Consider the following 144,179-nt stretch of genomic DNA (forward strand, 5'->3'; position numbering starts at 1 on the left):
CTACCAAAATTTATTAGCATTTTCATATTGGCATGGCTTTAATTTGTAAAGGGGATAATGAATACCCTAGTTACAATCATAGAAAATTTCTGGGTATAGTTTAAGTATGTATGAATTACTTCTTCTACACAAAATTAACTGGAGAATAGCTTGTCCATGAGTATTACATCCCAGAATGCACAAATTAAGAATTCCAGTTAATCTTATAAAATAATTATTTTCATAACATATTAATGTATTTATCCATGGACATGCTCTCATCTGCCTCAATTTTTAATTAATCATAGATTTCAGAAGTTTCAACACTGCTACTTCAATTAATTTGGTTAAATTAAAATATGTAACTTGGTCTCAACAATAAAGTTTTTCAAAGTTATTAAAAACCTATGGCTCATTAACAGCCTTGAAATTATTAAAGATGAAGTTCTTACTTTTTTCTATGAACTTGACTTGTGATTGGACAAAATGAAAATATAAGCTTCATATAGAAAGACAAGGTTGAGATGATAGTATGGTTAGATCACACATTCTTTCATTTTCCAAGCATGGCAGATAATGCTATCTAGAAGGCAGGAATCCCTCGATCTGGAGTAAGATTAAATATTGACTCTCCCATCTTCTGATTACTAATTTACACAATCTCTCTAGGTCTCTTTATTGCTGAATAGTAAATAATAATGCATAACTCTAATTAAGTATATCTTAAGTGATTACATGTATAACACTCCCTTTCATCAATTCTTACTCAATACCATTAGGTAAAAGTCTTAGGTCTCTATGTCCTATTCAGGTTGTAACTTGCCCGTGGTTAAAAGAAATGAGATACATTGCAATTTAAGGAGATAATGAACTGAGAAGTTGCTGGAGTTTTGTTTTGTCTTTGCCTCCCATAAATGCAAAGACATCAAATGTCTAAGAGTCTTCAATTTTCTATGACAGAAGAATTACAGCAAGGAAGTGACTAAAACTGTGGAAACAGCAACTATGGAAGGAATCCCCAGTTCCTCTAAAGAGCCCATTTTGACAACACCAGTTTCACAGGGACCTAACATTGCTGACAAAAGTAGTTACAATATCAGAGATGAATGTGAATAGGAGCAAGTACTGAAGTAGTCCCATTAAATTTAATTGCTTATCCTAATAACTCATCTTATAAAACTGTCTCTAGTAAAATAAGATTTATAGCTTTACAAGTCTACCTCTGTCTAAATATTGTTCACTTACAGGGAATTAATAACTTTGAATAATTAACCTCAAAATGACTGTTATATTTAGCAAGGTACCTTTCATTGATTAGAAAGAAATTAAACTGAATTAATGGTAGAAAGCTTTTCCTTTAATGCTCTTCTGTTAGGGGTTCTCGGGTTTACTCAAATCATGTGTTAAATCAGAATATATGATCAAGATCATTCATTCTCCTCTAAACACTGCTAAGGTTTTGTTTTTAAGACTAAAATATATGTAAAATTTTATTTCCAATCATGTTTCTACAGACAAAACTGAATTCACAGAAGATAAATTCATTCTACTATTCCAGATACCTACTGCAGAAACTCTACCTCCATATTTCATTTCTGATTCTTAGATGAAGTCTAATTTGGCACACCATTGGGTAAATCACTAAATGACCTGGAAAGACAGTTTTCCTTCCAAAAGGCATCATTCATGCATACATTTATTCATCCACTCAATAGAAACTTATGAATAGTTATTCTATACTACAGGCCTTTTTATGTGCTTGGGATTCAGAAAAATACCAAATAAATTTCCTCTTTTCATGGTACTTAATCCCTAGTGGAAGAAACAGACGTTAAACAGTGAATATATCTGTAAAATAAATTATATTTTTAATCACAAATAATTGAAATGTTTGAGATTATTAAGTATGTCTCAGTAAGAAGGTGACATTTAAAAAAGATTTGAAAAAGATGAGATTGTAAGCTAAGTGGATATCTAGGAAAAGAATATACTAGGCAAAGAGAAATAAGCAAAATCTCTAATGTTATTATTTGTATTTTCAGGAAATGTCAATAAAACAGAGAAGCTGAAACACTGTGGGGGCGCCTGGGTGGCTCAGTCAGTTAACCATCCAATTCTTTATTTCGGCTATGTTCTGATCTCATGGGTTCATGAGTTAAAGGTCCATGTTGGGCTCTGCACTGACAGCACAAAGCCTGCTTGGCTCCCTCCCTCCCTCTCTGCCCCTCACCCCACTTTCAAAATAAATAAACTTTATTTTTTTGAAATAAAAAAATTTGAACACAGTTCAACTGAACTGTTGAAATTGAACTGTTCAATTAAACAGTTGAAACACTGTGAACAAAATCACACGTTAATTAAGATGTTACAGAGTTAATGGGGGAATTGTGATGGTTGATATGTCAACTTGATTGGATCACAAGGTTCCCAGATTTTTGGCTAAACATTAGTTCTGGGTGTATCTGTGAGTATATTTCCAGATGAAGTTAGCTTTTGGATTAGTGGACTACTACGTAAACAGATTTATTTGCCCTCCTCAATTACATGGGCATCATCCATGTAGGTTGAGAACCTAAATAGACCAAAAGACAAAGGAGGAAGAATTCTGCCCCTCCTGCTTGATTGCTTGAGTTGGGACATCAGTCTCCTCCTGCCGTCAGTGCTCTTGGTTCTGAGGCCTTCACCATGGACTGGAATCTATACCATCAGCTAGCCTCGTTCTCAGGCTTCCAGACTCTGACCAAATTATACCACCCTCTTTCTTGGGTCTCCAGGAGACAGCACATCATAGGACCTCCCAGACTTCAGAACTGCATGAGCCAATTCCTTATAATAAATATCTTTCTAATATATCCTATCCATTCTATTTTTCTGGAGAACCCTAATTAAGAGACATATCATTCCTGGTTCTTGAAGATGATTATTAGGACTTTGCTATTCTTTTAAGTAAATGAAGACACTGGGATTTTGAGCAAGGAATGATATATGACTTAAATTTATGGATAAACACCTTAGTCTTTTTGTTTTGTTTTGTTGTTTGTTTTTAAAGAATGGACTGTAGGGAAAACAAGGAAAATAACTAGGAAGACCTAGTAGGAAATTATTTCAGTAAATCCAGTAATCCAAGAGAAAGATAATAATGTACAAGAGCTGGATGCTAGCAGTGGAGTAGACAAGTATGATTTTGGATATATCCCAAAGGAGGAGACATTGGCATTTTCTGATAAGTTGCATAGTAAGTGTAAGAGAAAGAGATGAATCATTATGATACCAAGTATCTTGGTTTGAGTAACTGGAGGGATGGAATTAACCCCTTACAGAGATGGGGAAGGAAAATGGAACTAAAAGATGAATATAGCAGCTCATCCAGATATATGTAAATATGCTCCCTTTTTTATATGCATGTGTACTTTTAAGGAGCAAAAAAATATTAATACCTGAAAATTCCTTCTTTATTGCTGTTTTAGAAATCTATCTTCATATCTGGTTATAATACGTGTCCAAGGCTAAAGGGAAAAAAGCTAGAAATTAATTTGATTGAACTTCCCACAATTTCAGAGTGGAGGAAAATAACTCAAAATTTCATATCACCTCCCTACTTTTCTAGATAGATCATCTTATAATTCTTATAAGGTACTAGCAATGGACACAGATTTTCAATCAGGGGTCCTAATTTTTTAAGTGAGTAATACCTGCTAAGGAGAACATTCAGAAGATAATCATCTTTACACAGGGGGCTGGAAGCAATGGGTAATCACTAGATATCATTTGCTATTACATTTGCTTGGATAGTACTCTCCAAATTTCACAATATTGCATTTCTATGAAATGATGTTACAGGTATTGCACACTCTAATAAATTACAGAGACTGTGGGGGAATCTATATGAACTTGGCAAGTAAAATAATTAAATTCTATCCATACTATGTAACTACAATAAATGTAAGGTGTTAGTATAGCTAGTAATATGCAATTTGTATAAATGTCCAAATAAAACTTTCTCAAATTTATAATGAACATATTTGCTGCCATTAACATAATTTTATATCACGTATTAAGGTTGAATTAGATTCACACAATTGTTTTTTTCTAGAATTTTTGTTAATAGTCTCTTGAATACCTTGAAAATCACCACTGATGAGAATTTTTTTGTTTTATAATAGGTTATAAAAGGTTTAAAACCCTCTTTACAGCCATTCTAATGCATGTGATACAATTTATATTCAAAGACTCCTATAGTTCATTCTTTTCTTTCACTGGAATATGTAATATTGGTATTTCTTATAATATTTATAAGGTCCATAATATGAAACATTTGAAAACAATGGTAAAGCTCTAATTTTTAGAATACATATATATTGGCTAGGATCTCATGCTGCAGTTTGGATGCCACTAAAAGTACATCAATTACAAATGAAGAGAAACAGCCCATATAAGTTAGACAGTATCTAAACTGATGCTTGCAATTCACCTGCCAGGTGTCTAACCTCGCTCCACTGCTTCCAAATTCTGTATCTTGGGTAGTGTATTAGTTTCTTGGGCACTTGGAATAAAAGTCCCATTGTCTACTATGGGCAGTGCCACATTCTCCAGCTGGTTGCTAAGATAGATGTTCAAGTGGCTACACTTTGTATTTAAAAGCCAAGTAGGACGCATTAGTTGCTATTCATCAGTTTTGTTGTCTGGCTGCCTGTGGGGATTGCAGGATATGCTGTTTGTCATTCAGGCAACCTACTGAATAGCAACACAAAATGCAAGTAGAGGCAGGAAGCAAACTATCTAGGAGCTTTGGCAACCCCTAGGCTCTGTTCAGATGCCACAAAGCCAAAAAAAAAAAAAAAAAGATAAAGAAAAATCTCACCATACCTATAAATGATTTGTAATCAGAAGGTTGGCACAGCACAGAAGGAGATCTGAGTTAGAGATTAAAGGCTTGTGTCATTCTGAAATACTCTCTTTTGTCCCAATTATATATGAAATGTTATTATAGTAAAAAAAAAATCAAATACAGTACAGGCCAGATAAGGTCAACACTTTAAAATCTAGTGTAAGCTAAAACAAATATTGAAAATAGAGGCTGAGAAAAAAACCATATACACATTGAAGAAATTTAATAAATGCACATTTATATTTGAAAAAAATGAAAGAACTGCTAATAGAAAAAAAGAGTAGTCATCACATTTTATTGATTATAATATTAAAATCACTTTTAATATGTACATTTTGATAAAATTTGATGTATATACGGCTATGAAACAATCACCACCAATTAACCAAGATAAATACAAGGAATATTGGGAAGGATATGGAGCAACTGGTACTCTTATCCACTGCACTGAGGATTTCAAGATGGCATAATCACTTTGAAAAAGAATTTGGTGATTATTACCATATTAAACATACCACATGACCCAGACATTTCACTCCTAAGTATTTACCCAAGATAAATTAAAGCATATGTTCATTAAACAAAAGAAACCCCACAACTACTTGTGTGAAATGCTCATAGAAGATTTATTTGTTAACCCAACACAAAAGTGGAAACAAACCATATCACACAACAGGTAAATGGATAAATAATGGTATATTCATAAAACGTAGAGCCAATCTGCAATGAAAAGTAGACTAGTGATATATATAGCCATATGGGCATACCACAAAATAAATATGATGAGTGAAAGAAGCCAGGTAAGAGTACATATTGAATGATTAGATTTTAATAAAATTCCAGAAAATACAAACTTATCTCTAGTGACCGGAATCAGAACAGTGGTTGTCTGGGATAGGAGAACAAGGCAGGAGGTAAGGAGTGAGGATATTTAAAAGGATCACAAAGAAACTTTGAGGTGATATTTATGTTAATTAGTTTGATTATGGCGATACTCTTTCTGGGTATACACATATGACACAACTCATTAAGAAGTAAACTTTAAATATGTGAGTTTATGTCCATATGTCTTAACAAAGATATAAAAACATGGTTTGGAAATTTAAAAAAAATTGATAATGCCAAAGGAGATAAACAATAATGTGATCCCACAAAAACAAATATAAAAAAATGGGTAGAGGGAAGTTAGAGATTAGACAGTGCCTAGAGTACAGAGAACCTGGGTGATAGTGTAATTGGTAAAAACAATTGCAACTACATGTAGTATTTATTGAGAATTTGTGGCTTACTAGCTTGGGAGCACCATTTAATCTCCAAAGAAAACAAAAATAGTTGTAGGAAAAGCCACAGCTTACCTACTAAAGATATTACAGGTCAAAAGGAGGGTTTGGAAAGCTGTATGAAAGGCTGTGCAGAAATCCTGTCTGTGAGAGAATCCCAGAAACAGCGAAAACCAAATCAGAGTACAATCTTCCCAAAATATCTGATTGAAAGCTAAATTATGCATGCCTGAGGGGCATCCCTGTCTCCTTGGTTAAAGAGAGAGAGAGAGAGAGAGAGAGAGAGAGAGAGAGAGAGAGAGAGAAGAGAGACAGGGACCAAAGAGAGTTCTATTCTTGAAAGTTAGAGCCAGTCTGTCAGATTGGTACATCCCTTAACCGACTGTATCATCAAAGGTTCACAGCTCAGGTGGCAGAAATGTGACACTTAATGGCTTTGGAGTATGGAGTGCAGATTCCGAAGGAAAGCGAGCATCTGAAAATAAGGGGCAATCTCAGAAGCAAAGAAATCACAGATAGGGTAAGTCTAATCTCTCTCTAGATCTTCAGCTGAGTAGCAATTATTTCAATCATAAGGGAAATATCCAAGGGCCAGACCAAAAAATATAAATAAATGCAAATAAATATAAATAATACAGGAAGGTATAATATTAAAGAAGAGATAGAAATTGCATACCTATGGGGGAGGTAAAGTTTGCAACTTATTCACGTTACCAGAAATAAAAGATAATAATTCACAGAACATGACAGGATATAGACTTGCTACAAATCACTGTTTATAAGATCCTGTTTTCCACCAAATATTGCTAGACCTGCAATGACACAGAAAAGTGTGACCCAAACTCCAGAAAAGATCTGTCCGTAGAAATGGACTCACAGTGGGTTAAGGAAATGGATTAAGCAGATGATGACTTTAAAGCAGCTAAATTTACATAGTAAAGGAAAGTATTTTCAAAGACTTAAGGGATAATACACTATCAGTGAAAGAAAAAGTAGATACCTAACAGAAATTTAAAAACTACCTTTTAAAAGTAAATCCTAGAGCTGAAACATTTACTGAAATAAAAATGCTGTTGAATTTTCAGCAGCAGATTAGAAATAGCAAAATAATAATCAGTGAACTCGAAGATATATCATTAGAAATTACAAAATCTGAAGATTAGAAAGGAAAAGGGTAATAGTACATATGATAAATTGGGTAATGTTTCTTTCCCTTCTATTTTCTAGAAAGTTTGGGTAGAATTTGTATAACTTCTGTTCTAAGTGTTTGGGAGATTTCATCAGTGAAGGCATCTGGGTCTAACAGTTTGCGTGTATGCACGTTTGTGGCTGGGCATCTATGTGCACATGTATGTACGTGAAGACTTTTCAATTAAATTTTTTAATATATTAATATGTATAAAGTTGTTCAGTTACTTAATTTTTTCTCAAGTAACCTTCAGTAGTTTGTGTCTTTCAAGGAATTTATTTATTTCATTTAAGATAGGAAATTTATTGGCATGAAGTCATAGAATATTCTTTTACATTCCTCTTGATATCTACAGAATCCATATTTATATTCTGTCTTTCATTCCTAATAATGGTAATTTCTCCTTCTGTCTTCTCTCACCATTGCGGCTAAAAAATTTATCAATTTTTCTATATCTTATAAGTGTAGCTAAAGTTTTATCAATTTTATTCTTATGATCAAAGCACTAATATTTGGGTTAATTGGTCTTCATTATTTTGTTTTGAGTTTCATTGATTGTTATTCTTTATTATTTTCTTCTTCTGGTTGCTCTGGGTTTAATTTGCTTTTTGTTTTTTTGTATGAGGGATATTACAGTTTTGATTTGAGACCATTCTTCTTTTCTGTTATAAGTATTTAAAGCTAAAAAATATCTATCTAAACAGATTTAGCCAATTCCACAAATGTTGATATCTTTTGTGTTTATTTTTATTCAGTTGAAGTATTTAAAACCAAATTCAATATTTCAATATATAATACATTTAAAGGTATCACAGGTAACTCTCTAGGATAAAGTATTTTATATTTTGTTTAGGTTACAGTGTCACATCTCATTGAACAATATATATTAAATCTATGCATTTTATTGTACATAAATGTTATGTTGATTATAAAAATACAAATATATGGAATTGGTAGGGAAAACTCAAGGAAATGAATTTCGTCCTGCAGGATAGAGTGAAGAAAAGTAGTGTTTGTGCCAGAACCCTAAGAAAGACCAACATTTAAGTGATGTAAAAGGCAGTAACAGCCAATAAATGAGACATTATAGAATTATTATGCACAAAGGCATAAGAACCAGGGATACGTGATGAAATTCAGAGAGTGGAGGTGCAGGAATAAGGTGTGTCACATTTTGCAATTTGGTGGTGATGCACAATAAGAAAAGCTGATACTTGCTGATTACAAATAGCTATGTGGAAGTCGCAGCAGCTATTAATGGGAATTACTCCAGAGAAAGACCAGAGATGAATACAAGAATTGGAAATGAGCCAGTGGAGAGTGCAATACACAAAACAATCTTTAGAAACAAGGCTAGAAGCAGGAGATAAAAGACTTGACAGTTGAAAGGTGATGGAGGATTAAGGAAAGTTCACAGGGGGTAGTTGAGAATGATGATACTTAAATATGTGCATGGGTGGAAGATAGAAGGGGAATGAGCAAAACAGTATAAGAACATAGAAAATAGACAAGACAAATGACTGAGGAGCACAGACCAGGAAATAGTTTGTGGAAATGTCATTCAGGTTGTAGGTGACCTTTTCAACAATAAGATATCCCATTCCCTAAAACTGAACAAAATTTAGATAAAGAGAGACTAGTATTTTTTTTTAAGTTTATTCCTTTATTTTGGGAAAGCAAGAGAGAGCAAGAGAGAGAGCACAAGTGGGGGAGGGACAGAAAGAGAAGGAGACACAGAATCCTAAGCAAGCTCCAGGCTCTGAGCTGTCAGCAGAGTCCAATGTGGGGCTTGAACCCATGAACTGTGAGATCATGACCTGAACCAAAATTAAGAGTCAGACACTTAACCAACTGAGCCACCCAGGAGCCCTGAGACTGGTATTCTCAATGAAGCAGGAAGAAGGATTAGAAAAGTGGTAAGGGCTTAATTAGTAGTATAGAGACTAACAGAAGAAAGAACTATCTGTGGCAAAAAATATGACTTATGTGTAGTTCTGAGCACCAGAAATGAAGTATCTTTCCATGATACAATGGTAGGTATCCTTCCCAAGATGTAATCTTGTTTTCTCAAAAAAGATGCTAATTAAATTAATAGTAATCACTTATAACCCTACCTACTGTTTGCTATATGCTGTTTGAAGCTCATATGGACTAGGAAAGTGAACTCTCACAAAAATCCCATAAGGTAGGTACTACTATTTCTACTAATGCTATACATGAGAAAACTAAACTGTGGCACAAAAAAGCAAAGTTATTTGCGTCAAGTCTCATTTCTGGTAAGTGACAAGGTTGGGCTTTGAACCCAGGCATTTTGACCAGAGTCCCTACACAACCAAAACAAATTCTTTCCTTAAACAATTTGTTTATTAAACTCAAATGTGGTATACTTTTAAAGATTCAACACAAGATATTGAAGTTCAGACTGTTTATAATATATGATGAAAACTTTTATTGGTTATTTGACTTCATATCTATTCTGTTATATATGCATTCATATATTCCATTTATCCATAAAGTTGATTCGTTCAATAATGCCTATGAGGAAATTGAGGTTTATTTAGAATTCTTTTTTAAAAGGAGTGTGGTTTGGGAATGACCTTAGTATACTAACATTGTATTCTCCTATGGACTTGGTATGATGATTCTTATTAAAAATAACTTAAAGAAATACAAATACTTTTGAAAGAAATACTGCCATTTAATTCTTTAATGGAGAGAGGTTATCTAAAATGCAAAAACATTATATGCCTTTTAAATATTAATTTTGATCAAGGTAAGTCTAAATTTTGGTAATTAATGGGTGAGTTTTCTTTGGGGCTGACCTCTATTTTTATAAATATATAAAATCAAGACATATATTGTTTTTTTTCATGTGTATGTTTTATATCTATTTCTTACTTTTATTTAAAGATTTTCTTTATGTTTTCTATCACCAAAAATAACAACCCTGGAGGGAAGGAATTTGTGAAACTCTGCAGGACCTGTTGAACAAATCTGCCTTATAATAGATTGCTTCCCACAGAGATTGAACTTGAGAAACACAAAATGATAAAAATGTATTTTAAAGTTGTCACAAAAGTGAACATCTCAATAAGAAAAGCTCGTCTCTATCCATCAAGCCAATTCTCTTACAAAAAATAAAGTACTTTAACAGATAGTATAATACATTGCCAAAGTAACAACTTGCTATTTTAGTTAAAGAACAATAACAGACCACCAGAGTCAGCTTCCTTGCTCAACATGAAAGAGGTGCAGAGGATGTGTTGGTTGTAACTATTTTTACCTTCTCCATGTCCAAATGTGCATCACTGTATCTTGTACTGCATAATGTACTGATCATCACAACCAAGTCTGCTACCTACCACTTCACTGTAGCCCTCCCTTTCATAATTAAACCTCTTGAGCAGTCAGTCTCTACCTTTTTTCATTCTGGTGTGTATTTTCTACTCCCCCTCCCCAAATGGAGATATGAGTTGATAGAACATGCACAATCTCAGAATCACTTTCTTCCTCTGTATATCTTGGAGGGTAGGGATTCCAAGTTACCCAGAAGAAACAGAACTAAGAAAACTGCCAGCACTTACTGATACACATCCAACCTCAGCAAGATCTGCCTTTGCCGTGAAGCAGAGTGAATCCTTTTCAGCTCCATTTTGTCTTTAAGGGAGCCCACATAGAGGGGTAGAAGAAAATATTTGGTCCTCACTCTAAGCAAATGAGTGAAGGGTTCTCAAAAGATTTACTTAAACTGCCTGTTCTGAACCTCATGAGTGTGAGTGTCACAGGAATTGGAACAGATGTTTTGGTTACTTTCCAAAACTAATCTAGAAATAAGATGGCTTTAGCTGGTGGGAAAGCAAACAAACTGATAGGAGCTGCACTTATAACTATGGTAGGCAGGCTTAAAAGTTTCCAGAGAACCATATACAGGCCCTGCTGAATAGAGCTAGCCTGGAATTCTGTTAAAAAAGTCTCTCCTCAAGTGAGTTATTAAGAGGTAGATATGGAATCCAACAAACAGATGAAGAAGTAGAAGACCAGAGCTAAGTGGAAGTGAAATCAAGCAGTTTGAGACGGCATCAGCTGTTGTAGGAAAATACAGATGTAGGAGTCAGGTATGAAATTTTTAAATGACATACAAAATTACCCCATAAAGAGAAAAAGCCAGAACTGAATATCCTCCATATCAAAGGTAATCAAGTTCAGATTTTAATTGAGTTAAACTAAATAAGATCTTTCTTATCTTTTATCCTTCCTCCATTTTCCTTGGGTCTGGTAAAACTCAAAATGATATATGAAAAAAAAAGGACTATACAGTACAGAATAGAAAATAAGATAAGCAGGTTCCCCTTAACTCCTCTGTTACTGAAGATTTTCAAACATGAAGTTCCCCTTAACTACTAGAATGGAGAATCTTTAATGGAAAACACTGAGATTTTTCTATTGATACTTTATTGGGATAAAATTATTTTTCTATTACCTGAAAAGCAGTAAGAGTACCTACTCAAGATTTCATACAAGAAGCAGGAAAGAATTCATTAACAGAACAAATCTAAGGGAGAAGTGAAAGAATACTGGTTTTCTGCTTACACACCTTACATCAAAACCAGCTGGTTACAATTACATTAAAAATAATCAGAGTTAGATAATTTCAAATGTCCAATTAAAAACAAAAAAATCATGCTTGCTCCAAACTTTGGTTTATAAGATAATTCACTCTTGGTCTATTTTCCTGGGCATGACCTGGTCACAGATTCTATTCTTCATGAAGTGACTTTTATTCCTTTTAATCTCTGAGGTTATAGGTAGTACTACTGTCCAAGTATAGCTTTTACTTATTACTTTGGCATGTATTTTGTATAATATTCTGATGAGTGGGTCCCCTTCAATTCTAGTAAACATTATTACAAAGTAGCAAGCTTGCAAAGCCTGCCATATCATAAAACACAATATAAAGCAGAAAATGTCTTCCTTTTATTCCTTTCTCTTGTTTAAATTTATAAAATTGATCTCTAAGGAATAAACCAACTTTAGTCTTATGGTGTCCTGCGTTCTCCGGCAAATTTTCCTGGCCTCCTTTTTTAAGATAAAGATTGTATAATAGTACAGAGGCATATTAGATCTCAGAGAAGCTAAATATATTTAGGATGTCTCAATGAAAACAGAATAAAGAACAATTTTTAATTCCATCTTCTCAGCCTAAAGTGAATGGATAAAAATCATTGTATAGATATGATTCAGAAAGGAAAGGAGACCTTAGTGTTATAGAACATAATAAGTTATTGTAAATATCAAATATAGGAAATTCCCAATATGTTTGTGAAATATGTATGATTTCTCAAGACTTTACCCTTCTAAAATTATGAATTAAGTCATAATATCAGTAATACTATATCACTGAAATTGTTTTCTTTGCCTGCTGTCTAAAGCTTTTTATTCGAAGTATGGTCTGTAACACAATGAGTAATGCATAGAACTGCTGAATCACTGTATTGTACAACAGAAACTGATATAACATTGTATGTTAACTATACTGGAATTAGTTTTTTAAAAAAGCGTGGTCTGTAATCCAGCATCATTATCTGTGTCACCTGGGAACTTCTTAGAAATGCAAAATCTCGGGCCCTACCCAGACTTATAATTTAACCAAACTTTGGTTAGTTTGTATGCAGTTGTATTTAAGAAGCCCTAGCCTAATATGTTTCTAGTATCTTTGGATAATATCTGTTATGCGCTGATGAATGAGTCTGTTCTGTTGGCACCACAGTTGTTTGCTAAGTAGTCATATCACCAAATAAATACCTGCTTTTTTGTGGAACGAGTATAAAGAAATGAACAATCTAGTTGGAAACTAACACCTATAATCACAGTAAACTTGCTCTGTCTCCAAACCCAATGAACTCATAACCCCAAGATCAGGAGCCATAGTCTCTACAGACTGAGCCAGCCAGGCATTCCACACACACACTGCATCTTTTATGAGTTGTCAAACTAGTGCTGAGTAGTGGCAAGAGTGAGAATGCAGCATGCACTTCTGAAACCAGTAATAAGACTAATAAATACAACTGCAACTTTTTACTCAAATCTGCTTGTTCTCAGAATGTGCCTTGCCACCACGTTTTTATAGATAACATTCTTGCGTGGCACCATGACAACAAACTGCTGATTTTGTTGTTTTACACATGCTCAAGGCTTTACCAAGAAGCTGGCCAGAACCTGTCAGGACAACTGACCTTCTCTTTGAGCACAACATAATGACTTCAAACCTCCCCTACTTACTAACTTCTTTTATCTGATTTTGAGTGACAGTAGCTTGTCTCCTCTTTACCCAGACCCTTTGTAGTTTACCTTTAAATAGCCCTGACTCTCACCCTTTGGGGAGGATTTGAGGCTTGTCCTCCCATCTCTTTGTCTGGCTTCCTCTCAAATAAACCCTTTCCTTGCTGCATACTAAATGTGTCAGTGACTGGCTTTACTTTACTGCAAATCCAGCAAACAAACTTGGATTCAGTCAGACTCCAGAATAAGGTGCTTATTCCTTATTGTATTGTATCTAAGCCTCGTTTTCTGCTTCCCAGAAATTTTGTCCACTAATACTCCTTGGTAAATTTCTCTTTCAATTATCTCCTTACATCTTCTTATGCTACTGTTTGTTCTCCAAGCAACTCTGCATTTATACTATCTACTTACAACTAACAAAAATGAGCTGTAAGAAAAAAATAAGCCTTGTTTTGGTTATCATGTGTGACTTAGTCTCAAGATAATGGAATGCAGCTAATATTAAAGGACGCGACTTTGGAAGATGATGACAGGCATTATTAAGACCATCAGTTCTGTGGATCAACTGTATATCAGGGCCTGTATCTGCATGATTCTCTTTTCCTTTTCTCAGTTTTATTATTTGTGACCTTAACATGGATTCTATATCTCTACTACAATATCTGCATTCCAACAGGAAGAAAGGAGAAGAGAAAAGGATATGGCTATATCAGGAAAATTAAAATACATCCCAGAAAATGTATAACAGGATTCCTATCAGCCCAAATCCGGTCACTCTCTTGCTGGAAGGCAGGAAAAAAAAGAAAAAAAAAAAAAAAAAAAAGAGCAAACAGTGGTGTTGGATATATTCTCTTTCTACAAATTTCATCTTCCAGAAATTAGTTTTTAGCTAGCTGAACAACAAAGCACAGATTCATGCAAGACTCATTCTGATATATCATATAGTTTTATATCCATTGATCTCCATCAGCTTGTTCCTCGTTAGTAACATGTTTTTCTGCAGCCAAATTTTAGAATAGATTTTAATAGCTTTCTGTCCTCTATGCAAATATCTTTACTATGCAACTATTATAAAGACATAATGTGTCCTAAAGTCCAACATTCTAGTATTTGTTAATAATAAAATCTTTATTCTCTCAGTTATCGCTCATTTTCACATTACTCACATACATGTATGTTCAATGTGAATGATATTACATATAGAAGAATTTTCATATGAAATGTAAATGGCACTTTTTCTTTTTAAATTATCTTACTAAGTCACGAGTATCTACACTTAAATGAAATACTTTGTGTAGACTGAAATATGTAAAAACCTCAGCTAACAGAGGTTGCTGTTTACCTTCTGCCTTCTAAAATGCAGCAGCATCCACTGCACGGAAGTCAGATTTTTCCCCTGTTGTAATTCACTGTCAAACAGAAATGAACAATTGATGAACCATAGTACTCCTTTATTTTTTTTCCAGGTCAAATAGCAGTGATTTACTATTCATAACCCTGATGTCTCCCTCTTTCAAAGATTATTTGTTTAATTTTGTTTTTACTATACCAGCAATATATTTTCTGAAAATAAATTGACTTTCATATTTAGAATGTATTTCCTGTTACTGGTGGTTGAAAGAAAGCATCTGTCATATTATGTCAGCTTTTCCTCTCTGATCCCTTAGGGGGATGTTCTGAATCATTAGTTTATAATCAGTTTTTGTTTTTAATTAAATATCAGCCATATGACTGAGTCAAAGAAAAATAGGATTTTGCTCTTGGTCTCCCAAATAAATAGATTTATGGAAATAATGTTAAGCAGAAAATATGATAGGCTAATGGAACAAATTTTATAAGAAAAGCATCATTTGGAGATTTTCATACATAAATTACTTTAGGAAATCAGAAAAAAAGTTTGAATTGTGCAATATCAAAATCAAAATATTATTGATCAAGTGAGTGCTATATATTCAGACATAAGTAAATTAATACATAAATTGTAGTTCCTAATCACCAAATATTTTATTATTTTATTCAATCAATTATTCAGTAATTCCATTAACATATCTGCAAGCCTGTGAGAATATGCTAGGGTGTGAGTGTGTCTGTGTGTGGCGGGGTACATGGGGGTGTGTGGGTGTGCTCATGAGTAGTAACTATAAGACATTTTTATACACTGGAAAACTGCAAAGGGCATCGAAACTGCACAAGAGAAGGCAGTACCATCTACCGCTAACGCCGCCCCCCCAAGATAAACTTTTATATGGATCAATTTAAAAATGAACACAAAACCTAACGACTTTTGTGCTTAATGAAAAGTAAAACAAAAACTTCTGGGAAATATTTATTTCCAAGTAACCAAAAGCATGTTTAAAGGCATTTATTTTAACAAATACCTTTCAATGAAGCTTCCAACATACTGACTGATCTTGCATGGAATAATATTATTGATATATATATACACATATATATATATGTATATATATATATGAAAACTATTAGGTAAGTATGAAATTATAAAACTCAATTATTCAGATTCAATAACTAAAATTACATTAAGCATATATATGAATGTATTAAGCATAGTGTATATATGTATTAAGCATCTATATAATATGAATTACATTAAACTTTATTTATATAAAGAGAAAGAGAAATAAAACTAAGAGAAATTGATCTTCAAGTGAAGACAGCAAGAAAACCCATAAAACAAATTTAAAAACTATCTGAAGAAAAAATAAAAATCATAAAAATATCTAAATTAGAAAACAATGGAATTTTTCAAACATCTTATTCTTTATAAAGATCGAATAGAAAAACATCTGATTTGTTTTTAAAGCTAAATAGAAAATACAAGTATTCAAGTATACACTGTTAGGAATGAAATATGTTCTATAATTACCAATATAGTTGAAATGGAGTATTTTCTCAAATCTATGATAATTATATTCAAAAACTCAAAGGACTCTATTTTTTTCAGAAAAGAAAATAAAGACAGTCAACTCAATATGAAGCATAAAATGAAAAGACCAAGACCCTTCAATCTTTTTATGGACTTTGGACATTTATGTTTATGTTAAAATGCTTCCAAAACATGTTTGCTTACAAAGTATAGTTTAATATAATGAGACCAAGGTTATTCTACACAATATGGCAGCATGAGTGCTGAAACTTCTTCTTCTCTATTTCTCTTTAACATAAGAAAATGCTACATAAAGTATTTACATTTTTACACTTTAAGTAAACCTTTCCCAATCTTTATATATTTGTGCTATATTTTGGGAGGACTCCTATGCTCCACCTTCAGGTTCAATAGCTAACTTTTCATTTGTATCCATTATCTAGGATCTATCATAATAAGTGTCGTTTCCATTTCTATATCAGATAAGATACTTTCAGCTTAGACAAATAGAAATTGGCTCAATTATGCCTCCAAGTTCCCATTTCTTTGTCACATCGTTTTGCTTTTTTGTCTTTTTGTTTGTTTGACTCTTCTCTTTGGTGTCTGTATTATTTTAAGCCGCTTTTCCTAATAGTTTTAAAATGGCATCCAATTGAGTTCAAGTTCAGAAGAATGAGAGGGGCAAAGCAAAAAATGTTGCCCAAATAATGCTGGAGCATGAATTATAAAGCCCCCCACTAAATCAGACTGCAAAGAATGAAGTCACCTTGATAAAACAGCAAATGAAATAAGCGTAGAAGAACAAAATGCTCATCTTAGAAAAAAGAATGGGGTCGTCTTCCCTGGAGTCACATGGAGGAATAGCTGACCAAATATGTTTCTCTGTAAGCAGATAAAACAGCAAGAATGGGTGAGGATTAGGCAACCAACACTCAAATTCCTAGTCAGCTCTTTTTTAAAAAAATGATTCATTTCTAGAATAAGATATATCATTATTCCTCTGCTTTTATTAATTATATGCATTTTATTATCTTAGCATCCTATTTATTGAGATTTGTCTTATTATTATTCATGCTGCTTTTTTGTTCCTTATTTTTGTTTTTTTCTTGGAAGTCTATTGATTTGCTTCATATTGACCTCTGATTGTATAATCAACTGGCAACTACCCACTGCTGTGTTTTTAAGAGAGAAAAGCCAAAGACCTATGCACAAAGGGTTGTCAGATTGCAGAAATTCTATGTAACATCAGAACAGCAAAGAATTTATGAAATTGCTTTTACAATAGTTCCTCTCAAGAACCACGAATTCTACTTCTCAGAGCAAAAGTAACAACAAAAATATTTGTAACTAAAGAAGAGATATGGCTAAATATGAGGTGACACTGATTCAAAGGAATAGTAATAGAAAGCGTAATTTAAAAAGAAAAGAAAGAAGGAGGTAGAATAGTAGGGATAGAGCCAAAACAGTTTACAGTTATGGGAGGAAGAAAGAGATTTCAAAGTAGAAGGAAGAATCAATACTGCCAAACGTTGTGCAGACTGACTCTGGAAATCACAGTGTTCATTTAAAGCAATATTTCATTCAATGATGGCTACAGATTTTGTTTGCAAAGTTAAAAGACAAAGTAATTACAAAGAAGTAAGAAGTAGTGCTTACTACCTACATATATGAAAAATCTGGCAATAAAACAAGGAAAGTCTGGATGGTAGCCTGATGGGGGTAAAAAAAAAAAATCCTAGATTTAGAACAAAACAGAAAGACTACTGAAATGTGGTAGTCAAGGACAGAATGGAGGAGACACATGTCTAAAATACATGGGTTAAAATAGAGTAGGGTTGAGTATTTAAAGCTTCAGGAAAGGCTCTGGACAGACATTCCCCATAAAGCATGTATGTAATACATAAAAATCACTATAGTGTTTATTATATAACCAGGAGACTTTTCAGAGTGAAAATGGGGCTTTTTATTATTACAATATGACAGACATGGCTCCAGATTATCCAGCCAACCCAGGCCATACTGTCCTCTATTAACACATTGCAGTAGTTTCCAGCACAGCTCAGATTCAATCCATCAGTGACAGCTAATTTGTTACCAAACTTCTTTTCTATTTTTCCTTAGTACTACTTTTTCAGGTGTCCTTTGGAATTCTCTTGGCTTCAGGTCTAGCAATAATGTACTAAGAGAAGAAATGATATGACCACTTCCAGAATTGACCCATAAAAATCTCCTACATGCTATCCTCCATGTTCTTTCTCATTTGGTGGCTTGAGTTTCTTTGAAAGTCTACTGTAAATATGGTGGATCCATTGGAATTAATTAGAATGGATTATGAATAAATGATAACAGGTAAAACTGTTTAGAGTTGTAGGTTAATTAGAAAGAATCTTCTACTTCTTTTAGAGACATTATTATATTTTATTATATTTGGAAGTTTGTTAAGCAGCTACTGTTATCATGCCAAAACAGAGTTCCTCTCAATACTTCAGGCAGTTACTACTAGTGTATTGAAGCACATATACAGCAAAATATAACTATTTAGGTGATAGTGAATGACATGGAAAACACAGATTAATCTCGAAAAAGGAAATGAATACCTTGCTTCGAATATAGGAGAAGCGAAGGGCAAAAGGGTAGAGAGAAGAGTAGGGAATATAATTTAAACCATATGATTTTAATTTATTCATCCTGCTGAAGTAGATCGAGGTTAAAGTTATTACTCAAATAGTCACAATTTAAAAAAAATTATTCTACAGGGATAAATAGGTATTTATATTTGTTTGCATCTTAAGGGTTTCTGAAATTACTAACACCTGAAAACTCACGGAATGAACAACACTAAGAGTGAACTATAATACAAACTATGGACTTTGTGTGATAATGATGTGTCCATAAAGGTTCATCACTTGTAGCAAATGTATCTCTCTGGTGGGGGTTGGTTGTAGATAGTGGAAAAAAAAGCTCTGGGAGACAAGTGCAGGGGATACATGGGGATTAGGAACTTTCTGCTCAATATTGTTGTGAACCTAAAATTCCTCTAAAAATACTCTATTAAAAATATTTTTTAAATGCATAGCAAATGAAAACATGAAGCATTTCAAAAAGTTGCCAACTAGACAGAATTTTAATAGCTGCTTAAAATATTCAATAGTTTACAAAACCAGTAGGTGTCTCTCATGCTCTATATATTTTTAAAATATATAATATTCTCAAAAACAAATGCATATGTAAAGGGGAAAACAGTATAATAATCAGCAAAATAAAAATAATATTTTTCTTCAGTTTATTTTTGGTTAAGAGGGAATATTTGCTTTTTATATTTTAACATGCACAAACAACATACTATATTTTCAATAGAGTGGCAGCTTAGACAATCCTTGACTTGTGTTAACATATTTGGAGATCTCCCATTTCACATTTGTAACCACATCACTTCTGTTAAAATTAATGGAGCTCCATACAAATTTGCAGCAGTTTAGAAAACATTAGACATGACCTATGATCCATGCAAATATTCCTTAAGATGCCTGTCACATTTAATCAAGGTCATCATATTTCACTGATGCATGACATTGTTAATTTCTTTTTTTCTACATGTCTCATTTGAATAAAGCATCTGTCAAACTAAACAGACACAACTATATCCATAAAATTCACAAGCATTCATTAGGCTATGAAAAAGGGTCTGTTTTCAAGTAAAGAGGCACTTTTGCTTACCTAGTAGGTACCTAAATGCATGGACTTAATTCAAAATTCTATCATCAGCACTAATGACCACATGTACTTGGAAATGCAATGCAAAGAGGTCATAACAGATGCCAAATATTTGGACAAAAAGTAAAAAGGAATTAATTAAACATGTCATTAATGAAGTAAACAGTAAAACATAAGTGTAATTTACAAGTTAAGGACATGAAATTAGAAAGTAAATCATTCTTTTTCCTTACCAGAGCAACATTCTTCCAACTTTTATAGGTGCCAATAAGAATGAATAAAGTTAAATAAGAATGTTAAGTAAGAATGATTTTTTATATTGTAGTTACTGCTCAAAGAATAAAAAGATCTTACTAAACCTTGGTTATGAGTGTATCTCTGAAGAATGACAGAAAGCTTCTTAGTTAATAGGACTTGGCCTTGTCCCCCAAAACCAAAACTTAAAAACTACTATTTATTAGAACATGAAGATAATTACAAATTGTGGGCTCAAATTCCATCTGGGTCAATTAAATTTGTTATTATCACATGGCTAAAGAATAAACTATTAACATTGATATTTCATTTTAGAGCTTCATATAAAGTAGGCAAAAAAATAAATGTTTCTGCCCAACTTAACATCACAAGAGACTCCACAGAAAACAGGGAGAAACCTCGTGTTTCATTAAGTCTTGGACATTTTGTAGCTGTGTGGTGCTGGTAAAGTATACTGGTTGTCCATAAGCTTACTTTCCTTACCAATAAAATGTAAGTGGCTTTGACATCAGCAAGATGGCAGAATAAGAAGCCCCGAATCTTCTTCCCCTCATGGACACACCCATTCATCAATACATGGACCAATTCCATTTGTGAGAAATCCAGAAATTAATAGGTTCCTGCATCCTGGGTGAGAGCAAAACCAGCCATACAGAATCCAAAAGGAAAATTTTGATACAAATTTTGATCCAAATCCCAAAGTATTACTAGTCCTAAAGTAACTACAAAATGAAAATAAAGTAAGCACAAAATTAACAGAATGAAGAAAAGATAAAGATTACTGTAAAGACAAAGGAAATAAAGAATTTAAAAAATAGAAAAAAATCAACAAAACTACAATATGTTTTTATAAGATTAATAAATTAGCTAGACTAGGGGGGAAAAGACAATGCAAATAAAATCAGAAATGAAGAGGAGACAGTAAAACTGATACCTCATAAAAAGGATCATACATGACTGCTATGAACAATTATATGCCAACAGATTGGGTAACCTCAAGAAATGGATACATTTTCAGAAACACACAACCTACCAATACTGACTCGTGAAAAAAAAAATGTAACATATCTGTAACTGGTAAGGACATCCTTATTTGAAAGCTACAATAAAGTATAAAATGGACACTTCCTTATAATTGTGGAAGGTCAACTCCCTTCCAAGTTGTGCCCTGTTCAATATGAAGCATTTTGCATTTATATGTATTTCCATTTGCTCATCTACCTCAGGATAAGCATCTTTCCTTCTAACACTGATACCACCTAATTTACTTCCTAACATGATTGGGACAATCATAATTTATTTTTCTGCCATTTCTCTATCAAAAGTGTAGGAGTGATGACAATACAGACTCTCTTTGGCTCTCCATCTTGTTTGTGCCTGCACACTGACCTCTCTCATGACCTGTATTCCAGACCCTGTGGAAGTTAATGTATGCCCTGACCGGGATGCAGAAATGCTCGTTCTGATCCTCCCTAAAGTGCCACACAGAAGGCGTCAGTTTAGGTAACTTCTCTCTGACCTTATCAAAATGATCCCCTTGTTCTAAAAACGCTGTGGGTTCTGGTCTAGACTGGGCAGAGAATAGTTGTGTACCACGTGAATAGTCCATTCACCAGATCTCCTTGTCAGTAAACCACTCTGAATTAAACTCTGTGTAAATGGTGTGGGGTGGTTTATTCAGTTTTTGGTCTCAAAGTGCCTTTTCAGACTGGAGGATACTATACTGTCCTCCTCCACCTTCTAACAGGAAGTATCACAAATAAAAATGTTTATTAAGGTGTCTCTTGTTATCAAATAATTTATATGAGCTGTGGGTCATTTTATGTAATCTTAATTATCTCTCACATAATTACTTCAGTACTATAATGCAATACATATTACTGTTCATTGTTAACCTTCACATGTCATTTGAAGCTATAAGTATGATGTTTTAGGAAAATTATACTAAGAGTACATTTCCATTATTAATGATATCAGTGTGTTTGAAAAGATAAGAATACAGCAGTCTTATTCTAGAAACAGCATTTCAGAATGTATTAAGCATGGGTTTCTTTCTTAGGAGTTGGCATGAGTAGCCTCAATTTTAAATATTTAAGGTTAGATGATAGTCAGTGGCAGCTCTATTTCTTTTCTAGAGTCCAAAAATAGAGGTATTCTCTTGAAAACTTCCTTTTAGATTAAATTATTTGTGGTTATAAAGATAATTGCAGAATGTATAAATATATATTGCTTTTAATTTTAAAGGATTATTTATCCTTTTACCACCACTATTTTATGGATTCCAACTATATATTACTTTCAGTTTTATGTATAAAAAATAAATATATCCAAGTTGCCATTTTTCAAATTCATTTAGACACTTCTACTCATTTCAATGTTCCAACTTAAATATTTTCTATTACATTATTTTCCAAATATATCATTTCAAACAGCTATATCTAGGTGAAATTACACACTAAAGTTGTAATGTTATGATAATAATTTTGGATTTGACTGCTTATTTTTGACATCATAATTCAGTGCCTTCAATCAAATTTCTATCATTATTTCTTTGTAGGTAAAATTAATTTTATATTTTTTCTCGATAGTAATTTGAAATTCAAATATTATAACACAAGAGTTTAAATTATAAAATGCATATTAGAAATTCTATGTAGCATAAATCTTTTAATCATTGCAATAACTTACTTTAAATTATATGTATGTATAAAACTATCCTTAATGCACTGTGAATCAGATACTTCTGTAATACATCATAATAATTATGGAAGTGATAATGGTGTTGGAGATACGTCTATTATTATTCTACACTATTTCTGTGATTCACGGTGTTAATCATGTTTCAGTATCTGCATAATACTTATAGTAACTGAGTCAAATGACACGTTTTGTAGTAAACAACAATAACAACAAACATGAGCTCAACCCTTTTAACAAATTTTTGTATTGTTAAATATAACCACAATGTGGTAGAGTGGATCTCTAGAACTTCTTTATCTTACATAACTGAATTTTATACCCATTGAACAGCAACTCCCCATTTTCCTCCCCTGCAGACCCTGGCAACACCACTCTACCTTCTGCTTTTATAACATTGACTACTTGAGGTACCTCGTATGAGTGGAATCATGCAGTTTGTCCTTCTATGACTGGCTTATTTCATGTAGCATAATGACCTTCAGTTTCACCCATGTTGTTGCAAATGACAGGACCTCCTTCTTTTTTCAAAACTGAATAATATCCTATTGTAAGTATATAACATGCTATCTTTATCCATTCAGTGCTTAGTGAACATTAGGTTGGCTCCACAAGTTGGCTATTGTGAATAATGCTGCAAGGAACATGGGAGAGCAAATATCTCTTCAAGATCCTGATTTCAGTTCTTCTAGATAAATATCCATAAGTGGGAATGCTGGGTCACATGGCAGTTCTGTTTTTAATTTTTTGAGAAATTTCTATACTTAACAGGCTGTACCATTTTATAATCCCACCAACAATATACAAGAGTTCCAATTTCAATTTCTCCATATCCTTGGCAAGATTTTGTTTTGCCTTTTTTTTTTTCTTTTTTTGCTATCGAGCTGTAGGAGTACCTTATGTATTTTGGAAATCACACTTTATCAGACATGTGGTTTGCAATTATTTTGTCTCAGTCTTTCGGTGCCCTTTTACTTTGGAAAATAATTAAAGGTTTTTTTTTTTTTTAATATTAACCTTGAAAGCAGAAAAGGAGAAAATATAATTAAAACAACAAACCATAGAAGCACCTGGGTGGCTCAGTCAGTTAAGCATCCAACTTTGGCTCAGGTCATGATCCTGTAGTCTGTGAGTTTGAGCCTCGCATGGGGCTCTGTTTTGACACTCATAGCCTGGAGCCTGTTTCAGATTCTGTGTCTCCCTCTCTCTGCCCCTCCCCTGCTCATGCTCTGTCTCTCTCTTTCTCAAAAATAAACATTAAATTTTTTTTATATAACAAATAAAATTTAAATTATTTTAATTTTTTTTCAAAATTGTGGTAGGCTGAATAACTGGCCTCCCAAAAATATCCATGCTCTAAACCCTAGAACCTGTGAATATCTTACCTTCATGGCAAAAGGAAGTTTGGAGACGTGATTAAGTTAAGTAACTTGAGATGGGGCTATTATCTTGAATTATCTAGGTAGACTCACATAATTAAAAGGGTCCTTATAAGAGATAGTCAAGAAGGTCACAGATAGAGAAGGCAATTGATAACAAAAGCAGAGGGGAAGAGGACATGATGATGTGAACAGAGGTCAATGTGAGCCTAGAAATGTTGACAGCTTGTAAAAGCTGGAAAAGGCAAGGGAACAGATTGGATTCTCCCTTAAAGCCTCCAGAAGAAAGGCTGCTGCTGATTCACTTTAGACTTATGACTTCTAGAACTATAAAATAAATTTGTGTTGATTTAATCCAAAATGTGTGGTAATATGTTACAGAAGCAACATATAACTAACACAAAAACATATATGAATATTTATAAACAAAGTATAAATATGAACACACCAGAAGTAAACTGTCTGCATACATATTCACAAGTACATATGCACAAAAACAACAATTAGTTGACCTGAATAACCATACAGGTTCACTTCATTTTGTTTGAGTATGTGTATGCATATGTACTTTTTTATTTTTTTAAATTTATTTAAATTCAAGTTAGCTAACATACTGTGTATTATTGGTCTCAGAGTAGAACACCTAGTGCTCATCCCAACAGGTGCCCTCCTTAATGTCCATCATCCATTTAGCCCATCCCCTCCACTTCCCTTCTAGCAACGCTGTTTGTTCTCTTATGGTTTGTCTCACTCTCTGTTTTATCTTATTTTTCCTTCCCTTCACCTACTTTAAAATTAAGAAGATAATCTACAACTTCAGGGTTTCCTATCTACTATACTAACATCTTATCTCCTAGTAGTATTATACCTCCAAGAAAGAAGAGGAAGGGAAAGAGGAGGAGGGGGGAAGTAGGAGTGTGAGGAGGAGGGGGAAGAAGAGGAGGAGGAGGAGGAGGAGGAATAATAAGCAAAGCAAAAGCCTTTAATCTATTATTTAACATTTAAAGACCTGTTTAATTGAAGATGTTTAAATAAGTGTATAACAGTCATAATCTACAAATAACTACTTATCAGTGTCTTCCCCAATTTCATGGATAAGTATAAAATGAGGAAAGCAAAGGATACTCTATTTGAAATTGAAGTTAGCAATCTCATAGCAGGAAAGAAAGAGGAGATTGTACATGGACAATAAACTTGATAGACTTCATAAATTTCCCTTGGGTTGGCTATGTTTGTTTCAATTGGCCCATAACAAATAGATGCTCCTGATTAAAATATTTTTTCATGCAGCTGCAAAGCAGTCTGCTTCATCAGAATTATAAAGATTTTTTAATTCAGCTGACTTACTATGAAAGGACATTTTCTACAGAGAACACACTAATTGAAGCATCGCTACATAGTTCCTATTTAAAACCTTTTAATGTCTCACAATATTGGATACGTCCATATATATTTGGCAGTTTCTCAATAAGTCTCTTTTAATTTTTAAGTAAAAGACCAACCATATAACATTTAAATGTTTGAGGAGTTCACTCTTCTTATTTTCCCTTAACTTGTGTATTTGTTATATTCACTACTATTCTCAATAGCTCATCAAAAGATAATATTTGTTTCCCGTGACTTTAACTGAAACACTTCATAAGAACACTAATATGAGTGTTTTTGAATTAGGAAATAAATAATCATGAAGTCTAGTTTATAAAGAAAGAGTTAAGTCCATCCAATATCTGCCAGATCAAGGGAGACTTATGGGATTTCAATAATTTACACAAGCTTGGGCAAATTTAGAGGAACAAACAGGATACTTAAGAAACTTGAAACTAAATCATACATGGGTAATTAGAAGTTCCAGTCACATTTGCAATGTACAAGAGAAAATTCTGAAATAAGAGACAGAATAAACAAAAATATATTTGATAATGGAAGAAAATTAAGTCTCTATAGTTACAATTAATAGAAAATATGAATCAGCTGGAGGTAGAGTTTCAAACTTGGGGATCATGACTTGCAGAGATGTAGTATATTTCAATCATATATGGATGTCCCTTCCCAAAAATGTCATGGAAAGATGGGATTAGAAAGTTTCCTGTGACGTTGTGCCAACTGTTAACTGTAAGAATAAACAAAAATTAAAAGTAAGAAGCTTAATTATCTTCTGAAAATACGATCCCATTCCCCTTCCTCTCCTTTTTCTGAGAATATTTACATAAGAAAACTTAAAATTCTAAATAATTTCTCCTCTCTGTGAAACGCATACAAATTATTTGAAAATAAAATGGGATTTTTGTGGGCTTTCTGAACCATGGATGTCCTTCTTAAAAACCCAGGAGCCATCACTTTGAAATGTAAACATCAAGGGAAGATAGCACTCCTGTTTCTCAGTTTGGGAGTCAGTTAGGAGGCTAATTTCAATAGGCACCTTGCTCCAGGTTGCGAAACTCATATAAAGACATGAGAAGTTTGTTTTGTCCTCTGGATAGACTCAATAAGCTAACACAGATGGTCCCCCTAATTACCACGTGAAGTTTGTGTAAACTGTGTGTGATAGTGAGTGCTATCAGGTCTTCTTACCTACGAAGTAGCTATTCTTTAATCATGAAAAACATGCATGTAATGGGTTGTATATGTTTACCTACATAAGGCAGTGAGATTCCTGTCTTTGCAATCTCTTTGTGGATTGCCTATGATGTGCATCACATTCTGATTTAATGCTTATTCAATACTAAAAGTATTTTCTTTCTCTACTAACTTTATGGAAAGGATTTCTGGGTTGGGAGAAGATTTTCTTTTACTTATAATTCTCCCAAAACCAAATCAAAGCTTTAAACCTCATGCTTTATTTGCCCACCTTCTTCACAGCTGAAGGTCAGCATCTCAAAGAAACCATGAATTTAGGTCAGGATTACTAATTTATTTGAGCAACAGAATGGGGCAGAAGTGACATTCTGGGACGTAAGTGGCAAAACCATGAATCAACAAATAGCTAGAATATTGACAAAATTACAATATATAACATTTCACCGAACATCTAAGGAACACATTATGCCAATTCTTTTCAAATTTTTCTGGAAGACAAAAGCAGGGGAAATACTTCCTAACTTGTTCTATGGGGTCAGGACTGTTCTAATACAAAAACAGACAAAGACACTACAATAAAATAAAACTACAGACCAATCTCTCTGATAAACACAGATGCAAAACAAAACCAAAAGCCCAATCCATGGAAGAAATAATTGATAAGCTAGACCTCATTAAACTTAAAAATTTCCTCTATGTGAAAGACACTATCAAGATAATGAGAAGATAAACCATAGGCTGAGACAAACTGTTTACAAAAGATGTATCTGGTAAGGGAATGTTATCTAGAATACAGAAAGAGCACTTAAAACTCAACAATAAGAAAACTAATAAATGAGCCAAAGACACTGACCCCTCACCAAAGAAGATATACATATGACAAGCATATGAAAAGATTTTGAATTTGTCATCAAGGAAATGCAAATTAAAACAACAAGGAGATACCACAACACCTATTAGAAGGTCTAACATCTGAAACACCGACAACACCAAATGCTTGCAAGGATGTGGAATAATAGGAACTCCTATTCATTGCTGGTGGGAATGCAAAATGATATAGCCACTTTGGAAGAAAGTTTCACAGTTACTTGGAAAATGAAATATGCTTTTACTAACATATGATGCAGCAATTACTTTCACTAGTATTTACCCAAAGGAGCTGAAAACCTTGGTCCACACAAAAATATACAGACTGATGTTTATAGCAGCTTTATTCAGCATTAGAAAGAAATGAGCTATCAAGCATGAAAAAATAAAATGCATATTGCTAAGTGAAAGAAGCCTATCTGAAAAAAAAAACAAAAACTACATATTGTATGATTCCAACTGTATGACATTCTGGAAAAGGCAAGACTATGGAGACAATAAAAGATCTATGATTTCCAGGGGTTGGGAGAAGGATAAATGCACACAGAGCATTTTAGAATAGTAAATATACACCGTATACTATAATAGTAGGTACATGTCATTGCACCTTTGTCAAAACCCAAAGAATGTACAACAGCAAGAGTGGACTGTAATGCAAACTATGGAATTTTGTTGATTATGATGTTTCAAGATAACAAGGTTCCTCAGTTATAACAAGTGTATCACTCTGACAGGAGTGTTTATTAATGAGGGAGGAGGGTATATGAGATATCTCTGAACCTTCCTCTCTATTTTGCTGTGCCAAGAAACTGAAACTGCTTTAAGAAAAAAATAAAAAAATATATATATAGCATAACGATAAAAATCAGGAAATAATATCGATAATTATATTACCACCTAATCTATAAACTCTATTCAAACTTTACCTCATAGCCAATAAAGAATTTTATAGCAAAAGGATCCATCCAGGATCTCACCTAGTATTTAATTGTCATGTGTCCTTAGTCACCTTCAATGTGGAACAACTCCTTAGTCTTTTCATAATCTTAATATTTCGAAGACTGTAAGGTTGCCACTTTGTTGAGTATGTCAGTTTAGGTTTTTCTGATGTCTCTCCTTACCCTCCCTCTCTTAGATTGTAGTTATGAATTTTTGACAGGAATATCACAGAACTATGTTCTTTTCATTATATCTTATCAGAACTGTATTTTTCATTTATATTTTATTAGGTGATACATGATTTTGATTACTTCCACTACTGGTGATGTTCATTTTGGTAACATGGTTAAGGTGGCATCTGTCAGGTTTCTCCAGAAAGTTACTAATTATATGTCTGTAATTAATGAGTGTGTGGTGAGGAGATGCTCCGAAACTAGACAAAGTCCTATGTCTCATTTTAGCAACATTTTTAGCAACCACTGATGATTTTTCCCTGGTAAACTGTAACTATTTTGGTTGCCACTGGGTGGTTCTCTAATTCTACTAGTTTTTATACATTTTACTAGCTGGTTTTCTAAAATAAAAGAGAACTTTTTCTTTTCCCTTGTTGATTCATTCATTAATTATAGGAGTATAGACTTAATCTTACTTCATTCAGATTATAATCTGATACTATTATTACATATATTGATATTCAAAGTCTGTATTTGGTAAGTATATTCCATGCAAGCTTGCTTCCATATCGTTTTAAAATGGTTATGCCATTCCTCAAGCACTTCTTAATTTCTGGACACATACACAAACTATATATTACTGTGTATTTATACCTTAGTTGTTTCCTTTCTTTAAAGGTTTTATAGCCAAAACATAAGTTCTTCCAAATAAAAGGTGCTGTCTCTTAATACTTTTTGTTTATCTCAGATAACTTCACCTAGTGGTTTGCTTGCAATAGACACTTAATGCATGCTATCTGATTTACTGGCTTTGCTGAAGTGTTTTTCCTGAGGCAGAGGAGAGCAAAGCTCTAGTTCTACATTCAGCCTATTTTTGGCTTCATTTTTGATGCTGAACCCACTGCTAGTAGTGCAGAGAGGCCAGAGACAGAGAAAGGTGTAAATAGTGGCATCAAAAATATATATACCACTGTTCACTTGACTGCTTTCTCTTCTCTTCTTAGCTATCTGGGGAAAATGTAAATTAAAAGCAGAAACTGGTGGTTAACACATCCTAATTTTTTAAACTTTATTTGACTTTGGAATAATTTAGCCACTTAAAAATCCTGAAATTCTTACTTCCCTTCTGTAGATTTATTTATAAATAAGAATGTTCCACTGATCCTCTCCAGCTCCAAATTCAGCGAGCCAAAAGTTATACAAAATATTTGCACAAATATGTTTCATCTTTGAAAGAGATTGAGATATCAGGAACCAGAAAGAATATAGATTCATCAGGGATTTTGAGATTCAGAAACGAAAGCTGACATGTCAGTCACAAGGAACAGACAAAGCCAGCGACAGTATCTGAGGATTTAAGGGCCAAGTGCCCTCCGTGAGGTTCACATGAAGCTGTTCAAGCTGAATCTTTAATAAAGGTCTTTTTCACAGATAATACCAATTTCCTGTTGGACAATTTTTAGACGAATTTCTTATAATGCCTATGTGAGAAAATTTCATGATTTGTGCTAATTTTCCAAAAAGGCTTGGTATCATGACTATCAAATAAATAAATACTTCCTTTTTCAAACGTTATTCTATAAATTCAACACTGGCAGAGCTGTTTTTTTTTTTTCTGCAAACTAAAACCAGCAATTTCACAAGCTGTGAATAAACTGGGTGATTTTAAACACTCATAATGTGTAACTATTTTAAAAATCTGCTATTCTCAAATTCAGATACATTTCTTTAACATGAACTGGGTGTTGAAAATTATATTCAAAATTTACTATGAATGCATGTTTGTCTAACATTTTGTTTACAGTTAGAGTATGTTAATATTAGTGTGAATTTAAAAAAATAAAAACACATTAAAAAGTAAAAATATGTTGTTTATGACAATTGTTTCATTAAAAATGCTGATACACAAGAGACAACTAAATATTTCACAAAACATCATATTACCCTAGGAAGAAAATATTAGAAAATTATTGATTTTCTCTTTAAATAAAAAATAACACAATTATATTCTGCTCTGTCATAATTTCTTGATTTCACTCCTAGAAAGATAGTTCCCTTTAGTGCACAGATCTCTCAAGTTATACCCTGATGCGGAGGTGGATTTCTAAACTACCACCAGTTGAACTGGGATTTGGAGTTGATCTTTAATTCAACAATAGTATATGCTCCAACAAGTTTTCCTCCATTAGCACGTGACAACTTGTAATGCTTTTTTTTACACAAAGTATTTCTTTAAAAGTTTCATTTCAAGGGTTCCTGGGTGGCTCAGCCGGTTAAAGCATCTGACCCTTGATTGTGGCTCAGGTCACCATCTCACAGTCATGGGATCGAGTCCCATGTTGGGCTCTTGGCTGAGCATGGAGCCTGCTTGGGATTCTCCTCTCTCTCTCTCTCTCTCTCTCTCTCTCTCTCTCTCTCTCTGCCCTCCCCCCCACACACTCATACTCTCTCTCGCAAAATAAATATTTTTTAAATGTTCACTTTAAATATTAAAAAAACAGTATAGATTAATAAACTAGTTAATATAATAACATTAAGCAAAGCAAATGAATAAGCTTGGCATATTATATCTGTATACGTGTAGAGCTTATTTATTTGATACATTTCGGCTGTTTCATATCTAGCTTATTTTTTAACTGAACTTTGTAGTCCATTACCCTAAACTTTGATATTTTGTACACTTTATTTTAGTTTCCAAGATGATTCTTCTTTTCCTATCATCAAAACACAGTTTTTACTACAACATACCTTCTAGTATCTTAAGAGTATTCTTTAATGTCAGCATCTGTATGCTTTCCAAGAACATAGCATTGTGTTTTTAATCACACAATGGAAGTAGAATCTTCTCAGAATGAAAGTCTTCATTAGAATATAAATTCCTCAATTATTGGGATATCCTTTATTCTGAAGAATACTTAAAAATCCAGTATGTGTTTAGTCTGACCATTGTTGGAAGGCAATCTGTAAAAGTGGAAACTTCCATTGTATAATTTTTAATTTTATCAAGTACCTCTAAACCCAACAGATACCCCCATCCAATTTGTATTAGAATTTCTTAGCTAAGAAAATTATTTTGCCTAAACAATATTTTGGAAGAATTCTAATAAAGTAATTTATGTTAAATGGAAATATTAAAAGCACACAACATCATCCTATCAAGTTTTGCCCATCAGAAATCAGATAAAAATGAACTTTATTCACATTAATATATAGCTTGTAATGCCTAAAATAAATTAAGAAGGTAAAGAATATATTGACAGTGAGCTGAAATAATAAGAATCCAGAATCAATGTAAATATGGATGGAAAAGCTAAAGGAAAAAAAGATTTTTCCCTTTGCTTGACATTTTGCCTTGGAATAATCCTTAATTTTATTATTACATTTTATTTATGTTTTGGAAGGTCTCCTTATACTAATTGTTTTTATGTTTCAAGTTTTTATTTAAATTCTAGTTAGTTAACATATAGTATAATAATGATTTCAGGGATAGAATTTAGTGATTAATCACTTACATAAAATACCCAGTGCTCATCACAACATGTGCCCTCCTTAAGACCCATAACCCATTTAACCTATCCTTCAGCCTACCTCCCTCCAGCAACTCTCAGTTTGTCTATAGTTAAAAGTCTCTTTTATGGTTTGCCTCCCTCTCTCTTCTTTTCTCTTTCCCCTATTCCTTTGTTTTGTTTCCTAAATTCCATGAGTGAAATCATATTGTATTTGTCTTTCTCTGACTTATTTCACTTAGCATAATACACTCTAGCTCCATCCACATCATTGCAAATGGCAAGATTTAATTCCTTTTTATGGCTGAATAATACTCCATTGTGTGTATTCTTTATCCATTCTTCAGTTGACGGACATTTGGGCTCTTTCCATAATTTGGCTATTGCTGATAATGCTGCTATAAATATCACAGTTCATGTATCCCTTCAAATCAGTATTTTTGTATCCTTTGGGTAAATACCTAGTAGTACGATTGCTGGGTCCTAGGGTAGTTATATATATTTTTAAGCTTATTTATTTTGAGAGAGGGAGAGAGAGAGAAAGAGCATGAGTAGGGGAGAGGTAGAGAGAGAGAGAGACAGAATACCAACCAGGTTCTGTGCTATCAGCATGGAGCCTAACACAGGGCTTGATCTCATGAACCCTGAGATTATGACCTAAGCTGAAATCAAGAGTTAACGCTCAACCAACTGAGCGACCCAGGCACCACAAGGTAGTTCTATGTTTAAATTTTTGAGAAACCTCCATATTGTTTTTCAGAGCGGCTACACCAATATGCCTTTCCGCCAACAGTGTAAGAGCATTCCCTTTTCTCTGCATCCTCCCAACATCATTTGTTTTCTGTGTTGTTAATTTTAGCCATTCTGACAGGTGAGGTGCTAGCTCATTGTGTTTTTCATTTATATTTCCATGATGAGGACTGATGTGGAGCATCTTTTCATATGTCTGTTAGCCATCTGTATGTCTTCTTTGGAAAAGTGTCTATTCATGTCTTCTGCTCATTTCTTCACTGGATTATTGTTTTTTGGGTGTTGAGTTTGAGACCTTTTTTTAATAGATTTTGAATGCTAATCCGTTATTAGATGTAATTTGGAAATATCTTCTCCCATTCCGAAGGTTGGCTTATAGTTTTGTTGATTGTTTCCTTTGCTGTGCAAAAACTTTTTATTTGATCAAGTCTCAATAGTTAATTTCTGCTTTTGTTTCCCTTGCCTCAGGAGACTTATCTAGAAAGAAGTTCCTCCAGGCGATGTCAAAGAGTTTCCTACTTGTGTTCTCTTCTAGGATTTTGATAGTTTACTGTCTCACATTTAGATCTTTCATCCATTTTGAATTTATTTCATTTTTTAAAAATTTTTAGTGTTGATTTTTGAGAGGCAGAAAGAGACAGAGCATGAGTGGGGGTGGGGCAGAGAGGGACAGAGACACAGAATCCGAAGCAGGCTCCAGGTTCAAGTGGGGCTTGAACTCATGAGCTGTGAGATCATGACTTGAGCCAAAGTCGGACACTTAACTGACTGAGCCACCCAGGTGCCCCTTGAATTTATTTTTTTGAGTATGGTGTAAGAAAGTGGTCCAGGTTCATTCTTCTGTATGTTGCTGTCCAGTTTTCCCAACTCCCATTTGTTGAAAAGACTGTCTTTTTTCCATTGGGTAGTCTTTCCCGATTTGTCAAAGATTAGTTGACCATGTAACTGTAGGTCCATTTCTGGGTTTTCTATTCTGTTCCACTGATCTCTGTGCCCATTTCTGTGTCAATACCATACTGTCCTTCCTGATGCTTAAATCTTTGTTATACTGCTTGAAGTCCAGGATTTTGATGACTAAAGCTTTGCTTTTCAAGTTTGCTTTGGCTATTGAGGGTCTTTTGTGGTTCTATGCAATTTTAGGATGTTTGTTCTAGCTCTGTGAAAATGCTGGTGGTATTTATAGAAATTGCATTAAATGTGTAGATTGCTTCGGGTAGTATAGATATTTTAACAATATTTGTTCTTCCAATCCACGAGCATGGAATGCTTTTCCATTTCTTTGTGTTCTCTTCAATTTCTTTCGTAAGTGTTCTCCAATTTTCATAGTACAAATCTTTTACCTCTTTGGTTAGGTTTATTCTTAGGTATCTAATGGTTTTGGTGCAGTTGTAAATGGGACCAATTCCTTGATTTCTCTGTGCTACTTCATTATTGATGTATAAAAATACGTCATATTTCTGTACATCGATTTTGTATCCTGTGACTTTACTGAACTCGTTTTTATCATTACATTTTAAATGTTACATTTTCAGACTAACGCAAGGGATATTGGATATCCTATTTGGTTTATACCTGCACTTTTGCATTTTATTACTGCAATGGGGTTTCCCTGGCTCTTCTCAAGATGGCAGTATTAACTCTGGGTGAATCCCCTAATCTTCTGGATGGTGTGATACATAACGCGTCAGTGGATCTCATGGTCACGGCCACCAACATGGTGTTTCTTCATTCTTGTATTCCTTCTACTTTAGCCTTAATTTATGACATTATAATTAATTTTTCACAAAAAGTTTTATCTAACTTTTGTCAACTTTCTTTTTAGATCCTTTGTTATATCTCATATCCGAAACTTTCCTAATTATTATTTATGATTTTTAATAGCTTTTTTTTTACACTTCTTTCTGCTTCTTTTGAGTATGTGTTTTACGGATTTATCTTTCTGATGTGCCTTCATTGTGGATAAGGACATTCTCTCATTCTCTTTTTCCCTTTTTCTCTTTGCAATAACTTGCAACAATCAACCACGATTATTTTCTATTGCTCATGCTTAGGTGAGATGATCTCTCCACTAGGGATAATTTTATTACCCAGGAATTTCTGGAAATGTCTGCAAACTTTTCTGGTTCTCTTAATTGGTGGATTGCCACTGGCAGCAAGTGGGTAAGACCAAGGATATGACTACAAACCTTACAATGCAGAAGACAGCTTTCCACAATAAAGAATTATCTGGTCCAATCTATCAACAGTGTGTAGGTTGAGAGACCTTGGACCCATACTCTTAGAAGGGAATCAGTACTGGGGAGAAGACAGTTTTCCTTAGTTTCCTGGCTCTAATGTTCCTTCTTCTGTTGTAATTACAAATAATTAAAAGATGTATCTTCACAATTTCTAAAATGGCCTTGTTTACTTCCCTTACATGTTTTTATCTGTACTTTCTTTTTTGATCACCCTTAATGTTCTTCTTCTTTTCTCATTGAATTTTACTCTTAGAAGTTTCTTCTTAGTATATTTGTGTTAGGAATTGTGGCCTGCAAAGACCCTCACAGTTTGGGCTGCTCTTATCAGACTGGCCTGCTGAGATTGCCTTAAGCATTTATAATCCTTCACTTTGGAGGTGAGTACCTATTAGAAATCTCTGTGTTTTCTAGTTATTAAGCCCCTCAAAAATCTGTTTTCCTGGTGCTTCCTCCTCACAGCTATTGACACATCATGCATCACCTTGCTGTTCAGTGTTTAACCTCCACTTATTCCTACTTTAATATTCTCATGTACACACTGTCATTTAGTTTTGCTTGGATGCTATCCAGGACAACTTTCAACTAGTGATTTAACTTCTATATGAGCATAAATTTTTCAAATTTATAAAATTCTACATTCTAAAAATATTTTTCAGTTTCTTCTTGATATGTTTGATAATAAACATTAGAATGCTACAATATAAGGTTTTCATTTTACAGGCAGAACTGTGTTTCTATGTTTCTTTCAAAGACATTTAATCTGTCCTTCATTTGTATCTATGTCTCCCTAGTGCTTTCTAATTTCTTTTATTTTTCTATACATCAAATTCATCATAATAATTAACATTGAAAGAAGTAATATTTAGCTATACAATTCTGATACTGTGTTTATCTTTTTCTTTCTTCTATTTTCTTTCATTTGCTGTGCTGGCCTTTCTAAATTATTAAGTTGGATCTTTTGGTCATTAACTTTTAGCCTTTTGATTCTCATATACATGAACTGTGTTTAAATTTTGCTTTAAATAGTGCTTTAGCTGAATCCCACTATTACGTAGTTTTCATTAAATTTTAAATTAATTTTCAAACTAATTTTATTGTAGGATAAAATTTTGGTTTTGTATCCTTTCAATTTGTGGTCAGTTTTTAATTGTTTAATATGTGCTTGAAATAAGTTTTCAAAATATATTGTGTAAGTATAGATGCATATGTCTTTCAATTAAGCTAATTGTATATTTTAAGATCCTCTGATCCTTACTAAACTGCATGTTTAATCTATCAGTTGCTCCAGAAAAACTTTTAAATCTCCACACATGAAAGTGGATTTGTCATTTTTCCGCCCTTGTGAAAAATTTTGTCTCACATAATTTGAGATTATTTTTATGCTTTATAAAAGTTTTAAATCGAAGCAGTTTTAATAAGTGTTTAAATGTAGTTTGTTACTGCATTAAACCCTTTACCATTAAGCAAATACTCTCTGTATCCTTTTTATGCCTTTAGCCACAATATTTTATCTCACACTAATATAACTGCTTTCTAATATATTAGAAATATATTTTTATAATTAGCTTTCTTATGATTAGTGTTTGTTTTATGTTTTTTTTCATTATTTTTCTTGTATTCTAACAGTAGTATGTGAAAATTCTAAACTGAAATACTTTCAGACTCTATTCTTTGTTCCTGTTTATATCAACTTGCTTCCCTGTGTTTTAAAAAGTTTTATTGTGAACTCACATTCAATGTCATTGTCAGGGATCATGAGGGTTTGAATAGACCTGTTTTTCCAGAGAGGATTTGCTCTTGAATTATTTAGGCATCTGTTTTTATTACCAACCTGAGACCACTTTAATTTAGTTTCTAAGCCAGACCATTCAGGTAGTATAATAATAAACTTTACACCAGTGTGAATGCAGCATTAAAATTACAGATTTGTAGAGGAATCTCATTTTACTACCTTTTTTCCTATATACACCTGAGTTTAAGAAGACTCTTCTTTTCCCAGGGTGCCAAGATTTTCCTGCCCACTCTTTCACTAATGCTCTGTTCATTCAAGTTCATACTAATAAAGGAATCTCTACCAATAGTGCATCTAAGACCTTGTCTTTTGATTTTTTTTAATTTTTATTTAAATTCCAGTTAACATACAGTGTAAGATTAGTTTCAAGTGTACAATTTCGTGATTCAACACTTACATACAACACCTGGTGCTCATCACAACAACTATACTCCTTAATCCCCATCATCCATTTCACTCACCCTCTCAACCACTTCCCCTCTGGAAACCATTAGTTTGTTCTTTAAAGTTAAGAGTCTGTCTTTTCTGTATGAATATTAAAACATAATGCTGAGGTACTAGGTTTTGGCAAAGGACCTTATATCCACTAGGATCTCAAAATTATGTTTCCACTTTGGAATCCTGACTCCACTTTGGTTTTGGTCTGTGATATTTCTCTTATTTGATTACAAGTTTGGATAAAAGGGAGGTGTATTTTACTTTGCCCAGAATTTTTGATGTTCTATAGTTGGATGCTTTTTCAGTTAATTCATCCAAATTACTGTAAGTGGAATTTCTTACAGTAGAAGTCTCTTTCAGTACTACTTTGATAAGTAGTACTTATCAGTACTTAAAGTACTTAAGTACTTTAAAGTACTTAAAGAGACTTAACAGTGGAAGTCTCTTTCAGTACTACTTTGATAACTTTTGGAAATATCTGAACTACAGTTTATCTTCCTCTGGGTAATACTGTACTCTATCTTGAACAGTACTTCATCTACTAAAATTTTTTTGATCAGGCTTGGTTGAGATACCTCAAAGCGTATTAGGTCATTAAGCCCCTAATAGGATTCCAAGAGATCCAGACAGAGCCAAGTCTTTGCTATTTCCAAACTGTGCATAGTGCGATCCTATAGAATATATTTCTATAGGTTTTTAGTTATTCTTTAGGTGCATACAATCCACTTGTTTACCTTCTGTTTTTTTTTTAAACCCTCATTCTTTTACAACTCACCTCAGAACTCATTTTTCTATATTTTTCTTTGTACTGTTATAGAATTAATACATAATCATTTTAATAACACTCTTGACCAAAGGCTTTTTTTTTTTTTTTTTTTACCTGTCTGGATGAAACTCCATCTCACAAAAACCTAAACCTAAACATCCTCATATCATCATAAATAGTGGAGCAGCAAGCACTTATGGATAAGTTATACCATACACTGAAACCTACTTACACTAATGCCCCCTTGAAATCATATATTAACTTCTGCTACTTAAAAATTATTACTTCATGCATTTTCTATTTTCATGCTTACCACTTATTTTCTTAACCTTTTCCCACCACTTCTGTATTCTTTCAGTAGATAAAAATAACAAACAAAAGGGGCGCCTGGGTGGCTCAGTCGGTTGGGCGGCCGACTTCAGCTCAGGTCACGATCTCGCCGTCTGTGAGCTCGAGCCCCGCGTCGGGCTCTGGGCTGATGGCTCAGAGCCTGGAGCCTGTTTCGGATTCTGTGTCTCCCTCTCTCTCTGCCCCTCCCCCGTTCATGCTCTGTCTCTCTCTGTCTCAAAATAAATAAACGTTAAAAAAAAAAAAATAACAAACAAAAGAGAATGTCAGTAACAACTCCTTGCATTCTCAGTGCCAAAGTGCAAACATACATGAATCCACCTATATATTATTATATTACTATCTAGTTTTAATAGAGGGACTGTCATCCTCTTTAAATTTTTTTTTTTAACGTTTATTTATTTTTGAGACAGAGAGAGACAGAGCATGAATGGGGGAGGAGCAGAGAGAGAGGGAGACACAGAATCTGAAGCAGGCTCCAGGCTCTGGACCATCAGCCCGGAGCCCGACGCGGGGCTCGAACTCACGGACCGTGAGATCGTGACCTGAGCTGAAGTCCGACGCTTAACCGACTGAGCCACCCAGGCGCCCCATGTCATCCTCTTTAAAGATAAAATAATACCTTGTCCTGAGACTGCCAATCTTCTTTCACAGGAACTATCCTTTTCCCTTTCCTGTTTATATATACCAAACCACTGTCTCTCATTTTGATTCCTCAGGTTAACTTTCTTTTTTTTTTTTTTTTCACATTAGTCCTTGTTATTAAAAATAGGAAACAATATAATACACAAAAAATTCGTATACTGCTTCAATTACAGCCTTTCTGGCCTTCTCATATTTTAAAGTTTGTATTTCCAATCCTTCTTTCTTTTTTTTTTTTTTAATTTTTTTAATGTTTATTTTTTTCTGAGAGATACAGAGAGAGACAGAGAGAGAGAGGGAGACACTGAATACGAGGCAGGCTCCAGGCTCTGAGCTGTGAGCACAGAGCCTGACTCAGGGATCAAATCCACGAACCATGAGATCATCACCTGGGCTGCAACTGGACGCTTAACCAACTGAGCCACTCAGTTGCCTCTCCTATCTTTACTTCTTAATCTCCCATTCAGTATTTTGGTTTGATTTTTCCACTTACCTCCCATAGGTATTGTTTGTAATCACAGCAATACCATACATATTTCTAAATCCACTGGCCAGGCTAACTACTAATCTCATTTGACCTCTCAGCATCATTAGACAATTCTTGTCACTTCCTCCTTTAAACCATATATCCCATTGTCTCCTCTAATATTCAACTTCCCTTATTTCTTTCTTAATTCTCTTTACCATCCTTCTCTCTATTCTTTGTAAACTTGTGTTCTGTTAACTATTAACTGATCCTCAAGGCTGGCCTTAGGGTCACTTTACTTTCACAGTTACATCTTAATATAGAATACCAAAATGCTTATGATTTAAATTAACACCTGCACTCAGACAACCCACACATTTATACCTCTATCTCCAGGCTAAAATATCTAATGACACACTTAAAATCCCTTCCTAGATGTCATAAATAAATCTTAATTCGACAGAAGCAAATGGAACTTGATCTTCTCTAAAAATACTCCACTTCTAGTATTCCCTATATTAGAAAATACAACTATTATTCCAAGTGTTCCTCATCTTTCCATATATTGTTATTTCAACACAGAAACCAAGATTCAGAGGAATGTGAAGATGGAGGCAGAAATTAGGATTGAAGCAGCTATAAAATAAGAATTGCTGGCATTAGAAGAAGCAAGAAACAGATTATCTCCTACAGTCTCCAGAGGGAATGTGGCCTTGGTGACACCTTAATTTCAAACATGTGGCCTCCCAATTTGTGAGAAAATAAATTTCTGTTGTTTTAAGCCACCAAGTTTGTAGCAATTTATTATAACAGCCATACAGAACTAATACATCTGCATACCCACTAATGTTTGCATTATGTTTTAGAGTAAACAATTATATTCTATTCAATTTTTAATGTCATCCTAACTTAAAACAGAGTCCACATTTTATGTTTGCTAAATAAATTTTGAATAACATGATTAAAGAATGCATGAACATGGGCTTCGAAAATTACTTAATGTAATATGGCTCAAATCCAATTTGAAAATAATTATCTCTAAACCAGTGTTTTAATTCATACATTCTATAAATCATTATTAAATAGCTTGGTGTGCTAGCTGTTAGTACTACAGTGGACTATGCTAAAAAAATTAGTGTAAATTCATCATTTTCATAACACTATTAGTCAATACTTCAGAGAACTCTGTTTGGTTTTTACTTTTTCATATTAAACTTCTGTGTACTTTTTTTTTGGATATTTAATATTTAAGATTCTACTATGCTAGATATGCACTGTTCATTTAAGATCTCAAAATTATAGTAACTATAGCTATTAATATTATAATAACTATAACAACTATAAGGATAACCTTAGGTGTAATTTCACACTATGTTTTAGAATTGTTTTATCAAATTAGCTTTAAAATAATTTAATATTATATAATTTCAGGTACATATTATACACTCAAAATGCAAGTTTTATTATTATGATTTTTCATACTATCAAAAGATGACACTGAGATCTTATTTTTATTAAATCTTATACTTTTCTAGATCTGCTTTCCTGTGTATCAAATTATGGCAGAGGGTATCTTCTGCTGTATCCTAATTTGCTCTTGTTAGTGCTACCATGTATTCCCACCTGTATAAAATAAAACTATTTTATGAACTTTGTAGCTAAAAAAATATTCCTGAACAGGTTTTCTAGCTTTTAGAGTTAAATATTCATAGCAGCCATGGATCTTTCATTTGATGTGTATCATTACTCTGCCACTTTCAATCCCTCAAAATGATGAGTAATGCAGATGAAGAAAGACTACTTTTACAATCTTCAGTCATTTTTTTCAGTTTACAAAGTAAAATTATATTCATTATAAAAGTGATACTATAATAATTTCTAAGAAGAGTAGCAAAATAATACTTTATGAAGAAAAAATAGGACTGAGCAAAGATTACCATTACTGGGTAATTTGATACATTTACAGAAAATTCATCTAAGTAAGAGTAAATATTTGTTCATAGGTATTATATTTGTTTTGAGACATTTTAAATTTTTTGATAAAGCCCTTTAGATGTATCCATTTCAATGAAATAGATAAAAATTCCAAATAAAATGGTAACTGACTGACCATCTTTCTATGTTCCTCTCCCAGTTTTACTAGGCAAACTATTTCCAGATCATTCAATTATTAACTTCAGAATTCTTGATCAGCTAGTGGTCCAATGAATCACCATGATTGGCACTATAATCTTTTGGAAGTAAGCCAAATTTAGGAATGTTTTGAATTATTTAATAACTTCCCAAATAACGTGGAGTCGGTTACATAAATTGTCTAAATCAGGCAGGACTTTTTGACACCTCAGCTGCCTCAATAATATTTAATAGTTCTCTGAGAAGAGAAGTGCCATCTAAGGAGAAAGCAAAAAAAGAAAAAGTTGAGAGGATTATGATTTGAGAGGATTAAAAACTGAGATTGGTGAAAATGAATTGATATTATTTAATATTGTGGTTCGTGTAGTGTTCTGTGAATTGTATTCTCTTTGATTAGCTTTTTAACAGTATTCCATTAGATTATATATTCATAAAATATTTTTATTTTAATATAATAAATTTAATTGTTATCTACAAATTAAGTTTTGAGAAACTACATGGAGGTCACGTCTTTAAATTTCAAAAGTCTAAGTAAAGTTCACTGATTAAAAAAAAAAAGTCAGTAAATACTTACACAAGTATTTATTTGTGGAAAAATTAAATTCTTCTGGCTAAGTTGTAACTTATGCTAGATAACTTGTGCTATAATAACTCTCTTTTTATATGTGTTTTATGCATATCTTATTTATTTAATTAAGCTAAAAAGACTTGCTGGATCAATGGAATACATTTTAAAAATCTCTGTAATAGACTCTCAATGCAATGCATGAGACTGATATACACATGCCAACACTCTATATCAGCTGGTAATTTTTTGACTTGTCCAGTTCCCTTCTTTATACTGAATTTATAATTTATAATTAAATGTATATTTAAATTTATAATTAAATTTCCAAAATAGCTGTAATAATTTTTAAAATTTATATCACACTTTATTTTCTATCTTTTACATATCACACATACTTATTGAAGGAAAAAGACCAAAACCACAGATTTATACCAAAAGAGGTGATATATGATTGCTCTTACTCCAAAAGAATCATATTAGTTTAAACAATGATAAATTTCAGATAAACAGGTCATGTTCTGTAAATACTAATTTATTATATACTGTTTCTTATAAATATTAGTTTTATATTACTTCTTTTCAAAATATTTAGCCATTTTTCCTTAAGGTTCAGTTTTCTCATTTATAATTTAGGGACTCACCTCTTTTAATAGATTTACCAGAAATTAAAATATTTTGCTGATAAGAATTGTCTGTGAAATCTTACCAACAAAGTAAAATCGTATCAAACACATTGAGATTTATTTTTTTGAAAAACACAGTGATTCTGAATCTGACTCAGAGGTAAAGTTCAAATCATTCTTTGTGAGGAGCCACCAGGGTAGGGGGACAGATAGAGAAACTGTCAATGATCAATTGCTACTCAGTACTTTTCCTCCAGCATTCTTAGTAGGATCATTCTCTGCAAGCCACCTCTCTAGCTCTGCAGTTTTCTGGAATATAAATACAGCATATGGGGAAAAGTAGTATGAGAGGTTCGAGGGTTTTTTCTTTACAATATTAGTGTTAAATTAATTCCACATAAAAAATTTTTCTAAACATAAAAATGACTGAGATATGACCTTTATCTTTATCTTTATCTAAAGATTCATTTGCTTTATTGTTATTAATTAGTTACACTCTTAGCAAAAAGTGGGAAAAGAGAGAGACAAGTAATTTAAACAGAGTGGATTTCACTCTATGTATGCCCTAGACTGAATTCAAGGGGAAGTGCAGCACTTTGAGTGGATTTTAGGTATATAGGCATCCAGTGCTGCATGTAAGCTACTGTTCAATGATAGATATTTATTACATAATATGGACTCTAAATCCAACCAACTACAAATTTTATCTGGTGTTCAAACCAAATTAGTTATAATCATTCTTAATTTTGCTACTTCCAAATCTATTGTATCAATTAAAACTTTAACAGCAAAGTCAAATTTAAATAAGGATAGCATTTAGCCTTATCTTATTCTTGATCCAAAAGTCAAAGGATCCATTACTTTACAAATAAATTTGACATATGCATGGTAACTTTCTTTTAATAATAAATATTTTAATAATTTTAAATTTAAAACTAAAATTTAAATTTTTAAAAAATTAAGAATTTAAAAATGTTAATAAAAATAAAAAGTTTAAGATTCTATGAATTATATATATGTATACACACATATATATGTATATATATACACATATATATACATATATATGTGTGTATACATATATATATATATGTATGTATATATACATTTACAATAGGAGATAGTCGTTTTGCATATATGTCAATTTAGCTAGGCTACAGTTTCCATTTATTCAACCAAACACTACTCTAGGTATTTTGTGGATGTGATTAAAGTCCATAATCAGTTGACTTTAAGTAAGGGGAATAATCCTAATAATCTTGCACAAGGGGAATATGCAACAATCCTAATAATCTTGCATAAGGGGAATCTTGCATAAGGGGAATAATCCTAATAATCTGGCCTGCTTCAATCAGTTGAAAGAGCAGAGCTGAGCCTTCTCTGAAGAAAATATGTATGTGCCTGTGGACAGCAGCTTTAGCTTGTGTCCAAGGGTCCCTGATGTTCTGCACTAGGAATTTCACACTTGCCTAGCCAAATCCACAATCATATAAGTCAATCTATTGCAATAACTATCTCAATATATTCCCTATTTGTTCTGATTCTCTGGCTGAGTCCTGACTGATAAATATTTTGGTAACTGAAGTAGTCCTAGAGAAATAAAATCTTAAAGGTAAGTTTCCTGAATTGGTTCTGGGATAGAATTGGTTCTCCAATTTGATTAGATTTAAAAGTACTAATGACTGTATTTCTAGTAATCAAGAGGGCACTGATAGTCTATGACAGAGTGTGATAACAGCAATATGAAAATACTGTCACTGAATACTCCTAATCAAATACGTACAGAAAGCAAGATTCTGCACGATCACATATTTACTGCCTTAGAATATTTTATTCAAACTAAGGAATATAATGGAATTGGCTGGTTGCTCCTATGAAGAGAAAGTAGGTCACAAAAAGCTCAGGGCTCCAAATTCCCAGCTCTAACTGTGCGTGAACGACCTAAAAGCTCTATATGCCTTGAAAGAAATCCTTATCTGCTGTAACTGAAAATTTCTGGAATTTCTGATAATCAAACCCAGAAATCCCGCAAGTGGTTGTATGACAGCACAAATTGAATTATCAACCACATAGTATAGCTCTTGCTAAAGTCAAGCTATGGATTAGGAAGAAATGGGATCCTGAAAATTGGAATAGGAAGTATGGGCAGATTTTGATGAAGTTGGAGATACTGAACCCACCAATTCTGCCCAGTCTTCTTTGCCAGTAGAAGCAGCTATTCTTCCCTTGCCTGTGTGGGCTAACCCTCTTCTGCCTAAAGAATCTGTAATTGAATCTCCTGAGATAGTTACCTACCAAGCCACTGCTGATTCTTCTCAGGACCTAGCCCTATCATCAATCTTTGCTTTTAAACTACAACTAGACTTAAATCCTAGCAGGCTCCACAAGGTGAGATGCAAAGTCTGATTCATGAGAAAGAGCACCACACTCCCAAGTAACTGGATTATTGAACAATTTATGCAGAATAAAATCTGGGGAACATGTGTGGAACTGGATCATAAGGATGTTCAATCATGACAGAAAGAATGAAAGTTGAGTCAGGCTGAATGTATTGAAATTGGCCACTAAGGGAAAATTCTGGATTTGATGTTTAAGTTTGAGGGTCTGTCTGAAAGGGCAAACACAGCCTAGGTTAAATGAAGTTAAAATGCTAAAATTGCCTTGGCACAATGTAGAGGCAGGTATCCAGACACTAGGGATATTGTAATGTTAGACTGTACCTATGTAGATCCGCTCAACTTCCCCTGGAAGGTTCAAAGGATACATCTTCCACCTTGACTATGTAAAACCTATCTGTGAGGGAAGCCCTGGCATCCTTGAAAACCTCTGTGGTGGCTCTTGTTTGTAGGCTAGAGATTAGTTTAGAAATTACTACCATCAAACTGTAATCCCTAAAACTTAATGGGAATAACTGGAGCCTGGATAACAGTGCCCTAGTGACTGCACTTAATTGCCAAAGTTAAGGTGGGCATGGTTATGCTAATGAACTATAGAACCAAGGCACTAATCAGAACACTGTCTTGCAAAGTCTTATAATGTTGGCTAGTTTAACATTGTATACATAGAAAATATATAAATGCACAGTTTATTAAATCCTTACTTGACGTGTGTAAGCAGAAGAGTTCTAGGGCTAGTAAACAGAAGTCTAACCTGAATTACCAAAAAAAGACAGTCACAGCCCCCTCAATCAATTCCAAGACTTGCGCCAATTTTCAGACTCAGAATCCCACAAATTAAGGGATGAGTTAAGGTCACCTTAAGGAAGGACCCTGATACACAAAAATTTGCAATGTTTATGGTTCTACCAGCCTTCTTCAAAGGGGGTAAAAAAGTGGTCATTTATCAAGGTGTTTGTACAATGGCGAAAGGGATTACTGGACCCTGTAACACAATCCCCACATTGGCTGCAGGACCCGCAGTGAGGGCTGCTATGGTAGGAAAGATCAAATGCAAGCCACTAGAATTCCCTCCATCTCAAAGTATAATATACTGAAAGGAACAATGCATTCCCCGAGGGACTGCAGAGATTGATGCCACCATCATCAATGCACTTGAACGATGCAGGGGTGATGATTTCCACATACTCTGATTCGAGTAACTTATCTGGTGTGTTCAGAAAACAAATTCATCTTGGAGAATGCCGGTGGATTACTGTAACCTTAATCAAGTGGTGTCTCAAAGTGCAGTTGCTGTTGTAGACGTGGTTTCATTACTTGATCCCCTAGTACCCTGTATGCAGCTACTGATCTGAAAAATGCTTTTTGCTCTACCACCAGAGCAGTTTGCTTTCAGCTGGCAAGGAGAGTAGAATACCTCAGATTTACCAGCTCTCCAGACTTATAATTTAGTCAACAGACATCTTGATCCCCTTTCCCTTCCACAAGACATCACAAGGGTCCTTTACATTGATGATTATTATGCTAATCAGACCTAGTAATCAGGAAGTACAACTAGTTTAGACATATTGATAAGACACTTGTGTGTCAGAAGATGGGAAAGAAATCCAACAATTCAGGGGCCTCTCACCTCCGTGAAGTTTCTAGAGGTCCAGTTGTGTGGGCATGTTAAATAAACTCTACCTTCTAAGGTGATGGAGAAGTTGCTGTATCTGGCCCCTCCTACCACAGGCACGCACGTGCAATGGCTCTTAGAAATTTTACAGGCAACATACTTCTCAGAGCGGTGTGCTACTCTGGCCCATTTACTGACTGACCGGAAAAGCAGTAGTTTTGAACGGAGCCTGCAACAAAAGAAAGCTCTGCAACAAGTACAAGTTGCCTGTTGACTGAGGTTTCGTTAAATGCCTGGAGCTAAAGGGGAAAAAAAATGGAGTAGGAGGGGGGAAGGTGAGGAAGAGAAGAAGAAAAAGAAAGAAAAAGTAAGAAAACACCTACCCTTCTCGTCTTTGCAGACCAGCTCAGTTAGGGTATTCTTCTGACATTCGGGTTCGCTGTTTACTTCTCCACAGTTAGCGCTCTTGACCCCGCTGGTTCCGCACAAAGATCCGCCACAGGAAAAACCTTAGCTCTTCGCACGTTTTTTCTGAGCATGCGCCCAGTGGCGTGCATGCGCACAGCTTTCAAATCAAGCGGCCCGCGTTTTTCAGGGAGTGCCGGAGCGTTTCAGTGCCTTACTTCCTCCAAAGACTATCTGCTCAGCTTTTTCCTCCAGTACTGTTTGTCTTAACTGGAATCCTTTGTCCTAGAGAGGTTATATTCATCTTTCAACGTTTTCGAGGAATACCCTCAGCATAGCTCCTTTTCCTCCCTGAGAGAATTCCAATTTAGATGTAACAAAGCGAAGTACCCTGCATCAATTCTTCAGGCAGCCTCTAGACAGATTAAAACGGACAAATGCAATTTTTTGAGATCTGCTCTGCTTGGTCAGGAGCCAGGTCACGTGCTGGGAACTGGGATGCTGTCTTCAAGACCGCTGGTGAGTCGGGGTGTGCAGTGGTGTTGGATAAGCAGAAATGCTGCGAACTCTTACCATTTTAAACGTGGCTTTTCCTTGATTTAGCGTTTCCTTGGTTCCTCTAAACCTCTCCGTTTTCCAGAGTACCAACAAGTTGATTCTGACACTTTATGCTTTTTTTTTTTCACTGTTTTTGTGGCGACATGAGCCATCGAAGCTACCTGCCATTGTTGCTAATGTCATTCCTTTTTATAACTTTTGGTTAGTCTAAGTTTTCCTTTTTTTTTTTTTAGAGTGTTTTGATTGTCTAAGTCTTTTGCTTTTCCATACGTATTTTACAAATAGCTTGTAACTTTTGAAAAATGCTGCTTAGATTTTGATAGAGATTGCTCAATCTATACAGATCAGGAATTCCTATCTTTAATAATAATGAATTTTTAAATTCATGGACACCATACTCTTCATTAATTAGATCTTTTAAAAACTTCCCTCAGGCAAGTTTTTTGAGTTAGTGTGTACTTCTTTTACACTTCTTTTGTTCAATATGTTTCTAAGTATTTTATTCTTTTTGATGCTATGGATTTATGATATATAGTTGCTTTCTTATTTATTTTGGATTATTTATTGCTAGAAATACATCTGATGTTTGTATATTTATCTGAGTCTTTGCCGAGCTCATTAGTTTTCATAGATTGTGTGTGTGTGTGTGTATAATTCTTAAAATTTCCTTTATATATATTCATATTTCCTATGAATAGTATAGTTTTAAAACCAGGTATTTTTTTGTCTCTTTATTTTGCCCAGTTGGCTGACTGCACTGGCTAGACCTCAAGTACCATCCTGGATAAGGAGAGAGGAAATTTTACTAGGTTCCAGATTTTAGGGAAAAAACAGTCCTCCTTTCGCTATTGAATATGACACTAGTTGTAGTTTTTTATAGATGCCGTTTTTAATTGAAGAAAAGTTCACTTCTTAATTTGATTAGTTTTTTGAGATGTTTTCTCAGTAAAATGTTTTCTTGAGCCATTTCTTTATTGATACAATAAATATGACATATTTTCATGTGTCTCATGATTGTTTAACAAATATTATTCTATCAACAGCCAAAATAATTAACATATTTATATTTAAGGAATGCAAATTTAAAGTTTTACTTTTTACTTCATGTTTTATTTATTTTTTGAGAGAGAGAGAGAGAGAGAGAGAGAGAGCAAGCAGAGGGAAGGGCAGAGAGAGGAGAGAGAGAGAGGAAACAGAGATTCTAAGCAGGCCCTACACTGTAAACACAGAACCTGACTCAGGGCTCAATCTCACGGAACCGTGAGATGATGACCTGAACTGAAATCTGGAGTCAGATGCTTAACTGACTGAGCCACGCAGGCCCCACAAAAGTTTTACTTATCTACAAAATGTGCAACAGAAATGTCATTTTAATTGCCAAGAAATATCAGTAATTATTCCCTAATCCCAAATCTCATAATGAACTATTAGATTTTATTTTAATAATAATAATTTAAATAATAAATAATTTAATAATAAACCTTCTACTGTGAATCTTTTACCAAGTTTCTTTTAGATCCACTAAATATTATTATTTTTACAGATTAATATATTGGTCTTGGCCTCCATAGTGTCAAATATGCAAATTAAAATCATAAAGAAATAAGATGTAAAGTTAGGTGAGGTTACCTCTGGATGGGTAGACTTTTGGTATGTATCAAAAGAGTAGTAGAGGATATACTACAAAGTTAACAGTAGTTATACATCAAATGTTGGATTATGGTTAATTTTTAATATTTTACATACATATTTTCAATTCTATTACTTATTTTAATATTTTAAATAGATTAAAGAATTTATTTTTATTTCCGTGAAGACCACCACAACTCTTGCCCCAAGCTATTAACTCCCTATGAATGATATTTCACAGGTTTTACTCATTTTTTAAAGCTGTCCCTTTCCTTTATACATCTACATTGCTTGGGAATACTGAGCATGAGGAGCAGATGAAAAAGGTATAAATATTAAGTGTATCATAAGAGAGATACAAGGCATTTCACAAATGGCATCTAGGACAATTTTTGGAGGTGTGTAAACAAGGGAATCTTAAGAAAAGCCAAATGTTTAGCTTTACCTTATCTGCCATTTTTATTGCAATTATAACAACTTTCCCTACATCTTGAGTATCTTTTACTATTTAAATACAGATTTTTTTTTTTTAATTTTCTTATAAGACAAAGAAAAAAAATGTTCCATATTTGAGTTAGTGTCACGTGATCAGGGAAACAAGACAAATAAACAATGAATAGATAAACAATGAATAAGAGAAAGAATTTAGCAGCAATAGGGTTAGAACCAGAGGAAAACGTGAAATCATAAGCCACGGGTATTTGTCAGAACATTGGAAAATATACTGACCTTCCACAAGATTGAGGAGGTATTTAAATCGCCTGTGATTTCACTGATGTAGGCAGCCATCTGGATTAAAGTTGGTTTCTTCATGTAGAAAGCTGTTTGGACTCTGGTGTAAGAGTCCATACTAGCCACCCACCTCTTCATATTGTGCTTGTGATTTATTCATACTATTTTCAAAGTTTGGAATATTTTGAGTCTCTCTCTGAATTATTCACCATCTGCTCATCTCTTTTGAGTGCAAAAGTCACCATTTGCTCTATTGTTGCTCAGAAGCCAATTTGCTGGTATGATATTCCAAGGTTTACTATGTGGCTGCACTATTGCACATTGGAGCAGAAAAATATGTCTCTGAAGTTCAATTTATATATTCAACCGAATGCAGTTATTTTGAAAAGTACAGAATTATTACTGTTCTAAAATGGATCCACCCCAATCTGAAGAGATTTAATATAGTCAGTGATCAATTCCATGCAGGGAGTATAAATTTCACATAGACTAACACTAACAGATTGCAGTGATTCTAATGAGTGAGTTTCTCTGTCTTTTAGGACCTATACAAATATGCAGCCATGATAAAGGAGAAGAACTGAAGAAAAAATACGCACACTGTTCACAAGGTAATTACCCAAGAAGAGATTATATTAAAATAGATATGTTGCTCAATTTCTAAAGTAAATTCACATATCTTTACCTTAAAAATTACAACATATGTGGAATATTATCTAAGTATGAGATCATTATACTGGTGTTTTCACTACAGTGAGGGGATGTTGAAAGAGAATATCCGCCTCAATTCAGCAAGTTTCAAAAGGTGTTATAGTAACCTGGAGTTGGCAGTTATCATGCATAATTTTCATACACTTTTGCATAAAACTTGCTAATTCTGGGCATCAACTCACATTCTGAGGACTTATAATTTACCTTCCATTGAAGCCATCAACTCAGTTATAATATGTAATATGACAATATTATTTGAGTAACATTTGTATGTGATATATCAACATGTCTAAAACATATTAAAAGGAAAACTGAACTTCTTTCCCTGAAAAGGCATAGAAAAAATGTATTCTTTTAAAGTTTGTCCACTATTATTCCAAACTTTCAAAAAAGAATGCAAATGCAAACCTCCAAAGAGAAACAAGTGGTTGTTTTCAGTATCAGTTAGAGATATGAAGTGTCTGAACACTGAATTTTGCTAGAATTTTCCTCTAAGTTGAATGGTTAATTAAATTATGATTTGTTAAAAAGGATAGCTGTAATTTTGTCTGTATGAGCCATATTGCCCCCATTATACAGTGTTAGAAGCTTAGTAGTACTGGACATATTTGTGTAACGGTCAGGATGAGAGGCCAGAATCTCAGGCTACACATATTAAGACATTGCTAATTCTGGGACACTAAATTCTCCAAAAACGTAAGCTCTACTGTTTATATTATTTGTTATATTAAGTACCCTTCCTTGTTTCCAGCATTTTGAGTTTCATCTTTTCCAGGCAGATGTGTTACATCATTTATCCAGCTTACACTTCTTCCTTAGAACAGAGATAAATACGGGCGCCTGGGTGGCTCAGTCGGTTGAGTGACCGACTTCGGCTCAGGTCATGATCTTGCAGTCTGTGAGTTCGAGCCCCGCGTCGGGCTCTGTGCTGACAGCTCAGAGCCCGGAACCTGCTTCTTCTGATTCTGTGTCTCCCTCTCTCTCTGCCCCTCCCCCGCTCATGCTGTGTCTCTCTCTGTCTCAGAAATAAATAAACATGAGAAAATTAACATGAGGGTTGGGTGCTTCTGAGCTCAGGCATTAAGATGACCTACCAGCCTATGGTCTCCATCAGAGAGCCCTAAGCTGCCATGTAAGAAGTCCCAACTATCCTGCTGGAGAGACAGTCATGTGAAGAGATCTTGGAAGTTTAGACACAACATGGAGAGGCCACATAGAGAATTACAGAGACACCATATATGCAGACCCAGGAGACAGGCCCAGCCGCTGACTCTACCCACACAAGAGACCTCAAGCTAGATCTGTGAAGCAACCTACCAGCTCTGTTCTGGTCAACCAGAATCATGAGATACAATGGTTGTGTTAACTGCCATGTTTTGGATTATTTGTTTTGGACAATGTTGAGTTGAAATAAACTTTGTCATGTAGAAGTGGTGTGTTGCTTTACAAACAAAACAAAACAAAACTTTAAACTTATGTTATTCATTTTGGGACAGCATGGTGGGTAGAAGCTGGAAGTGCCTTGAGAAGACTGTTAGGCTTAAAAGAAAGGGAGGGAATTATTATTTGAGCTATAATGAAAGGACCTAAATTATATAAAGCAAAATAAATAACAAAATAGCCAGCTAAGCCATCACGAAAGATTGAAAGGGTGCACGAAGAACGTGTTGACCTGGCTGATGAGGTGGCTAGGCAGAATGGTGAGTGTCAACTGTTTTTTGTTTCTGTTTAATAATAATCATAAAGATTGGTAGGTGATAAAAGTATAGGAAAAGCCAGATGAGCATTCAGTTTGGCAAGATTGTTTAGAGGAAACATAAAGAAGAAAGAATATCTGCCTTCAAAAATAAAACTTTGTCTTACTTTTAGTTTTTTCTAAAAGGCTAAAAAGAAAATACAGTAGGAGATAGCCTCAGAGTAAAAGCCAAATGTAGGCCCCTGCCAGTAAACATGACTGCAGGATAAATTTTAGATCAAGGCTTAGTGTAAACCCCTTTGTTAAACTTTGTTATCTTTTGATAACTTTGTTATCTCTAGACACTTTAACCTACATAAAAAGGGCTCTGCGTTCAAAACAGAATTTCTAAGACTCTAAGGACGCTTAACCTCCGCAGCCTCATAGAAGGTCCAAGATAGCATAGATTCTACCTTTGAAAGAAATATGAATGATATTTATTTTTTGTCTAATGGATTTTATTATAATCTGATATATAAGAATCATAAATTTTATTAAAGTCCAATATTATATTGGAATGAAAGGAACAGATACAATTTATAATGAAAAGAGTCCCCCCCTGGACCCTCAAATCTGTAAGCCAGATGCCGGCTGAAAAGTCTACTGAGCTACAAACATGAGTCATTGTTTTATACAAAAATGAAGTTAAAGAGCAAATTAAAATGTGGGAGAATGGAACCAACATCTATAGGAAAACACTTCAGTGGCACTGGAACCTCTAATCAAAGAACTGTATATATTATACTCAGTTGGATATTAAAATTTCTGTGAGCTACTTATTTCTTTCTACCATTTTCCCCTTGTTTGAATGAGATCCAACTTTAGATACTCTGACCCTGCTCACTACTGTATGTTGGGTGAATGTAGTACAGAAAACTTGTCTCTTTCAGAGTTCTGCAACTCAAAAAGGATAGCATACAGAGTGGAGAAATCATACCAGAGGAGCCTCATCCACACTGGAACTGATTTAAATTAGAGAATTCTAGATTTCAAGCTGATACTATAGAGGGATGACACTTTCTGGGGTCTAGTAAGGGAAAGAGTATATTTGGCACATGGAAGAAAATAAATAGTTCTGGCCAGAGGGTGGATTGTCTCAAAAATTGCCTTTCACAGTATGCAAATGATACTCCATCAGGAGGTGGAACTTATGTCTTTCCACTTGAATCCAGGCTAGAATTGTGACTAATTTGACAAACAGAATGCAAAAGAAGTGGCATTCTGGAAGATCTGAGTTCTGAGTTAAGAAAAACATTAAGGGAGATTCCTCTTCTTTACCTTTGGAGCTGCAAGACTTCATACGAGAAATACAGGCTGTCATGCAAAGAGAGGTCCATGAAGAGAGGTTCTTGGATAATGAGGTACCAACTAGAGAGAATAACCACATGGAGATGCATCAGATTACAAACAACCAGCTTCAACTGTATGCCCAGCTATCATATGATTGCAAACACATGAGAGACCTGAAGCAAGACTAGTAAAGAAACCAACCAGCTGAGACCCATCCAAATTGCAATTATATAATGAAATGGTGGTTGTTTTAAGCCAAATGTTGACAACTATTTTTGACAAAATACCATATATTTTAGGATTCATGATCTACATATGAGGGTTCCTGTTCTTACAACCCTCTAAAAGTGTGAAAGGGGCACCTGGGTGGCTCAGTTGGTTAAGTGTACAACTCTTGATTTTGGCTCAGGTCATGATCTCATGGTTCATGAGATCTAGCCCCCTATCAGTCTCCATGCTGAGATTCTCTCTCTCCCCCCTCTCTCTGCCTCTCCCCTGCTCGTCCCCCCCCCAAATAAATAAAATAAACATTTAATTATAAGTGAAGTTCAGAGTTACAATTATTCTGCTTTGTCTTTATACTAATGTGTGTCAACTCAGTGGACAACTAAACAAAACTCAATTTACGGGTCTTCATTTGGAATTTTTGTTTAGATATCTGTTTTTTTAAGTTTATTTATTTATTTTGAAAGAGAAGGGATAGAGGGGCATAGAGAGAGGAAGAGAGAGAGAGAGAGAGAGAGAGAGAGTGTCCCAAGCAGCTCTGTGCCATGGAGCCTAACACGGGGCTCAAACTCACAAACCGCGAGATCATGAGCCAAAATCAAGAGGCAGACACTTATCCAACTGAGCCACAAAACACCCCAAAATGTTTCTTAAGTATTTAGTGGAAAAATCATTTAATTCGCTTCTTATAAATAAATAGGCATCTAAAATATACTATTTTTGTTCAACACTGTAGCTTATTAATTTTATCCCTAATAAGCATTATTATATCCCTACAACATCAATTTTACATTGGCCCTCTCCTGATAAATATGCCAAATTATACATGATCCTTTTCCTACATTCTCTTGCACATATAAAAGTGCAACCATTCCAAATTCCTATATAGATTTTAAAAGTCCTTCTAAGGAGAATAACCATACAGACCTTGAGGTTTTCATGAAAATGCACAAAACATCTCAAATCACCTACTCTAGCCATTGTAAAATTTGTGCTCAAAGTTACGTCTTTGAAAAGACAGTTTGAGGGAAGTACCCTTTCATATTCCTCATAAAAAAAGAGAAGGACAGGGGCACCTGGGTGGCTCAATCAGTTGAGCGTCCATCTTGAGCTCAGGTCATGATCTCATGGTTTGTGGGTTTGAACCCTGTGTTGGGCTCTGTGCAGACATCTTGGAGCCTGGAGTCTGCTTCAAATTCTGTGTCTCCTTCTCTTCCTCTGTCCCTCCTCCCATTAGTGCTCTGTCTCTTTCTTTTTCTCAAAAATAAATGAGCGTTAAAAAATTTTTAAAAAAGGACAAAGAATTGGGCATTCATTGTTTTAACTTACAAAAAGAAGCACACACATTCATACTATCATTTGGTCTGCATTTAAAATGCTTACCAACCACAAAGTTCTTCCTTAGTTTAAATTTCAGCTAATTTTGTAGTTTATACATTCTTTATTAGTGAAATTTGAGGGTTATAGCTAACATAGCAAATGAGTTTGTCTCAGTTCTGAGGAAGAAAGTACAGGTCATTGATTCCATTAACTAGTCGTTAACTCCAAGGTTTCCCACATCACCTTTGACAGATTCAGTGTGATATTCATCAGATATCCATCCATCTGATGCTGATAAACATTTTCCTAAGGGAAGACCCAAAATCACATACCTGTCTTCTTTAAGGGGTTCATTGTATACTAATGCCTACCCACAGGAACCAGACTGTGCTGTGACAGTTAAGAGTTTTTATTGTTGTTATTGAAGTATAATTGACACACAACATCCTATTAGTATCAGGTGTATATGTACTAACTCGATGTTTTTATGCATTACAAAATAATCTACACAATAAGTCTAGTTTCCATATATTACCATACAAAGTAATTACAATATTATTGAACATTTTTATAATTTAGAATTCAATGCTTCCTCCGAGCACTTCTTTTTTTCCTTCTGTGTAGGATGCCGCATTGTTTTTTCATAGTTCTTTTTTTTTTCTCCTTGTATTTCCTTTCAGGAACTCTCTATTATATTCCATGTAGAATTGCTCAGTTAATATATTTGTTGTGTAGAAAAAAGTGTAGCAACATTTCTGGAAAAAGAAAAAAAATGCAATAAAAAAACTAACAGTGTTTTCCCTAATTATATATATTATGGTGATAAAATATACAGGCATTTAAAAATAATGTTTTTAAAACTATTGTTTAAATGACTTTAAACAATTAGTAATTATCGAAGCACAAATGGCTCAAGAAATATTTCAGTCTGATTCATTTTATCTTTTATGTTGTTTAGCAAAAATCTTTGAACATAAATAGCACTTAATACATTGTTGTAGAAGAATTGATCAGCGAAGTCATGTTTTTATGCTTTAACATATATACTTTATTCACACATACATACATATAAGAATCAGCTTGCAATACCTAAATTATTTCCTTTGCATATTCTAGCATTGTTTTAGCTCTTTGAATTCTAAAGCCATTGTTATTATTTGAATAATCACTTCTTAAAAATAAAACATGAATAACCAAATCTTTTTCTCCACTTGTCAGGAAATGTATATGAAAAGTAGAACAATAATCAAAATTATAATAATTACTGTTATTATCAATAACACCTGTACTTGTAGTTTCTTTTTTCTAAAACCAAATAAAAACACAACTATTTTTTAACCAATGTGAAACAAAAGCTAATATATTTAATATATTTCTAGCTTGTAAAATAAAAAGGGAAAAATTGAAAATGCAAACAAAATGCTTAGAGGACATTAATAGAAAACAAAACATAAAATATCCATGAATAATAAAATGTGAACACACAGAAAATAAAATATGAATAAAGAATAAAAAGCATTAAATATATGATAGCATTTTCACCCACCAAATTGGCATTTTAATGATAAATATTCAGTGCTTTTGAAGGTAAGGCAATGTTCAAGACAGATTCAAAGCTGATCAGACTTACAAAGTTAGTGAAGCATTTATGAAAATATTCAAATAGCCTGTGTACATTAGTATGCCCATAGTAAGTACTTACTAAGAATTTAATTTATGAGAGAAAAATTTAAAAATATTAACCACAATTGTATTCACAAGCCAAAACATTTATACAAATGCCAAACATTTAGAAACAAATTTCAAACTATAGTAAATTGGTTAATTATACACCTGTACTACCATCAAAGATGGTTGTACTTCTCCCAAACACTTGCTAGAATATACAGATACAACTTCATATTGCCCACTTTTGAATTAAAGCCTCATGGGGTTGCTTCTGAACTGGCAGCTGTTAGGAAGCATGCATGTATACCATAAGCACAAGAGTCTGAATGTATTTATTGCCTAGTTTTCACTGTAGAAAACCCAGGCTTAGAGTGTAGAAAACTATATTAGGAGACAATACCCTACCACGTTGGACACAAATAATACATGTTGACTCTAAAGTGTTTATTTTCTGTGCTATATAAGCATATGTATTTTTTAATAAGAATGAAAAGGACATTTGTTTCCTTTACCTGATGGTCAGGATTCTTCTCCCTCTTACAATGAACTCAAACGAACAGGTTTTTATTGGCTTGTCATAGAAGTTAAACACTACAGAACATTTGCCTTTCTGTCTAACTTGATTATAACAGCATAATTTTAAGCGTGGTCACTTATATACATATACAAGCAGTATATGTATTTATCCTGACTCCACCATTTATCAGCTATATGATATAATGGTATTTATTTCAGTTTCTTCATCTGTAAAATTGTGGTTATAATTATAGTTAAGTAATAATGTTTTTGTGAAGACTGATTAAAGAATTTAGAACAGTGCCTAGCAGAGAGTAGGTACTCCATAAATGTTTGCTAAGTGACCTTTACAAAAACACATGATTGTTTGCAACTTTTTTCAGGTGTAGAATTTTCATTCAAACAGGCATACACAGAACTATAATTTTAATAGCTTTATTGTCCACTCTGTATCTTATTTAATTGCCTACTCATATACAGTTTCTTCAACAATATTTTGTAGATGTTGAAATTACTTCCTTCTATTTATCAACTATTTATTTCCATTCCTTTGTTTGGTCTTCAGAAATTGAGTAAGTATACTCTTTGAAGGAAAGTCATAGTATTCCTAGTTTTAGGAAGTTACAAAGACCAATAGGCATGAAACTATTTCAATCGTGTATGTTTAAACAAGAATATAAATTGGTTTTAGGGGCACCTGGATGGCTCAGTCGGTTAAGTGTCTGACTTCAGCTCAAGTCGTGATCTCCTGGTTTGAGGGTTCAAGCCCCACGTCGGGCTCTTTGCTGACATCTCAGAGCCTGAAGCCTGCTTTGGATTCTGTGTCTCTCTCTCTCTGCCCCTCCTCTGCTTGAGCTGTCTGTGTCTCAAAAATAAAAAACATTTAATAAATTTTTTAAAAAGAATATAAATTGGTTTTCTATAAGATATTAGGTTAAGAACATAACAGAGAGAACTTATTTGATCTATTTTACCTGAAGATGTTAGAGAAACCCACTGAAAGCAAAAAGAAAGAAATCAATAGAGCTATATACCATTGTTCTTATTGGGATTTTGTATCCTTCCCCTTCCCCTGATTGAGAATTAATTATTATTAAAGACTCATGGGTGTAAAATTTGGGAGTTCATCCCTTCCATGTTTTTGCATACTCAAATGCACCTATCCTTTTAGATTTGATGGTCTGCTGCCAATCCTAATGTTCTAAAATCCTGCCTTGATAGAATGCCCTGATATTATATAAATTGATATTATGTGCTTCCTGGGAAGATCTTTTTTTATGTATTGATAGTTTTAGAAGTACCTAATCCCAGGAAAATTATGCTAAATCCTTCTCAGTTCTGTCTGTGGAAGATAATCTCCTTTAATATCATAAGCACCTCTATTGAAATGTTTTGAAATGTAAAATGTTCCAGTCAAATGGCCTTCTACAATTACAGATTTTCCAATATCATCTCTGGTTTATCCCTTTGTATAAGCTAAATTTCAAACTCAATACTTAAAATTCATTATAGTTACAGTTTATTCATTAACTCATACCTATTACATTTATTACCATAATTACTATCCATTCATAGCCCCTCACGTTGACATAGTTAATATTTTACCTTTAACTACAAATGCTGTTAGTAATATAGCCATTACTTTCATCAGTAACATAATATTAACTTCATTGTGTTCATATGAAAACAGTATATAAATTATCCAAATCTGATTCTATTTAATATTATTATCAGTGACCTATATAATAGTTAAGAGGAGAGCTAGTAGTTGTATGGTTATATACTACGCATTCCCTTTAATAAAATTAGCTGCTTCTTCAAAAGTAGCTATTAGATTCATTTCATTATCTTGCTTAATGAATTTTTTAAAGTTATTTGATAATAAGATTCTTATTATAGTTATTTTCTTGATGGCTCAAAATTGAGGTTATTTTAAAAACATGTTAATCAGTTTACTATGTGGAAAACACTGGAAACACATATAGTCTTATTTTGAACAACTTATTTTATTGGTTTTAGTATTTATGTTTGTATTTGTCAAAGTCCAGTCAGAAGACAGAAATCACACAATGGTTATTTTAATAGAGAACACTTGATATGAAGTTTGACTAGCTCTTTAAGAACTCAAAAAGCTTTAGCAGTTATATACTACTATGTAACCAACTATTCCTTTTACTTAGTGGCTTAAGACAATCATGATTTTTTTTTTCTTCATGATTCTGTGAGTTGACTCAGACCATCTGAAAAGTCCTTCTAATCCAAGTGGTCCAACTGGGATAACTTATGCAGCTCCATACAACTAGGAGCCCAGCTGGGGCTGGAAAATCTTAACGGCTCATCTGCATGTCTGACATCTCAGATAGGGCAGCTGAAATATCTAAGTATAGCTATACTTTTCTCAAAGCAGCATAGCCGGACTTCTTATGTGGTGGCACAAAACTAGAGTGCAGTACAGAGTTTCCAGGCCTAATTTCTATTCCATCAGTCAGTCAAAGCACGTTGCCATGCCAACTCAAATTCAAGAGGGAGGGAAGTAAATTCCATGTAATGGGAGGAGTTGCAAAAATGTACAAAGATGGGAGAATAGTTGACAATTGTTACTGAGGACAAGGCACAAAAAAGAATACTAGGTACATGGAGGTAGCAACTGCAAGAGGCAGCTACCCACTTAGGGGTGTTGGAATAAGAAGAGATTGTGATAACCAAAACTTAAAAGGTTGGAGGAGAAACCACATGAGGCTGGAACTGAGACTCCTGATAAACAGGTAATACTCAGGTGGTCTGTTTTCTCAAAGCTCAGCAGAGGGACACCATGGGATGGCACCAGATATTTTAAATATGAGCAGAGTAACCCTTTATTTAATCTCATTCAGTTTTTCATGAATGCTGACATCTCTGAATGTAGGCCATGATAGTTTTAAATGTATTGAAAAAAAATAACGGAATCATGCTCTTAGTGGAACAAAATGTTCACTGTGTGTCACTGTGGTGAATCTTCCACTACTGTGTCACTATAGTGAATCCAATATGAAGCAAATAGGAAGAAAAGAAAAATCAACAGGAAGAAAGTGCAAAGGAGGTCTAGCTTCCCTCCACCCTTTTCTTCTCTCTAGCACCCCTTAGTGTTGAGCCTAACAAAGAGCCAGGTGGCTGGGCAGAGCTGGTTTGTAGATAACCCTGCCCCTGCATTACAAAGCCCTTTGGCCTTGGGTTTAAATCTGAGCATAGTATCTACTTACGGATGTAAAAAATAAAGAATAAAAATGAGCATCCCTGTACCTTAGTGGATAATTAAAGGGGAAACATGTCATGAGTTAATTTTCACTATGAAATTCTAAAAGTAATTAAAGGCAGCTCCCTGGTATGGCCTTTAGAATATCTCCAATGTTTAGTGACCCTTAACTAAACATCATATTATTAAAAAATCATATTTCCTCTGTATTCAAAAGTCATTGGATTCTGTAAGCCTTACATATAGTTTCTCAAGAAATTTCAAAATTAAGTTCAGTGATCACATTATTTTAATAAATAGTCTATATTATATTTAATAGTCTGGAGTCTATGGACTCCAGGGATGGCTATTTATAAGGAAGGTTTTCAGGTCTAATATGAGTTTTTGCTTATCAGTATCATTACTTTCATTTACAACACATATATAGAGTGTGCCAATGTAAAGAGTTTAATACTGCTATTGAATTATAAGAAATATTTTACTTATATATATATATATATATACTGTATTTAAAAGCATAATTAGATATGTTCAAATACTTAAAACATAAGCATACATTTATGGAATTTTTGCAATCAGTAACTTTTGGTTATGAATAGAAGTCCCAACTTCCCATTTGTCTTTAGAAGCCAAATGAAGCCTCACATTCATTTCAAGACAGCTATCGTGGTCAGTCTTCTATTCTCCTTTTTACTCTTCAACTTCCTCTAAATAGTAACAAAAGGAGAGCTTCACAAACATGAATAGCTTATAGAGTATGGCTTTTGTATAGAAGTCTGTAGGTGGATAATTAAGATTTCAATGTTTTTAAGAAATGAAACTTTTATACCTAGTTTGAAATTAAGATAAGAAAGAATTTGGGATGTGAATGACTTTTAAAGATAATTCTTTTAGCTGAAAATGGGAATAGGAAAATAAAAGTGCAGACTGCAAACCTAAGCCTCCCATTATACAGTATTCTTTATGCAGGCTGAATTACTTGTAGAACCGGTATGTTTTTTGGTGGCATTCTGACTAAACGAACTGCTGGCCGGCATGGCTGTAATTACATGATGTCAGTATTCTATGCACTAGGCAAAGATTTTCATTTCATACATCATTCACAAAGGGCAGCAGGAATGCCACAGTCATGAGTTCACATTTCAGTTGTTTTAAACTCTTAGCAGTTGTTTTGAAGTTTAAAAGAACCAAAGATCATATACTCAGTCCTTCTGATCTGCATCCATATAATTTTAAACCAGAAGATGTGCCACCCACTTGGGGCAAGGCACAGTAAGTTTTCTAGTAAGAGCCATGGATAGAGGAAAGTGCCTCAGTCTTTCATGAGGAGACATTTCTTGTTTTATTGTTCTTTGTGAAAGACTGTGCAGTAAATAATGCTTTTACAAATGTAATCTCTGATCTGCTGAATACATAATAGGGAAAGAGGTAAAACTTAACTTTCCATCAAAAGGCTCTCACATTGACACATTTACAAAGGAAATCACAGTATAGGCTCAGAAAAGGATTGTTCTGATACTTTAGAGCAAGCATTTAGAATGCTATACTCATTTATTTAGAAAAACCTTCTCTCTATTAGCTTTCTTTGATTTTGTGTAGCACATGGGGAAATTGTAAAGTAGGCTAAGTCCATATTTTCTATTGAAAAATTCCCATTGCTCTTAATGCTGCTTCCTCTCTACATGTGACATGTAATTTACAAGATTATTTTCTGGTTCTGGTTATTTTTATTCTCACATTTGAAAATCCTAAAAACTGAGGTATGGGAATATTCCCTAGAAGTTTTCTCTTTTTTTTTTATCACTTATAAAATTCAGTGTGCTTTTGTACATTAATAATGCATGGCCATCCACTTATGTTTGAATTATCCAAGAGACAGAGAAATAATTTTTATATTTGACAGGATAGTGAACTAATTAATGCTAAGTGTTTCAAATAATCTAAATCTTAGTATGTGAACCCCGTAATATTTAAAAAAAATTCTCAGTGTTACCTGTGATCATCTTTATTTGTGATATGAGGAAAGGATAGCAAGTATAAGACACAAAATGATGGAATGGAATAAGATTAAAGAGAACATACTCTGAGCCAGAATGCTTGAATGGTTGAATCCTGGCTCTGTCACTTGTAAGGACTTTGCCCTAAGGGATTTAACCTCTTTGTCTTTCAATTTCTCATATGAATGGGAGAGACAATAATAATATTTACCCCATAGAGTTTTTGTAAGGTTTTTTGGATTAATTTGTTTGAAATATATTGGTATATTTACAGTAATTTTGAGTAACTGGTACATATTGAGTACGACGTATTAACCTCCCAAGGGCAGGAAATTGATCAGTTTTATTATTGATGAACTGCCATTACCTAAGAGTGCCTGGTGCCTTTTGTCAGTTTTTATTAGTTGTTATATTTATTATTATATTTATTATTTGGATTTCAATTAATTCCTTGCTATTCTGAAAACTATTATTATCTACTTTCTTTTGCTCGATGGCTAGTAGGTAGCTTCAACCACAGGGAGGCACTGTTGGAAAATAAGTGAAGAAGGGGGAAAGTCAGCCATTCCTTCTTCTCCATCTCTCTCTCAAGTTGAGTTTTCTGCAGAGTGCCTCTCCCCTATGCTAATTCCTTGCCTGGCTCCTTCCTGAGAGTCCCCATGTACTTATAGGCAGCGCTGCTTTCTGAGTTCTCCTTTATCCTTGTTTCTGTTCTGTCCTAGATGATACCTGTTCTCCCAATTGCTGTTCTTTTTTGTCCCTTCACTATTTCCTATTTGTCTTCTCAGCTCTTGTATTATTATATAATTTCCTATGTAAAATTATCTTTGAATTAAATACTTAGAATGTTTATTGTTTCCTTGTAAGACACTTATTGATGTTTTTCTCAATAAATAAATGTTTTCCAGAATTAGTAAGGAAATCAGCAGTTACATGTCATCACATGATACATTCTGATTCCTGAGGTTCTGGTATGTTCACTCAGTGAGGAGGAAGTCATACTTCAATGTTTAATCTTTAAAAGAAATATGTCTTAGAAATGAGGCTTTCTTCATAATATAATTTGAGGAGTAAAGAGGCAGAGAGAAATAAGCCTCTAGTTCTAGAGACCAGAAACACACATAGTCTCACACACACACACACACACACACACACACACACACAAGATTGATCCTTCATTTCAGACCAGCGTTGTTATGGTACAAATCCCACATGTTAGTATGATCATTCCAGGCTTATCCAGATCCATCATGAGTCTTACAAAAAAAAAAGAGTGTTTTAAGAAGAGTGACCACCATCAAACCCATTGCTAGCACATAGATCCAAGTAGAAGAGGAATGTATGATGTTAACACACAACATTAGGGGTATATTTGGGTTTCTTTATGCTTTAATTTTGTCCACTGTCCCAGTGCTAATAGATTCTCTACTAACTAGAGTGGGCCTGAGGAGGCCTTTTGTGTGAGTTAGAGTTTGGTAATAAGCTATTGTATATTATCCTGGCACTCCTAAAGTGACATAAAGTAAAACACTTTCTACACATTTTACAAAGAAGGTCTAATTTTTGTTGTTACAGTTGCTGACTTTGAACCTCCTTTTATATCTTAAATGCATGAACATTATTCTTACTTTCATAGTAGCATCTTTTTAAAAAATTTTTTAAGTTTATTTATTTTTGACAGAGACAGAGTGCGAGCATGAGCTGGGGAGGGGCAGAGAGAGAGAGGGAGACATAGAATCAGAAGCAGGCTCCAGGCTCCGAGCTGTCAGCACAGAGCCTGATGCGGGGCTTGAACTCACAAACTGCGAGATCATGACCTGGGCTGAAGTTGGACGCTTAACCGACTGAGCCACCCAGGCGCCCCAATAGCATCTTATTTCATAAAATAAACTGTGTAGTATTGAGTTAATGCTCAATATTTGATTGACTCAGACTATCACCTTTTCTTGAGCTGCATGACTTAGAGATAACAAGGTTCATTGCACTTCTTGTAACTGAAAAGTAGGATAGAATTTTCTGTAGGCCAAACTCCTAATACTACTAAGAACCCAAAGAGTGTTGCTAGGCTGATTCTATTTCAGGATATTGGTATGCACAAACAATTTAATGTGGGTTTTTTCCCAGAGATCACTGAAATTATCTTAAATGTGACAGTAGTAGTACAAAAGTGGAAGACAATTTGGTACAGATAAAGGTTAGTGAAACTGAAAGCAGAAGAACTGAGTCTTATCTCATTATTGCCACATACTTCACTGTGGGACTTAATGCATATGCCAATTGAGAGGATTGGGTTGGATGAATCCTGAAGTTCCTTTCAATCCCAATGACCAACCATCTAATTGAGCTTTTCTACCAATTTAGGCAGACCTAACATGTCTTTTGGTTATAAGTTAGACCTTGGTAACAGGATAATCTATCCTACTTACAGACGTAAAAAGGAAAATGGATTCTGTTGATTTTTGAACTTTTATAAATATTAATAGAAAAATCTTTGGGTTTTGAAAGACTAATAAGCAACTGAATATTTCTGCTCAAATGGTATTAACCATTCATCATAAAATTATGCTTAATTTTTATTTAGAATTTAAATTATGAATAGCAGTCACTATTCATATTTTCCAAAAGATCCCTTCATGTCCTAGAAACTAATCAGTATAGCTATTTTGGTATCTACATGTAGAAATAAAGATACAAGCTTGAATTTTATCAAATACTTGCATTGATTTACAAACATAATTGTTGCAGAATAAATTAGCCCATGACTTGTTTTAATAAATTTTATTTAAAATTACAGTATATACTGTATTATTATTATATATCTCATAATTTCATATATTATTATATATTTAGTAATAGGTTTTCACATTAAATTATATCTGAAGCCTGAACTTCTAGCACATTCTAAATTTGCTAGTCTATGATCTTTAGGAGGAGATACTCTTTAGCTCTCTACTCAAATATAAGTAACATACTTGTCCTGTGCTGCTCCTTCCCCCTTTATCCTCTACCTCACTTACCCTACTCACGAGAAGGTAGGATCACTTGCCTTTTATACAAAATCAGAATATGCTGGATATCTTTATATCAGCTATTCCCATGTGTCTATTGGAAGATGGCTTCTCCCTGTTCTCTAGAGAACAAACTACACTATATGTAGATTTCTGCCACCCCAGGATTGCTTCTGTGTGTCTAGGTAGGTAAACCCTTCCTAATATGGAGTTCAGTTGGCTGTCCTATTTTGATCTTATGCAAAGCAACATTGAAAATAAAACCATTATTAGCAGTAAGAGTAATATCTGAATCACCATCTCTTATCCCTTTATTTTTAAACTCTGTTAGAGAATACATGGAGTGTTTCAGAGGTTGCTCTTGTTGGGGAGGAAAAATTCTCTCTATCTTTTAAAATCCTTCTACCTGGATAAGAATCAAATTGACATGAGATAGATTAACAAGAGAAAATCAAATATAATAGCATATGTAAGGGGAATCCATAAAGACATGGGAATTTCAAAGACATTCCGGCAACATGATGCTTATATGAGCTAAGAAGAGGGGTAGGAATCTGAGCATACAAAGGGGAGAAAAACCATTAGCAGGAAGGTAAAAGATGTTTAGAAAACAGAGGTTGCCCTATTATGTAGATAAACCTCTTAGGTAGAAAGAAGTCTCTGTTAAAAGCTTCTTCCTGGTAGAAGGAGGCAGTTAAGGGGAAGGTAAAGAGATTTTTCTGAATCTGCTGGGTTTGGATAGCTTTTAACTCAAAATAATGTTCATGCCAAAGTGGCCCATCTTCGGGTGTTTTGCCCAGAGCCCCTATACTACAAAGTCCCCAATAATTGGACACTGGTCAGAAATGTAGACAAATAAAAAGCAGGGGATAGAATTTCAAACCAATACATGTCAAAGTCTTGTGATGAGGCAGAGTACAGAGACCTTGGTTAATATGTTGATACGATATTTTGAACTTGGTAGTTTGTAGAGGTTTTTAAGTTTCTGTTAGTTAACTTTAAACTGGTCTGACCTAATGAAGAAGCCACATGTTAATTTTGACTATAGTTTATAATGGGACTATCCACTGATGAGTCACCTAAAATACAGGTGGTAAAGTTTAGGCCTCTACAGAAGAGAGGGCTGCATGGCCAGTCTTGGAAAATTTGTAGGTAATTTCAGTAGACTGCTGTGGTGTCCAGCAAACATATACTAGCCACACAAACTTCAATAAGTAACTGGCCTGTAGAACCTATAGCAGAAGCACATAGCTTCAGAATGCAAGCCTGCTATTTCTGTCTACACAGGCACACATTTTTTTTACTAAGCATGATTTTGTTTTTAGAATATGATTTTTCTAGACATACTGAACTGATGAGTTTTGCTTGCCATAGAAAGCATTACTGAGAACTTACTAGTGTGAGGTTAGGTAGGTAGCTTTAGATCTATTCCTTTAAATTTGGATAGGCGTAAGTATACAAGGAAATCTTTAGAAGCACTAACCTCAGCTATATGTAGCTTGTCCATGTGATCAAGAGTAATTTCAAGCTGCTAACATTTATGTACATGGACATGTAAGTTTGCCTACAAAAACATACAGATCTGAAGAGAAGAAAGGCAGTTACCTGAAGGAGAACAAGACAGAAGTACTGGTTCTCTGTAGGTCTAATGGATTTAAGATTAAGATTTAAAATATTAGCTTTAGTTATGATTCTCCTGAATGCTGTTTATTAGGTAAGGGTAGATGAACACTAGCTGAAAGCCTTCCATAGGATTGGCAGGTTTCTCAGACCTGAGAGATTCAAGCATATTTTTAGCCTAGATATCAAAAACACATAAGACTAAATAAAAACTTACCTAGAATATTGTTCAAATTCTCACATTGTTAATTCTGAGCAAAAAAGTATTAACTGATTGATTTGCAGGTTCAGATGAAAACAAAAATCTTCATAGGTTCTTCCTTCCTCAACTATCACTGAATCTTTGCTATGGTCTTGGTCATCACTAAGAAATTGATTCTAAAAACAGTTTTGCCTAAACTTTATTCCTCTAGGATTGGGATGAGCTTGTTTTTAACTTTGATGTTTGTGAGTTCAATAGTATTATTTGCACTATTAATAACAATATGAGCTACCTCAAGACGTGGCCTTAAGTTAATTCAACTTTTGGATCTCTAAAGGAACCTCAATAGTTCCGATGAAAGTAATCTCATATTCCAGCAGCTGACAGAACTCTAATAGCACCTGAGATTGAAGAACCACTTTGGTTAAGACAAAGCACAATAAGATATTGGGATAGATTGTAATTCTTTTGGATTTTTAACATACTAAGGCAGGATATTTTTATTTCAGACTTGAATTCCTTTGAAATTTAACCAGTAAGAGGACTTAATCTTTGAACTTTAATATCTCCTTGGAAAGTTCAGACTGCTAAGGGGCTTATATTCAAATTTATGGGATGTCTATGATGTTGGCATTCTATTATTGAAAGCCTTTATGAATTTTATTATTAGATATCTTAATGAAGTCATTTAGGCTCATTGGATAATTTCTGATAGGCTATGTTGTAATCTGACTAAACCTAATTTGGGATGAGAAATGGAATACAGAATAGATTTTCAGCCTTGAAGCAGAGTAGTTTTGGCATGAAATTTAATTAGTATATTATTCAGATCTATTTCACAGCCCAAGACAGCAAAATATTAACCATTCTCCAGTGGTCTCAAAGGGGAAACTTTAGTTCTGTAGAGGCAGTATCAGGAAGGTGGGAGCAGGCTTATATTGAGAGACTGTTTATCACCTATAATAAAACAAATAATCTCATCTTTGGTAGATCATGGTCTTAAATATTAAGCCCAGTGGGTTAAGGAAATAGAGCTGGGGGATGATCATGGGGCATTATTTATTTACTCTTCCTGATAGTTCTTTCCAAGTCACAAAAAATTCCTTCTTGTTACACTTCTTACTCCCTTTAAGACCCCCTTTACCTGCTTTCACCAAAGGAAACTTGGAAATGATTAAAAAGCAATGCTTAATTGGCACTGCCATGCCATTTTTTTCCCCTGGGCATGAGTTTCTCACGAAGCGTGGACTCTGATCCTGAAGAGGGTAAGAGCTGCTGTCATTGAGTTATACTGTGACTGAGTGGGTAATCTGACTTGATTCAGAGATTCAGCTAGAACATTGTAACCTCCATATTAGACTTAATCATAAATGAAGTTTATATCATTCCCTCTGCTTTTTCATATTTTTTCCTGGTAGGAAGGTGGGAGTATTCACTGAATGTCACTATGAGATATGCAATACATATTTTAACATAAATTTTTAAAAATTTACTGATAATGGGCGCCATAAGAAATGTTACAGTAGTCTACAGCCATACCACCCTGGACACGCCTGATCTCATTTGATCTTGGAAGCTAAGCAGGGTCAGGCCTGGTTAGTACTTGGATGGCAGAAATGTTAAAGTATTCCTTCATCCTGTGACAATATAAATTTAATCTACTAAGCTTTGTTATTTTGGGACAATATACACAAACATCAAGCATCTATACCTGTATACATACATATATATACATATGTATATATATGTATGTATACATACTTACATATATATATGTGTGTGTGTATATATATACACACACACATATATATATGTAACTTGTATATGTTGAAACTTTTAAAAGCAGAAGATGCTGAAAAAAGAAAATCTGTTCTTTACCAAATCACTAGGTATGTTTCAAATAAATTATCCCTGTGTTGGGTCATTTCCTAACTTAATTTTTGTGTCTACTGAATAAAGAAAATATGAAAGAGTAGCTGCCGTGAAAAAAAAAATGTTCAGATCCACATTATAAAGTGAGATAGTTTGTGATAATAACTAAGAAGAAAAAGCACCCTGCAAATTGACTGCTTGAGTTTAAATCTATTTTCTGCTATTTAGTAACCGTGTGAACTTGGGCAATTTGTTTAATGATCTTTGTCTCTGTTTCTACATTAATAAAGCAATAGTGATAATATTAGTATTTACTGCATTGGATCATTTGAGACTAAATTAGTAATTGTGTAAGAATATCCAGAAGAGTTCTTGGTATATGGTAAATACTATAAAATTGTTGGTTATTATCACTTGTAGGGTAAATTATATGTTGAGGACATTCCCAGACAGATATTATAGTGAAATAGAGATGATGGCCTGCAGAACTTCCAGAGATGGTTATGAGTCAGAAAAAAAAAAAAAAGAAATAAAGAAAAAGGAAAAACTAGAAGTCTGAGCAAACTTTTTCATGTAAAAAGACACAAATCTAGTTACATAAGACAAAATAAGATGTTATTCAACCTTGGATTTGTGAGATGAATGAAAATTTTAAATATAGCAACTGATGTATGATTTGGAGTACTGGTTCTCTTAAGTGTGGTTCCTGTTTCAGCAAAATTAACATCACCTGGAAACATTTTAAAATAGAATATTTAAGCCTTACTCAGACCTATTGAGATAGAAATTCAGGGAATGGAGCAGAAATCTGTTCTGAACAATCCCTCAAGGTAATTCTGATACATGCTAATTAACTATTTAGAGTTTTGATATTTTTGTGTGTAATATGAGACATTTAGCATATAGAATATAGTTGGGGAGGCTAATTATACAATATATAAATGAGTTTATTGTTTCAAAATACTGATTTGCAACATAACATGTTTAGACTAAACAATGATAATACCCATATGTCAGACAGTATACCCATTTAATTAATGAAAGCAATCCTTTGAGTAGGTATTAATTCTATATTCTTTTTACCAAGGAGTAAACAGTGGCTCTTGTAGTTTAAAATCACATAGCTAGAAGTGGTAGACCAAAAATTTGATTTCATGGTCTGTGATTCCAGACTGTACACTAATGAAAGCTATGATGTTTTAATAAGAATAGAACCAGGTAATATTGAAAGAAAGGACAAAGATGAAGTTAGGTTATTCCTTAATTTTCGTCTGACCATTTCCCTTTTATCACTTGGGAGTAATGCTTCCCCCCAGAGAATGACATTTTCTTTTTTTTTAATATATGAAATTTATTGTCAAATTTGTTTCCATACAACACCCAGTGCTCATCCCAACAGGTGCCCTCCTCAATACCCATCACCCACCCTCCCCTCCTTCCCATCCCCCATCAGCCCTCAGTTTGTTCTCATTTTTTAAGAGTCTCTTATGCTTTAGCTCTCTCCCACTCTAACGTCTTTTTTTTTCCTTTCCCTCCCCCGTGATTTCTTGTTAAGTTTCTCAGGATCCACACATAAGAGTGAACACATATGGTATGGTATCTGTCTTTCTGGTATGCTTATTTCACTTAGCATAACACTCTCCAGTTCCATCCATGGTGCTACAAAGGGCCATATTTCATTTTTTCTCATTGCCACGTAGTACTCCATTGTGTATATAAACCACAATTTCTTTCTCCATTCATCAGTTGATGGACATTTAGGCTTTTTCCATAATTTGGCTATTGTTGACAGTAATGCTATAAATACTGGGGTACAAGTGCCCTATGCATCAGTACTCCTGTATCCCTTGGGTAAATTCCTAGCAGTGCTATTGCTGGGTCATGAGGTAGGTCTATTTTTAATTTTTTGAGGAACTTCCACACTGTTTTCCAGAGTGGCAGCACCAATTTGCATTCCCACCAACAGTGCAAGAGGGTTCCCTTTTCTACACATACTCGCCAGCATCTATAGTCTCCTGATTTGTTCATTTTGGCCACTCTGACTGGCGTGAGGTGGTATCTCAGTGTGGTTTTGATTTGTATTTCCCTGATAAGGAGCGACATTGAGCATCTTTTCATGTGCCTGTTGGCCATCCAGATGTCTCCTTTAGAGAAGTGTCTATTCATGTTTTCTGCCCATTTCTTCATTGGATTATTTGTTTTTCGGGGGTGGAGTTGGGTGAGCTCTTTATAGATTTTGGATACTAGCCCTTTGTCTGATATGTCATTTGCAAATATCTTTTCCCATTCTTTTGGTTGCCTTTTAGTTTTGTTGATTGTTTCCTTTGCTGTGCAGAAGGTTTTTATATTCATGGGGTCCCAATAGTTCGTTTTTGCATTTAATTCCCTTGCCTTTGGGGATGTGTCAAGTAAGAAATTGCTACGGCTGAGGTCAGAGAGGTCTTTTCCTGTTTTCTCCTCTAGGGTTTTGATGGTTTCCTGTCTTACATTCAGGTCCTTTATCCATTTTGAGTTTACTTTTGTAAATGGTGTGAGAAAGTGGTCTAATTTCAACGTTCTGCATGTTGCTGTCCAGTTCTCCCAGCACCATTTGTTAAAGAGACTGTCTTTTTTCCATTGGGTGTTCTTTCCTGCTTTGTCAAAGATGAGTTGGCCATACGTTTGTGGGTCTAGTTCTGGGGTTTCTATTCTATTCCATTGGTCTCTGTGTCTGTTTTTGTGCCAATACCATGCTGTCTTGATGATGACAGCTTTGTAGTAGAGGCTAAAGTCTGGGATTGTGATGCCTCCTGCTTTGGTCTTCTTCAAAATTACTTTGGCTATTCGGGGCCTTTTGTGGTTCCATATGAATTTTAGGATTCCTTTTTCTAGCTTCGAGAAGAATGCTGGTGCAATTTTGATTGGGATTGCATTGAATGTGTTGATTGCTTTGGGTAGTATTGACATTTTTACAATATTTATTCTTCCAACCCATGAGCATGGAATGTTTTTCCGTTTCTTTATATCTTCTTCAATTTCCTTCATGAGCTTTCTATAGTTTTCAGCATACAGATGTTTTCCATCTTTGGTTAGATTTATTCCTAGGTATTTTATGCTTCTTGGTGCAATTGTGAATGGGATCAGTTTCTTTATTTGTCTTTCGGTTGCTTCATTGTTAGTGTATAAGAATGCAACTGATTTCTGTACATTGATTTTGTATCCTGCGACTTTGCTGAATTCATGTATCAGTTCTAGCAGACTTTTGGTGGAGTCTATCGGATTTTCCATGTATAATATCATGTCATCTGCAAAAAGTGAAAGCTTGACTTCATCTTTGCTAATTTTGATGCCTTTTATTTCCTTTTCTTGTCTGATTGCTGATGCTAGAACTTCCCACACTATGTTAAACAACAATGGTGAGAGTTGACATCTCTGTTGTGTTCCTGATCTCAGGGAAAAAGCTCTCAGTTTTTCCCCATTGAGGATGATGTTACCTGTGGGCTTTTCATAAATGGCTTTTATGATCTTTAAGTATGTTCCTTCTATCCCGACTTTCACGAGAGTTTTTATTAAGAAAGGATGCTGAATTTTGTCAAATGCTTTTTCTGCATCGATTGACAGGATCATATGGTTCTTATCTTTTCTTTTATTAATGTGATGTATCACATTGATTGATTTGCAATTGTTGAACCAGCCCTGCATCCCAGGACTGAATCCCACTTGATCATGGGGAATAAATCTTTTAATATGCTGTTGAATTCGATTTGCTAGTATCTTACTGAGAATTTTTGCATCCATATTCATCAGGGATATTGGGCTGTAGTTCTCTTTTTTTATTGGGTCTCTGTCTGCTTTAGGAATCAAAGTAATACTGGCTTCATAGAATGAGTCTGGAAGTTTTCCTTCCCTTTCTATTTTTTGGGATAGCTTGAGAAGGATAGGTATTATCTCTGCTTTAAATGTCTGGTAGAACTCCCCTGGGAAGCCATCTGGACCTGGACTCTTATTTGTTGGGAGATTTTTGATAACTGATTCAATTTCTTCGCTGGTTATGGGTTTATTCAAGCTTTCTATTTCCTCCTGTTTGAGTTTTGGAAGCATGTGTGCATTTAGGAATTTGTCCATTTCTTCCAGGTTGTCCAGTTTTTTGGCATATAGTTTTTCATAGTATTCCCTGATAATTTCTTGTATTTCTGAGGAATTGGTTTTAATAATTCCATTTTCATTCATGATTTTATCTATTTGGGTCAACTCCCTTTTGTTTTTGAGAAGCCTGGCTAGAGGTTTATCAATTTTATTTTTTCAAAAAACCAACTCTTGGTTTCATTGATCTGCTCTATAGTTTTTTTAGATTCTATATTGTTTATTTCTGCTCTGATCTTTATTATTTCTCCTCTTCTGCTGGGTTTAGGGTGTGTTTGCTGTTCTGCTTCTATTTCCTTTAGGTGTTCTGTTAGATTTCATATTTGGGATTTTTTTGTTTCTTGAGATAGGCCTGGATTGCAATGAATTTTCCTCTCAGGACTGCCTTCGCTGCATCCCAAAGCGTTTGGATTGTTATATTTTCATTTTCGTTTGTTTCCATATATTTTTTAATTTCTTCTCTAATTACCTGGTTGACCCATTCATTCTTAATAGGGTGTTCTTTAACTTCCATGCTTTTGGAGGTTTTCCAGACTTTTTCCTGTGAATAATTTCAAGCTTCATAGCATTGTGGTCTGAAAGTGTGCATGGTATGATCTCAATTCTTGTATACTTCTGAAGGGCTGTTCTGTGACCCAGTGTGTGATCTGTCTTGGGGAATGTTCCATGTGCACTTGTGAAGAAAGTGTATTCTGTTGCTTTGGGATTCAGAGTTCTAAATATGTCTGTCAAGTCCATCTGATCCAATGTATCATTCAGGGCCCTTGTTTCTTTATTGACTGTGTGTCTAGATGATCTATCCATTTCTGTAAGTGGGGTGTTAAAGTCCCCTGCAATTACCACATTCTTATCAATAAGGTTGCTTATGTTTGTGAGTAATTGTTTTATATATTTGGGAGCTCCTGTATTCGGCACATAGACATTTATAATTGTTAGCTCTTCCTGATGGATAGACCCTGTGATTATTATATAATGCCTTTCTTCATCTCTTGTTACAGCCTTTAATTTAAAGTCTAGTTTGTCTGATATAAGTATGGCTACTCCAGCTCTCTTTTGACTTCCAGTAGTATGATAAATGGTTGTCCATGCCCTCACTCTCAATCTGAAGGTGTCCTCAGGTCTAAAATGAGTCTCTTGTAGACAGCAAATAGATGGGTCTTGTTTTTTTATCCATTCTGATACCCTATGTCTTTTGGTTGGCGCATTTCGTCCATTTACATTCAGTGTTATTATAGAAAGATATGGGTTTAGAGTCATTGTGATGTCCGTAGGTTTCATGCTTGTAGAGATGTCTCTGGTACTTTGTCTCACATGAGCTCCCTTAGGATCTCTTGTAGGGCTGGTTTAGTGGTGATGAATTCCTTCAGTTTTTGTTTGTTTGGGAAGACCTTTTTCTCTCCTTCTATTCTAAATGACAGATTTGCTGGATAAAGGATTCTCGGCTACATATTTTTTCTGTTCATCACATTGAAGTTCTCCTGCCATTCCTTTCTGGCCTGCCAAGTTTCAGTAGAGAGATCCGTCACGAGTCTTAAAGGTCTCCCTTTATATGTTAGAGCACGTTTATCCCTAGCTGCTTTCAGAACTTTCTCTTTATCCTTGTATTTTGCCAGTTTCACTATGATATGTCGTGCAGAAGATCGATTCAAGTTACGTCTGAAGGGAGTTCTCTGTGCCTCTTGGATGTCAATGCCTTTTTCCTTCCCCAGTTCAGGGAAGTTCTCATCTATTATTTCTTCAAGTACACCTTCAGCACCTTTCCCTCTCACTTCCTCCTCTGGAATACCAATTTTGCATATATTATTTCTCTTTAGTGCATCACTTAGTTCTCTAATTTTCCCCTCATACTCCTGGAATTTTTTTATCTCTCTTTTTCTCAGCTTCCTCTTTTTCCATAATTTTACCTTCCAGTTTACCTATTCTCTCCTTTCCCTCTTCAATCTGAGCCGTGGTTTTCTCCATTTTATTTTGCATCTCATTTATAGCATTTTTTATCTCCTCCTGGCTGTTCCTTAGTCCCTTGATCTCTGTAGCAATAGATTCTCTGCTGTCCTGTATATTGTTTTCAAGCCCAGTGATTAATTTTATGACTATTATTCTAAATTCACTTTCTGTTATATTGTTTAAATCATTTTTGATCAGTTTGTTAGCTGTTGTTATTATTTCCTGGAGGTTTTTTTGAGGGGAATTCTCCCATTTCCTCATTTTGGATAGTCCCTGGAGTGGTGTGGGACTGCGGGGCACTTCCCCTGTGTTGTCTTGATTAACTTGCGTTGGTGGGCGGGGCCGCAGTCCAACCACTGGTGTGTACCTTCTCTTCCCCTCTCCTAGGGGCGGGATTCACTGTGGGGTGGTGTGGCCTGTCTGGGCTACTTGCACACTGCCAGGCTTGTGGTGTTGCGGATCTGGTGTATTAGCTGGGGTGGATCAGCAAGGTGCACAGGGGCGCGAGGGGCAGACTCAGCTCACTTTTCCTTCGATGATCAGCTTCAGGAGGGGCCCTGTGGCACCGGGAGTGAGTCAGACCCGCCACCACCAGAGGGATGGATCTGCAGAAGCGCTGTGTTGGGTGTTTGCGTGGAGCAAGCCAGTCCCCTGGCAGGAACCGGTTCCCTTTGGGATTTTGGCTGGGGGATGGGCAAGGGAGATGGTGCTGGAGAGTGCATTTGTTCCCTGCCAAACTGAGCTCTGTCGTCCAGGGCCCAACAACTCTCCCTCCCGTTGTCCTCAAGCCCTCACGCTCTCCAAACAGAGCTGTTAGCTTATAACCTTCCAGATGTTAAGTCCTGCTCGCAGTAGGTACACACTCCGTCCGACCCCTCCGCTTTTGCCAGCCAGACTCAGGGGCTCTGCTTTGCCGGCAGGCTGCCCCTCTGCTCCAGCTCCCTCCCGCCAGTCCATGTAGTGCACACTGCCTCTCCGCCCTTCCTACCCTTTTCCGTGGGCCTCTCGTCTATACTTGGCTCCGGAGAATCCATTCTGCTAGTCTTCTGGTGGTTTTCTGGATTATTTAGGCAGGTGTGGGTAGAATCTAAGTGATCAGCAGGACGCGGTAAGCCCAGCATCCTCCTACACCGCCATCTTCCTCTTCCTATGTCTAGAATGACATTGTCTTCTATATTTCCAAAATTACTCCTACCAATGGATGATAGCATAGTTATTTGAGTATGGATCATTGTATTAAACAAATTTAAACTTATAATTAACAAATACATAATAAGAGCTTGCTTTAGAGTTTTAGGTAGCAGCTGCTGAGAGCTTACTGTATGGTTTTATGTAGCAGCTATTGATCAGACCTGTATCAGATAATGCATATTATAAGGAACTAAGAATCTTAATGAGATAAACATGAAAATAATTTTCAGACTGCTTTATCAAGGTATTATTGGCATACAAAAATTCTCCATATATAATATGTACAACTTCATGAATTTGGAGATAAGTATACACTCTTGAAACTATCACCATAACTTATGCCATAAACGTATCCACCACGTCCACAAATTTCTTTTCTTTTTGTTATTTAAAAAATAAAAATATTTATTTAAATGCATAGATATTCAAAGGCAAAGCAATGAGGTGATTATTTTTGATATTTCTCTTGTAGAGATTTATCATATCCTTTGTGTATTCAATCTGAGTTTAAATAATTTGTATCCAGGGGCCACTATCGAAGTGGTTAGTTAGTTAGTGATCATTCTGAGTTATTTTTATTGATTTTTAAAATTGATTTTATTCTGTATTTTAAAAAGGCTATAGTTATATGTTGTGACACAATGAACTTAGAAAATAAGGTTAACTACTGTCACGACCTTGCTACATTTCCTGTCCTTTCCAACTTGTTACTATCCTATTTCTGTTTCTTTACTACCCATCATTTCATTTCATACATTTATAATTCCATTTATATTCAGAAACTTTTTCAACTTCTATTTTATTGCTTTCAAATTGATTTATGGCATATTTTAAATAATAAACTAGCTAAATTATTTCTAATAAGTAATCATAAGAAGGGTGATATCAAATCTTTTCAAATTAAAAAATTTCTATGATATAAATGTAAAATTCCATTAATATCAAATGAACATTTACACAACAGTAGTTTTCCCTTTGGACATACAAGCCAATAGTCATTTACTAGTTGGGATTTTTTATGTTGGCTTAAATTTAAAAGCACTTCATTTGAATATGATGGCCTAAAACACAATAGTGAAGATCCACTTCTGAAATGAAGGTATGTAGAGCTCTGGCACATCTGTTCTCAATATTTTTTAAATACCACACCATAAACTATTTTTTAAAAGCCACACACATATTGAAAATGTCTGGAGTTTGTCCTAACGTTACATAACAATAAAAGCAAGAAAAACCACACTTATTTGAGAAAACCTATTAAATCAACAAAACCCAGCAATTTTGTGGCATTTGAGCCACAACCTGCTGCCTACCTTTTTTCTTCCCCCGGCACAGCATGATAGAAGATCCATTCAAGATGGGTGTGCACAAAAAGTTGGGGCTTCCCCTCTGAAGCTGTAATTCCTCTAGTTCTGTATTGCATAAAGTACATTCCAGGTGAGAGTTTGAGGGCTGTATTTCCTCTACTAGCTTTCCTTTTTGTACCTAGCCCCTACTCTTAGCATAGAGGCTATACCCCAGGCACAGCAGGCTATCCCACCAAAATCCCAGAAAGCTTCTTTGCTGAAATTTAAACAAACAAACCAACAAACAAAAAAATTGATTCAAAGAATTTACATGAAAACTCAAGGAACCAGAACAAATAAAACAATCTTGAAATATAATGATGATCCTGAAAAATAATAACAAAGCTAAGGGATTCACACGTCCTGATGTTTACATTTACTACAAAGATATAGTAATCAAAACAGTATGATACTGGAGTAAGGCTAGGCATATAGATAAATGGAATAGACTTGAGAGTCCAGAAATGAACATTCATATTTATGGCCAATTGAATATTAACAAGGTTGCCAAGACATTCAATGAGGGAAAGAATAGTCCTTTCAACAAATGGTGCTGGGATAATTTGATGTCTACGTGTGAAAGAATGAAATTGGGCCCCTTCCTCACACAATATACAAAAATTAGCTCAAGAAGAAACAAAGACCTAAATTGGGGTGCCTGTATGGCTCAGTCAGTTAAACAACTAACTCTTGATTTCGGCTCAGGTCATGATCTCATGGTTTAAGAGATCGAGCCCCCCCATCAGGCTTTGCTCTGACAATGTGGAGCCTGCCTGGGATTCATTCTCTCCCTCCCTCTCTCACTCTGCCTTCCCCCTGCTCGCTCTCTCTCTCTCTCTCAAAATAAATAAACTTAAAAAAAATGAATCAAAGACCTAAATACAAAACTTTAAAAAGTAAACCAAAAAAACAAGTAAACAAAGAAGCACATCAAATAGTGTTCAAGAAATAGTGTAAATCAAATCCATAGTCAGATACCACCTTACAGTCACTAGGATGATTATAATAAAAAAGATGGATAATAAAGAGTTTGAAAGGATATGTATAAGTTGGAACCTTCTTCCACTGCTATCAGAAATGTAAAATGGCGCATTGCTTTGACAGAGTCTGGCAGTTCCTCAAAATTTTAAAACATTGGATTACCATATGATCCAGTAACTCTACTCTTTAGTGTCTACCCAAGAGAAAACATATGTCCACACAAAAATTTGTACAGGGATTTTTACAGCAGCATTATTCATGGTAGGCAAAAAGTGGTAACAACACAAATACCCAGTTGATGAATGTATAAATAAAATGAGATATATTCATACAATGCAATGTTATTCAGCAATTAAAAGGAATGAGGTACTGATGTATTCTGCTACCTGGATGAACCTTGAAAACATGCTAAGTGAAAAAAGCTAGCTACCAAAAAACCCGTAATTTGTATGTTTACATTTATATGAAATGCCCAAAATAGGCAAATTTATACACACAGAAAATAGATTGGCAGTTGTCTGGGGTCAGAGGGGTTAAGGGGAAGTAACACTTTTCTGCTAATGTGCATGGAATCTATTTGTGGAACAATGAAAATGTTCTAAAATTGGTTGTGGTGATAGCTGTGCATATATGTGAATATCCAAAAAAACCATTGAATTATACATTAAGAATAGGTAAATATATGTGAATTATATCTCAATAAGTTGTTTAGCAAGCCATTAAAAAGCACAACTTTCATATTTGCAGTATACACCTCTTAATATTAAATGTTGAGGGTTATTTGTGTGCCTATGATAAAGAAAACAATTTAAAAAGCACTATATTCTAATTAACGAAACATTAATATTAATGAAAATAAACTGCTTATAATGCCATTGGGGAGGGTGTAATCTTGCACTGGAATTAGTCAGTTTTCCACTGGTAGATGGTAGAAAATGAATCCTGTCATTTGTTTACATATAAATCAATTGGTTAATATAGAGAACCAAACTATATATTTCAAGAGAAAAATGAAGACATACATAAAAGCACAAACTGTAAAACCAGATCACTTAGGTTAGGATTCTTGCCTGACACTTAGGGACTATGAGACTGGATGTCAGAATTCTGGGGTCCTACAAAGAAAAGGTAGACTGGAGTTATCAAAATGTAATATTTCTTTTAATTTTCTTATTTTTTTATATAGTAGTTTCTCCTTAGGTGTGCAAACATCTCCAGAGAGCAAAAATCCCTCCTTATTCTACCCACCACTCCCAGCCTTCTTTCATGGTCTAAGTGGGTTAGTCACATGATATGTGACATACACAAAGAGGATCTAGATATTTAATGGTTCCTCATGAATCTTTCCACCAGTCTTTGTTTTTAGCCCCACTTACATCCCTGGCTTCTGAAATATATAGTGTCTCCATGTCCTAAGAATTTTTGAATTCTTGCTAAGTAAATCATCATGCTTACTGGCTTTTACTTTCTCTTCCCCAACTATTTGAGTGATTAGGTTTCATATATTTTTAGTCTCAATAAAATTTTAATTGTCCATTAACTTTGTTTTCCAAGATATTTAATTGTCCATCATCACTGATTTCATATGTTGTAGATTGTTCAATGTGCTATTCATTACCAATTTTAAAAAAAGATAGAGATTGAAATATATAGATGATAGATAGATAGTTGATAAGAAAGATGTAGAGATGTCCTCCGAAAATTCTGCTGTCATTGAGCATGTATTAAAAACAATCTATCAGGGGTGCCTGAATGGCTCTGTTGGTTGAGCATCCGACTCCGGCTCAGTCATGATCTCACAGTTCGTGGGTTTGAGCCCCACGCCGGGCTCTGTGCTGACAGCTCAGAACCTGGAGCCTGCTTTAGATCCTGTGTCTCCCTCTCTCTCTGCCCCTCCCCAACTCGCACTCAGTTTCTCTCTCTCTCTCTCTTCTCTCTCAAAAATAAATAAACATTAAAAAGTTTTTTAAAAAATCTATCAATAAAGTGGTTATGTAGTAACAAGTGATGCTGGCAATTTTTTAAATAAAAGGAATGAATGGTAGGGGCGCCTGGGTGGCGCAGTCGGTTAAGCGTCCGACTTCAGCCAGGTCACGATCTCGCGGTCTGTGAGTTCGAGCCCCGCGTCAGGCTCTGGGCTGATGGCTTGGAGCCTGGAGCCTGTTTCCGATTCTGTGTCTCCCTCTCTCTCTGCCCCTCCCCCGTTCATGCTCTGTCTCTCTCTGTCCCAAAAATAAATAAAAAAAATTTGAAAAAAAAAATTAAAAAAAAAAAAAAAGGAATGAATGGTAATAAGAATTGCTGGGATTTGGAGGACAATGAAGTCAAATATATTTTCTATGTCTCATGTTTATATTTATACTATTAACAATGCATGAGACCTAAATAACATTCATTTATTGAGCTTGATTAGATCTGTTACATTGTCTAGGACAGTAAGTCATTTTTATATTATTTATTTGTTTGTTTTTAGAGAGAGACCACGTGTCAGGGAAAGGGAGCTGGTTGGGGGGAGACAGAGAGAGAATAAAAGAGACGGAGAGAGAGAGACAGAGAGACAGAATATCTTAAACAGGCTCCACGCTCAACACAGCGCCCAATGTGGAGCTCTATCTCACAACCCTGGGATCATGACCTGAGCCAAAATCAGTCTGATGCTCAACCAACTGAGCCACCCAGGAGCCTGGCAGCCATTTTTCTAATCATTTCTGGTTGATCTATGTACTTAGATATCCTAGGGCTATTCAGAAAAATAAACTATGAGTTACATTTGTTTCAAAGTGTATACTTACTAAATATCTTTCAATTTTGTTTTCCATTTTTAACCTCTTTTTTGGCAACTGCCCCAATAAGGTCAACAGTCAACTGCCTTTTTTAAACAACAACAACAAAAATACATATATAATTATGTCATTTACTTCTTAAAAAATTCACCTTCTAATTCTTGAAAAGGTACATAATACAATCCACTGTTTCACTGAATATTAGTTTTGTTTGTTTGTTTGATTTCCAAAAGCATTAATCACAATATATCTCTTCTGATTAATTTCTTATTATTTTGATCAGTACTGTGTTACTCTAGTTAAATGAATAGTCTTGTTCTCCTAATATGCAAGACCCATCCTTACACTGTACTTTTTCATTATGCTCCAGAATTTTTTTGTATTCTCTTCCCAGAAGGCAAAATTCTAATTATAAAAAGAGCAATAAAATAATGATTCCCCTCCACTGTTTCCTGCTCTGTAAAACCTTCTTTACTTTCTCCAAGGGAAGGTTGACTATTACTTCCTTTGTTACCATATAATTATATTAATTTATCTGCATCATCCTTTATGGAAATATTTTTGTAGTTATATGTATAGAAGTCTGCTCACTTAATAGTTAGCTGTTGAAGACATAAGCCTAGCAGTAATTGTTTTTTTTCTGGTACTTAGCTAGTGCACATAAATCTTTAATAAATTATGTTTTATTTTTATTTTTTGTTTACTTATTTTTTTAAGTTTATTTTTGAGAGAGAGAGAGAGAGAAAGTAAGACTGGGGGAAGGGCAGAGAGAGAGGAGATAGAGAAACCGAAGCAGGCTTTGCTGTCACCGCAGAGCCCAATGTGGGGCTTGAACTCACGAACTTCAAGATCATGACCTAAGCTGAAGTCAAGAGGCACACACCTAACCAACTGAACCACCCAGGCACACCAATAAATTATTTTTTTAGTATCTATTATAATCTTAAGTTAAAAATACTAATATTGTATTTTTTATTTTTTATTTTTGTTATTGAAATATAATGGGATAATCAGTATAGCATATTTTTTTCTCAAACATATGCTGATGAGTATGGGTTAGAAAGCCTTCAATGTTATGTTTCAACTCAAACTTACTTCAAAAAAGTTCCTATTTCCCTATTGTATTAATTACATTTAAAATGGTTTAATATTGGGGCACCTGAGTGGCTCAGTCGGTGAAGCGTCTGACTTCAGCTCAGGTCATGATCTGTCTTACAGTTCATGGGTTTGAGCTCCACACTGGGCTCTGTGCGGAGAGCTCGGAGCTTGGAGCCTGCTTCAGATTCTGTGTCTCCTTCTTTCTCTGCCCCTACCCTGCTCACATTGTCTGTCTCTCTCTCAAAAATAAATAGACATTAAAATGTGTTAATATAATCTTGCCATTTGCAAAACATGTATGGAGCTAGAGAGTATAATGTTAAGTGAAGTAAGTCAGTCATAGAAAGAGAAATACCATATGATTTCATTCATATGTGGAAATTAAGAAACAAAACAAATGAGCAGAGGAAGAAAAGAGACAGAGAAAAAACAACCAAGGAACAGGTTCTTAACTATAGAGACAAACTGGTGATTACCAGAAGGGCAGTGAGTGGAGGGATGAGTGAAATAGGTGATGGGAATTAAAGAGTACACTTATCATGATGAGCACAGAGTAATGTTTAGAACTGTTGAATAATTATATTGTATACCTGAAACTAATATAACACTATATGATAACTATAGTCAAATAGAAATTTAAGACAATAAAATTTTAAAAATAAGAGCTGGAAAAGAATGGTTTAGCATACAAATAAAGAAATATGAAAAAATACACACAAAATCATATATGGAGTAAATTCTAAATATAGTATCTGTGTATGCTCTGCATTTTAATTTGTTTCCATACACACACACACACACACACACACACACACACACACGTGCGCTTGTGCGCGCACGTACAGTGAATCAGCCCTGGCTTTAAACAGTGGTAAAATGATAAATACAAAAAAAAAAAAATATTCTATTTAAACAGTGAATTAAGTCTTAAATCTTCTATTTAAACAAAATCAACAATTATAATGTGCACTTGATAAAACACTGACAAGGTTAATTATCAAATTTTCATAGGCTGGAGCAAACTATTTCATATGTGTTTACTTATTTTGAACGTATTGACCTTAACTAAACATGCCGTGCCTTCTGAGATGATACACTTTACATTTCTCTCATTCAGTAAGAGATATATCAAACTTTACCTATTTTCTCTTTCATGCTTTTACCAAAATAAGTTACTTTTCACTCCAAACCATATGAGGTTTGAATTCACAGAATTTAAGGTAATAGGATGGGGTCTTCTTAGAATAAAAAGGCAAATATCTTGCCTTTTAAGCATTTATTCCTAAGAAAATCAGATGTAAAATGTTTGGAGTATCTTTTGGGATTGTCAAATTTGAGTTTCTTTTAAAGTTCATGCACAAAATAGAGTATTATATTGTAAAAAAATGCAATGATTTTTATAATCAAGAAAGTATATTCATTGTTTTGTTGTTGTTTTTAATTTTTTCAAGTTTATTTTGAGAGAGACAGAGCAAGCGGGGGAGGGGCAGAGAGAGAGAGGGACAGAGAGAATCCCAAACAGGCTGCGCACTGTCAGTGCAGAGCCCAGTGCCGGACTTGAACTCCTGACCTGTGAGATCATGACTTGAGCTGAAACCAAGAGTTGAGCTGAATGCTAACCTACTGAGACACCCAGGCGCCCATGTTGTTGTTAAAACAGCATGTTGCTACACCTATCAAATAGCAAATCTGTGTGCCTCTTTTCAAGCTTCTCCTTTCCCACTGCAAATCCAGAGTAAAAATCCAGACCTGTTGTGGAATGCTCTGATTAATAAAAAGCTGCCGGTTATTGCAATGCTCCTAAAAACTGATGTTGCAGAATACAGCAGCCAATACCACAGTCATTTCTGAAAATTTAAGGTAAAATTAAGTAACAGACACACTTTTTATTCCAGTTACGTTCAATTATTCCTGATCAAAGGCTATACAGGGTCACTTTTTTTCCCACTTTTCCGTATTTCTCAGAAGAATATATTTGCCCAAACATTTCTCCTGTCCTATGTGATTTTCTTTTTTTATATATATTTTATATATCATATATATACACATATATATGATATATCACATATATATAAGATATATATCTACACACATATATATGTATATATATGTATATATGTGTATATATGTGTGTATGTGTACATATATGTATACTGATATATCGATACATATATATGTATTTTTTTTAGAGAGAGACAGAGTGCATATACAAGCTGAGGATGGGCAGAGAGAAGAGACTGAGGATCTGAAGTAGGCTCTGCACAGATAGCAGAGAGCCCCAAGCCAGCTTTGAACTCATGAATCTTGAGATCATGACCTGAGCCAAAGTCAGACACTTAATCGACTGAGCACCCAAGCACCCCTCTTATTTTGGTTTTGAATCACATGTGTTATGGCATTATACCAAAGTCAGAAAAAATACAAAGTCCAAAAATACAGAGTCCAAAAAAATACATAAACAAAATTACCTGGGTTTTTAACTTGAATATTTTAAGAAAGTGCCTTTCACTAAGGAGAGTTGATAGTATGGTTCTTATTTCTCTTTCAAGAGTATAAATGGCAGTGAATAACATAAAACATTTTGGTTGAGGGTTTATAATGATTTTGACCTTTATAGATAAATATAGTAACAGAAATATTTTGCTATAAAAATCAAGGTCCATGTGTCCCTTTAAATCAACATTTTTGTATTCTTGGGGTAAAGACCTAGTAGTACAATTTCTGAGTCATAGGGTAGTTTTAGTTTTAACCTTTTAACTTCATACTGTTTTCCAGAGTGAATGCACCAGTTTGCCTTCCCACCAACATTGCAAGAGAGATCTCTTTTCTCCACATTCTTGCCAACATCTGCTGTTTCCTGTGTTGTTAAGTTTAGCCACTATGACAGGTGTGAAGTGATATCTCATTTTAGTTTTTTGATTTGTATTTCTCTGATGATGAGTGATGTTGGGCATCTTTTCATGTATCTGTTAGCCATCTGGATGTCTTCTTTGGAAAAGTATCTGTTCATGTCTTCTGCTCATTTCTTACCTGGATTGTTTTTTTGGGTATTGAGTTTGTAAGTTCCTTATAGATTTTAGACACTATCCCTTTATCATATATGTCATTTGCAAATATCTTCTACCACTCCCTTGGTTGCCTTTTAGTTTTGTTGATGGTTTCCTTCATTGTACAGAAGCTTTTTTATTGTGAAGTCCCAATAGTTTATTTTTGCTTTTGTTTTCCTTGCCTCTGGAGACACGTCTAATAATTTGTTCCAGCCAGTGTCAAAGAGGTTGCTGCCTGTGTACTCCTCTAGGATTTTGATGGTTTCTTGTTTCACATTTAGGTCTTTCATCCATTTTGAATTTATTTTTGTACATGGTGTATATGGTCTAGTTTCATTTTTCTGCGTGTTGCTGTCCAACACCATTTGTTGAAGAGATTCTCTTTTTCCATTTGATATTTTTTCCTGCTTGGTTGAAGATTGGTTGACAATATAATTGTGGGTCCATTTTTGGGTTGTCTATTGTATTCCACTGATCTATGTGTCTATTTTTGTGCCATTACCATACCATCCTAATGACTTCAGATTTATAATATAGCTGAAAGTCTGGAGTTGTGATGCCTCCAGCTTTGCTTTTCTTTTTCAAGGTTGCTCTCACTATTCATAGTCTTTTGTGGTTCTGTACAAATTTTAAGATTGTTTGTTCTAGCTCTGCAAAAAAATGTTGGTAGTATTTTGATAGGTATTGTATTAAATGTGTAGATTTCTTTGGGTAGTATAGACATTTTAACAATGTTTGTTCTGCCAATACATTTCTTTGTGTCCTCTTCAGTTTCCTTCATAGGTATTCTATAGTTTTCAGAGTACAGATCTTTTACCTCTTTGGTTAGGTTTATTCCTAGATATCTTATGGTTTTTGGTGTAGTTGTAAATAGAATTGAGTCCTTGGTTTCACTTTGTGCTGCTTCATTATTGGTATATAGAAATGCCACAGATTTCTGTACATTAATTTTTTATCCTGAAAATTTGTGGAATTCATGTATTAGTTCTAGAAATTTTTTTGGTGGAGTCTTTCAGGCTTTCTACATAGAGTATTATTCACCTGTGAATAGTGGAAGTTTCACTTCTTCTTTGCCAGTTTGAATGCCTTTTATTTCTTTTTGTTGCCTGATTGCTGAGGCTAGGATCCAGTACTATGTTAAATAACAATGGTGGTGTTCATAACAACATTATCAATAATAGCCAAATTATGGAAAAAGCCCAGATGTCCATCAACTGATGAATGGATGAAGATGTAATACCACACACACTCACATGCACACACACAGAATGGGATATTATTCAGCCATCAAAAAGAATGAAATCTTGTCTTTGCAATGATGTGGATGGAGCTAAAGTATTTTATGCTAAGCAAAATAAGTCAAATATCATATGATTTTACTCATATGTAGAATTCAAGAAACAAAACAGATGAACATAAGGGAAAGAAAAAAAGAGAGAAGCAAACTAAAAGACTCTTAACTGTAGAGAACAAACTAAGAGTTGCTGGAGGGAAGCTAGAGAGGGGATGAGCTAAATGAGTGATGGGTATTAAGGAGGGCACTTGTGATAAGCACCAGTTGATATTTGGAAGTGATGAATCACTAGATGAATCACTAAATTCTACTCCTTAAACTAATATTACACTATATGTTAACTAACTAGAATAAATAAAAACTTGAAATGTAAAAAAAAAATTTAAAAATAAAACAAACTAAGTCCTTGGAAATGGTACCAATTCAGAGTATATGCACTTCAACCATACCCAGTTTCTTAGCCTGGTTCTTCAATAGCAATCCTACCAGTTACTGGACACTGTTAAAACATGCATGTTTGAATTTATTTGAGATTGTCAAACAGCAACCTTTCAATGAAACTTTCTGGAGAGTATGACCTTAAATGTACAGCTTCAAAACAGAAATTGGCATCTAAACAGAGAAGTAAATGCTTCTTGGAGTATTACACTAAGATTATTTCTTCCAATCCCACCTTTCATTGCTATGAAATCAATTCCTACACTGACTGTAGTCACAAGAGGGGCCGGGAACTAGAGTGAAAATTTAATGACACATTTATTTCTTTGACTTGCTTGTGTTTTCACAGACATCATATAAAAAAATGTTCAATGAAAACATTTTTATATTTCCCATAAAAGTTTTGTGGAAAGAGCTGATGTTTTAAAAGTAATCAGGTAAAAGAAAATAAATTTAGATGTTCAATCAGTTTAAAATGATGGTGAGAAAAAATAATTCTTAGCTTATCAGCTAATTATTTAACAGATTTTTTATAAACAATGATTATCATTGCTATCATTAAACATGTTATTTTATCTAAATTTATTTTTAAAATTAAATGTATACCAGAAATTATGTTTATTGAAATAAGAAATTAATATAGAATTATCAAGTGCAATGCTAACCAGGCTGTGCTCTACTGAAACCCTAGCACTCACAAGCTAGCTGCTTTAAAAGAAAAAGAAATCCTATAATTAAAAAAAATATATTGAAATTATACCCTACAATCTCCCCTTTAAGATTCACAAAAAATATTAACTTATTTAAAACTCTGAAAAACAGTTGAATAACAGTTTAGTTTTGCTAATCTATAATTTTTCAGAGATGTTATTGAAAACTTTTTTTCAAGGCACACTGATTATAATCAATATATTCCACACTTAACATTTCAGAAGACATTGTTCTAGGTCATGGCTTGGCAACCTTTTTCAACAAGGGATTGTGTAGTAAATATTTTTGGCTTTACAAGCCAAAAAGTCTCTATTATCTTTGTCACTATTCACCTGTACCATTGTAGTGTGAAAGCAGCCATAGACAATCAGAAACAGATGGGTGTAAATAAAACTTTATTTACAAGAACCTGAGGAAGTCTGGATTTGCCCTTTCCTTGTCTGATTCCTCATCTATATCACCTTTTCTCAAACTGAGGTTTACAAGACCTACAATAAGGAAGGGAAATACTTTATTGTTGAAAATATGGGAGAATAAGTAGGCCAAGATAGTCTCAGTTTCACTTATAGCTGCTCATTCTGATAGCTGTTACTTTTCACAAGCCATTAGTTAAACTAAATCTACTCTAATAATTAACTTTAATATCTACTTTCTTCATTTATAAAATGTAATGAGAATTATATCTAAGAAGCTAAGTATATATAAAATAAAATGTATAAATTACATTGTATTATACACAATGCTTGGCTAAATTTATAGTTACTGTCTTTTTAGTGTTTTTTACAAGTTCATGTAATACTTTCACAGAATTAGTCTGCTGGTGAAACATAATTTAAGATTATATGTTAAGATTATTTTATGTTCAGTTTTTAAAAAGCTTCAAAACTTAATTATTTTAAAAAAAGAATACCCACTTAATGTTTGTCTGTTTGGAGATTATTTTTTCTGTTCTTTATGAAGAAACTTTTTCAATAAAATCCCTTAAATCTTAATGTCTAGCTGGGGTTTTTTTCTATATCTATAAATTTTATTTATGTCTAATAAAAAGTATGATTATTGAAACTGCTCAAATTCCCATTTTCATATTTGTTGCCTGAATGTAGCTTTGAGTGTGTGCCCTATATAAAGCAATTGATAAGATTTTCAAGTAGGCATATAAATTCAAGATATATATATATATATACACACACGTGTATATACATGTGTATATACACATGTGTGTATATGTATGTGTACATGTGTATGTACATGTACATATGTATATGTACATGTGTATGTACATGTACATATGTATATGTACATATGTACATGTACATATGTATGTATATGTACATATGTATATGTACATGTGTATGTATATATGCACATATGTATATATATGTGTATATATATATATATATATATTTAGCCCTAACCAAACCTTCCCTTATTTTTTCAATGTGGCATCCTGATTATAATTAAATACACACATACATACACAAATTAACCAATGTCATACACATAAATACCTAATAATAATTCACAACACTCCTCAAATTTGATGATGCTTTGTAAAAGCCGGGTTTTAATGAAATAGACTCGTAAATCACTTCAGTGTTCATGAATCTTAGATGAAAAAAATAGCCCAAGAATTTCTTTTTTAGATTATATATATAGAACTCAATATATGTGCTCTTGAGTTTCACTCAGACCTGTGACCATGTATTAGAGACAATATGACATTTACAGAAAAAGTATGGATATAATTTAAATTCTGGTTCTGGCATATTGAAACCTTCAGTTCTCTTTTCATCTACAAAATGGAAGCAGTAATGTCCTAATTGCAGGATTGTGATTAGAATTTCATGAAGTAAAGCATTCTTAAGGAGCCTAGATAATAAGTTTTCAAACTTGGAATCACATTGGGTTAACCTAGGGAAACTTAAAAAACTTAATGTCCAGTGAAACCTAGATTAACTAAATCAGAATAACAGGATGGATTCAGGCACCAGCAGTTCTAATATCCTATGAGGTGATTCTATGTGTAACCAACTTTAAGAATTACAGGCCTGCAAAAAGGTTTCTCAAACTTCAGCTGGAAATTGATGAACTGAGGTTCTAGTTAAAATACAGAGTGAGTAGTTCTGATGAGGTTCTTGGATTCTGCACTTCTAAAACAACCTCACAGATGATGCTGGTGCTTCTGGTTCATGGACTATATTTGCAGTAGCAAGGGCTCAACAGATAATAAGTTTTCTCCCACTGTCACAGAAGAGTTTTGAGAAGCAAGCAGAAAACTGAGAACAGGTTTTTTAAATTTATTTTTTCATTCACTGAAATGGTATAATTCCTACACTTAGGGAAATTAATTTGCAGTTTAAGGGACACCTTTATTGTTGTTGTTGTTATAAATTAAATCATTGAGTATTTTATTTCTGAAAAACTAATGCTTCTCACTCCTTTCTGAGGTAAAGCTGAAAGCTAAAAAGCAAGCATATATTTCACTTTAAAATTTTATTTATGTAGAAAACTATTAAAACTGGGAGAATGAACAAAATTGCATTTTTACTTATAAATGGAAACAACATAAAATTATATAAATTCTGACTATCATTTGAACTTTTAAAAGTAAAAATGGCCTCATATTTTTCCATGCTGCGTTATCAGTATTCTAAGCTACACACACACACACACACACACATACACACACACGCATGCACACACACACACACTCCATAATGTGCTTAAAAACAGAATTGTATTAGCATGAGTATTAGGGTTTTTCCAGATGGGTGCTTCTGAAGAATTGTAGCCATTAAATTTTGGAACCCTTTTGTCTTCTTTCCAAATAAGCTAGTGATATTAATGAGATTTTCTATTTTTGCCTGAAGAGTTTCTTAGAACTGTTACTGGGCTTCAAAGAGATTACCTCAACTTGTACCTATATTTTATTTCATATACTATTTCTCCTTCAAAAGGATATGTTTTTCAGTAATTGAAAATTTCTTATTGGACGAAAATATAAAGAAAAAGTAAAACTGATTTCTCAAAAATTAAATTTTTCTATCTTTCTCTTTTTGAATGTATTTTAAAATAGTTACTTAAGGGGCACATGGGTGGCTCAGTCAGTTGAGTGTCCGACTGTTGATTTTGGCTGAGGCCATGATCTCAGAGTCATGGAATTGAGCCCTTTGTTGGGTTCCATACTGAGCATGGAGCCTGGTTGGGATTCTCTGTCTCTCTCTCCCTCTCCCCCTCTCTCTAACTTGTGTGCTCTCTTTCTAAAGTAATTTTTTTAATTAAATAATTACTTTTAAAAAGTTCTATTTGTTTACTACTTATTTGTGATTTATTATAGAGGGACAAGAGAACATAGGTTATTAGTACCATGTAGTATAATTGTTAAATATGATTTGGGGGGGGGGGCTGTGTGGAGGAGGGCTTACAGGCAGAGGGAGCAGAACACACAAGGAGCCCCAGGCTCCCATCATCTGATAGTGATCTTGCCCAGTGGGCAGTGCTGGACTGCATTCATATCAGCCGCTCCTTCCATAAAGGGTATCCCTACCTCCTGAATGATCAATGCAGTGAGTCAGGGAACTTCTAAAAGAAGTTATAAGAATGATATTTGCTCCTGGTTGAGAAAAAGGCCCAGAATCAAAGTGGGAATCTCCCAAGTTCAGTAGCTCATATGCACGTTTTCTTCCTGTGGGTTGACTCATCTGAAAGGGCCAACTCTCTGATGAGTATGTATATACTCATCCTGCTAACTAGTCATTAGCTGATTTTATTAAAGAGCACCCTAGAAAAAAGGTTTGTATGTAGTAATAGTTCTAATATAAAGTACAAATATGAAGAACACAGTTAATTTAAAACTATATACAATTTCTTGTAGTTTTCTAAGAAATCTTCATACTAAACATTTACAGTATACATTTTAGTGCAGTCTTTCAAAATATTTCTCAGGTTAAGAGAGACTGATTGAGGAGCACCTCGGTGGCTCAGTCAGTTAAGCGTCAGACTCTTTGATTTCGGCTCAGATCGGATCTCATGGTTTGTGAGCCTCTCATCTGGCTCCATGCTGATGGCACAGAGCCTGCGTGGAATGCTCTCTCTCCTGTCTCTGCTCATGCTCTCTCTCTCCCTAAATAAATAAATTAAATTAATAAACAAATAAATAAATAAATATATAATTTAAAAGAGATACTGATTAAAATTTGGTTTGGTACATACTAAAGTATTATGAGCATTTGCCAGTAAAGACTCATGATCATTATAATGTTCAACACATAACGTGCAACAAAATATAAAATAAATAATAATAATAACCCAGGTTCTAAGTGAGGTCATCTTTGAAATATATTGAAAACATGCACTTATTAACTTTTATTACTGATTTATTATTAATAAATATATAAATGCATATTACCAATAAACAAGATGACATTTCACACGTTAAAATTATGTAAGATTATAAGCATAAAAATAATTCATGTAGATATCACAGTGAGTAAAAACAGAAACATAAATTACTTAGTGGTACTAGAAAGGAACTAAAAAGCAATACAAGCAAGAATATAAATATGAAGACCATCTGACTGGAAATGCTCTTCTTAATTTACTATTATATGATTTTAAGTCAATTTAAAGTCCTTTGGACTCATTTCTTCAATTTTAAAACAAGAATGAAACTTCACACACACACACACACACACACACATGCGCACAGAAAGATCTAAATTACTATTTTATGGCTGAGCCACAATGTGTAGACATTGATGAAATCTTTTTGTGTCATCATGAAATTTGGGAAGAAATCACACACACACACACACTTAAACATAGAGCGTACTTAAACACTTCCACAGGTTATCTATTTGTGCAGATAGTGAATTACTATCTTTTTTAAAGTATATTTTTATTATCTTTTTTAATGTATATTTAGGAAATGATCAAAATAACTAAGGCACACCTATATGTGCCTTGTAATTCTCAATTTTAAGTTAGGTCAATAATTTGAAACCACAAAATTGTAATTGTTGGAGACAGAAATCATTATTCATGAAAAGAAATGTTATATACCAGTTAAACACAATACAATCAATGTTCAGGAATCCCTGGGTAAACCAAAGCTGATGTCCTAAACCCATGCATTTCTGTAGTAAGAAATGTCCCAAAATTATTGTGAAAATATATAATGTGCAAATACAAGGGACATAGAAAAAAAATGAAAAACATCCAGTTGAATGATTCAAGTATGATTTCTTAAAAGTTGGTGTTTGGAATGATCCATGAATAATGGATAGAGTATTTATAGGTGCAGTTTATGGGAAAAGGACTGTGTTTATAAGACTTTATTATGCACATTTTGTATTACTCTGTAGGATTCCACTTGTATAGTCAGTGCATCTTCCATAAAAAGATAACCAACGAAGGCTACTGCCTTAATTCTTTTTTCAATCTGTTCATTTTCTGTGAAATATCTTATATCTAGTAGTCCTTTGTTTTTGAATGTATAAATTTTCTCTTATTTTTGTGATTCTGATAATAATATTTGAAGAATATGCCACCTGGGATATGTTGATTTTTTCCTGTTATTGTTGTTCCTGGCAATGTAGTATTAGAATAATTTTAAAAGAAAATTTCCTATATGGGATATGTTAAATCCGTAGGCTCATTTTTAAAATACAAGTTTGGAATGGATTGAAAGACACATTAACAACGAAAATATTCAGATAAAATATGATACATGATACCTTTTCTACCACCACATAGCATATCATAGAACAAGTATAGTAGCATTGTGTTTGTAAGCATTGGAAAAGACATCTTAGTCAAATAAAATCACATATAAAACATGTTTCTAATCACAGCTTAGGGCAATAACAGTATTAACTAGCTCCTTTTCTAAGATTTAAGGAGTGTTACGCCTAATTGATTTTACATTAGCAGTGGCCTGAATCACTTTTTAAGACAAAGTTATTTCTAATTATTGGAACTGTGACTTGATTTTGAATTAAAACTTAAAAGACCAAATCGAGATACATTAAAAACAGCATGGATCCTTTCAGAGACCTAAAGAAATAGCTACAGCAGTGTCCATAATTCTTTTTAGTATGATATTAGTATACCTCATGAAGTCAATATTGTTGTTGAAGGGAAAAAGGCATTTGCCTCTAAGTAGCTCCAGTATTTTTGACTATTTAATTGCTCTATTCCTAAAACTACTATTACTACGTGATTGTGAGCCGGACTAATGTCACGTTGGTACGCATCAGGTATGTGCGCCTTTACTAAGTAACTTATCTGTCCAGCTGCTGCTTCTGGCTACTTTGCTGCCAACCTTTTTCTAAGAAGTTGTCCAGAGAGGGAAAGAGTTTTCACCTAAAGGATACCAGTGTAGGAGTATAAAACCCAGTCCCCCATCTCTCCAATGCATCAAGACTATGAAGAACTATTTATAACAGCTAAGAATATGGAACAAAGTAGAGCTCTCAATGGCTAATGATAGAAGTAAAATTAGTGCAAACAGGTGGAAAGTTTAACAGGATTGATTATCCACATACAACATAGCTTAGCAATTCTTCCCTTTCGCTATAAAACAAATATGAATGCCTGTATGCTTGCTCCAAATCCATGCACAAGAACATTCATACAGACAGTATTCAGAACAATGAAATGACTCAAATGCCTATTAATGGAATATTAATAAACTTAACCAATGACACTGTATGAAAATAAACAAGTAATTTATGAATGAGCTACATAGAAGGATACATTTCATAAATGTAATAAGTATAAATGTATGACTCCATAAATATAAAAACAAAGTTGGGTGAAATTAATTTATGGTGTTAAAAATCAGGCTTGTACTTAACTTTGGGTAGAGGAAGGAACTCTTGATTCACAGGTGGCAAATCAGGGGCTTCTAGAGTTCTAGTAATTTTTTTTTATTGCTGGATAGTTATAGATTTGTTAATTTTGTGATAATTTATTGAAATGAACACTTAGGATCTGGGTATTTATATCCATGTGTTTCACTGCATTTGAAGAATTGGCCAAAAAAAGTTTTTAAAAAAAGCTTCAAAGGGTACTTTTTCACTTGTTTAAAATGTAATATTAAATTTTGTTCTTGGTTAGAAACAAATTTGAAGATAAAATATTATATTCAAGTCAGTCATTAACTAGTGGCCAAGAGATCAAGATTCATATTCTCGTAGTTCCATTAAGTATTTGTGTGACTTTGGGAAAACTATTTGAACTTTATGGGTTTAGTTCACCCTGTCTACATAATTAAAAATGTGAACATTTTGAATTTAGTACTTCTACAACTGTTCAGTTTACAAACAGGACTTTTCATAGTTGGGCTTTCTGGTAGAGATGACAATATCCATTAACCTTTTTCCCTAGAAATACAAACCTTTTTTTTTTTTTTTTTTTTAAAGATCTGGGCATCTGGGCACAATATTATTCCCTAGGAAGAACAAAAAGGAATATGTATTCTAATTTCAATTGCAGCACATTATTTGCCACTTTATTTAATTCTGGCTAATGAATTATAAATTGGGTGAGATTACACTGCTACTTAAATGGGAGCTGATTTATAAGGAAAGAACTGACTTTTCTCCCTTTCCTTCTTATGCTGGCCTATGTTGTCATGAATGGAGATCGAGAGTGAAAGGGAAACATCAGTTGACACGGGGCTACAAGCTATACATGAGGATGGTGGAATGGTGTAATGGTGTATAGAGAACACCACAGAGATGCCCAACTCTGTATTGCTTACCTCCACACCTCTTTTATATGACAGAAATATAAATGCAATTTCAACTGATTCAGTGCCAGTGTTTTCCCTAATATAAAAGTGAATTTAATCTTCAACAATATGGACTGATGCTTATAATTATAGTAACTCATTTTTGGTAAAATAACATTAATTTTAACAATTATTATGGATAAATATAATGGCGAGTAGTAAACATCAGTCATGAAACTGCATAATCATTGTCTTTTAACTTGTAACCTCAAAAACTAATTACTGCACACCTGTACAGAAATTACACCTGTACACCCTTTGAATCTATCTAAATTACTGCTAAAATAAGCTTCCCCATCCTTCATTTCTGAATACATATTTTTTTAGTCTTCAGTGTCTTTTAGTTGTTACTGTACATCACTGGACATTTTTCAGAAGATATATGAAGTATATTTATTGCTACTAATACTTTGTATTAGCCATACCTAGTCAGGACAGTTATAGTGCTCTGCAATATTATTCTTTTTTACAGCTACTACATTTGTCCAGTTCATTAAATTAATATTGCCCAGTTTACCTCATTGCATGTAGTGTTTCTGTTATGCTTTTCTCACTGCCATTTAAGACATTAATTAGCTCTGAGATATGTTTATTTATAACTAAAGTAATGGCTCGTATTTTACTTTATTATGTAATGTCTCGGATTTTTTTACAAGTTCACCTAATCTTTAAAGGCAGTAAACTCCATATATTTTCACTAATTGAGTTATAAAATTGAAATTGTTAACTTTTAAAATTAATGGCAATGGTGATAATTTCATATGAAGTTTTTTAAAAACATACAGGATACATTTTTAACTATCACAATTAATAGTTGTTTCTATAAACATTCTTAATGCATTCAAGTCACCAAGTAAAATTCACTCTTAAATCAATAAGATGGTGTTTCCTACATGGGTATTCTCTTAAGAATATTCTGAAATTGTTCTTTTGATGTTATTCTCTATTTTTAATTTTATTTACTTTATATGGGCATGTTTTAGTGAAATTAACTATAGATTTGTATTTGGGAACACCTGGTCCAAATGTTGGATTGCTATTGACTATAGTTAGAAATTTGGAAATCTAATATGTTTTTATTTTATTTCTTTTCATATATAGAACATATATTTAACTCTGCATTAAAACACAAATGTATAAGAAAACACTTTTTTTATAAACCAAAATACTTCATTAAAACCCAACCATAAATATGAAGAAAAATATATGCAAAGTACTAAATTAGTTCCCTTACCTCTTATAATATTATGGATGTGAAACATATCAAAGAGATGTAAAATTGGTCTCTGCCTCTAAGGGCTTTTGGTATAATTGTCTGAACAAACATTACTATTGTATTAGGATCATTACTGTTTTCAGCAAACAGAATATGTTTCTAAACTCATAAATTTTATCATATTTTAACATAACACTCTTACCTATTTGAATCTTGGCCTCTTTCCACAGTAGTGAATGGTTAGTATAAAAACAATGATCCCATTTACTATCCCCTTACTAGATGTTTAAAGATTAAAATTAAAATTAGACCTGTTTCTGTATTTAGCTATTGTAGATAATGCTGCTATAAACATTGGCATACATGTATCCCTTTGAATTAGTATTTTTGTATTCTTTGGTTAAATACCTAGTAGTGCAATTGCTGGGCTTGGGGGTTGTTCTATTTTTAACCTTTTGAGGTACCTACATGATGTTTTCCAGTGTAGATGTACCAATTTGCTTTCCCACCAATACTGCAAAAGTGTTCTTTCACACATCTAGCCAGCACCTGTTGTTTCTTGTGTTGTTGATTTTAGTCATTCTGACAGGTGTGAGGTGGTATCTCATTGTAGTTGTGATTTGTATTTTCCTGATGATGAGTGATGTTGAACATCTTTCCATGTGCCTGATGGCCATCTGTATGTGTTCTTTGCAAAAAAAAAAAAAAAGTCTTATTATCTCTTCTGCCCATTTTTTTAATTGAATTAATCATTTTGGGAGTATTAAGTTTGGTAAGTTCTTTATAGATGTTGGATACTAACCCTTTATCACATATGTCATTTGCAAGTATCTGCTCCCATTCTGTGGGTTGCTTTTTAGTTTTGTTGATTTTTTTTTCCTTCACTGTCCAGAAGCTTTTTATTTTGATGAAGTCCCAATAGTTTATTTTTGCTTTTGTTTCCCTTGCCTCAGGAGACCTATCAAGAAAGAAGTTGCTCCGGCTGATGTCAAAGAGGTTGCTGCCTATTTTCTCCTCTAGGATTTGATAATTTCCTGTTTCACATTTAGGTCTTTCATCCATTTTGAATTTATTTTTTGTGTATGATGTAAGAAAGTGGTTCAGTTTATTCTCTGCATGTTGCTGTCCTGTTTTCCCAACATCATTTGTTGAAGAGACTATCTTTTTCCCATTGGATATTCTTTCCTGCTTTGTCAAAATTTTTTGTCTATTTAACTATAGAGAAGTTTTGATCACTACAGCTTTGTAATATAGTCTGAAGTCTGGAATTATAATGCCTCCAGCTTTGCTTTTCTTTTTCAAGGTTGCTGTGACTATTTGGGGTCTTTTGTGTTTCCATACAGATTTTAGGATTGTTTGTTCTAGCTCTGTGAAAACTGCTGGTGGTACTTTGATGAGGATTGCATTAAATGTGTAGATTGCTTTGGGTACTATAGATGCTTTAAAAATATTTGTTATTCTAATTCTTGAGCATGAAATATTTTTTTTCCATTTCTTTGTGTTATCTTCAATTTCTTTCATCAGTGTTTTATGGTTTGAAGAGCACATGTCTTTTACTCTTTGGTTAGGTTTATTCCTAGGTAGCTTATGGTTAGTGTGTGTGTGTGTGTGTGTGTGTGTGTGTGTGTGTGTGTGCGCAGTTGTAAATAGGATTGATTCTTTCATTTTTCTTTCTGTTGCTTTATTATTGGTGTATAGAAATGCAACAGATTTCTGTATGTAGATTTTGTAACCTGGAATTTTACTGAATTTATCAGTTCTAGCAGATTTTCGGTGGAATCCTTTGGGTTTTCTATATAGAGTATCCTGTTATCTGCAAATCCATTGACTGATGAATGGATAAAGATGTGGTATATATATACAATGGAATATTACTCATCCAGAGAAAATAATGAAATCGTGCCATTTTCAATGACATGGATGGAGCTAGAGAGTATTATGCTAAACAAAAAAGTCAGAAAACAACAACTACCGTACAGTTTGATTCATATATGGATTTTAAGAAACAAACAAATAAGTAAAGGGGAAAAAAAGAGAGGGAGACAAACCAAGAAACAGACTCTTAACTACAGAGAACAAACTCTTAACTATAGAGAAAAAAAGATGGTTACCAGAGGAGATAGTGGGGGATGGATTTAATAGGTAGTGGGGATTAAGGAGCACACTTGTGCTGAGCACCAGGTGATGTATGGAATTGTTGAATCACTATGCTATACACTTGAAACTAATATTACACTGTGTGTTAACTAGCTGGAATTTATTAAAAAGTGTAAAAATAAATAAAATTAGACTTGCTAGAATTATCTTTAATTTGCTAAGTCTTACCCACTTTTGAATTTTTTCCATAAGAAAATAACTTTAAGTCTTACCCTTTGTAACAAACCCAAAAGTTATTATATTCTCAACTGGAAGGAAGATTAAGAAGTTCTTATGGTTTCTCCTTGTGTCATTGATAATACATTCTGAAGATATATTAATTATAATACAGCATTTCAGCCTGTAGTGGATATTATGGGTTCAAATATGTCCATCAAAAAGATAATGTTGAAGTCTCCTGAGTCCCAAACCTCAGAATGTGATCTTATTTGAAAAAGAGCATCATTGTGTTTAGACTAAATTTAAGATGTGGCTATAATGGAGTAGACTGGGCTCTTTATCCAATATGACTTAAGTTTTTGTAAGAAGACAAAGATGGAGAACACCATGTGAAGATGGAGGCAGAGATTAGAGTGTTATATCTACAAGCCAAGGACACCAAAGATTGCTGGCTGTCACCACATGCTAGACGATAAGCAAAGAATAGATTTACTTTCCGAGTCCTCATAAAGAATCAGTTCTGCTATTCAGCCATAATAAAGAATGAAATCTTGCCATTTGCAACAACATAGATAGAGCTAGAGAATATAATGCTGAGAGAAATAAGTCAGAGAAAGACAAATACCATATGATTTCACTTATATGTAGAATTTAAGAAATAATACAGATGAGTAGAGGAAAAAAAGATAAAGGCAAATCAAGACTCTTAAGTATAGAGAACAAACTGATGGTTCCCAGAGGTGAAGTGAGTTGGAGATGGGTGAAATAGGTGATGGGAATTAAAAGAGTACACTTATCATGATGAAAAAAAAATAAGAATAAAAAAAAATGAAAAAATTCTGATAAAAAAAGAATCAATTCTGCTTCAGACTTTATTTTATTTTTTTTTCCAATATATGAAATTTATTGTCAAATTGGTTTCCATACTACACCCAGTACTCATCCCAAAAGGTGCCCTCCTCAATACCCATCCCCCACCCTCCTCTCCCTCCCACCCTCCATCAACCCTCAGTTTGTTCTCAGTTTTTAAAAGTCTCTTATGCTTTGGCTCTCTCCCACTCTAACCTCTTTTTTTTTTTTTCTCCTTCCCCTCCCCCATGGGTTTCTGTTAAGTTTCTCAGGATCCACATAAGAGTGAAACCATATGGTAACTGTCCTTCTCTGTATGGCTTATTTCACTTAGCATCACACTCTCCAGTTCCATCCACGTTGCTACAAAAGGCCATATTTCATTCTTTCTCATTCCCACGTAGTATTCCATTGTGTATATAAACCACAATTTCTTTATCCATTCATCAGTTGATGGACATTTAGGCTCTTTCCATAATTTGGCTATTGTTGAGAGTGCTGCTATAAACATTGGGGTACAAGTGCCCCTATGCATCAGTACTCCTGTATCCCTTGGGTAAATTCCTAGCAGTGCTATTGCTGGGTCATAGGGTAGGTCTATTTTTAACTTTCTGAGGAACCTCCACACTGCTTTCCAGAGTGGCTGCACCAGTTTGCATTCCCACCAACAGTGCAAGAGGGTTCCCGTTTCTCCACATCCTCTCCAGCATCTATAGTCTCCTGATTTGTTCATTTTGGCCACTCTGACTGGCGTGAGGTGGTATCTCAGTGTGGTTTTGATTTGTATTTCCCTGATAAGGAGCGACATTGAGCATCTTTTCATGTGCCTGTTGGCCATCCGGATGTCTTCTTTAGAGAAGTGTCTATTCATGTTTTCTGCCCATTTCTTAACTGGGTTGTTTTTCGGGTGTGGAGTTTGGTGAGCTCTTTATAGATTTTGGATACTAGCCCTTTGTCCGATATGTCATTTGCAAATATCTTTTCCCATTCCGTTGGTTGCCTTTTAGTTTTGTTGGTTGTTTCCTTTGCTGTGCAGAAGCTTTTTATCTTCATAAGGTCCCAGTAATTCATTTTTGCTTTTAATTCCCTTGCCTTTGGGGATGTGTCGAGTAAGAGATTGCTACGGCTGAGGTCAGAGAGGTCTTTTCCTGTTTTCTCCTCTAGGGTTTTGATGGTTTCCTGTCTCACATTCAGGTCCTTTATCCATTTTGAGTTTATTTTTGTGAATGGTGTGAGAAAGTGGTCTAGTTTCAACCTTCTGCATGTTGCTGTCCAGTTCTCCCAGCACCATTTGTTAAAGAGACTGTCTTTTTTCCATTGGATGTTCTTTCCTGCTTTGTCAAAGATGAGTTGGCCATACGTTTGTGGGTCTAGTTCTGGGGTTTCTATTCTATTCCATTGGTCTATGTGTCTGTTTTTGTGCCAATACCATGCTGTCTTGATGATGACAGCTTTGTAGTAGAGGCTAAAGTCTGGGATTGTGATGCCTCCCACTTTGGTCTTCTTCTTCAAAATTACTTTGGCTATTCGGGGCCTTTTGTGGTTCCATATGAATTTTAGGATTGCTTGTTCTAGTTTCAAGAAGAATGCTGGTGCAATTTTGATTGGGATTGCATTGAATGTGTAGATAGCTTTGGGTAGTATTGACATTTTGACAATATTTATTCTTCCAATCCATGAGCAGGGAATGTCTTTCCATTTCTTTATATCTTCTTCAATTACCTTCATAAGCTTTCTATAGTTTTCAGCATACAGATCTTTACATCTTTGGTTAGATTTATCTGCTTCAGACTTTAGATTCCACTTTAAGAGAATAAATTTCTGTTGTTTTAAGCTATGCAATTCGTGGTGCTTTGGTATGGCAGCTGTTAGAAACCAATGCATATATACCTTAACTTTTATTTATGTAGTACATATATTGGCTTGCACCTAATCAGATGTTGTATCATTTATTGTTGTCTCTTTAAAAATGAAACATCAAACAGCATAAAGTTTGTAGGCTTTAGAAATAAACTGGGCTCAAATATCCACACAGTCATTTTGTAGCTGTGTGGTCAAGAACAAATTATTCATTTTTTAAAAGTATGAATATCTTTATAATATGTGTACAATAATAATTACTCTTTAAGTATGTTTGTGCCTGTTATTTAATTTCAGCTATTATAATTAATTTAAGGTCTTTCCCCTATATTATTTGATTTACAAAAGTGATAGGTCAACACCACTTGTCCTCTGCTTACACACATATGCACACACATACATACACACAGCACACACACATCTTGTTAACACTGTGTGCATGCATTTCAAATGTACAGACTACACAGGAGAGTTATGTACTAATTATTCTACCTAAATTGTTAGTCTTCCTTCCCACTGAAGAATTTAGGATTGAAATAGTAAAATGTCAGGAAATTCAAATAGTGCCAATTGTAATACTCAGAGTCACATTTTCTGCAACTGGTTGTGATGTTCCTTATAATTGTGAGTGTTATAAATGCAGAATAGCTTTAGTATTGTCAAGATAGGTCATATGTTTTTACTAAATGAGTAAACTGCCAAGCTGATGAAATTGATATTAATTTGATTCAATGGAATTTTCTGTAATTTCTATACTTGTAAGGTAGAATAGCACATAAACCATATGCTTCCTTTGTGTTAAAATTTATTATGTGTATTCTTACTATTTCTCAGGAAATAGGGTAATAGAGGACCTGTGGCGCTTTGATCCCCCTCTTAGCACTGAGTTTAACACAGAATTATCTCAGAAGTTCAATGCAGTTGTTGTCTAAGAATAGTTGAGCTGTGTCAGGGAAGCCAGATGTGGTTTATATTTGGAAATGTAGATAGCATAAGGCTTTCTGAAAGGAATATTCCAACTAGAAAGCGATACTATGCTGCATAAAATCAGGATAGTATCTAAATATAACAACATGGATTCAATAGTACAATCTGTGTAATGCAAAGAGAAGTAACCATAGCACAGTGCTTTGCCATGTGAGTTCTTACGTGAGGCTGCTCAGTGTGGATTTTTGCTTCACCTCTCAGTAACTATGTCACCTTAACAAGGGACTTCAATAACTATAGCTCCATTTACCTCATCTGTATAATGGAAATAGTAACATTTAATAGTATAATTTAATAGGATATCGTGATATTCACCAAATATTCCATCAACTCTTTACCAATTCTGAGTTCTCTGGAAGTAAGTTCAAAGGCAAAGTGACTTGCTTTGTCAAATAAAAATATGACCTGAGATAGCTAAAGATATACAGATATTTATATATTTAAATATAACATATTTAATATATTATTCAATGTATATTATTTAATATATAACATATTTAAGTATATTATATATGCTTTTATTTTACTGAAATAGTGGAATGTTTACATATGATTCTCCAGTCTCTCTTCCCTTGCCATGATAACCAGCAATGGACCAAGAAGAATGGACTGAAACAACTCCATACCCTTCCAGGCTTTCATCCTTAGTCCCCAAACAGCATTATCTTATGGCTAAATGTTGTTGGTCCTGATAGAGTTGACCCCTCAATGACTTGTTATCTACAGTTTAAGATTCTAAATAAACAGGTCATTAATTTGTGGGAAGATCTCATGTCCATTCAGTTCACAAAATATTATTCGAAGATGAAGTTTGACTATTAACAACTGTCTTGTCCTCTTATCAGGCCTTTAATCATAAGCAATTATGCTCTTCTCTGGCACTTATAAAACAGTTACATCAGAAGAGATGCATTTATATATCATAGTATTATTTACCTCTAAAGAATGTTTATTGCAAAGGAAAGTCTTCATTTGACTCTGCTGTTCTCTTCCTTAATGAAGAAACAGTTATGAACTCTTGGAACTTAAATATTCATCTGGTCAGCAATGGTGGATGTACATGGTAACATTTTTTTCCTTGAGAATTTTAAATATATTATTCCTGATAAGTTTTTCTGGCATAAATTGGTGCTATCAAAGGCATACAATACTTTTTCCTTACACATCATGTGTTCTTTTTCTGTCTATGTGCCCAAAGGTCTTACTCTTTGCCTTAAAGTCAGGTAGTTTTATTACCATATATATTGATAATTCTAGATCATTATATAGTCTTTATTTATTTTAAGTCAATAAAGTTTTCCTAAATAAATTTTAGTATATGTTCCCTTACCTGGTTTCTCCTTCAGGAATTCCTATTAATTTGAAATTTCATTGTCAATATTTAATATTCCTTACCTTTTCTTAAATAATTTATACTGTTTTTTATGTTTGACTTTTTTTATTTTTTTAAAATATGAAATGTATTGTCAAATTTGTTTCCATACAACACCCAGTGCTCATCCCAACAGGTGCCCTCCTCAGTACCCCTCACCCACCCTCCCCTCTCTCCCATCCCCCGTCAACCCTCAGTTTGTTCTCAGTTTTTAAGAGTCTCTTATGTTTTGGCTCCCTCCCTCTCTAACCTTTTTTTTTTCCCCTTCCCCTCCCCCATGGTCTTCTGTTAAGTTTCTCAGGATCCACATAGGTGTGAAAACATAAGGTATCTGTCTTTCTCTCTGTGACTTATTTCACATAGCATCACACTCTCCAGTTCCATCCACATTGCTACAAAAGGTCATATTTACATTCTTTCTCATTGCCACGTAGTATTTCATTGTGTATATAAACCACAATTTCTTTATCCATTCATCAGTTGATGGACATTTAGGCTCTTTCCATAATTTGGCTTTTGTTGAAAGTGCTGCTATAAACATTGGGGTACAAGTACCCCTATGCATCGTCACTCCTGTATCCCTTGGGTAAATTCCTAGCAGTGCTATTGCTGGGTCACAGGGTAGACCTATTTTTAATCTTTTGAGAAACCTCCACACTGTTTTTCAGAGTGGCTGCACCGGTTTGCATTCCCACCAACAGTGCAAGAGGGTTCCTGTTTCTCCACATCCTCGCCAGCATCTATAGTCTCCTGATTTGTTCACTTTAGCCACTCTGACCGGCGTGAGGTGGTATCTCAGTGTGGTTTTGATTTGTATTTCCCTGATGAGGAGCGATGTTGAGCATCTTTTCATGTGCCTGTTGGCCATCTGAATGTCTTCTTTAGAGAAGTGTCTATTCATGTTTTCTGCCCATTTCTTCACTGGATTATTTGTTTTTCGGGTGTGGAGTTTGGTGAGTTCTTTATAGATTTTGGATACTAGCCCTTTGTCTGATATGTCATTTGCAAATATCTTTTCCCATTCCGTTGGTTGTCTTTTAGTTTTGTTTGTTGTTTCCTTTGCAGTGCAGAAGCTTTTTATCTTCATGAGGTCCCAATAGTTCATTTTTGATTTTAATTCCCTTGCCTTTGGGGATGTGTTAAGTAAGAAATTGCTGCGGCTGAGGTCAGAGAGGTTTTTTCCTGCTTTCTCCTCTAGGGTTTTGTGGTTTCCTGTCTCACATTCAGGTCCTTTATCCATTTTGAGTTTGTTTTTGTAAATGGTGTAAGAAAGTGGTCTAGTTTCAACCTTCTGCATGTTGCTGTCCAGTTCTCCCAGCACCATTTGTTAAAGAGACTGTCTTTTTTCCATTGGATGTTCTTTCCTGCTTTGTCAAAGATTAGCTGGCCATACATTTGTGGGTCAAGTTCTGGGGTTTCTATTCTATTCCATTGGTCTATGTGTCTGTTTTTGTGCCAATACCATGCTGTCTTGATGATGACAGCTTTGTAGTAGAGGCTAAAGTCTGGGATTGTGATGCCTCCCACTTTGGTTTTCTTCTTCAAAATTACTTTGGCTATTCGGGGCCTTTTGTGGTTCCATATGAATTTTAGGATTGCTTGTTCTAGTTTCGAGAAGAATGCTCGTGCAATTTTGATTGGGATTGCATTGAATGTGTAGATAGCTTTGGGTAGTATTGACATTTTGACAATATTTATTCTTCCAATCCATGAGCAGGGAATGTCTTTCCATTTCTTTATATCTTCTTCAATTTCCTTCATGAGCTTTCTATAGTTTTCAGCATACAGATCTTTTCCATCTTTGGTTAGATTTATTCCTAGGTATTTTGTGCTTCTTGGTGCAATTGTGAATGGGATCAGTTTATTTGTCTTTCGGTTGCTTCATTGTTAGTATATAAGAATGCAACTGATTTCTGTACATTGATTTTGTATCCTGTGACTTTCCTGCATTCATGTATCAGTTCTAGCAGACTTTGGTGGAGTCTATCGGGTTTTCCATGTGTAATATCATGTCATTTGCAAAAAGTGAAAGCTTGACTTCATCTTTGCCCATTTTGACGCCTTTGATTTCTTTCTGTTGTCTGATTGCTGGTGCTAGCACTTCCAACACTATGTTAAACAACAACGGTGAGAGTTGACACCCCTGTTGTGTTCCTGATCTCAGGGGGAAAGCTCTCAGTTTTTCCCCATTGAGGATGATATTAGCTGTGGGCTTTTCATAAATGGCTTTTATGATGTTTAAGTATGTTCCTTCTATCCCAGGTTTCTTGAGGGTTTTTATTAAGAAAGGTTGCTGAATTTTGCCAAATGCTTTTTCTGCATCAATTGACAGGATCATATGGTTCTCATCTTTTCTTTTATTAATGTGATGTATCACATTGATTGATTTGCAATTGTTGAACCAGCCCTGCATCTCAGGAATGAATCCCTCTTGATCATGGTGAATAATTCTTTTAATATGCTGTTGAATTCGATTTGCTAGTATCTTATTGAGAATTTTTGCATCCATAAGTCATCAGGGATATTGGCCTGTAGTTGTCTGTTTTACTGGGTGTCTGTCTGGTTTAGGAATCACAGTAATGCTGGCTTCATAGAATGAGTCTGGAAGTTTTCCTTCCCTTTCTATTTTTTGGAATAGCTTGAGAAGGATAGGTATTATCTCTGCTTTAAATGTCTGGTAGAATTCCCCAGGGAAGCCATCTGGTCCTGGACTCTTATTTGTTGGGAGATTTTTGATAACTGATTCAATTTCTTCGCTATTCAAGCTTTCTATTTCCTCCTGATTGAGTTTTGGAAGTGTGTGAGTGTTTAGGAATTTGTCCATTTCTTCCAGGTTGTCCAGTTTGTTGGCATATAGTTTTTCATAGTATTCCCTGATAATTTCTTGTATTTCTGAGGAATTGGTTTTAATAATTCCATTTTCATTCATGATTTTATCTATTTGGGTCAACTCCCTTTTGTTTTTGAGAAGCCTGGCTAGAGGTTTATCAATTTAATTTTTTCAAAAAACCAACTCTTGGTTTCATTGATCTGCTCTATAGATTTTTTAGATTCTGTATTGTTTATTTCTTCTCTGATCTTTATTATTTCTCTTCTTCTGCTGGGTTTGGGGTGTCTTTGTTGTTTTGCTTCTATTTCCTTTAGGTGTTCTGTTAGATTTCGTATTTGGGATTTTTTTGTTTCTTGAGATAGGCCTGGATTGCAATGTATTTTCCTCTCAGGACTGCCTTCGCTGCATCCCAAAGAGTTTGGATTGTCATATTTTCATCTTCATTTGTTTGCATATATTTTTAAATTTCTTCTCTAATTGCCTGGTTGACCTATTAATTCTTTAGTATGGTGTCCTTTAACCTCCATGCTTTTGGGTTTTTCCAGACTTTTTCCTGTGATTGATTTCAAGCTTCATAGCATTGTGGTCTGAAAGTGTGCATGGTATGATCTCAATTCTTTTATACTTATGAAGGGCTGTTTTGTGACCCAGTATGTGATCTATCTTGGAGAATGTTCCATGTGCACTTGGGAAGAAAGTGTATTCTGTTGCTTTGGAATGCAGAATTCTAAATAGATCTGTCAAGTCCATCTGATCCAATGTATCATTCAGTGCCCTTGTTTCTTTATTGATCCTGTGTCTAGATGATCTATCCATTGTTGTTAGTGGAGTATTAAAGTCCCCTGCAACTACCACATTCTTATCAATAAGGTTGCTTATGTTTGTGATTAATTGTTTTATATATTTGGGGGCTCCTGTATTCGGCGCATAGACATTTATAATTGTTAGCTCTTCCTGACGGATAGACCCTGTAATTATTTTATAATGCCCTTCTTCATCTCTTGTTACAACCTTTAATTTAAAGTCTAGTTTGTCTGATATAAGTATGGCCACTCCAGCTTTCTTTTGACTTCCAGTTGCATGATAGATAGTTCTCCATCCCCTCACTTTCAATCTGAAGTGTCCTCAGGTCTGAAATGAGTCTCTTGAGACAGCAAATAGATGGGTCTTGTTTTTTATCCATTCTAATACCCTATGTCTTTCGGTTGGAGCATTGAGTTCATTTACATTTAGTGTTATTATTGAAAGACATGGGTTTAGAGTCATTCTGATGTCTGTAGGTTTCATACTTGTAGTGATGTGTCTGATACTTTGTGGTCCTTGAAACATTTCACTCACAGAGTCCCCCTTAGGATCTCCTGTAGGGCTGGTTTAGTGTGATGAATTCCTTCAGTTTTTGTTTGTTTGGGAAGACCTTTATCTGTCCTTCTATTCTGAATGACAGACTTGCTGGATAAAGGATTCTCGGCTACATATTTTTTTCTGTTCATCACATTGAAGATCTCCTGCCATTCCTTTCTGGCCTGCCAAGTTTCAGTAGATAGGTCTGCCACTAGTCTTATGGGTCTCCCTTTATAAGTTAGAGCATGTTTATCCCTAGCTGCTTTCAGAATTTTCTCTTTATCCTTGTATTTTGCCAGTTTCACTATGATATGTTGTACAGAAGATTGATTCAAGTTACGTCTGAAGGGAGTTCTCTGTGCCTCTTGGATTTCAATGTCTTTTTCCTTCCCAGATCAGGGAAGTTCTCAACTATGATTTGTTTAAGTACATGTTCAGCCCATTTCTCTCTCTCTTCCTCTTCTGGAATTCCTTTTATACGGATATTGTTCTGCTTGATTGCATCACTTAGTCCTCTAATTCTCCCCTCACACTCCTGGACTTTTTAATCTCTATTTTTCTCAGCTTCCTCTTTTTCCATAATTCTATCTTCTAATTCACCTATTCTCTCCTCTGCCTCTTCAATCTGAGCTGTGGTCATCTTCATTTTATTTTGCACCTTATTTATAGCATTTTTTAGCTCCTCATGACTATTTCTTAGTCCCTTGATCTCTGTAGCAATAGATTCTCTGCTGTTCTCTATAATTTTTTCAAGCCCAGTGATTAATTTTATGACTATTATTCTAAATTCTTTTTCTATTATATTGCTTAAATCGTTTTTGATCAATTCGTTAGCTGTTGCCACCTCCTGGATTTTCTTTTGAGGAGAGTTCTTCCATTTTGTCATTTTGGGTAGTCCCTGGGGTGGCACAGAATTGCAGAGCACTTCCCCTATGCTGTCTGGAGTAACTTGTGTTGGTGGGTGGGGCTGCAGTGAGACCCGATGTCTGTCCCGAGCTCACTGCTGGGGCCACAGTCAGACTGGTGTGTAGCTTATCTTCCCCTCTCCCAGGGATAGGACTCACTGTGGAGTGGTGTGGCCCCTGTCCAGGGGCTATACTGCCAGGCTTGTGATGCTGCCTTGATGGGATCTGGTGTATTAGCTGGGGTGGTTATGCAAGGTGCAGAGGGATGGCAGGCGCATGCTTAGCTTGCTTTGCCTTTGGTGGTCCCCTGCAGGAGGGGCCTTGCAGCATCGGGAGGGAGGCAGTCCCGTTGGAGGGATGGATCCACAGAAGCACAACGTTGGGTGTTTGCATGGTGCAATTAAGTTCGGTGAGGGGAACTGGTTCCCTTTGGGATTATGGCTGGGGGATGAGAGAGGGAAATAGCGCTTGCTAGCGCCTTTGTTCCCTGCCTAGCTGAGCTGTGTCTTCTGGGGCTCAACAGCTCTTCCCGACGGTGTCCTCTCGCCCTCCCACTCTCCGCTCTCTGAGAAGAGCTGTTGACTTTTAACATTCCACATGTTAAGTTCCACTGGCTCTCAGAACTCATGGAATCCAGCCCCTCTGCTTTTGTAAGCCAGCCTTCTGGGGCTCTGCCTTGCTGGGCAGGCTGCCCCTCCACCGCCCTGGCTCCCTCTCACCAGTCCGTGTAGTGCGGACCGCCTCTCTGCCCTTCCTACCCTCTTCAGTGGGTCTCTTGTATATGCTTGGCTCCAGAGAGTCCATTCTGCTAGTCTTCTGGTGGTTTTCTGGGTTATTTAGGCAGGTGTGTGTGGAATCTAAGTGATCAGCAGGACGAGGTGAGCCCAGAGCCCTCCTATGCTGCCATCTTCCCTTGGTTGAAACTGACCTATGTTTGACTTTTAATTTGTCTCTTTTTAACATTCTACAGTGCTTAAAATATTATCATCACTTTAATGCACTCTTAGGTTCTTATTTGTTTAATTTTAACTTCTAAATGATATTTTTATTTTATTTTAATTTTTTCATTGGTTCTTCTACCCCATTTCAGATTATTTCTGATTTTCACATATTGTATTTTCTTGTTTTGTATGTGTTAATGTCTTTTAATCTTTTTTATTAAAAAATATTTAAATATTTGTTTTTGAGAGAGAGAGAGAGAGATGGCAAGGGGCAGAGAGAATGAGGGAATCACGGAATCCAAAGCAGACTCCAGGCTCTGAGCTGTCAGCACAGAGCCAGATGTGGGCCTCAAACTCAGGAACCATGAGATCATGACCTGAACTGAAGTCAGATGCTTAACTGACTGAGCCACCCAGGCGTGTCTCTTTTAATCATTTTTTAAAAGTACATTAAGTTTTGATAGTTGTCACAGATTGTTGGTGCGAACATACTGTCCTTAGTATTATTTCTAATTCTCTTGTTTGTTAAGATAATTTTAGGTAAGATTAGACCTTTATAATTTTCTACTGGGTGTGTGTATGTGTGTGTGTGTGTGTGTGTGTGTGTGTGTGTGTGAGGAATTAGTTTTTCTAATTTTTAGGCAGAGGCTTGTTTCAGTGGCTTTTCAAAAATTAGCAAAATTTCTTCTGAAACCAGTATGCACTGGTTTCACTGTATGTTATGCACTGTATGTTAACTAACTAGAACTTAAATAAAAATTTGAGGAAGGAAAAATTTAACAAAATTCCTGATAGTGTTAAAAATGTAACTATTTTTCTACCTGTAGCTAAGGTGGAGTAACCTTCACCTTAAACAGTGGCAAAACTGGGCACATATATATTACAGCTGTTTTTTGGCATTGAATAATAAAACACAGTGAGAAAAGTTGAAACCATGATAACAACTCCATATTCACCCCAAATTTCATCCTTTGAACACATTCCTAATCAAGGAAATGGATCCTAAGCTGAAATGAGATGTAGAAATGGAAAGTCAGTAGTTCTTAGGTTGCTGGAATTTGTGGGGCAGGCTATTTCAAACAATAAGTCCACCTTGGGAAGGGACAACTGATATATGAAGGAGTTCTCAAGTCATTGGCCAAGCTTTTGGTTGCACTTTCATGGATGCCATTCTGAAGCCTAGCAAAAAGTGGATCTGATGATATAAACAAAGATATCACAGAGTATGCATTTCTAGAAAATGTTGGAGCTAAAGCCCAGCCCTTGGTCACTGATCACATAGATCATTTAGGTTAACTCAAAAAGATCACGCTTGGGAATAAGGACAATTCTCCATTAAGGTGCATGAACTACAACTAAAAGGAAGGCTAAAGTAGACCTATCCTTAAAAAGAACATCTGCCTGACAGGTTCAGGAGTATCTATCAGTAGTTTAATTGCCAACCAGAACAACAAAAATTTTTGTATTTATATTATCATATATATAATGGACTCTGTAAACGGCACATTATAAAGAGTCAGTAATTTTATTTTCCTAAAAAACATTTTTATTTTTGTTCAATACATTGATTTTTGTTCAGATACATATGTATATGGAGATGTATATATGTATATGTATATCACCAATAAATATCTATCTGTGGGTCCATATACATATGTATGTATGTATCTGTCTCTATACATGTATCTATGTAGATAGATAGATGTAGATATATAGATACAGATACAGATACAGATATATCCCATAAACTAAAGAATAAACTGCACTAAATAGAAATATACCAAGAGTTGACCCAGATGTTGGAATTAATTGACAAGGACTATATTGCTGCTATTATGAATTGAGTAAAGGCATAAAGACATCATTCTATAGATTGCAAAAAACAGAAACTATTAGACAATAGAAATTGAATAAATAAAATCATAATACTTGAAAAATAATTACATGTTAAGTAGGAAATATACCACATTAAGAAGCTAGAAATGTATGCCAAAATTATATAAACAGGAAGTAGAAGGAAGAAAATAACTAAAATGAAAGTAGAAACCAACAAAGAAAAAATAATAAATTTAACAAGCCTACTGCTGAAGATATTATTAGTTATACAGATGAGTCTCTAACATTACTGATAAAAAAAAGATATAAACTATCAACATTAGAAGTGAAGGAGGAGACATCAGCTATCATATGGACCTGAAATGCATAGTAAGTCAGTATAAAGAAAAATTTATGTTCATAAATTTAACATTTCAAATACAATTAAAAAATATGAAAACAAAATTTGTCAAACTTGACACATGGAGAATTGCAAACTATGAAGGGCTCTACATTTTTTTTTTCTTTTCAAGTTTTTATTTAACTTCCATTTAGTTAATATACAGTATAATATTAGTTTCAGGTGTAGAATTCATCACTTACATCAACACCCAGTGCTCATCACAAGTACACTCCTTAATCTCCATCATCCATTTGACCTATCCCTTCTGCCCATCTCCAATAACCCTCAGTTTGTTCTCTATTGTTGAGTCTGTTTTCTAGTTTGTCTTTCTCTTTTTTTTCCACTGTGTTCATCTGTTTTATCTCTTAGGTTCCACATCTGAGTGAAATCATCTGATATTTGTCTTTCTCCGACTGACTTATTTCACTTAGCATTATACTCTCTAGCTCATCTCTACATCTAATTTTTTTTTAATTCTATTTAAAACTTTTCTGCCAAGAAGTCTCAAGGCCCAAATGGCTTAATTGGGTTAAATTTTATCAAACATTTAATAATGAAATAAATCATAACAATTACACAAATTCTTTTAGAAAATAGACAGAAATTGAACACATCCAAATTTATTTTAAGAATAAATAAAGTGGGGCGCCTGGGTGGCTCGGTCGGTTAAGCATCCGACTTCGGCTCAGGTCACGATCTCGCGGTCCGTGAGTTCGAGCCCCGCATCGGGCTCTGTGCTGACAGCTCAGAGCCTGGAGCCTGTTTCAGATTCTGTGTCTCCCTCTCTCTCTGCCCCTCCCCTGTTCATGCTCTGCCTCTCTGTGTCTCAAAAATAAATAAAACGTTAAAAAAATTTTTTTTAAAGAATAAATAAAGTAATTCATGAACATAAAAACTGAATTTCTTTTTCATTTTTTTTAATGTTTATTTATTTTTGAAGGAGAGAGAGAGTGTGAGTGAGGGAGTGGCAGACAGAGAGGGAGACACAGAATCCGAAGCAGGCTCCAGGCTGTGAGCTATCAGCACAGAGCCGGATGCGGGGCTCGAACTCACAAAGGTTTGTGATCATGACCTGAGCCAAAGTCGGACGCTCAACCAACTGAGCCACCCAGGCACCCCAAAACTGAATTTCTTTTTAAAAGTATTTATTTTTGAGAGAGAGATAAAGGGGTTGGGGTGGGGGAAGAGAGAGGACGACAGAATATCTGAAGCAGGTTCTGTGCTAACAGCAGCGAGCCCGACTCAAACTCACCAACTGTGAGATCATAACCTGAGCAGAAGTTGGTTGCTCAACCAACTGAGCCACCCAGATGCCCCTTGAAACTGAAATTTTAAAGAAAATATTAGCAAATCAAATTATGAAACATACAAAAAGTTTAACAAACTTTGGCCTGATTTTATCCCAATTATGGAAGGTAATTTTGATATCCCCAAAAAGCAAACTAATATTTTACGTTACCAGGAAAAAGAGAAAAAAATTAATCATCTCAAAAAATGGAGGGAATGCATTGGAAAAATTCAAAGTTAATTTGTAATTTCAGAATATCTCTCATAAAGTAGGATAAGTTGACTTTGTCAAGTTATAAAGATTGTGTACAGACCATCTATAGCTAATATTCTTGAAGATGAAATACTGAATGGTTTCTTCTAATTTGGTGGCTTAGATAAGAGTGTGTCATCTTAACATTTATATTCATTATTACTCTAGAGGGCCTAAATAGTAGAATAATCTAAGAACATTAAATAAAAAGTATAATGATAGAGAAGGAATAAATAAAAGTATTTTACATCCATATATGTCTGTATGTAAATGTAATAAGTGAATTTACCAAAGTCTAAGAATAAAATAGCAATTTTGTTTTTATAAACTAGCAAACTAGCAAAAATTTTGAAAAGTTATATTTTATTAAAAATGCTATTTTCAATAAGATTTTATTTTATTCTTTTAAGTGCTTATTTATTTAGAAAGAGTGGGAGAGAGAGAGAGCGAGTTCATGAGCAGGGGAGGATGAGAGAGATGAGAGGATGAGAGAATTCCAAGCAGCCTCCATGCTGTCAGCATAGAGACCAATGCATGGCCTCAGATCATGACCTCAGCCAAAATCAAAAGTCTCTGCTTAACTGACTGAGCCACCCAGTTGCTCCTCAATGAGATTTTAAAAACATCAATTATTTTGGAATAACTTTTATTGAAGGCAGACCACTACACTGAAAACGACCATACTGTACTAAAAAAAAAAAATTAAGTCTTTAGAAGTATAGAGATGTATCATACTCATGGATTAGAAGATTCTGTATTGTTATGATACCAACTCTCTCTAAAATGATTGGTAGTTGCAAATTTATCCTGATAAAAATCCCAACAGTCTTGTAGAAATTAACAAGTTTAGAAATTAACAAGTTAATTTCAAACTTTATATATAAACACAAAAGATTGAAAACAACCAAATCATGTTGAAAAGAAGACCTAATTTTTTTTAAAGAATTATCTTTCAACTTTTGGTAGGAAGGAAGTCAAAAGTTCAACCATAAAACTTCAAAAGTGATGAGTTGAGTTTCATAAAAATTTGAAATTTTGTTTCATCAAAAGACACCATTAAGAAAATGAAAAAGCAACTTCTAATAGTAATAGACATGCTATTTGAGGATTTGTTTTGGTTAAGCCATTAAATGGTAGACTCTCAAATTATATTTTTGGTTATAAAAATAAAATTATGCTCAGCTTTGAGAAAAAAATTGCTTTGATTGTATTCAAAAAGTGCTTTGATTGTATTCATTTGATACTATTAAAACAATTATTTCCAGGTTAGATTAATGCAAATGTAACTTAAAGTGTTACCTATAAAAAATGTCCTTTGAATAACTTTGAAAACATAAAATTTTGGAAGCTGAAATCTGCCTATATTTTATAATAAACTGTTGTGAATAAAGAAATACAATTTTTATAACATTATAATTTATTTCAGGTTAGCCTGATTCTTTTTTTATCAATGTATGTTATTGGCAACTGGATATTGTGAAGCAATATACAGGCTCTATTTTTCAGTCACTTTTTTTCTCTAATCACAGAACACTGAAAAATAATGTCAATTTATATATTCATAGAATAGCTTTAGGGTACAATAAAAGTATTTAGATGTACTTTCACTATTTTCACATTATTGCCTAAAAATATTTTAGTATCATCAGAGGGAATTGCCTTAACAATCTCTAAAATGATGGAAATATATACCATCTCAAAAATCAGTTATTATCAAAGGGCACCTAATAAAAGCTGATGAAATCTTGTTTCCAACAGCAATTTTTATTATTACAACAGTTTTCAATTTATACCAAAAGTGGGTCAAGAATAAATGAGCTTTTTAAGACTACTGAATTAAGCATTACTGAGGTTATCATTTGCAAATTGACATATCTTTATATTAATCAAAATGAAATGATTTGATGAAAATATACATTTAATCTTCAGGTGTTATTACTATTTGTTATTGCAGACTACATTATTTCTGTGTAAGTGTTCAAGGACAAAACAGACATTTCATTGAATTTAATTAATTATTTTTTTCTTTAAAACATTAGGTAGCATTAATCTAGGTCACAAACTAAACAAGCTATGACAAGGAAATAATCTGCACAATTCAAATCTAAAGGATAGTCTGTTACTTAATGGTTGTAATTTCTTATTGATGGATCCTTTGTTACTGAGCTTTTTTTCCCTGAAATATGTATAATGATAAGGCAGTAAAGTAAATTTGGGGGACATAATTTTTCACTGTGCAAATCTTTCAGTTAATAGTTTCAATTCTCTAGGTACCCTATCAGCAAGAAATCAGGAGTTGTAAATTAGACACCATGTATAAATCATTGTGTAAGACTTTTCAAGCTTTGGAACGTGCAATATGTATTGTTTTTACTTTTCTCTGCTGTTCTGTATTCTTGCCTACTTTTTACGATAAATACATCAACAGTAAGAGAGGGTGGGAGGTCGACTAATTAAATTTTTTTATAAAATGTGGTTTTAAAAAAAGGTAAACCATCTTAAATGTATACCAAACTGATGTGGCTCAAGCTATGGATTATTTACAAATATGTTTATAAAGTAAGTTAAAACTTAAATTTATAGCAATATGGTAACTTATGACATCTAGAAATTTTAGATACAATGTAATTTCTTTAACACATTTATGACAGTAAACTCTAGAAGTTCAAATCAATAAAAAATATAGCTATCTTTCTATCATTTCTACCATCAGAGAAAATGCATTTGCTTGCCAGACAAATCCTTCTATCCTATTACCATAGTTTGATTTAGTTTCCAGCATGTGACAGGAGGCACCAGGTCTAAGGGTTTCAACTGCTATAAACATACTTCAACCTTCAACCATCATCTTTATGGGAATAACTTTCCCAAGTAAGTTTGAGGTAAAAGAGTTACCAATTTGTCCACCACCCTTCTTCCTTCCTCCCCCAACCCTCTCCCTCCATGGCACATAGCATACTTTCAACCTAAAAAAAGACTACACTGAGACACATTATAATCAAATTGTTAAAAGTCAAGGACAAAGAATTTTGAAAGTATCAAGAGAAAAGTAATTTGTCATGTATAAGAATGGCTTCAGGCACCTGGCTGGCTCAGTAGATTAAGTGTCTGACTCTTGATTTTGGCTCAGGTCATGATCTCATGGTTCTTTGTCGGGCTCTGCTCTGACAGTGTGGAGCCTGCTTGGGATTCTCTCTCTTTCTCTCTCTCTCTACCCCTCCCCCCCACTCATGCTTTTTTTTTTCTCTCTCTCTCTCAAAATAAATAAATCAACTAAAAAAAATGGCTCATTGGATTATTAACAGATTTCTCAGAAGAAATTAGGCAGCCAAGAAAGAATGGGATAATATATTCAAAGTAATAAAATAACTACCAAATAAGAAATTTATACCAGTAAAATTATCCTTTAGAAATGAAGGAAAGAGAAAATCTTTCTCAGACGAAAACTTAGGGAGTTTTATCACATGACCCGTCTTTTAAGAAATACTTGAGTTCTCCAAATTGAAATAAAAACATGTTAACACAAAAGCGTTTAAAAGCATTAATGTAAAGGCAAATATATAGACATGTATAGATTAATGCTATAAAGGTGATGCATAAGTTACTTTATGCCCTAATATAAAGTTAATAGATAAAATTTTCTTAATGGACACACATTATAAAAAGAAACAAGAAGAAAGCAGGAGAGGAAGAGAGGCACAAAAGAATTGCACGATAAAAAACAATTAACAAAATGACAATAGTCCTCACTTACCCAAAGTTACCTTAATGTAAATGAATAAAACTCCCCAAACAAACGGCATAGAGTGAATGGATCCAAAAACAAGATGTCCTTTCACCAGTTCCATGTGTAAGGAGCTTCAAAGTCTCTACTAAGTCCTAACAACAAGTGAAACAATGGAGATAGTAAAAGGTAAGTGCTCAGTGAGGCTGGGAGTGAATAGATGGGGCACAGAGGATTTTAGGGCAGTAAAAAATACTCTGTATGATACCATAACAATGAGGTATATATGTCATTATATATTTCTCCAAACACAGAGGATGTACAACACCAAGAGTAAACTAAAATGTAAACTCAGGGTTTCTGTGACAATGGTGTGCCAATGTAGGTTCATAGACTGTAATAAATATACCACTCTGGTGGAGAATATTAATATTGGGGAGGTGGAACATATCTTAAGAGATAAATGGAAACTATATTTTCTGCTCAGTTTTATTGTGGACTTAAGCTTCTTCTAAAAAGCAAACAAAACTAAGATCCAGCAACATCCCATCCACAAAACATACAGTGTAGAATTAAAGACACAAATAGGCTGAGAGGGAAGTGATGATAAAAGATATTTCAAAAAGAAACCAGGAGTGACTATGCTTATTTTAGACAAAATGGACTTCAAATCTAAGTGTAGAGACAAAAAAAAAATGTCATTATATTGGTGATAATAGGGTCAATTAAACCAGAAGATATAATAATGATAAATATATACACATCAAACTTCAGAGCACCTAAAATTATAAAGCAAATATTGGCAGAACTCAAGGCAGAAATTGACAGGAGTATAGTACTAGAATGGGACTCTATAACGCACTTACAATAATGGATAGGGCATCCAGACAGAAAAACAATAGAGAAAAAACTGATTGGAATAGCACTTATATGGACCTAACTGACACATACAAAATTTTCTACTCAACAGCAGATATTCACAAACTTATGGCACTCATAAAATTTAACTTGAATTGAATTAAAGACTTAAGTGTAAAACTTGAAACGGTAAACTACCAGAAGAAAACATAGAGGAAAATCTCCTTTGACATTGGTATTGGCAATGATTTTTTGGACATGACAACAAATGCACAAACAACAAAAGCCAAAAATAAACAAGAAGGGCTACATGAAACTGAAAATCTTCTCTACAGCAAAAGAAACAGAAAGAAAAGGCAACCAACTGAATGGGAGAAAATATTTGCAAACCATACATCTGATAGGGGGTCCATATTCCAAAATACATAAGAACTCATATTATGCAATAGCATGCATAAATAAATAACCTCATTATTTTTAATGGCAAAAGATCTGAATAGACATTTTTCCCCAAAGAATATTTGCCAGCCACTCATCTCATAAGGGGTTAATACCAAAATATGTAAGGAACTCCTAAAATTCAATAGCTAAACAAAAACAAATAGCCTCATTAAAAAATGGGCAAAGACCCAGAATAACATTTCTCAAAAGAAAGCAAATTGCCAACAGGCTTATGAAAACTCAGCTGATACTTTTATTTAAAAAACAAAACAAATCAGGAGATTGAACAAAAACATAAAAATAAAAAAATCTGTGTTACCTTTGAGGTTGCTAATTAGAAAGGAGTTTGTGGCACCTCCAACAGTGCTGGCCAGGTTTTATTTCTTGACCTGGGTGGCTATTACATGATGGTTCACTTGTGCAAAAGTTATTAAAATGTGCCATTGGCATTTCATTCTCTTTATATCTGATAATTTATAATTAAGATGTGAATGGTTTAACTGTGGATCACTTCCTTATCAGAGGAAAGTTTGTGGGAAAGAAAAAAAAAAACAGATGGCTTGCTTTTAGCAGTATGTACCCATTTGCTAATGGTAAATAAGCCTGGAATCTATGAATTTGTGAGACATGGCATCCAAGAAAATGTCAAGTAAGCCATTTTAAAGTGGAGATGTTTCACTACCTGGCTTCTGTACAGTATGGTTACTGCCTACCTAACTTAGAAATTTATCTTTTAATCTGGGTCAGTGAATATCAAATAAGGAAGGAAAAGACCTAAGGAGATCCTGGCCCCTTCCATTTTCACCTTGTATTTAATTTGAAAAGCTTGATACTGACTACAGTCTCTGATTCATGAGAGTCTAATTAGGAAATCTAATATCAATGCTGTTGCAATGATACAATATAAAAGCCAAGTATGTTTATAAACAATTATAAAAAAGTATGTTTATATAATTCATAACTCTAATATAATGTCAATAACTACTTTTTAATCAGTAATAAAATTCCTGACATTACATTTCATTCTTGAAATGATTTAAATAAATAGATTAAAATAATTCACATTATTAAGATAATACAAAAGCATTTGATACAAGTAATTGATAAAGAAGTATTTCATAAAATCAAAGATTCATTTGAAATTAAAAGTACTTCATAGAAAATTAGGATAGTATCTTTAACTTAATAAATGTTATGTATCACAACCCTACAGCAAATTTAAGGACCAAAATGCACACATAGACACCATGTCTTTAGTACTAGTCTTTAATTTAATTCTTAACCAACAAAATAAATCAAATAATAACTAACTAACTAACTAAATAAATAAATAAATAGAAAAATATAAGTATTAGAAAAGAAGAAAATGTACTTTCCGTATTGTACAGTTCCCATTAAGAAAAAGTATCTACAGGGGCACCTGGGTGGCTCAGTCAGTTAAGCATCTGACTTCATCTCAGGTCATGATCTCACAGTTGGAGGGTTTGAGCTCCACATAGGGCTCTGTGCTGACAGTTCAGAGCCTAGAGCCTGCTTTGGATTCTTTGTCTCCCTCTCTCTCTGCCCCTCCCCTTCTCCCACTCTGTCTTTCTGTGTGTGTGTGTCTCTCTCTCACAAATAAATAAACATTACAAAAAATTTAAAAAAGAAAGGAAAAGTATCTACAATAACAAAAGTCAAATATTTGCTTTTTCTAAGAACCATTAAAATAATACCATTTCCAATATAGGTAAAAGAAAATTAAAATTTGAAAGCAAACAAAATATATGTGTAAAATTAATCTAATAGAGAAAAACATCATTTTGATCAAAGTATAAAATTTATTTAAAACCATAGAAAAGCAATAGACATAAATGATGTAGATTTATTCAAGTTAATAAAGACACAAACTTAATGTAATGTGAAATTCCAGTATGGCACTTTATGGAATTTGACAAGGTGATTCAAAATGTCATTGAAAGAAATAAAGAACCATTAAAATCTAACACTGTCTTGTAGAAAACCAAGAAAGGCCTGCCAGATACAGAGCTATTACAAACAATAAAAGTTAATGATGTGGTGTTGGCATGGAAATGGATAAACAGATAATTGGCACAATCATAGGGAAGGCCCAGAAATAGGCCCATTCCAATAGTGATGAAGACCCAGGCTGTCAGTTTCTAAGTGTTTTTATTCATTACCTCAGAATCATTTTTTTTTCTAAATTTCTAATTAGTCAGAGATTTATGTTATATGGCTTTATTTGAGGGTTTGTTTGCAACTCTATAGCCCACCCAATTTTTTTCAATTGTTATATTTTGCCAGAATAAGATTAGTCATTTTAACTTAATCTAGTGTAAAATAATTTATAACTGAGGTAGATTCCAGTTTACTCCAGTCTATTTTGGCAAGGACAGTAGTCCCAGACCATTATACAAATGCTGTAAACTTCTAGTCAGCAACTTTGTCCTTCAGTCAACATAGAATAGTATGAATAAAGGTCCCCATAGCCTTTTTGTCTGTGATTCCCACAGAGGCACAGAGAGTAACATTACTCAGTTGAATTAAACAAATATATATATATTCTCTAAACTAACTGTTCTCTAATTAACTTTAGGACTGCCTGTTTTGTTCTTACTTTCTGAGAAGATTCAGTAGATCAAAGGCAGATAGATATTTTACAGGTACACCACTAATGGAATTCCTAGTTAACCTCTGCAGGTTGCTTCAGTAAAATATATCCTCAGTGGAAAAAGATGTAAACATTTATCATTCAGAAAAATATGTCAATTAAAACATACAATTTGTTTGAACAAAAAAAGGAGACCTAAGATCACAGTGGGACTCTATGAGACACATTCTGCTTGGGAGACTGTAAGACCCCCGTGGCATCAGGCAGCTGCTGTATTTATCATAATTTGAAGTACAATACTTAGAGGGTACAATATTATACTTCTGATCCATAATAGATGAAAATGTATGGCTACTAATTGATCTAAAGACATAACCATCAAAAGTATAAAGAGGAAATGAAATGATAAGGGAGTTAAGTGCATTTTCTTTCTAACAGAACCATTAAAAAAATTAAAAATTAAAAACAATTTGGTTTTCTTTAGCTTGAAACAAAATGTAAACATACAAAACATACAAAAACAATTAAAATATATGCAGAAAATTAATCTAGTAGAGAGGAAGTATAATATTTTGTCATTGTTCATATTTCATATTTTTGTTTAAATAGTATTTCATATTTTAGTCATTTAAAACTATTGAAAAACAATGTAATAAAATTTTTAATTTAAATAATTATATGGTCTTATATTTCCCATGTTCACATTCATAAAAATATTCATTACATTTTTATGCCTTTGAGCATTGTTTCTTCCCTTCTTAGTTTGAGTTATTTTATCCACACATCGTCTTCTACTTGGTCTAAGGGGGTTTTAACTTTAACATTCTTAGTATACCATCATGTATCAATCATCAAATTGTTTTTGCAAATTGTATAAAGATATATGGATACTTAGTTTTAATGTCATGTGTAATTATAATAAACATCATTATTTTAATATTTGATTTATGTAGGCAGCTGTGGTGAATACTATAGCATATCGCTTAGATATCATCTCCTCTGCCTCTTTCAAGAACAAAATACTCATCCCCAACCCCACGTATGCCCAGGAAGCTCAGAAGGCTAAATGAATATTATGCATAATACCTGTCAACTCAGTCTTAATCACTGGTAGAAAAAAAAACAGGCTCAGAACTGTTTGTCCCAATTGGCTATTTAAGTTTAATAGTAAAAGCCAATTAATGACAACAATACTAAGTAAAACCTTCAGAAGGAAGGGAGAGTGTTTTATAGACCATTTGTGTCTTTGTGTGTCTGTGTTTGTCTGCATGTATGTATGGCAGTTTTAAGTTCTTAAAATTAGTACTTTTTAAATGAAAAAACTTGACCAAAAAATCTGTCACAGAATTTTTGAAACCCAACAAACGCAAAGTTGTTGAGAAAAAAACTCCCTGCCACAAGCAGACCAACCCCACTCCTACCCTGCTTTACAGACTTGCTGGTTTCTGCCTCCTCTCTTGTCTGGCTCAGGGAGGAAGATCCCCAACACTGGCTCTACTTTCTAGCTGATCACAGCCATTTACCTACCCAGGCGTGAGTGGGACAGGTACTTAGAGAAACCAGAAATCTTTCAGGGGATTTGTTGCTTAAGTGTAAGTGACGATTATTTGCATTAGTACTACTTTCCAATCAAAAAAGAATTCTAAAACTCTGTCCTACGAACAGATCACAACATGAAAGAATTGCTTAAAATCACTTCTTTTTTTCCATTGTTTTGTTGGTCTCTCTGGACTGTCTTAGATGCTAATTGAAATTCATATTTACATGAGTCAGAAATTGTCTAGCTATTCCCTAATGTCTTTATTTCCTAAACTATATTCACTCTGTTTTAAAAAAAGGACTTGAAACTTTGAGACTTAATGGTAGAGACTTAAGAAAGGGTATCTTGTTGTTTCTTGCAGTAGATGCTGCTGAGTTCAATTGATGCCTTGGAAAGGCTGAGGATGATTAATCCTCAGTTAAAACCTAAGTGTGAAAGGCAGATGGCCTCATTTGCAGCATGTACAGAGATTCTCATTTCCTATAGCTGGAACACAGAAATTACATAGGATCAGGGCTAAGACTTAATTATGAGAGAAGCAGAGCTCCTGAGAAGGTTATATTCTCAATCCCAGCAATATGTTATACTAAGGTCAGGGCCCTGAAAGGAAGGATTAGGACTCTGAGACTTCCTATGGAGTTTTCTTTGTAAATGTGCACTCAGAAGTCTTCAAATCTCAGATTCTCCTGAAACCTTTGCAGTTGGAAAATTTTGCCTTTGTATCTTTGTGCCACAGCATACAACTTACCTCTTGGTTGAAGAAAATATCCTTGTAGGAAACACTTGCTCCCCTCATCATCTATCTGCATATCTCCTGGCCACAATTTTAATAGTTAGCATTGTGTTAGTTTCCTATGGCTGCTGTAACAAATTACCCCAATCTTGGTGCTTAAAACAACTAAAATTCATTCTTTCAAAGTCTAAAAAGAGTGTTAGTAGGTCATAATCAAAGTGTCGTCAGGGACGTGTTCATTCAAGGGGATCTAGAGAAGAATCCATTCCTTGCCTCTCAGCTTCTGGTATTATCTGCATTCCTTAGTTTATGGTCATAACACTCCAATTTCTGTCTCCATCTTCACCTTGCTTTCTCCTGTTCTGTGTATGTCAAATCTCCTGTCTTTTGAGTATAAGGATGCAGGTGACTGTGTATTGTGCCCACCCTGATAATCAGTGATAATCTTCCCATTTAAAGATCCTTACCTTAATCTCATCTCAAAGTTCCTTTTTCCTCATAAGGTAACACTTCTAGGTCTCAAGGATTAAGACTTGATATTTTTGGGTGGCCATTCTTTAGCTTACTACAGGCACTGTTTATAGCACTGATGTAGAAGGAGCTAGGTATAATAAAAAAGGAACAGGCTATACTATGAATGAATTGCAGAATTTAGTCAACAAGTATGTACTGGCAGAAGATAGGGTGGTGTGTATATGATTAGATCCTGAAGATGCCGAATCAAGGGTGGTGGATTGTAAGGTTGGATTAAGGAGAATTTTCTTCCACACAAAAGCACTCTCCCATGAATAGCAAATATCTCATTGAATTACAAGTTTAGCTGCTTCCTAAATACTTTATATATTTGGTGTCTAAGCACCAGAAGATGAGAAAAGGAGTCACTGTTGTAGCAAGGGTGGTTATTCCTGATCATAGAAAGAGATTAGGGATACTTTTACATAGTGAGAGCAGGAAAGAAAGATGTGTAACCCTGGTGATCCATTTCAGCATCCATGAGTATTTTTCTTGTCTAACTGTAACTTTGAATGCATATGTGCAGCATTTGTAGCCTGGGAAGAATATAGTTAACGAGAGCTTATGTCACTCTGGAATGAGAGTTTAAGTACTATCACCATATAAATCACCAAAACCTGTAGAAGTAATAATGGAGAATGGGAATTTAGAATAAATATGGAAGAGGAAGATAATGGGAAGAGGAAGGTGATGGGAACTACTGTGGCCCTGATAACAACTGCAGAACCGGGCCTGCATGTCACTAACCTTCTTCTAAATTTCAACTGAGGAAGTGAGGCCCACGAGAGCCATAGAGGAACTACTTCCCGTATATGTGTGGAGAAGTGATTTGTGTAGCACATGGTGCTGTGAAATTGTAGAGAAGATATTTTCATGCTTCTGAATGTTCAGGGGTTTTGGAGCAAAAAATACAGGCAATCTAGGTTAAAGAATTGTTGAATAGTAACCCTAAGAGTAAAATACCTCTGAGAGATTTGTAGCTTATCTCTTCTGAGCTACGTGTTTACAGTCCAAAGAAGGATAAAACCCAAGCCATTAGTTTATATTCCAAAAGACTGTAAAAATCCGGAGACCTCTCTCAGAGATATGAGGGTTTTCTCCCTTTCTCAGGAGAGGAGGACGGCAGCTGTGCAGCAGTTCCTCTATAAACTCCCAAATTTATTACATCAGCATCCCTCATCAGTACAGTCCTCTGTGTGTGCAGCTGACAACCGCCCTTATTGCATTGCCCCAGGGAGAGTGGGATAAGGGGAGATGCTGCTGCTACTGCTGTAAGTAGTTTTGATATCTCATCCAGAAACTGCATGCTCTATTTTATTTTTAAAAATTTTTAATGTTTGTTTATTTTTGAGAGAGAGAGAGACAGAGCAGAGAGAGTGGGAGACACAGAACTCAAAGCAGGCTCCAGGCTCCACTCCGTCAGCACAAAGCCCAACGCGGGGCCCAAACTCAGGAATCGTAAGATCATGACCTGAGCCGAAGTCGATGCTTAACTGACTGAGTCGCCCAGGCATCCCGTATGCTTTATTTTAAAAACACAATATATCTGTATAAAACTTAACAGGGGTAGACTTTGGCAGCCATATAGTTGTGCTGCTAAGATGTACTTGCTTTATATAGCATATGTGCTGCTGAAGCAAGCACTGTACTTGTTTTATTTAAAAAAACCTTTATCGAGGTATAACTGGTATGCAAAGGACCACACATATTTAATGTTAACAGTGGGATGAGTTTGGACACAGTCAGACGCTGGCAATACCATCATCACAATCAAGGAAATAGTCACATCTAGTATCTCCCAAGCTTCCCTTGTGTCACTCTGTTTTGGGATTGGTTCATTTATTTTGTTGTTTGATTTTACTTTAAAGAAAATCTATTGCGAGCAGGGTAGTTGGTAGACACCTTCCGGCTGCCACACAACTGGATATTAGGCAGTGCTCATGACAAAACTGTGTTCTTTCTGGCCTGCTCACCGACAAGAAGTGAACATGACAGGGGACTACTGTTGGGTCATGCCAGCCCAGTGTGGTGCTCAACTAATGGCATTCTTCCCTCTAGGGCTTTCCATCTAATTGGCCAAGAATTTTTCAGAACTTCACTGCAGTCCCAGTCTGTCCCTTCCAATCCTCCTTTATTCCTCTTTTTTTCTCACAGTTATAACACCTGCATCATGGTCTGAAGGCTCTGCCAACATTTTCCTGCACCATGCATCTCTTCATTGTCTAATTAGGTCTTGGTATTTGCTTCTCAGTAGAACTGAACTATCTCAGAAAGAGCTTGCACATAGGTGGGATCCTAAACAGTACACACTGTCCTCCACTCTGCCATAACATGTTCTATAGAAATATGGCCATTTCTCATACATTGGACTACTGTATCAACAACATTGTTTTAATTCTCCCAGTAAACAAGAAGTGACCAGTAGGTTAAAAGTATTGGTAAGATGCATGCACTGCAGACAGTAGTAGATAGTAAAGCTTACAAAGATTCAGGGATATTTCACTACAGTAAAACTATGAGGCCTCTGGTGGTTTAGGGTATCAGTACACCCTGATGAGTCTTCCAGAGTGAGATAAATTATTTCATGTTATGCCTTCCACAACAGGAAAAGGAAGAAAAATCTCTGATAGACCTCTGGAGTTCTGGATTACTACGTGCCCCAATTGGTAATACTGCTTTAATGCATATACCAGATGACACAAAAGGCCACCAGCACTGACTGCGGACCAGAACAGAAAAGGGCATTACAGAAGGTCCAGTGTGTGATGCAAGTCTGTGCTACTTGTTGCCATACAGTCTTGCAGACCTATAGTATTAAAAGTATTAGTGCTACAGGAAGATGACCTGTGGAGTTTATAGCTGCAGCAAGCCCCAATAGGAAAATTGCATGTGCCCCCTCCTAGATTATTGGCAAAAACCATTTTTTTCTACAGAGGAAAATTATACATCTTTTGCAAAATAGCTCCTGGTATGATAGGGAGTCCTGGTAGAGGTGATGTGCCTGACCAAGGAACATCAAATAAGCTCTGGTTCACCCATTAAGTAGTAAGATTGGGTGGGCCAGTCATTATTCCAGGTAAATGTGGCAAATCCAGTTCAAAAGCAATATTGGAGGAGGCAAGTAAGCTATGTGTGCAGGGACCCAGACCCTACATCTTCTACCACAGTTGTACCAGTGCCTCTCCCATCAGCTGACACCTATGTCTTTTTGGAGTTCCAGTGTGACCAACAAATGAAAAAGGAAAAGGGCTTTGCTTGATTCACACATTGTAGATTGGCATAGGTATGTCAGTACTGTCTAACAGTATATTTTGGGGATAATACAGCCACACTTGAGGTGAACTTGAAAGGGAGTAAAGAAGGGAAATCTTCCTGATGAGCAGACTTTTTGCATTGCATCTGGACCTCCACTCTGTCAAAAAAGAGAAGAAGCCCAAGAAAAGTATATAATGCTCTCTCGCATACTTAAGAGCTCTCACAAGCGCTCTCTCTCTCTCTCTCTCTCATACACACACACACACACACACACACACACACACACACACACACAGTGAATAACTTGACTGGTTGATCTGGGCCTGAAATGCTATATGTTACAAGGTCACAACAAGGAGACATGTGAATGGAACTACAATGGTGAACATGAAGTGTGAATGGTAATTTGGCTACTGTAACTGCCACATATCCAACCTGCCACCAACAAGGAACAATAATGAACTGTCAGTGTGTCACTGTCCTATAAAAGGAGTAACCAGCCACTTTGTTGTGGCTGACAGATTACATTTGACTCCTTCAACCCCCAAAAGGAGGACAATTCATCTTGATAGGAATCAGCACTTATTAAATAAGAGATTCCCTCTTGCCTTAGTCTTTTCAGGCTGTTCTAACAGAGTACCACAGACTGGGTGGCTTAAAAAAAATAAACACAGAAGTTTATTTCTTACACTTCTGAAAGCTGGGAAGTTCAAGATCATGGTTCCAGAAGATTCAGCATGGTGGCTAGTGAGGGATCACTTCCTGGTTCTTAGGTGGAAGCTTCTCACTGTGTCTTCACCTGGTAGAAGGGAAGAAGGATCTTTCTGGAATTCATTTTAGAAGAACATTAATCCAATTAGTGAGGGTTCCAACCCTCATGACCTAAGACATCTCCCAAAATACGTACTTCCTAACCACCACATTGGGCAAGAATTTCAGTGTGTGAATTTGGGGAAGGGGAACAGGTGATACAAACATTCATACCATAGCATCTTTCTTCTACTCAAATTCTTGGCCTGAGTCACTGTTTACATGTTACAGAATGTTTTCTTCAACAAAGCATCCTGAATAATACTAAATTGGTTTAACAGACCCATCATACATACACACACACACATACATATGCACACACATACACAAATTCCAGCAGATGACTCAAGATCCAGGAATTCTATCAGATACAGTATCAATCATCACTCAGAAGGTGCTAGCTTAATAAAGCAAAGTGATGACCACTTGAAGGTGCAACTGAAGTACCATTTGGATATGGTATCCTGTGAAGATGGGTACCATCTCCTGTGGTAAAGTATGCATTCTAAGTCAATGACAATTATGAGGTTCTGTGCCTCTAATAAGTACAATACATAAGTGTGCAATTTAAGGGACATTAGCAGGAGTGGTTTCACTTACTTGCATTCCTTGTGACATACTTGGGAACTTTGGCCTTTTTGTCCACTCAACGGTAGGCTATGTTCCCAAGAGGAAAATGCTTCCAGGTGTCACAGCAAGAGTCTAATCAAGCTTTAAATTATGATTGGCACTCATTTACTTCAGATTTCCCTTTCCAAGACAATAGTAAGCAAGAAAGGGAGGCACTTTCCCTTTAGTGGTAATTAACACTGATCATCAGAGCATGATAGTGTAGGGGTGCATGGCAGGCTACCTCTAGATGGGCCACTTTGGCATATAGATTATATTGAGGGGCGCCTCGGTAGCTCAGTCAGTTAAGTATCTGACTCCTGATTTCAGCTCAGTTCATGATCCCAGATTCTTGGGATCGAGCCCTGTGTCAGGCTCTGGGCTGAACATGGAGCCTGCTTGGAATTCTCTCTCTCTCTCTCTCTCTCTCTCTCTCTCTCTCTCTCTCTCTCCTTCTGACCCTCTCCTCTGCTCACTTGCTCTCTCTCTTTCTAAAATAAAAAAAAATCATATCGAGTTAAAAATAATAAAAACCCAGCAGATACAGAAAAAGTGTTCTGTCTCCCCCATAACTATCTAAATCTATAATGGAAAGGAGAGCCTATAATAGGAAGAGAGTTATTAAGGAGATTCCTCTTTTCCTAAGGAACTTAGATGCACAATAGAGCAACCTTGTTTTTCCAAACATCTCCTTTCACCTTCTTGCTAGTGAGTTTTGTCTTCTTTGTGTCCTCAGACCCTCTCCCTCTCCATAACTCATATAAGCTTCCTATTGCTTCAGTGTCTTTGGAATTTCATCAGTATACCAATTAAATTTGATATTCTACTATTAATCTATTATGTCAGTTTGATTCTAAATCCAGATAGATTGACCATAGGATAGAGGAAGGTCTTCCTCCCTGACAATGGGACTAATTTTATAGATTCAGACTTTCAGGTGACCCATTTGTACATCTCTCCTTTGCCAAATTTTGACAGTAATTGGAAAAATTCAGTAACCATGGTCTGAGAAGTGCTTGGTAACCAGTAGTTGGAGCATTCAGTGATGAATTTATTAGGCCATCATGTACATCTCTTAAAAAAATAGAATTTTGAGCCAAACATGAGAAAAATCTAGACTTGGTAGTAGAGTATGGGAAACATCAATTTGTAGTTACAGGTATACAACTGTAGGAGTATAACACTGACCAGGCACAGCAGTGAGGACTTTAGTTTATCCTACTAAATGTCAACTTGTAAATACTCCAGGAAAAGTAGCTGACCAGATTATGGAGAATATACTTCCCTAACTTATTATACGAGTAAGTGGTTCCAAGGAACAAAAGTGATAGGTCTATACCGGATACTCTTGAGGATTCCTAGAGTTGACCACTATTAGAATAATTATTCATTACCTAGGTGCTGAGAACATTGGGAGCTGACAATAATCAACTGAGTGCCTCTCCAAGAATTCTTATCTGAAGAACATTTTCTTGCCCAAAGTTATCCCTCTTATCTGGAAAGTCATCAATGCAAGTGACTGGTCAATGCAAGAGATGTAGGCCAAGTTCCCTTGTTGCAATATGGGACAAGTCTGCACGGTCATCCCCATCCCAGAGCTCTGAGTTTGATGAACTAAGACTGTTGTTGTAACTGAATCTCATTTCAGATTCTTGTTCTTCCAGTTCTGCTTTTTTTTTTTTTTTTTACTCCTCTGCAATATTCATCAAAAGAGCACGTCCCAATTAATTTCCTCAACTTAAACTGTCTCAGATTCTGTTTCCCAGAGAACCCAACTTCCCAGTCCACTTGTGTATATTATGATCTTTAAGGTTATGTAACTATGGATAAATTTATATATTCTGGTATAAAAACAAAACAAAAACAAAAAACAGGAAATAAGGCTTTTTTTTTGCTTTCCCAAAGTAATGTGAAATTATAATTAATTTCTCAGATCATTGACTTTCTATCAAAGAAGATGGAATGAAGAGACATTTTTCAAAATAATTATGATATCAGATGTCCTCCTATCCCCATGGCATATCCTCATTTAGTTTTTAACACCCAGAGGTTATTTCCAGGTGTTATTTAGATAAATACATCATAAATACTGTATTAGATAATTCCTGGTTGGTCCAAATTATGGACTGTAAATTATAATTTTACTCACTAATTCTGGTACTCAATATATGTATCTTCTTGTTTTATAATTTTGATGAGGATTAAGGTCTCTGAGATATCCCATTTAGAATGCCTAGTTATCAATGGCCTGTGTGTGTGTGGTTTTATTGCAACAATAAACGCCTAGCCTGTTATACATTTATATATTTATAGATAGATAGATAGATAGATAGATAGGGAGATAGAGAAATAGATAGATATCCATCCCCATCGTGGGGCTCAAACTCATGACCCTAAGATCAAGAGTCACGAGCTCTATTGACTGAGTCAGTCAGGTGCCCCTGCATAAATGAATTATAAAATATAGCCAGAGAAACAAGAAAACATTCCCAGTTACCTGAACTTAGCAAACTCAGGTTTATGTTCCTTATTTTATCTGAAAATTAGTCTTTCTCTTTTAATGTAATCTCACTATTCAAAAACAAAAACAAAAAACACTTTATCTCATTGAAAATACCTGAACTCTGGCATACAGCTTAAGGTCCCTCCAGACACTTTTAATATTTTAATGAATCTGGAGAAAAAGATTAAGATTTGTTACCCTTACCTCTGATAGGTCCCTACTCTCTGCCTCAGACTTTATAAGGCAAATATTTTTAAATTTAAAAAGAGAAGTATAAGTAAGGTGGTCCTTTAGATGCAGAGAGAACTTCATTCTTAAGATTTATAGCTCTTTATCTTGGTGCTAACTCTCTTGGATCCTTTCCCAGAAATTTTTAGTGTCCAAGCCAATAGTCTGTCAAGGCTTTTGACCTGGATATAGTTATTTCTCACAGTTTAACTCTTTCTGCCATTGTATCAATCTCTTTAAATTTTTGCTCATTCCGTACTAGGGTTTTTATGGAGTTGAGGAATGGGTTTTCAAAAAAAAAAAAAAAAACTGTGATCAGGCAATTTGTCTCTGCCTATCCTAAGTAATGCATTATAAACAAAGCAAGAAATTAGCTACTCAGAATCTTTCTAATTAGTCATTTCCTTAGGAATTTCTCACACATTAACTCTGTCTCTGTTAAAAATTATTTTAATGGAGAATATGAATATCAAGAAGCAGGTTTAAGATACCGATTTGTCTGAAACAAGAAAAATTTTTAAGCATGTTAGAATACCAGTCCCTGGATCATCTGGGTGGTAGAATAAGGGTTAGTATCCTCCTTTCAGCATTTTCAGCTTTACATTTTATCATTTTCCATGGATAACATTTGCCCTCTGTAGTCTCAAATTGTGGCTGCCATAATCTCCATTATTTTTGTCAGAGAGAAAATGAAGGAAAGAGAGAGAGAGAGGCAGGGAGGGAGGGGGCAGAAAGAGAGTGAGAGAGAGAAGGAAGGCAGGAAGGAAGAAAGGAAAGGAAGGAAAAAAAAAAGAAGGAGAAGGAAGGAAAAATTTCCAGGCACATGCGAATATATTCTTTTAAGCTATTATTGGGGGGATGTTGTCACTAAGGTCCCTAATAGCTCTAGCTACCATAAGCAAATGAATAAATAATAAGTAAATAAATAAATAAACCGCTACATATACACATATTCAAAGTAACGCATTTAATCCATGTCCAGTACAAATATTTAGTCACTTAATATTAAAAAGAAAACAATATTTACAGAGTTATTTGGGGAAACAGAGCCAATTTACAGTTGGACTTAAGAAACTCTGTTTTCTGGATCAAAATAAGGACAGTGGATTTATGATATGCTCTTAAAGTCTAAAACTCCCTGGAAGATCCTCAGTGTTTGTGTATTTAACAATGGCTTTCAATCATCTAACCAGTTTAATAAGCCTGAATTGTTTACATGATTTCTTGCACAGATCTTGATGGTTGAAACCAGAAACACAATACACGAATTCAAATAAAAACCCTTGAGGAGTACGCACATAGGTTGTCTCATGGACTGACAATGCTCATCTGCACTCTCTCTTGCTGCCCATATCCTTTGCCCTCAATAATAGCCATGATTAGTATGCTTTGTACAGTCTAGTGAGTTCTTTCAAATATCTGACCTTGGCAAATCTTTGCACTATTCAATTTCTCTTGCTCAGCTAAATAAGTTCAGAACTCTGAGAAACACTGAAAAAAAAACCCAATATCTTCTCTTTCTTTCTTCCCCTTCTTGCCTTCCTTCCTCCCTCCCTTTTTCCTCTCTCTGTCTCTCTCTCTCTCTGTCTCTCTTTTTCTTTTTCTTTCTCTCACTTTGGAATACAATTTCTTACACCTATATAACTCTCCATCTGGTATACTTCTTTTTTTTTTTTTTTTTTTTTGAATTTTGTATGGCAGACATGTGTGCTGATCCTTCTGGGGACAGGCGTGGTCCCAATTCAGATACCAAGTCTCACTCAGAAAAGCCTGGATATTAGCAATTTAACAGATAGCTGTCTTTTCTAGAGGTTATTATCTTTTTTCCTCTGGTTTGCAGGCAGTTTGTTTCACACTCTGGTCTCTGAATCCTCTCCAATTATACAAACTAAATAAATGCCAGTTAAAGTATGGGTACACTCTTTTGGGAATGCTAATTCCCTACAATTTACCAAATGTTTACAAACTTAAGAAGAAGGCAAAGAGTCATTGAAAAAACCTCTAGCCTTCTTTAATCACTTTACCTGGTATCCTACATCAAAATTTAATGCAAATGAGAGGCAGATTTAATTATGACTCCTAGGTTTTTGCCTTCGGTAATTGAGTGAACATTGGTGACATTTACAGATAGGAGAAACATTAGTTGTTTATTTGGTTAAATGCAGTACTGAACATTAGAATGAAATTTTAGCTGGACCATATTGTGTTTGAGTTTCCTATAAGACATTCAAGTGAAAATGGTAAGTGGGCAGGTGAATATTTGATATTCCTAAGAATAGTTGTTTCAAGAGTTTACCAAAATACTAATATTTGAGTTTATCGGTATTGTAATGTTATAAGGAAATGTCATAATTTTTTCACAAAGAAAACTTCCAATTTCAATGAAATTAAGCAATACAATTATTTTCCACATTATTATTACTTGGTTTTGGCTCAACTATCCCCAGCATGCATAAATCCAAGTAAAGCACTATTTATCTAGATAAAATCAATGATTGTCCCTATCATTTTATTCCATCATCAATGAGGACTAGAAATGTCAATAATAATGATTATAACACAATTTGACTTGGAACATTTTCTTAAAGAGAGCAAATAAAAGCTGTTCAACCTGGAGCTCTCTCTTTAAATAATTGGTTTTTGTGCCTTATTCTCTTGTATTGCATTATTTTATTTAGATTGCTTCTTTCATAAAACTCTCATGGTAAGATGGACCTGGGTCTACTTCTCTTACCTTGAATAGAGGTAATATTAGAAAGTGAAGCAAGCCCAGGTTCTGAGGACACACTTGAAAGTGAACAAACAACTGAATAGGGCAAATCATATGGTCCACTTTAATTAGTATGTAAAATAAAATAGAAATTTGGGATTATAATATAGATTAAAGAGTGACTTTGGGGCACCTGGGTGACCTTGTCAGTTAAGCTTAAGATTCTTGATTTTGGCTCAGATCATGATCTCAAGGTTCCTGAAATCAAGCCCCATGTTGGGCTTTGTGCTGGGTGTGGAGCCTGCTTGGGATTCTCTCTCTCTAGCCCTCTGCCCCTCCTCCATACACACATGTGCTCACAGGTGCTCTCTTTCTCTCTCTCAAAAAAAAAGTGATGAGTGATTTTATCAGAAATATGTCATTTTATGTGTGTATGTATGTCTGTGTACATGCTCACATACATATATCACTAACCCTATGGTTAAGAAACAATCACTAATCCTATGGTTGAGATAGACTACCCAAGGAAGAACCAGCAGAACTTGCTGTGGACATATGTCCTCTACAACTTGCCAGAAACCCACATTGGTACTCGGTACTGGCTAAAATTATGCCCTGTGAGATTCTGTTGCGTACTGTGCACTGCAGCAGCCCCGTACTGGACAAGCCCAGGGCTAAGATGCTGGGGGAATTGTCCCCTCTACGGAATGCTGCCTACTGTGCACTGCAGCAGCCCCATCCTGTGGACGAGCCCATGGCTGAGATGCTGGGGGAATCAATCTTCTACTGAACGCTGCTGGTTGACATGGAGTATATCGCTGGGCACTGGGAAAGAGCCATTCTTCTACAAAACTGTCAGAAGATGAGAGGTGTCAAAGGAAGCTGCTGGTTGCCAGATCCTGCTTCCTGCTATGTGCTGGGAGATAGGCTCTAGAGAAGTTGGGAGCACTGCAGGAGCCTGCAAAGCCAGCACCACAGAACTAGGAAACAAAACTCCCTCCAACAGTAGGCTCTACTGACAAAACTTTATGCCAACTGGCAGAGGAAAAACAGATATTTAAAACTACTCAGATCCATTTTCACAGAGCTGTCTAAAACAGTGAATTCATAGCTAAGAGGCAATAAATTTATAAACAGCACAATCAAGAAATACCAACACTTTTTATAATAATTACATATCTCATATATTCCTGAGCACCATACCCTACAAATCTATACATTTCAAGTGTGTTTGGCATACAACTGAGGTATATCCTGCTAAAAGCTTTCCATATAGGGAAACATCCATTAATAAATACTATCAAGGGGTGCCTGGGTGGCTCAGTTGGTTGGGCATCCAACTTCGGCTCAGGTCATGATCTCACAGTTGGTGGGTTCAAGCCCCACATCAGGCTGTGTGCTGACAGCTCGTAGCCTGGAGCCTGCTTTGGATTCTGTGTCTCCCTCTCGCTCTGCCCCTACCACAACTCATGCTCTGTTTCTCTCTGTCTCAAAAATAAATAAACATAAAAAAATTTTTTTAAATACTATCAAGAGATCTAGTTAGCATGTTTAGAACACTTGACTAGACCATTTATCCCCAGGTGACTTCAGGAAAGGAGACCTGAATTACATACCAGCTGGTAACCTTTTATTCTCAATTGGTTATTAGGTAATAGTGTTGGCCATAATTTGAATAATGCAGAGACATAGCTTGGGTTTGGGATACAATCAAGGCTTTTATTATCAGAATTTAGAAACTTACAAGAAATAACTGAGTAAAGTACCTATAGGAGAGAGAGAGGCAGAACAAGTCTATTATTTCAGATGTTTAAATGTTGATGGTAAGAAGGTCTCAAAAAAATCCTTTCATCATACTCCAGATTTTCCAGAATTAACAGTTAACATGTTTATTTATATTATTACTTCAAAATATTATTTTCTACTCATTTTCCAAACTATAGCCTCTCTGTCATTTTAACTGTATTTGTAAGTTTTCCAAAATGTTTACTGAAATTCAAATCATTTTCCATCTTAGAAATTCATATATTATATTGTGAACATGATATTTTACACTGTCACCACTATGTTCTCATAACAAATAATTATAGACAATCAATCAGAATGTCCGTTGTTGGTGTCACAGCATTTAAAACATATGATCATTAGTTTCAACATTCAGAAATATTGAAACATCAGTCTCAGTACCATAATAACACAATATGTCATAAAATAAAATTAGCTTCATAGATTTTACCAATTTGTGTCATATCTTTGCTTTCAGGTACCTCCTGTAGGTAAATAATTTAAAAAGAAGGAAATAAAAACCCATATTGTAATAAAAAAGCAGGGCATATGTGAAATGACATCAGCATTCTCTTAGGAAAATCAAGTGCAGTATAGATTTCTCTAAATAAGGGAAAGTTTCTAAGTCTCACCTATTTTCTGTGTGTGTGTGTGTGTGTGTGTGTGTGTGTGTGTGTGTGTGTGTGTGTTTAATTTCCTCCTCAATATGGTCATGGTAGAAAACTGGAAATGATTATTTCTAAATGGTGCTGAATAAGGGAAGAGAGTGTAATTTCTGATTTCAGGTGTCATACTATCATGTGAAATTTTAAAATGTGACTCGTATATGAACATGACCAATTGCATGAAAGGCTTTTTTGAAGAAATATGTGCTGGAGCTCTGAAGGTTCTCATCTATTAATTTTGTCATGGGCATAATTTTGCATACTTCTTTGGATGTATCATTAGAAGCCTCCCAGTGGAGCCTGTACTCAGCACTCAGAGACCAACAATCCATAGTCTTGGTCACAATAGTATGATAGTAAGGATAAATTTTCTTTAAATATTTGTAAAAATATTTCTCATGTGAGGCCCCTTATGGAGTGGAAGTTTCAGAGATCACAAAAACTGTAATGATTTTGAATTGCAGAGCTGATAGGTCTCATTTTGGTCAACTTCTGCCACCTAGTAAATTGCAACTTTAGTATGTTAAATTGTGCTTAGTAGCCTGACAAAGTTAATTAGCTTCTAAAATATGTAGCTTATTTTTACTGAGTGACTTACTGGAGGAATCTTGCTGATTATGGAGTATAACATGAATATATTACTATTATTAATAAAAATAATTATGTGATAATTATTTCATAATTTGACATTAGCTTGTGTGTTCTAAAGACATAACACACTAAATTAATTTTTCCTGAGCAGCACGCTGTCACTTAGTACCCAGAAAGAAGTAATTTACTGACTAATACCTGACACCTTTTAAGATTCCGTATCTTGTGAGGATAAACACTATATCCTTAGAATATTTTTCTCATCATCGTTTATCATGGAATTATTCCTCGTATTATAAAAGGGAAGCATATAATTATAACTTTATGCTTCAGTGTGTCACTCTCATTATTTCTTTTTTTTTTTACATTTTTTTAGATTCCAAGTCAAAAATTCACCTCTGTTCTGCGTTTCATATTGTTTTATATAGTGAGATTTTAATCTAAGTTATTAAACACATTTAATTCTCTAGCTATCTTTATTAATACCAAGTACAGGAAAAATGCAAAGCATCTGAAGACTTACTTGCCAGTTCTTTGTCTTCCTGTTATTTGATTTTATTTGTATTTTAAAAATGAGGCATTTAAAAAATTGAACTATCCTGTCTGTATCTTTGCCTCCTGCTGTTCTATGATTGCCTTACTTTAAAACATGTTTATTAGTGCCTGGCTGGCTCAGTCAGTAGAGCATGCAACCCTTGATCTTGGGGTTTTAAGTTCAAGCCCAGTGGGGCTATAGAGATTACTTAAAAATAAAATCTTAAAAAAAATATTTAGGGACAGCTAGGTGGCTCAGTCAGTTGAGCGTCCAACTCTTTTGTCTGGGGTCGTGATCCCAAGGTTGTGGAATCTAGACCCCCATTGAGCTCCGTGCTGAGCATGGAACCTACTTAAGATTCTCTCTCTCCCTCCCTCCCTCTCCCTCCCTCCCTCTCTCTCTCTCTCCCTCCCTCCCTTCATTCTCTCTTTCTCCTAAAATAAAATCAAAAAACAAAAACATGTTTGTGACTGTCACAATATGCCTTAAATAGTTTAGAAAATGCAGTTTAACTATTTTGTCATCATAATATAACCTAGTTTAGTTATAGTTCAGGGAATTCATATTTGCTTTATACAAAGAAGTCATTTCTGTTCTTGTGTATCTGTCAGCTTCGAAGTTGCACCCTCTTGACTTTCACTTAAATGCCTAAGTATGTTTTAGACACTGAATCACACTTGGCCTTAGTTATGGTCAATACTTCAATGTCTCAATATTGAGTAGGTCTGAACTTATTGTTTATATAAGAAGTTTCCAATAGGTATGTTACTGCTTTGCCTTTTTGTGTAAAGTTCTTTTGTTTAGGACCTAAAAAATTTCAGATAGATTGTTTTCCCTCGTTTCAAATTACATTTTCTTTTCATAATGATGAATCCTGAATGTTTGGTAATAAATCTTTGTTTTTGGTTAGTTCTTTTTCTATTAAAATACAAATCTTTACAGAGTGCACACTACACTAGGCAAATCCAAATCCAAATTTGTATTTGACAAATACAAAAAATGATATAAATAGGAAAGTGTCCCTAATTTCAAGAAACTCACTGTAAACCAGTAGTGGCAAATACATAAATTATTTTAGTATGATATGATGAGTGATATGACACAGAGAAGGTACAAAATAGTAGAAAAAGATGTGATCAATCTGATGGTATATTGAGTTATTAAAATTGTATGTGAATTTATGAGCTTAGATCTTTGTCAGTGGAAGACTCTGAACTGTGTTTGATAAATAGTTTGCAACCTAGAATGATTTCTGACTTATAATCGAATGACTAATGAGCTTGAATCATAATAGTATTATTATTCTGAACTTCTCTTAAACAAAATACTCAACTAAATATTTTTTTATTTTTTATTTAATGTTTATTTTTGAGAGAAAGAGAGAGAGAGAGAGAGCACAGGAAGTGGAGGGGTAGAGAGAGAGTGAGGCAGAGGATCTGAAGCAGGCTCTGTGCTGACAGCACAGAGCCCAGTGTAGGTTTCAAACTCATGAACACTGAGATCATGACCTGAGCTGAAGTAGAAGGCTTAACTGACTGAGCTACCCAGGTGCCCCTCAAGTAAACATTTTTAAAAATCACTATTGAGTATAAACCATCTTGATCAAATATCCCTGAATTTGCTCTTATATTTAACAATAAATTTTAATTATACTTTCCCAATCTAACATATTACACTAGTACTAAATGTTATGTGCTAACATTGGTCTATTGCATCATAAACTCTGGAATAATGACATAAATTTCATAATATACTGCACAATATTTTTTTTCTGTTTTTGTTTATGAACAGTCTCTTCCTTTCTTCTTAGAATAGTCTTTTCTACTGGATTCTACTCCTATCATTACTCTAACCATGTGGTTCTAGAAAGATCTTTCCTATGTTAGTACAGTCCCATAAGCTGCAAGTTCTTGGTCCCAAGAGAGATTGTTTGACATAAGATAAAACAAGAGCACATTTCTGCAATTTTTCAAACTAAATTCTTCAAAAATCTTAAGTGGCAGAAATAGTAAATCATACATCTTACAATTTTGGCAGCATGAAAATAAAGACAATATTCAGTGAGGAAAATATGAAGCAACCATTCAGAGAATTTAAAAAAAAAGGAGACAGAAATATCTAGAAGCAAGCCAAGGATTATAAATATTACTGAGTCCAGTTGCATTACTAAACTTTCCACTTTTTGATTTGACAGAGTTTTAAAAATTTTGTCAATTTTATTTAAGTCAGTTCAAATAGCAAGAAGTATCACCTGCAATCCAAATAGTGTTAAATAATGTGTAGATATAAAACACTGTAAGAATAGATTTTAAGAGGCCATATTTTAGAGAACAGTAGTAGAATGTAATATATACACATCCACACACAGTACACAAGTTTTTTCTCATTTTTGAGGTAAATTTTTTTTCCAAGTAATAGTTTGATCATTTCAAACAAGTTATATTGATTTAAAATATAATAGGCCGGGGCGCCTGGGTGGCTCAGTCGGTTAAGCGTCCGACTTCGGCTCAGGTCATGATCTCGCGGTCCGTGAGTTTGAGCCCCGCGTCGGGCTCTGTGCTGACAGCTCAGAGCCTGGAGCCCGTTTCAGATTCTGTGTCTCCCTCTCTCTCTGCCTCTCCCCGGTTCATGCTCTGTCTCTCTCTGTCTCAAAAATAAATAAACGTTAAAAAAAATTAAAAAAAAATATAATAGGCTTATGGCAGTGAGGTTAGTATAAACACATGATATATTTAATTCAATACTTTAAATGATGACAGTCAGTGACTTCTAATTAACTGCAAGTCAAGATCAATGTACTGAAAGCAATTTTAGAAATCCAGTCAAGAAACAAAGATACATCTACTTTTTTTATCATTAAATATCTACTCTTAACAAAATACCCATTTACATTAGGGCAAACAAGAGAGCAGGAAAAAAGTCACAAAACAGTATTCCCTATGCTAAATTTAAGTACCCACCGCCAACCAATGACTAACACTAAATAGATGGAATAGGATGGATATTATGACAGTAAATGTGATGTGATTAGAGTAAGACTTGAATTTGTGTGATGTAGGTTCTTGGAAAAGCAGAAGGTAAGACAGGATTAGACATGGAGTGATTTATCGGGAGAAATACCTCTGAGGGACAGTGGGTATGGGCGGGAAGCCTGGAAAAGATTTCAGACTGCAATGTAGGTTTGACCACTGTGTAGGAGAGAAAGCAGGATGGTTAAGTAGAAAGTCTCTGATTGCACTGTGGTTGTAAGAAAGTTTCAGTCAGGCCAGTGGAGTCCTTGAACCCCAGCCAGCCCATCGAAGAGTCCCACATGTTACAGAAATTGACCTGCATTTGTATCCTTGTTATATTCAATCACTGGCTAGGAATAATAAATATGGGACACCAGGCCTAGTGCAAATGTATTGCTAGATTCAGAGAGCAGCAGCTGGGACCAACAGTCAATGATAATTATCGCATGAGCAGTATATCTGAATAGTGTGTTTTATGCCTGCTATTAATTCTAGATTTCTTATTGTCCCTCAGCAGGGTATTGGTGCAATTTAACAGAAACAAGCTAACTCCACTGTCTGTGTTGATATCGTTGCCCATTAATCTTTTGAATGCTTGAATTATTCCACTTCAGTGGTCCTCTCCTCCAGCAGGACGTTTTGGCATCACTTGCATTAGTTGGGGTCTTCTGAGAAGCAGACATTCAAGCTGAATTAGGCTGACAAAAGATTATTGAGGAAAATTTCTCTGACAGAAAAAGAGAGAAGAAGCCCGAGATAGTGAGGAGAACCTTCAGAGCATGGTACATGTATTACCTCTGTAGAAGAGAGTGGGAGAGAAGAATGGTTGTGTAGGAAGGCATCAGACTGTAGCACAGATCTAAAAAAGATTCAGCAAGCTAATGAAGAATCCTGGAGCCAAAGTCTCCCATCAAAGGAATTTTATATTTTATATGTATGGATCTGCATTAGTGTATCTTGCTGCTCTCAGTTATTAGCTTCAAGCAGCCTTTTTGGAGTGTGGCTTAAGTGATAACTTGATGATGGATTCAGAGTGCAGTAACGGGGGCCTTTTGTCAGTATCCCTTCCCACAGCAGGAGATCTGAGTGAGACATATTCATTGTTATCATATCATTTCAGTGGCATCATAGAATGCATATCTCCAAATATGTGAATAAAGCAGATAGTAATTGTTTGAAATATTTCAAGTTCTTGTTTGAACATTATATTTTCTCCTTGTCCTGTCTTCCTCATTTTGAAATGATAGATAACATTAGGGCAGGAACCAATTTGATTTCTGGAGAAGGGCAAATCTAGTAGCTCTCCAAGTGAATATAAATTTGATTCATAATGAATCCGCCCAGCAAGTTTTGCCTCAAGGCACAATCAACACAATGGAAACCTGAGTTGCCTCACCCTGTGGTGTGTGTACAGTGTTACCATGTACCTATCACCACTGAGCACAGCGTTCTATAGCTCACAAGATGTAGTACAATTGGGGTTAGATGTGCCCCAATACAAATCATACTTTTGCCATTTTCTATCTACAGAACCTGGAGTGAAATTTATTTTACCAAATCCCAATGTAATATAAAATACCTAACACAAGGATTCTTGTGGGGGAAGAGAAGGATTTTATGGGATCAAATGGAGAACCTAACAGGTGTTCAGTTCATATTACTTTATTGATTGGTGGACTAGAAATGTTTTGCTGCAAATGTAGGCATTGTATTGAAACTGAGTACACTTTTAATGGTCCTTTTTTTGTATGAAGAGATGCATTAATACATTATGTATTGCATTTGACTTTATAATATTTATGTTCCAGTAAGGGTATATTATAATGTTTTCA

This window comes from Panthera tigris, chromosome F2 (genome assembly GCF_018350195.1).
Source record: "Panthera tigris isolate Pti1 chromosome F2, P.tigris_Pti1_mat1.1, whole genome shotgun sequence".
Taxonomy (NCBI): Eukaryota; Metazoa; Chordata; class Mammalia; order Carnivora; family Felidae; genus Panthera; species Panthera tigris.